Below are 144,179 nucleotides of genomic sequence, written 5' to 3'. Positions count from 1 at the left end.
TACTGGTTCAAAATTTTTTAGTCACAGGTAGGGGTGCACATAGACCGGGTTGGTTCGGATTTGTTACAAACCAAACCAAACCATTTATGTCGGGTTATTAAATCTATAAATCAAACCAAACCAATTAAAGTCGAATTTTTCGATATCAAATTTTCTCGGATTTTTCGGGTTTTCTCGGGTTTTTCGGGTTTCTCGGGTTTCGACAGCACAATAACAACTTAGCATATAAGGAATGCTGCAGGTTTCATCATGCCAGAAGATTTATACTAATTTTCCATTTTTTTCGTACAGTGATAGTTTTAATGTTTCATAACTAGACAAGGTCAAAGATGATCATATATGTCACATGTTTTGCAGATAACAGGCTACCTCCAACCTTAGCCCTGACACATGAATATGTAATACACTTTTATCATATTTAAGGTACCAATGGTTTATGTCCTACTACACTATTATAACACTGTAAATGGAAACTACCAACTATTTTAAAGAATTTTGTAATGTCTAACTTATACGGTTGAAACTTTATTGGCAAATAGTAGCTGTATTTATATTTTGGGGTGAAATAATAAGGTTTTATTCATAACAACACTAAGAAAGCTGGAGATCTTGTGAGGCAAAAGTGAGAAAACAAAAGTACATCCACGTCTAAAGTTGTAGGGATTTTAGGAGCTCTAAAATAGATCCAGTTTGTTAAAAGGCATGGGCTACATACACTACACTAAACCTGAACAAGGGCGGCTCAACCCTAAAGCCACTAAAGCAGTGGCTTTATGCCCCAATAAATAAGCGTCTCCAAAGAACCAAAAATCCTCCAAATTCAGTTCGCTCAAATACGAAAACATAGAGAAGATGCACAAAAAGGAAATGAATTCGACCGATTAAACGAAGAACCAAAAGAACTGAGCAAACAAAAGATGAAGGAAATACATACCTACATACATAAAAGAGACAACAAGATCTCTACACACCCACGAGCCAAAAAGTACAAAATAGTTGATTGTTGCTGATTTGAGAGGAAAGCAAAAGAGGAAATATTGTGTTGAGAGAGGGAAGAGAAAGGGAAAGGAAATTAGGTTTGTGAAAGAGGAGCATATCTGTTTGTTTTGGTCCTTTTGGAGAAGATTTTGGGCTAAGAGGAGCATATCTGATTGTTTTGGTCCTTTTGGAGAAGATTTTGGGCTTTAGCTTCATTTCCTTTTGTTTTGGAGAAGATTTTGGGCTTCAGCTTCATTTTCATTTGGGGTTGTTTTATATATTATTTAGTTGGGCTCAAGTCCAAATTTAGACAAAAATTATAAAAAATTTTAAGGAAATATTTATAAATTATATTTTAATAAATATTTTTATATATAATATAATTTAAAAATAGTATATCTATACTCGGGTCGGTTTGGGTTCGGTTTGAATTTTTTTAGTTAAAACCAAACCGACCCTATAATGATCGGGTTTTTTTCCAAACACCAAACCAAATCAAACCAAACCACTAGTCGGGTTTTTTTTTCCGATTTGGTTCGGTTTATCGGTTTGCCCTGTACAGCCCTAATTTCCATGTTATGTTAAGAGCACCAACCGCCATGGCCCAAACAAAATTATATAATACATTTCTTTTTGTTGTAGCACTACTGTCGACATGTTTAATCCATCCAACCTCCTCTTCCTCCTGTACTTATCCTTTTTTAAAAAAGTTAATATACCACAAACATGAATCGTTTTGAACGAATTATACATTAAAAGATTTGAAATATCGAAAAGATTTCATATCTAAAATTTGGAACTGTTTAGAAGAGATTTTGAGTTGGTGGAAATTAAATAATCAGTGTATACTTCATATATAGATATGCTATATTTAGATTTTTGAGTGTATCAATAATATATCGTCATTGTATAGCTCATGTATAGATAAACTCTATTCAGCTTTTTGAATGTATCATAATGTAAAGTCAGTTTATACTTTCTATGACTTTTGACTATTTTTTATATAAATAAAAACATAATTATATTTATTATAAACTAATTACTTTATTATATATATATATATTTGAAACTATCCCTTTTTGTTTTAAATACTTAAAATTTATTTCAAAAACATCAAAATATATATATTAAAAAATTATTCACCCCAAAATTAGGTGCATTGATCATCCTCTTTCAAAACGTATAGACATGACTTAAAATTAGCCCCTCGAGAATAGGCTTTTTACATAAATAATTTATATTCGACTCATAATTATCACCTATAATGATAATCTATATTTATACATTAATATATTAATTTTATAGTTATCAAATTAATATTAAATGACATATTTTAAATAACATGCTTTAATTTTTTGTTATACATTCAGTCATTTTCAAACTACAATGCTCCAAATTTCTAGACCCCACTACAGTGTCCTCTGACATCAAAGAGACTTTGACTTTATTTTTATCACGTGAGAGATAAAAAATAAGCCAATAACAACCACAAGACACTTTCTTGCTTCATGACAAATTTAACTAATAATATTAAAGTGATGGGTAGATATTTTTTGAATTTTATGCGGTTATTTGACAAGCGTGGTTTTTTTGGGTTTACGTGAACTTATGCTTTCCTTCTTAAGTCATATATAATAACATTATATTTTAAAAAAATAGTTAAATATAAATGTATAAATTTATACTCGAAGTATCATATAATAATATAATGATTGGGTACACTTTTATAAATGAGGTTAGAAACTTAAATCTTATATTTCTTTTAAAAAAAAACGAGTAATACCTTTCGAAGTGATTATTGATAGCATTTTTTAGCGTTTTAATTAATATATATTTTTTGCTTTAATCTTTCAAATTTTCAAGTCTTTTACCTTAAAAATTTCTAAAAGAAAATTGCTTTACGTTCAGTGATAAGAATCTAAAGATCAAATTGATCAAAATTATATCTTAGATCCATCATTTTGTAATAGTGCACCTATTTTCGCGATATTCTGAATGTGCCTCTCTGGATTATTTGACTTGAATTTTGTGTAAGTTGGAAACATTATGAGTGGATATTACCAGAAATTTCTTTGCACACCTCTTGAGTCTTCACCTATATAAGGTTTGAACTCGTCCTAATTAGGGTATCTTGAATTCTTGGAGCAACTCTTGGTGGGGGGGGGGGGGGGGACCGCACCACACCAATCCATTTATAGTACAATGAGTTAGAATCTTAAATGTAGAATTTGCATCCAAGGCTGTGGTCAGTGGTTCATGAAGTGAGTAGAAAATCGTAAGATTTCGAATTCAAATTTCAATTGAGGGAATATACTATAAATTTTCTTTTTATCTATCCATACATTAACAAATGGAATTACATAATACCTATCATGATGGAAGGTAACAAGCACCCGAGACAAACGAAAGAAATACTTGTAGTATTCTACTTGGTCTATTAAGTTATTATGTATGGAAAGTTCAGTCTCTTCTTTAATATTTAGTAAAAAATAATAACTCCATGCATGAGAAGGTGAGAAGAAGAGCCCTCTGTTAAATACAAATATTATTTCAGCTAAAAAGCTTCCTTTGCTTGTCTAACTATATCAATTAATTGTTGACATATGACGTAGGAAGAAAAGTTTTTTTATTATTGCACATGAAATCAACATTGAGCCTCTCCATTTTAATAAAAAAGACAAAAGTTTGAGGACAGACCAAAAGTGTACAAATACTATAAACATGAAACACTATTCATGTGAAAAAACAAGGATAACTTTAAATCTGAACCGAAAAATTAGAGACAAATTTAAGCTTTTCTTTTGTTGAATGCATAAAAAGGAGAATCATTTTAAGGATAAACATACACTTATTTTATATTCTGAAAATCATAGCTATAGTTTAAAGTTTTAACATCTAAAATATCTTGTATACATATGATTTATCAGCAATTTTTTTTGCTCTCTACAATCCAACACAAAAACCCCTTTAATAGGGATTAATTTCTTGTATGATTGCTTAACTAATAGTTATTATCTCAAAAAATTAAATTTTTTTCAATAAAAAAAATTGACTTTGTGAGATAATAAGCATTACCTAACCACAACTCTTTTAACTTTATTAAGAGGCTGCAACCATTGATGTCAAAACAACAAAGAAACCAAAAGAAACCTTCAATTTCCCAGCAGATGATGATGATGGTGATTGAGCATCAGCTGTAGGTGAATCACCGGACGGCGAATCGGCATTCTTAGAAGGAGAAGGGGCCTTAGATTCTTGTTCGTCAGAAGGTGCCTCTGCCTCTTCTTGAGCAGGGGACTCTGCTTTTGGTGGCGAACTCTTAGGCGTATTCGCCTTTGGTGGTGGTGCTGATGATGGTGCAAGTGCTGAATCAAGACCAGGTGTAACAATTGGTTGAGAAATTCCAAGAATTGAGATGTTATAAGGCTGATTCATGACGGATTTTTCTAGTCTTGAATCGCGTTGAGCGTCTTTAACAGCTGAACCAAACACAAATGTATTGTCTTTAGCAGTGACATTCAAGAATCCTTGATCATTTGATGCTTTACCAGATTCTTGAAACATTGTTGTCAATTTAGTTGTCTTGTCCTTCAATTTTTGGAGCTTCATTGTGTCGTAGTAATCTAACACGACGTGTGTTGTCAAGATACTCTTGACAACATCGTTTGATTTCGAGGTTAGATCACCAATTGCACCATTTGGGATTGCTAAGAGAGTGATTGTTGATTTACTGTTAATTTCACTTGCTAAGCCAGTTTTAGATAAAAGGTCATTGAAATTGCTGTAATCAGGATATTGGCTAAGGATTTTTGTAACGTTAAAGGCGGAGGCCGAGGAGGCGGAGAGGAGGAGGAAGGAACAAAGGAAGGGAATAATTGAATGATTCATTTTTGCCAGTTAAATTGTTCAAGCCAAACAAAGGTAGAAAAGGAAGAAAGATAAAATAAATGTAATTTTTTTTGTTTTTTTTTTCACCAGCAAAAATGAGATTATTTTTTTGTATATTTTTTTTTTTTTAGTTTTTGGTTATGTTTCTTCCTAGATAGAATATCCAACTTCGACTTTGAAAATTGAAAAAGATTGAGAGTTATATATTGTGAATTTGTGGACGGGTTCTTGAGTTTGTGAATTGGAGTGAATGTCTCTATTCCTTACAATTTCGTGCATGCATGAGGATCAGTCATTTTAACAAAAAATAAAATAAAATGTATTTTTTGTTTAATTAGAATGAGAAAACATTGGTCATATTTGAGTTGAAAGATGTTAATCAATTATTTCTTTCTTAATTGTGAAGTGTACTCTTTGAACTAATCGAAATGGGACGATTTTGAGCTTCGTTATAGTATTTGCCCAAAAATATCTAACAACGATCAATATTTTAAAATCATTTTTGGATGCTATTAATTAAGATAAAAAATAGGGTAGTACGATATACAAAATATTATGCGTTTATATAGCATTCATGGAAGATCAGAGCTTCACCCCAATAGGCAAGGGTTGTGATGTTGATAGTCTATTTTAATGCAAGCATTAGTGACTGCTTTCCATGCTTGAATTCGTAAAGTTAAGCCCATTAGTGAAGATTGATAATTAGGTGAGGAAGATGATAAATAGTGATCATGAGTCTTTAATGACTCAAGTGGATGTAGTAATACCTTCATTAAGATTACTTAAGATGATTGAATATAGTATCAACTAAATGAGTCAATTTTGAAAACTTCTGAGAATTTGAAAACTAAGCTGTTTCGTATATTACAACGTATTGCTCGAAGGGAGCATGTTGTAAGAGCATAAATAAGTAATAAGCATATGAGGCATGTTACAAGAGTAGTGACATCAATATGGTTTCAGATATCGTTGTTAGATTGAGATGATGACAAATACTTCGACTATCTTGTATCATGTGAAGAGAAGAGGGTGGTAGACTTATTTAGTAGGGCTTTATTGGGATAAGTATATTTATCAATATTATATTTGTAAGATAAATACATTTCCATAGTACTTGTTCTAGAATATAATAGAATACCATACATATATACTCCATCCATTTCAATATTTTTATCTTACTTTCTGTTTTATTTCATTTAAGAAAAATGACTATTTTCCTTTTTAACAATTCTGTAATTTTAACTTTTCATATGACATATTAAAAATCACAAAATTAAATGATATTTTGATACATTCTAAATATCGTTTGACATTAGTTTAAAGACTACAAAATTCAAACTTATTCTTTATTTCTTAAAACTCCACGTCAGGTCAAAAACAAACAAACAAATTAAAATGGAAGGAGTATTTAAAATCATATTTTTCGATGAAACCACATTATTATAATTTATAAACATAGTTTGAAAATACAAGCAAATATGTCAATTTTATGTTATATTATAAACCCAAATATTTCCATCTTTCTAGACAATAACTTTATGTTATCCAAATTTTGACCGATATTATCTCATTCTAAACAAGAATTGTTTTTTTTTTTTGTAACTGTGCTATTCATGCGTGCATGATGCATTTGTAAGGAAGAGAAACATTTACTCCCATCCACAAAGCTTTAACATCCTTTCACTATATAAATTCCTCCATTTTTTTCAATTTTTTCAAGTCAGAGTTGGTTCTTTTCCTCTTACGAAAAATAAATAAATCTCTCATTTTTGCTGGTAAAAAAAATATACAAAAACATAAAAAAAAAACAAAAAACATCACCAGCAAAAATGAGTCGCTCAACTGTTCCTTTGCTTTGTTCCTTCCTCCTCTTGGCCGCGTCCTCTGCCTCAGCCTTCAATGTCACAAGAATCCTCAGCCAGTATCCCGACTACAGCACTTTCAATGAACTTCTTTCGAAATCTGGCTTAGCTACTGACATTAACTCAAGGGGTACAATTACACTTTTGGCAGTCCCAAATGGTGCTGTTGGTGATCTCACCTCGAAATCTGATGATGTTCTTAAGAGAGTGTTGTCAACACACGTCGTGTTGGATTACTATGACCCAATGAAACTCCAGAAGATGAAGGACAAGACAGCTAAAATGACAACAATGTATCAACAATCAGGTAAAGCAGCATATGATCAAGGTTTCTTGAATGTTACTGCTAAAGATGGTAGCTTTGTCTTCGGTTCAGCTGTTGTTGGTGCTCAACGCGATTCAAAACTTGAGAAATCCGTCATGAATCAACCTTACAACATCTCAATTCTTGGAATTTCACAACCTATTGTTACACCTGGTCTTGATGGAACAATGGCACCAATATCTGCCCCACCACCAAAGGCTAAGAGTTCACCAGTAGCAGAGGCCCCTGCTGAAGAAGAGGAAGCAGAGGCCCCTACTGAGGAAGAAGCAGAGGCCCCTGCTGAAGAAGAAGCGGAGGCCCCTGCTCCTTCTGAGGATGCCGATGCACCAGCATCTGGTGCAGATGCTGATGCACCTCCGGCTGATCAGGCACCACCACCATCATCTGCTGGAAAATTGAAGGTTTCATTTGGTTTGTTTGTTGTTTTGGCAACAATGGTTGTTGCCTAATTTTATTTCTAAATTAGGGATCATTTGAGTTTGTATATGGAAAAGTAAAATCCCAATATTTTCTATGACTTAATAAAATCATGATTGTAAGTATAGTAATCACCTTGTGTTTTTTGCGAATCTGAATTAGTCAGGCTAGTAAATTTTCCTGGATGGTTATATGTTATTTATATTGTATGATCGATTTTGAAATTTTTTAAGGAAGAACAATGATTACGATGATCTCTCTCTCTTTTTTATGTCTACTTTGCTAATATATATATATATATATATTTGGTATTTTATTGATGAAATAATGAGTATAAACACCACCTTACACCACCTCAGGAAAAGCCTATTTCCTACATGGCCAAATCGACTAGGAAAGAAATAAACAAACAACCAAAAACAAAACACCTAATATTTTGAACCTTCCTGTTCCCTTTATCCCTTTGCTGGAGTTACTCTCAAATAGAGACATTTTTGTTTATCACTGTTAATGATCTTTCTTCCTGCTACTTCCAAACTGCTGAAATCTTGATAATTGCACCCTCCGTTGTCGATTGCAATATTTGCCAAGTAGTCTGTTAGTTAATTTCCTTCCCTGAGAGTGTGCTGGAATGTATGTTGTTTGTCTTGTAAGGATGTTTTGATTTCTGTTACCATCTCTGTGATTATCCAGGGACATGACCATTTTCCTTCTAGAATTTTGTACAATATCATAAAGTCTGTTTGAATGATTATATTATTATGTTGTTCCAGCATGCTATGTTTACATGCTTCTAGAATCGCATTCGCCTCTGCTACAGTATTAGTGGTGTTTTCAATAGTAGCTCCCTCTACATACAGTAAATCTCCTATTTCATTCCTCAAACAAAAGGCATAGGAGCTTATACCTGGATTTCCCCTCGAAACCCCATCTGTATTGTATTTTAGCCAGCCTACTGGTGGGAAATCCCACAATACTCTTGTTACCTTCATCTTGGGACTGTAACCTTCCAATTCTTTAATCATATCTAGCCAATTATTAGGACATTTCATATTAGGCTTCCTCATTTGTATCATCATAAAAATGTTCCTGGTAATATTATGAATAACTCTTTGAATTGATGTCTTTTTTCCCTCATGCTTCATTCTATTTCTCCTTCTCCAAAGTTCTCATATTATAAAGATAGGGATAGCTTTATAGGATGGTCTCATTCCTTTTTTAACATCTGTCTCTCACCATAACATTATCACTTCCCTCAAGTGCAGCCCTTCAATGTTGAAACCTGCAAAAGAACAAAAATAGGACTAAGTCCTGTTAGCTAAAAAAGATCTCAGGAACACATGAGCAAGTGTCTCCTAAGTGGGTTTTTCACAACACCAGCACCTAGATGGACCTTCCAGTCCCCATCTTCTCAGTCTGTCATCTGTAGGTAGTTTGAATTTCCATAGTCTCCACATTGTAAATGCCACTTTAAAGAAAATGTTTTTTATCCAGATCCACTTGTAAATTTTGTTTTCTCCTTCTTTATGCCTTATATACTACCAAGCTGATTTTACAGAAAAGGTTCCTTTATTATCCATCATCCATACTAATTTATCTGACTCAATTATTTGTCAAGGAGGTTGAATATTATGACTGATATACTCTACTAGCTCCTGTGGTAGTATATTATTCAAAACTTTTATGTCCCATTTTTCCCTCTTTACTAATTCATCAACTCTTTTGTAATTGTCTTTCCATTCATAGTCTTCTCCTGTAATAGTGTACAAGTTCCCAGTCCCGTCCAGTTATCATACCACACTGATGCTGATCCCTTTCTTAGTAGCTAAAAGATTTGATGCTCAATAAGATCTTTGGCCTATAGCATTTTCTTCCACACTTGTGATCCTCCATTTCCTAATCTCCACACCACTTCTTTTGTATGCTCCTTTCGACAATACTTATTTCTCATATACTCACTCCATAGTGATGACTTTGTTCGAAAATTCTACCATAGTTTATAAAATAGGGCCATTGATAGTCTGAATCCTAGTCTCCCTTCCTTCTCTGGCAAGCATAAATTGCTTCACTTTGTCCAATGTCTTCCTCTCCCTCCAGCACAACTGCTCCAAAAAATTGTGCTATTATTTTTTGAGCTTGATTCAGTAAATTCATGGGAGGATTCATGACTGACAGGCAATGAAGGAGATTGCTTTGGAGCACATGTTTTATTAGAATAGCTCTTTCTCCACATTATAGTAATTTTCCTTTCTATGCCTGAATATTTGAACCAATCCTTTGTAAAATCTACTGATAATATGTTTTCTGCTTTCTTTTTTAGAACATAGGGCATCCCAAGTAAGTGAAAGGGAATTTCTGTTTTAGGATTCCTGTTGCTACTGTCACGCCCCGGGAGGGTACCCTAGACGTGACCGGCACTTGAAAGCCATTTCTGACCTTCAAGCGAACCACCTAGCTCAATCACTTCATCATTCAGTCATATATGCTCAACGAAAGGCTCAATTATAACATGCTATTTACAATATGGGAGCCGAAGGCCAAATATGTTTAATTCAACAAAATAAGTATAATAGAACTCCCCCAAAATAACAGTCCAAACTCCCCACACTCTAGTCTATGAAGCCTCTATCAAAGTCTGGGAGGTGTCAATGATAAGCCCATGGCTACCAACAATCAAGATGAAGGAAACAACAACAACAAAACCATACAAGGAAGCTCAACATCCTTCGGAATCTAGGAGGACTCACCAACTAGCCGGGAGTGTATGTGGATCTTCAACGAAGCGCCGGTTGATGATCTCTGGTATTTGTCTCTGCATCATGACGTCAGTACATGGAATGTACGAGTATATAAAATGGCCGGATGAAACAAAATCAAGGAAACATCAACATCAACTCAGGGTCTCAACTCATACATACATGACAACTCACTCAAGTGTCCTAAGTCTAATAAGAATAGTTTAGACAGGACTAACTCATAAGCCACTCAACTCAACTGACTCGGAGCACTATCAAGACCTAAATGAGAGTTTTTCTTATCCGACAACCATCACCTATGAGCCGGTGATAGTACAACAATCTGACATTATTGCCACGTTCGTCCATACCTTGCCAGGGCATGAACGCCTCCCTAATCATGGATACCATCGATTAGTCAAGTCCTATCATTTCAAGACAAATAAATGGAAAACATCCGACTTTAACGGTTCGATCTCATGGGAAGCATCCGACTTTAACGGTTCCATCCCTACCTACGTTGGCGGCGTAGTTCTTGGGGTTCGAGTATGGACTATACTCTCACCCGCCTCGGTGCTCGATACTCCTTCCATGACTCTATGCTCATAAGACTCCCTCCAATCATCTCAAACAAGCCCTCACGGCTAGTTTCATATGGGACATTGCCAACTCAATTAAGTCATAATGGCAAGTTCCATTTAGGACCTCGTCCACCCGTCAATTCTATCCTCCAATTAACTCAATCAAGCCTCATTTAGATAAGCATTTATGATATCTCCTCAAGACTCCTCACAACTCTATGGCTTTAGCTCAACAATTCAACTCTATGCAACATAATCACATGGTTAAAGAGATCAACAAAACATAACAACAAGTCATCTCCATCAACTCCTACTAACATGAAAGTTTTAGGAACTTCTTAGCTCAACAACATCAACCCATATAGCATTAATTAAATAGGGCACAAAACTCATTCAAACATAAACCACACCAAGAAACTCCATTTTCATGGACATCTAACCTCAAAGCAAGAGTAGGGCACATGGGTGGACTCATCCCATGTTTTGGATAGCCTTATATACCTTAATGAAGACTTGAAGAAAACCTTGTGGTTGGGTCTTCAATGGATAACTCAAACCTTAAAGCTCTTGGAACTCTCCTTGTTGGAAATGGAGAAGAAGAAAAAGAGAGAGAGAGAGGAACTCCTAGGGCTTTTTTTTAGAGAGAGAGTGAGGGATTGAAAAATGATCCCAAAATGTGCTAAGGCTGATACATATATAATTTGGGGGAATTCCCAAATTACCCCTTCTCAAAAGTTCTGAAAAATAGGCAAAAATGCTCTTGGTGCGATAGTGGCGCGTCGCGCCATTGCAGCGCCAGGCTGATTACGCCTAAAACCTGCATACCTCGCAGTGGCGCGCCGCGCCAGATACCAAACTACTGAGGCATGTTTCTGGCGCGATAGTGGCGCGTCGCGCCTTTACAGCGCCAAGGCCAATATTTTCTGGGTTCTTGAAATTGGCTTGAAAAACCCTGCACACCTTTTTAGTGGCGCGCCGCGCCAGAGCCCAAAATACTGAGGCATGTTTCTGGTGCGATAGTGGCGCATCGCGCCACTGTGGTGCCAAGCCCAGTTTTCCAGCAATTGCAACCCAGGCCTGGAAATCTCTATTGTGCTAGTTCATCTTAAGATCGTCATATCTTTTGACTCCGAACTCCAAAAATTACATTCTTGGTGGCGTTGGAAAGAAGACTCGACGACCTTTAATTTGATGGGTCGTGGGCCACCCAAATTGTCGTCTTTCAAAAGATGGGATCGTTAGAAGTTGACCCCTCATATGAACTCATCCTAAAACTTAGCCACGACGAATCTTTTGGACTTAGCTTGGTCCTAGGGGTCCTTTGTGACCCCACATCACCTCTAGCACTTCTCAATTTCTCAAGGACTCGTCTTAACTCCTGCAAATGCTCCACAATACTCGAGTTTAACCCTACCCGAATATAAGAAGGGTCCGAATCTTAGGGAAAAATCTTGAGGGGTGTTACAGTTACCTCAGCTATCACTGCTTCTCCTACTACTACAGAATGATGCATATAAATAGCACTCTTCTCTTTGTTTATTTTTTGCCCAGAAGTATCTTCATATCTCTTCAAAGTATCTATAATCATCTACATTATTTTCACTTCTGCCTTACACATTATAATCATATCATCTACAAATGCTAAATAATTCACTTTGAGACTACCTCTTGGCATTCCAAACCTCTTAAAGTCCTTTTCCATAAGAGCATTTAGGGATCTAGATATAACTTTAGCTGCCAATATGAATATGGTAGGTGAGAGAGGATCACCCTATTTAAGTCCTCTAGATGATTTAAAGAATCCCTTTAGTTGTCCATTTAGTAGAATCGAGTACCAGTTGTTATTAATTAGTCTGAAAATCATATCAGTGAACCTTTCCCCAAAACCTATTCTTCCGAATACCTTAGTCATGAATATCTATTCTACCCTATCATAAGCTTTCATCATATCTAATTTTATAACTAGATTTGGTGGCTTTCCTCTCTTTCTGATTTCAGCAATGATTTTTTGCACTAATAGCACATTCTCTGCTATACTCCTTCCTTGCACAGATCCTGCTTGTTTCGGAGAAATAATCTTAGGTAACACTGCCTTAAGTCGTTCATGAATAGTTCTTAAAAAGATTTTATTCATGAAATTACTTAAAAAGATAGGTCTAATGTCACGCCCCGAGAGGGTACCCTAGGCGTGGCCGGCACTCAGAAACCATCTCTGGCCTCTGAGAGAACCACTTGGTCTCATCACTTATTCGTTCATCAGCGGAAGACTTAATAAGAATACTTATATGGGCTCTCCATTAACAACATCTAATGAAAAAAGAAGTTTTTTTTAGAAGAAGTAGTTTCAAAGGAGAACTACTCCAATTACATCATTAAACTCTGTCTATGAAGACTCTAATACTCTTAGATGATGCCAATGACATGTCCATGGCTACCTTAAAAGAAATATAATACTCAACAATAATTAAAGAATAAAGAGTTCCTCCGAATACAAGAAGGACTCACCAAATAGCTGAAAAATAATAATCTTCAACGAAGCACCTATTGAGGATCTCTAACACCTATATCTGCATCATAAAACGATGCAGGTCGAATGACGTTAGTACGTGGAATGTACGAGTATGTAAAATGGCAGGAAGGTAAGGACATATATCAAGAAACTCCTCTCAATAAAACTCAACTCAGAACTCAACATCATCTCAACATCAATATGTAATGCAAGTTTAAAACATATTAATAAAAATAATAGTAATAAGCAATGCTTACTCAGTTGGGAGTTTCTCTAACCGACAACCATCACTTATGAGCTAGCGATGATACAACGAAGCGATGTCGTTGCCACATCCATCCAATACCTTGCCAGGGTAAAGGACATCACCATCTTGGATCCACTCATCAAAGTCCTCTTTTTGGGACTTAAGAGGCATAGCCTCCATCCTACGCTGGCTACGTAGTTCTGGGGTTTGAGTCAATTAAACTCTTACCCAACTCGGTGCTTAATACTACTCCCAAAATATGTGCTCATATTAAACTCATCATCTAGTCTCATTGGACTTTAATTTAAATCATCAAACTCATCTCATTTCATGTTCATCAATCATTATACTTCCAAAAAACATCATTTACATCTCATCAAAACATCTTGCTCAAATTATCATTTGTTCAAATTCATTCAAACTCAACTCTTTTGCTCTTTTAAAACTCAATAAAATACATATATAGTATTAATTCATATAACTTTATTTTTATCAATGAAAATAATAAAAAGTCAACATCTTTACTCAAAACATGTGTAAAAATATTCATGAACATCAAATCAATTAGGATTCATGGGAAAGTAGCCATGAATAATAATTCCAATAATATGAGAGATAACAATAATAATAATAATATTAATGCATAAATATATCAAACTCAATAGAAGAAGAATTATTTCATTTAGAATTCAATATTTGGATAAAACTCAACTATAACTCAATTATAATGAATTTAAATATTGGGCGCATGGACGAACTCAATCCAATGCTATGAAAGCCTTACATACCTTAAATCGGAAGCTTTACTTCGAATTGGAACACTCTTGGACCCCTAGCCTTTTCTTCTCGCCGGTTTATTTTGTGTACTACCCGGAGTATAAGAATCACCAGAGTAGTATTTTTATATTACTAAAACTAAAATTATATTTGAGAAGGAGTAAAGAAGTATATAGAGAGAAGAGTTGCTTAAGAAAGCTTGGTGAATAAAATGAGGAAATAAGGTGGATATTTATAGGTGTGGAGGAGGGACCTAACAATAAATAAATATAATCATAAAGGATGATCTTGAAAATTCAATGCAAAATTTTGATGTCATGGATGATGTCAAATGGTTCTAGATCTTTCCATGGTAGGTGAGATGAAATCTCTTTTAACGGAATATTCATTTTCGAAGCTGCATTTGAATAAGATAAATTCCTTATTAGGATTTGGTGTCTTCATAAGAATTGTAGATATAGAAGTCTAGTTTCATTTAGTTCAAGAATCATCCAATTTGGAGCATTCTACATCGAGATATGAATTTTATTCTACAAATACTCCATTCAGTCACAGCACTATGTCTTGCAAAGAGCAATTTATTTGATCTACTTAAACTCCGAATCTTAATATATGTTCTTCATAAAAGTTGTAGGTAATGATGTTGTGGTTACTCAGAAATTTGAATCATCTAATTTGGACTATTAGATACAAAGTTATGCCCAAATTACTTTAGGCATGAGAGAACATGATCAAAATACTTTTAGAACATGATCAAAATACTTTTAGAACATGATCAAAATACTTTTAGAACATGATCAAAATACTTTATAACATGATCAAAATACTTTAGGCATGAGAGAAAATGATCAAAATACTTTAGGCATGAGAGATCATAATAGGATCAAAATACTTTAGTCATGAGAGAACATAATTATGATCAAAATAGTTTAGGCATGAGAGATCATAATATAATCAAAATACTTTAGTCATGAGAAAAATAGTTATGATCAAAATACTTTAGGCATGAGAGATCATAATATGATAAAAATACTTTAGGCATGAGAGATCATAATATAATCAAAATACTTTAGTCATGAGAGAAATAGTTATGATCAAAATACTTTAGAACCTTTTTATGTCTTCATATAAGGACCTTTGATAAGTCAATAATTTAATGCATTTAAGAGCCAACACAAACTAATATAAGATAGGTGATTAAACTTCAAATATTTAATAATCTATGCAATTGGAATCATAATATAAAAACCCATAAAGTTTCATGCTTGAATTAAATAGAAAACTTTGATAATTCATTTGGACTTCATAAATGAAAGGATCCATTAATTAATAACATTTTAGGGGGTGTTACATCTAAGATCTGTGAAAGTATTCACATTAACTTTCTTAGGAATGAGCACTAAATTCGTATGGGTTATAAACCTCGGCAGTTCTGCCCCTCCAAAGAAAGCCCTAACCATACTGTAAATGTCCTCTCTAGTGATATCCCATGTTTGCTGATAGAAAGCTCCTGTCATTTCATCCTGCTCTCCTGCACTATCCTTATTTAGTCCAATGACTGCCTCTTTGACTTCGTCTACTGAAGGCATTCCTTGAAGTTTCTCTTTTTCTTCCTCACTAATCACAACTAGTAGTTCATTCAGCATTTCAAATTCATCCCTATTTGCTTGTTTTGTAAATTACTTTATGTAGAATTCTTCAGCTGCCTTTGCAATGTCTTCTTGATCCTCTAACCATTCCCTATTATCATTCTGGATTTTGTTCACTCTAAGTCTGTTCCTTCTCCCCTTGACTATTGTATGGAAGAACTTTGTGTTTCTCTCCCCATACTTGAACTATTCCATCCCTGCCTTTTGTTTTCAGAATTCTTCCTCCCTAGAAAGTTTTTTTTAAGCTCCGCTTAAGTTTTGTGAAGCATTTCCCTGTTGGTTTCTGATGGTTCTATTTCAAATTGAGTTTCCTGAACTTTAATGACTTCCTCCAAAGTGATTATCTCCTGAAATATATTTCCAAAAGTATCTTTACTCCATTTGGCCAAAGCTTTCTTTAATTTTTTAGCTTATGATGAAATAAGATAAATGATCCCCTTCAAAATCTGTTTTTCAGTGTTGCTTTACCACCTTCTTAAAAGAAATTTCCCTTAACCAGAAATTAAGAAATTTAAATAGTCTCTCTATTATCTCCTCAGTGGTTTTGAAGGTAATTAAAAGATGTGTATGATCTGATCCGTTTCTCACTAAGTACTTCACCTCCAGTACTGGGAAAGAGTCTTGTAATTTGTCATTGTCCATCACCCTATCTAGCCTTTTAAAAATGCACTCTGTATCTGTTCTACCATTCCACCAAGTGTATTTACCTCCTTTAAATCCCTTATCCTCTAGATTACACACATTAATACAATGATTGAAGTCCCTGTCTTCCCTTTCGAATACTGGTAGACCCCCTAGCTTCTCCTCTTCATTGCTTATTAAATTGAAATCTCCCCCTATCAGCCAAGGGGCATTGATACTATCTGCCAACTCCTTCATAGATTCTCATAGCCTTTGATACCACCATTTTTATGCCCAACCTTTGATTCTGTAGTTTGAGTGTTAGCATCCGCTCTTCATCTCCTTCTATAAAGTATTCTAGTGCTTCATCAATGAATGCCCAAATTTTGCTATTCACATTTGCCACTGCATATTTCATCCTAAGCTTCTTTCTGAAAACCTCTAGTTCTTGCTTCTCCTCAAATAGTTCTGAAAGACCTACAAAGTAAAATTGGTTTCTTTTATGAAGATTAATAAGCCTAGTAAACGCCTTTTGAGTGTTTACTGATCTAATATTCCAAATTAGAGCTCTTATTGATATTTAGTACTTTTGATAATCGTTCTCTTAGACCTTAAAGAAGCTTGTGCCGCATTGAGTTCTCCTCCTCCTTGCTTCTTTGGCTTGGTATGTGATCCTTTTAGCCTGCTTATTTGTTTAGGGGATAAATCCCTTTCTATAGCTAACTCTCTATGTTTTCTGCCATATCTTTCTTTTTATTATTCAACCCTATTGATTCAATACGCCCCTCCTGATTATCCTTCTAGATTTCTAGGGGAATTACTTCCTCATTACTTGATTCATAAATCACCATGGTTCCAGCCCTTTCCTCTTCTTCATTGTGTTGTCCCTCTTTTACATCTTGTTCTTCTTTATTTTGTTTTGCATCAACTTCCCCTTTCTCTTGTTCCTTTGCAATTGTCTCCTTGTCATTTTGATTTTCTGATTGTGTCTTAGTTTGCCTTGTATCAAATTCCCCTTCCTCTTGTTCTTTGTCACACATTCTTTCGTACTTCCGTCAAACTTATTTATATTATCAGTTTCGTCATGCTGTTCTTCCTCTTCTCTCAATGCAGCAAAATAATTGTCATCTTGTATGTCCTTCCTCCCTTCTATATGTCCATATTTATCCCTCTTATAATTGTTCCTCCTTCGAGCCATCCACTCCTGTTTGTTGCATTTTGGCACCACAATCTTTCCACTCGTCAACTTCTTCTTTCTTCCTCTTTCGCTTTTTGCTTATTTTTGAATTCTTTTTTCTCATGATTCTACTTTTCTTCAATCCTTGAAACATACAGTTCTGGATGGATTGCCCAACAACTGTGTTCGTCATGTCCTTGTAAGCAACATTCCTTACAATATTTAGGCATGTACTCATATTTCACTTTGTTCCACTTAAACTTTATAACCCCTATCACATCATCTTCTTCCGTTATTCTAACCCTTTGTGGCAACTTCGCAGTCAGGTCTACCTCTATTTTGACTTTAGCACTGCTAGGTCTCGTTTGATTCCTCGTTGCCATGTCTACCGTTAGAGGCTTACCTATTGTTGCAGCTATAGAGAAAATTGCCTCCTTCGCAAAAAAGTTAGATGGAAGATCTGGAAAGGATATCCATGCTACTCCTATCGTTGTTTCAACATCTGATTCAAACCAAGGGTCCCATTTTAGTATTTTCATCTGCCAATAATTCTCTCTCACTTTCACATAGAAGGCTGATGTTGAAAGTAGATGCACATAGTCCTCCAAACTTGTGAGTTTGATTAAGGTATGTCTTGTGTCCAAAACGCCAATCATGCATTCACTTTTAATTTCATATTGACTCGGTATTGTTCGCTTCAACTCCATTATGTCAGGTTTACCATACGAGAATTTGCCAATAATGGCAAATTGTGGATTTTCCTAAATGATAAAAGATTTGACTTCTGATGCTTTCCAAGTGATATTTGGTTCTCCATGAATCATTACTACAGGTTTGGAGGGAACACTGATCTGTGGTGTGGTGGTCAATTTTGGTTTAAAAATATTGACAAACTGGGCTTTATTTGGTTTATTAGGTTTAGCATTTTATGGATCTGAATTGGTTTTCAGAGGTAAAGGTGGAAACTCCTCCGGTGAGGTAATCCCACCGACGATGGCTGTGGCCATGACGGTCTATTTAGCAAGGTTATAACTTACAACTCCTCAATCCAAAACCCATCAAACAGATCAAACAAAAAAACTGTGCAGGATAACAGATAAAAGTAGCAGCAAAGTAGTAATGCGAGCGAAAAAGATTTAAAGAAATCATACAAGAGATTAGCTATGAAATGGCATCCAGATAAGAACAGTCAGAACAATAAGGAAGCAGATGCAAAATTCAAGCAGATTTCTGAAGAATATGATGTGCTTACTGATCCTGAGAAGCGTCAGATCTATGATTTGTGTTGCTGTGATGGTCAGTCTTCTCTTTGATTGGCGGTCATATGTTTCCACGCCGATCTTTCCTCTTTTTGATCAGCAGCACTTCACAGGAGCAAATCTTGGTAAAGAGATGATTGCTTTAATTACTGAGGTCATAGGAAGAAGCAACTAAATTTATTTTTTCTGCCTTTGTGGGATTTATACGCTTCACAGTTGAATCATCGGATATCGTAGTTCTCGACGGTGATGTCGGTGGAAGAACGGCCGTCGTCTTTAGTGGTGGATCCGTTGTTGAGGGATCTGAGTGAGAAGAAACAGAATTTCCGGCGAAACGTGGTAAGGTAGAATATGATTGGCTTGAGTCAGTTCCCCTATAGTATTTCGAATGTTTTGAAGAAAGATAGAACAAGAGTATGGAGTCAATGAATCATTTCTTCTCCTTTGAACTTGGCAATTTGATAGTCTTGATCCTTTGAACGTGTTCGAGCTCTATAGTTAAGATTAGGTTTAATTTATCATTCGATGAGCTGCATTGCAAATACTAATCTTGGAAAGAAAGACATTAGGTACAATTAAGCTTTAAACAATCAATTTTCGCATTATAAGAAATAGACAGATTCAATCACAAATAATTTTCTAAATTCATCGAATTGTTCCAAAAGATCAAAATAGTACGGTCTCATTGGCGAACCGAAATAGAGGTGGGGTGGGTGGGATGATGTTCAGTTGATTCATTGTTCAGTCATTCTCTTCAGAAATTTTGCCTGCAAAAAATACATTAGTGTAAGTAAATGTGTATATAAGATGGTAAAAATAAAAAAAAAGAGGTTGGTCAAATGAGAAAATTTACCATAAAATTTCCATATTGGTTTCTTTCTATCAGTAACAACCTCAAACATTATGCGATCCCCCTCCTTTAAGCAATTTGCATCGCGAATTTTATTCCATCCATTCTTAAGATACACATAATTATTATTATATAAACGTAATATTACATTCCACGATCTCTGTCTTTCATCTCTAACAAGCAAATCACGCTTCTTGATGTTGAAGAGACCATTTGCCGATGCAAATTCTTTAGGGATTAACTGAAATGATTTATGTATAATCAAATGAAATAGTGTACATACTCATATTTATTTGAACCCCAAAAAAATCTAAGTTTTTATTGTTTTTTGGACTTACCAAGCTATCCCTTGAGAGGCAGTAGGGTCTAACAATGCATACAAAATGTGAATGAGCAATAGGTTTGTGAGTAACAACTTCTGCAAGGGGAGATGATTTTCTTGATGACTTGATGTTGTGGTTTGGCTTGTCTGTTACATAATTAATAGTATAAGTTTAACATAACACACTCGTAATTATGTGGTGGAAAAAAATTAATAGCTACGCTAAATTTATACTAACAAGGAAAGAAATCAAATGTGCACATTTCAATTAAACATGCTTAGTTAAATATCACCAGATCAAATCATAATTTATCAATAATTGAGGGATTGAAATTGTTATTAACCCTTTAACAAAATTACTAGGGAAGGGAAGGGCAATCTTCACCCTTAAATCAAATGTTTTGGGTTTGATTCCTAAATATAGGGAGCACTTCCGACTCTTTTAATTAGGTATACGCAACATGAATCTGAATTAATCGAAGCTCCAATACGACTGAAATGTCAGATGAAAAAACAAAAAAAAACTAGTTGAAAAATAAGAAGTTATGTTGCTTAAATGAGAAAACTTACTATGAAATTGCCATATTAGTTTCTTTCCATTAGTAACAATCTCAAACATTACTCGATCTCCCTCCTTCAAGTCATTCACAACTCTGAATTCATGCCATCCATTTCCAATATTGACTCGATGTGAATCATAAGAAGCTAATTTCAAATTCCATGATTTTTGTCTTTCATCTCTAATAATCAAATCACATTTCTTGTTCGTGAGATTGTTCGCCAAGACAAAATGTTTAGGAAGGCACTGAAACAATTTATAAACCATTAATTTGATCAAGTAATATGCATGTATATAACAGATTAAAATACACTGATAGTATTAAATTAATTTTAACATTATCCTTATATATAAGTTAAAATAAGTTTGTGAACTCACCAGGTAGTCATATTTAAGACAATATGGCTTAATAATGCATTCAAAATGGGAACAACCTAGAGGCTCATGTGCAATAGTAGCTTCTGCATGGTGAAAAAAAATACATTGTTATTAAGCACATGTCAAGATATTAACTATGACAAAAAGAAATACAATTAAACATACGATTTATGAGTTATATAAGTGCAGATATTTTTTTTATATTATCAGTGAATTTTAGCATGTAATTAATAACAAGTTAATTACTGATTTTATCAGATTATTAATTGCTAGTACTGTTTCTCAAGATATTGCCTATAATGATTATGCACACAATAAGGTGATCACTTAAAACTTAAAAGGTTATGGAATAATTCCGGCCCTAAAAACTTTGGCCTACTGGACCTAGTTTATAAAATATATATTATTTTAATTATATTGATAAATTAGTTGATCATACTGATTTGAAAAGTTATTACAAAAAATCTCTACTAATGACATTGTTTTCTTTTCATCATTAATAACAGACATTAAAAAACTCTAGAATAAATGACAAGTAATTTTACATTAAATTTATTAAATATAAAAGCTAAAAACACGATAGAATATGGATCGGAGAGAATAGTTATTTATTAAACAAATATAAATAGACTATAGTTTGAATATAACGTGTCCATAGATAACAAAAAATGTGCCAGAAAAAAACATACCTCCTCCTCCTCCTTCTTCTTCGTATTCTCTCTCACATTGTTGATTTAAATCAAATATGGAAACTTCAAATTCCATATCTCCTTCATGTCTAAACACCAAGATATCTCTCAATTGCAAATCATGTTGCTCTGCAAACTTTTCCCAACCACCTTCTAATCGTCGGCCGTTCACTTTCACCCGCCACATTTTATCTGCAGTTGCTGAGTCATGTAGAGTGAAGGATAATTAGTTTATAAGAAAAATTATATATTGGTCAAAATTATTTTTTATTGATACTCTCTTAATTATATATTGGTCAAAATAGAGTGAAGTATATACTCCCCTCATTCATGTTTAACTCGGCATATTCTTTAAGAAGTAACTAATAAAATGATAAATTTATTATGTCACAATTTGAATATAATAAATTCTATATTTTAAAAAAATGACTATAATTAATTATAAGAATAAATTAGGACTTAAGTGATAAACTATCTTTGGATTTTCAAACTGAACAAGTAAAATTATTAATCTATTTTTAATATATTAAACAAATAAAATAAAAAAATATTATAATTTAAATATTTTTTATAAAATTCTAACTTCACTATTGCTTACCTGCCCTTGTCAATATTGCATGTTCATACTGATCGTGTCTCATTAAATACTTCAAGAAACCTTTAGGAATTTTCTGCAGCATAACAAATATGTATAAATTAATTTAATGCTAATAAATAATGGTGCACTTCAATCTTGCAATTGATCTCATATTATTACTCCATTCTATTTTATTTTACTTGTCTTGTTTGCGTTTTACATTTCTATTAAAAACATATTTTTAAAAGACTCCATTTATTGAAAACTACTTCATCCTTTCTTAAAAGTCACAATTTACACTCCTTTAAGAAAGTATTAAGTTATACCCTTTGAAAAAATAAATCTAAAGTTTACTATTAGTATCCAAATAAGTTAGCCTTATCAACTTCACTTTGAAAATCTAAATTTGACTGTACCAATAAATTTGAGAAATGGCTATTTAATAATAAAGATAAAACTTAAAGTATAATCAATTTCCGATCTTGATTTAATAAAATAAATAAGTAAAAGAAAAATATATTCTTAATATACTAGAAAAATAGTCTATAAGAATATTCATATGGAGTTATAGATTACGATTATGATCTTTAGTACTCCTTTTACTACGTACTAAAAAATACAGACCTTTTTCCACCGCAATCAATGAAAATTTATGTTGTAAAATATTATCTACATCACAATTTATGTGATATAATTGGACTTCGCATGAAGTTTGAGAAAGATTTGAGAAAGAAAGAAATATTTTTAAAATTTGTGATTTAAAATAAGTCTTGAAACTTATGGTTTAACATATGTCATAAATATTTGTATGTCTATAAATCATTTCATAAATGATAAAATGAATATCTTAAAGTTAAATAGTTATTAGATACAAATGTGTCATTCTTTTGTTGACTAACTAAAAAAAAGTGAGTCATATAAAAATGAGACAAAGGAAGTATGAGTATGATTTTTTAACCCCATTTTTGCCGAATCAGCTCATTAAAAAACAACATGATAAAAAATAAATTCTCATTGAAATATTGAGAATAGACATTGAGTATTTTCTCATTGATTCAATTAAAATAGAAAAATAATAATTTTTAGTAGTGTTTCTTTACCTGTGATATATAAACTTATTGTATTATTTTTGTTGTTTGATGAAAAAGAATTTGATCAAAATCCAGACAAATACGATAAAGTGAATATTGTATGATAAGATTAGGGCTGTACAGGACAAACCGATAAACCGCACCAAATCGACAAACCGAACCAAACCGGAAAAAAAACCCGACTAGTGGTTTGGTTTGACTTGGTTTGGTGTTTGAAAAAAAAACCCGACCATTATAGGGTTGGTTTGGTTTTAACTAAAAAAAGTCAAACCGAACCCAAACCGACCCGATTATAGATATACTACTTTTAAATTATGTTATACATAAAAATATTTATTAAAATGTAATTTATAAATATTTTTTTAAATTTTTTCATAATTTTTGTTTTCTTTCTTACATTTAGATTTGGACTTGAGTAGCCCATCTAAATAATATACAAAAAAAACTTATCTTATAAAGTTATATTATAAAGTTAAAACTTCAAACAGTGTTGTGCCTCCATCTTATATGTTGATATTTTGTACTAGAACTCTTTTTAAGAAGCACTGCTCTGTGCTTTTTATTAGATACTATGAGAAACCCAAAAAAATCCGAAAAAACCCAAAAAACCCGAGAAACCCGAAAAAAACCGAAAAACCCGAGAAAAATTGATATCGAAAAACCCGACTTTTATTGGTTTGGTTTGATTTATAGATTTAATAACCCGACACAAATGGTTTGGTTTGGTTTGTAAAAAATCCGAATCAATCCGGTCCATGTACACCCCTAGATAAGATCATGAAGTTTTGATACCTTAATTTAAGGCTAAAAAAAATGAAAACTCAACCCCTGTCTGGATTTTGATCAAATTCTTTTTCATCAAACAACAAAAATAATACGATAAGTGAATATTGTATGATAAGATCATGAAGTTTTGATACCTTAATTTAAGGCTAAAAAAAATGAAAACTCAACCCCCCACCCCAACCAAAATAACCCCACAATAACATGTACCTAGACAAAAGTGACGATGAAAATAATTGAAAGGATTTACTTACAATTCCTTGCTTGAAACCAGGTAAGATGGGTTTAAAAAAGTGAGGTTTCTTTGGAGAGATTTTCATGGTGGTTAAGAAATATTAATTTCCTGAGTAGAGAAATTACAATTAGATAATCTCATCCAATGTATCTCTCCTAGAGCTGAGACTACCCTATTTATAGGGGTACAAAATCACTTCAAAAGTCACATAAGTGTATTATATCAAACGAAAAATATATTTGGAACCAAAGATTTTGGCATGAATTGGCGTGAATGCACTTTTTAGGATTATTTTCGTAATTAAATGGGAATGATAAAAGTGGATCGGTTAATTCGATTTTTTTTCTATTCAAAATGCCCTCTAAAATAAAATCACTAATAAATAATCATAAATCGTTATCTAAGGTCAAATTTTCACTTTTCAAGATTTTTTTCTTGGGCAGTGTTCCTTTCAAATCCAAGTGACTCTTCTTCAAAAAGCGGAGTTTCAATTTGTGTATATTTTTTTTTTCCCATTGGATTCTCTCCATTTATATCCACTTCAAACATAAATTTAAAATCCATCCCACTAATTTAAAAGTAATTAACTGTAAAAAATTAAAGTAATAACTGATAAATTATGTTTATAATGTAGTTAACTACTATTAAAATTTAAATATTAACAAACGGTAAAAAGTTAAAGTAATAGTAAAAAATAGATATTTAATATTTTTTCAGTTTTTTTTCTCTTTTTTAGCGTTTGCAATTTTATTTTTATTGTAGATCAAAAATTTTTATTTTCAAGAGATTAATTAACATGAACAATGGCCTACAATTAATGGCCTTTGGAAGTTGATCAAAATTTATTTACTGATGATTTCTTAATCACAGTGTAAAATAGAAAGTGTCTATCTAATATGGGACAGAGGAAGTAATTACTTGGTCTACCAAACATGTTGAAGAGTGTAATTAAACTCAATTACACCAAATTTCAATTACATTGTTGCTTTTCAAACAAGGCCTTTCTCACGACTCAACCCACCAGGCCGTGCGGGTATCTACTATAACACCTAAGTAGGAGAACCCTCAATCCCATAAACAGAAATATCATGTGGAAGTTTAAGAAAATACAATTAATGGTCTAAAATACTTATAGAGTCACTATATATTAAATTAAAAACTTCAAGGTTTATTACAAAAAACAATTTAACACCCCCAAGGATACTAGTCTAAATACGTACAAGAGTTTCTAAAAATACAATATACAATAAAATAATGACACAACACCCACCATAAGAAAAGAAGAGTAGAAGTTGGGGAATCATCCTTGTCTTCAATTAAGAAACACCACTGACCCTGCAAGCAGATCATGCCAGGTGGCATAACAAAAGTAGTATCAATACAAACAACACGTTCTGGTAGACATCATCAGTCAACCCTATACCCACTGTATAATATAAATAAATCAATAAGAAGAAAACATGCTCTTAAGGAAATACGCTCGCCAAACCTTTATGCACAAACACTTATCATTTTCATTAACCTCATTAAAGTCGTTCAAGCCTAAATATTATCCCTTTTAGTTGGTCCACTGCCAACTCTAAATCAGATCAAGGCCTAGTCCTTTTATCACATATATGAGTTTTTGAACTATGGGTGCACTAACTTTATCTAGCCAGTCTACTTTTCTTAAACTTTCGCACCAATGTATGACCCTAAAATAATTAACATCTCACTTGAAGGAAGGCAAAGGTGGACTAAGTCTCCTTTTCTAAATATACTGCCAACTGTGGCAGGATCTAACCCGCTCTAGCGGCCTCGCCACAACGGGACTCTTCCCGCCAAGGCGGCCTGCCGAAGACAAAATCTCTGAATTCTCTCCCAATCCCTCTTTTTTTCACATGTACCAACAGGACACTATCAATATCTGACTCTAAGTCATTGATCTTACTAAAATATACATCAAATTCTCTCCACTTGTTTACACACAGTCTCATACCTATGATACAGACACATCTAGCCACTATAACATAATTCGAACAAACATATACAAAAGCACATTATCAATTTACCATTTCAAGAACAATATATAATTTTACAGTGTAAATCTCAAATAGAACAGTCAACATGGTAACACTTGGACTTTCGGTCCTTTCATATCAATTATTACATATGATGAACATACTCAATTATAATCGGGTTAGTTTTTCTATCATCACCTATATAGTCAAGATCAATTCACAGATGATAGCCACATAATGGTTCTTTCATGGAATCCATATCCAAACTATATATGTATCAAAATGTGACACTCAATCTAATATATGTGTCAGCAGCCAATTCGATATCGCAATCACAAATGCAATCACAGTCTACAACGAATAGTTCACATACTTGCACAATCAAGTAACAGGTTCATTACATGTAATTATTCATAAATAGCCATTTAATTGGTTTCATTCTATCTTTCCCTTCATTAACAATATTCATCAAACCTTTTTATTCAAGACATCACTTTTGGTTGAACAAGTCAAAATTATGAATTTCACGGTCTTGAGATTGTAGACCAATCACAATAACATATCAATCACCTAGCCATAATAATTAAATGCACGGTAAACATCATAACATTACTCAATCACTATTAAGAGTCTCTTTATGATATAGACTAAACCATAACCTATAGCCACAAGTAATCAAATAGGTTCATGGCATAAGATCTATCAACACTAAGTCATTCACATTTATCCTTTCTTTCATAATTCGCATTACTCAAGTAATTCATAGAGAATAGTCAGCATGAGCACACACAATTATTTATATTAACACATCCCTCTATATACATCAATAGCCCATAATTCCTAAGTCTCAGAATTCCGTTATGATCTAGCTATTGTCTACACTTAATTTTACAAGAGTCATTGGCCTTCTAAATAATTTCACCAAGGTTAACATTCAAAGATAGAATTTTTATCACTAGTCACATAATAATCATGACCCACAACATACATTCCTACTCTAAACAACAATTGACAATCATTTAACCATCCAGACTCCGTGCCCGAAGGGTTAGACATGAAATCTCTCATCAATCTATATTATATTAAGTGATGAAAATGAATTTATAACTACTCAATTGAGAAAACCTATCTTACCTAGGCGCCAAGCAATTATAGAAGGATTATAACACGATCCTTAACTTTCAGAAGGAGAAACGATGGAGATGGGCCTAAAATCTGTGGGTTATAGCCTTTTTTGTGCTAGATTTCCCTTCTCTCCAATCCTAGAACAGCTTTTTGGGGGATTCTCTCCAATCCTAGAATGTACGAGACTATATTTTTCAAGGACAAGCTTTATGTTATGATCATGTATTTACAAGGCTTTCAAGCAATTCTCATGAAAAGAAGGAAATAAACTTTTATGATAAAATTTAAGTCAAGTATGAATGATGGTGGGTTTTTTCGCCTAAGTATGAATATGTAATGATGAAAGACCTACACTCACATTACATGAGATAGAATTGGGGAGCTATTCTATGATTATGTTTCTATGAATGGTGGACGGGTAGTAGATATGACCCCTCCCACATGATGTTGAATTTATTACTTATGATTTGTTTATTTTCGTTGAGAGTTTACCTAGCACCGAGTGGACCTTGGGATAAGCACTCTCTCCCATAGTTGAGGCAATAGACCCATAGTGAGATCCCATTTTTCCATAACTACATGCCACCGTAGGATAAAGGATCACCCATAATAAAGGCTTGATTCCTTTAAGGATCGCCCGTAGAAGAGGCTCGATCCTTCATGTAGCTTAGTGGATCCACATAGGCATATAAGCGTCTAATGGTAAGTAGACTCCCCATTTCCTCCAATGTATTGGTAAACATTGGGACTCCATGTTATAGATCATATATTTATGTCAATTAACGATGTTTCTCACAAAGTAAAGTGTGTGCTCTCACAAGGTTAAGGGTTTTGCTCAAAAGATTTATGGTATACTTCATTACGATTCATGGTGTTTTCAAAGTATATGGTTTCCTATAATGACTCATGATTACCATTATGGTGTTTAAGTTCTTTTATAAGTCATGATGGTTCCTATATTGCCTTGGCCAATTTCATGATTCCAAATAGTAATTCAAATGATTTCATGATCTTAGAATAGTCTATTGTATCACTTTATTGTATCATGGCATATGGCATTGCAAGCTCACAAACTTAGTACATTTAAAGTACTAACGCATACTTTTTTTATTTTCCTACATTATCTTGTAATGTAGGGCTTGAAGATCACCCTACACATTCTCGTTGGTAGATAGAAGACTTGTTCACTTGATTTGGTAAGTCTTCATGCTTCAGGGACTAGCTATCGAGCTTATATTTTTTTGTCACCTCTAGACTATGTTGTTATTTTGAGAACGTTTCTTTTCTTGTTTGGGTGAGCTAGTGGATTGTTCAATGCCCCCACCTATGTTAGTATAGTAGAGACACGTTTAGACAAAGAAAATGTGTAAGTCCATTTAATCGGGCCTAAGCTTCACCTTTTATCTTTAGATTTTATTTTGAGACCTACCCATCACATTACTTCCTATTATTGTTTTGCTTGACCTTATGAATGCAATGTATGCTAAGAGGCTTGTTTGGGATCCTTCAGATTTCCGATCGCCTTTTTATGGCTAGGCCCTAGTTCGGATTATGACAATAAATATGTCACGACTTGAATCGTGGCTGAAGAGATATGCCAAGATTTGAATTGTGGCTAAAGAGATACACCAGGGCATGAACTGTGGTTGAATAGATATGCCAGACTGTGGCTAAAGAGATACGCCAGAACTTGAACCATGGCTGAAGAGATACGCTGGGACTCGAACCGTGGTAGAAGAGATCATAAGACCAGACATTGATTTTGGGACAATACGAGCAGTCATAGAGAAATCTCATGTCGAGTCCCATCAATAATCACTATAAGCTCGAACCGCATCCAATTCTAATAAGTTAATCGACACCTGAAATCACAACCAAACCATCACTGAGCCCAAACATCAAGGGAATTATGTATAATAGGTCACGAGAGATGAGTTACCATCTAGCTAAGGCTCAATTATCAGACCCAAGTCTGCTATATCAGTTTAAAGGGAGCTAAGTCGTTCGAAGCAAAGTCAGATAATCTCTAAGGCCTATCGACTCCAAAACACAAGTCAAAGGCATCACTAGCCTATACCTAGGCTAAGGCCAATAACAAGATTTCAATAATCACAAACAAAAATAAACCAAGACCACAAGTTAAGGATGATCATAATACGGGAATTTAAACAAGCTAACCCTTCTCGAAAATATTAAAGATACGACCTAAACATGATTTCTAAATAAGCAAGGCATGATCAACTACAAACACAACCCACATTCCAACTAATCAATATGAATTTACATTCTCGAGCTCAATCTAAAGATAGGGAAGCCATAACCTACCTCAAAGATGATCACAAGCGCTCTAAAATTATGATTCTAGATTTTGCGCTTTCGAACAGACTCTGAATGCTACCAAGCTATCAATAACATGATCATAATTTCAAAATGGTCATTTAGACATTAAAATTACATCAATTAGAGACGAACCCAAAATTGAATCTAAAATAAAATTATGGGACCCGCTCTGGGAATTTTAAAATTGACTCCCTCAAAAGGTCCAAATGAACCTGGTGAACTTGTGTCCCAAAATAGGACACAATTAAAGCTCAGAAACTCAACAAAATAGTCCATGCAAGAATTTCACCATTAAATCACCAATAAAAGAGTTGGGTAGCCCCTTCGGGACAAAATTACCTCAGATGTATCCTCGATCACTACAATGCATAGCCACAAATTGTTTGGACAAATAACAATTGGCATCGCTCAATTTGGAGCTCTAAAACTTGAGTTATCATATTTTGAAGTCTTGGGACGGAGTTGAGTTTGCGTGTGGTCTTTAATTAAGAGACGAGATGAACTTACCCTACATGATCGCGGGGTCTAAGTTCACGATTACGATCTACCACTTAAATGGTCTATGTGATCACGGAGGTCAACCCTCGCGACAGCGATGACCAAAGATGGTCAACCCTATTCAACTCCTCATCGCGATCATGATAAGGGGTCACGCGACCACGATGATGAAAGCCACCTGCACTAGCAGCTGGTGCATCAGCCAAAACACCAAATCCCAAAATCCTACGATGGGGTGTTCAGGATTCGTTCGGAACTCCGTGCACGCCAATGAAATATGCTACCCCACCAAAGTTTGTATTCTAGAATCAACATAAATATCGAAACGTCCAATTGAATTCGTCTCGACGAAAAGTGGGTCCTAGATTCAAACTTCATTTTAAGCTAAATCCCACAAAGGGGCTTCGATCCGCGTGAAAGATCCTTCTAGACCTATCTAGATGTTCGAGAGCTAATGGAACCATCAAAATTTCATTTTGAGACCGTTTACATGAAGTTTTGACTAAAGTCGGGTTTTTAAGCTCCCAAAACACAGAAGCTTGCATAAAAACTAAACAAGCGATCAGGTGACCAGACTGTCAGTCCCAGCAAGTCATAAATGACTTGGGGTTGCTATGTGAACACTCTAAACGAAAAACAAATGCAATAAAGAGGAAATAACCTCAAGGGTCATTACACTAACTTAATTTTTTAGTAAATATTTTTTCATGAAAAACATTTTTCTTAGTAATTTTAGTAAATATTTTTTCATGAAAAACATTTTTCTTAGTACTAACCACACCCTCAATGTACTCTTGAACTTGCTTGAGTAGTTTTTGGATCTCAATTGTTTAGTTTATTACTCCGCATGTACCAATGCATTAAATTGCAACTTGCAAACGTTATGTACTAGATTTACTAATGGCGTTTACATACACCAGTATACTAAAGTAGTGCTCTATTGTATAATAATATACTCAGTCTAATCACCTAAACTAAGTTTGAAGAAGGTGGTGTGTATGGAGTTTTACCTCTTCTTTGAGAAAGGTATATTGGTAGAAAGGTTGTTTTTTGATAGACTGTCGGTTCAAGTAAAACATATCAAAAGTCAAGTATATAAATCAAATATAGTAAAGAAGCAGTCATACTGAAAATAATAAACAATAGAACTACAATAACACCAAATAATATGATAACTGAGTCAAGTAGATAACATGTAATACTAAAGTCGAAGAATAAAATTATAGGAGAGTAACAATAACAATACTGATATGAAAACTAAACAACATACGCTCGGCTACCAACTATTCTTCTACCCTAATGCTTAACAACCATATCTTCCATTCTAGTAGCATATCCTGACCACAACTTAGTTTCATTGGGTCCTTATCCATGGTTCAAGATTTCTTGGTTCATATTTCATCGTCCTTTGCCACCTCTTCAGTCTTTTTCATAAAAAATTTAAAACGTGTTTTGATACGAAATGTGCCCAAAAAAAAAGAAGAAGAACATACCTTTGGATTCAAATTTCTTGGAAGTCTCTTTAACATTTTGATTTGAGCATGTGAAAAAGAGATGTGTGGATGTCCCAGTGAGGAGATGCGAGAGGCTGGATATAGTGGGTGTGAGGAAAGGCAGAAGTAGGTCGAAGAAGTACTAGAAAGAGGTAAATAGGCAGGATATGATGCATCGACAGCTTACTGAAGACATGACCTTAGATAGGAGGGTTTGAAAGTTGCGGATAATAATAGAAAGTTAGTAGATAGTTTAGACGTGATCTTATTACTAGCAAATTCCTGTCTTGGGCAGGTAGAGCTTCTTGTCAGTCGTAGTATTAGGATATTCTTGTAGTCTTTGATATTGCTGCTTCTGATAAGCATATGTGGCTTACTGTGAACAAGTAAAATGGAAGTATATATATATTTGTAAAATTTCTGACTTTGCTACTGCTTCCCTGCCTTTCTCATTATTCCATGTTCATAATGATGATGTTGTCTCTTTATTACTTCAAGAAATCTATAGGAATTTTCTGCAACATACCAATATTATATATAATTTAAAATAACCTATTCTAATATCTTTCTATATATATATATGCTATATCGTATATAACATACAATAAAATTAGTTTTAAAAGTGAGGTTTCTTTGTAGGGACATCATTGCGTTAAAGAATTACCGAAGAAAAAATTAGTTATATACAAATTTTAGATTGATTTTATACAGTTAATTAATTATATACATATTTCATATTGATTTTATATATATTTTTTTTGGTTAGATAGAAATGAAAGAATTAATTCAGGAGAAACTATAGAGTTGCAACGAAAGTTACTAATGAAATTACTATTCATGCAATCCATCGCTAATAAACAATGGTGCACTTCAATAGATCTCGTATTATTACTTCCTTCAATCTATTTTATTTGTCATGTCTGCATCTTACATGACGTTTGGAAAAATAATGCTTTCAGTAGTCTTTATTTTTTTTCTTAAATTTTGTATCGATTCCTTTCTTTTTTGCTTGTGTTGTCATAATTCACAATCCTTTTCAGAAAGAATTAATATCTTTTAAAATATAATATCTCTTTATTATCTGCAAATAATTTACTAAATTCATCGAATAATTCCAAAAAATCAAAATAGTATATTGTCATTCGTGAACTCAAATAGAGTAATTGCGAGATCTAAGAGGAGTGGGGGTGGGGGTGATGATGTTCAATTGCTTCATTGCTCTTTTTTGTTTTCCATCACAGACGACTTCATTGTTCAGTCCATCGTCTTGAGTGATGCTTGCATCTTCTTTAGAAATTTTTCCTGCAAAAAGTACATTAGTGTATGTAATTATGTTAATGTAAATTGCATATAAAGTGATTAAAATTATTGCATAATTTTCAAACTCTTGAAAAACATGTATTTACTTACCATGCAATTTCCATATTGGTTTATTTCCATCAGTAATAACCTCAAACATTATATGATCTCCCTCCTTTAAGCAATTTGCATCGCAGATTTTATCCCATCCATCTTTGAGAAGAACACAAGTACTATATGCACGTAAAATAACATCCCACGACCTTTCTTTTTCATCTCTGACAATCAAATCACGCTTCTTGATGTTGAAGAAACCATTTGCCAATGCAAAATCTTTAGGGATTAACTGAAATGGTTTATGTATAATCCAATCAAACAGTGTACATACTCCATGTTTTGACCCCAAAAAAAATCAAAGTTTTTTTGGTGGACTTACTAAGGTATCACTTATGAGGAGATGGGGCCCAACAGTGCATACAAAATGAGAATGACCATAAGATTTCTGAGCAACAACTTCTCTAAGGGGAGATACATGTCTTGATAACTTGATGTTGTGGCTTGATTTGTCTGTTACGTGGTCAAAAATAATTAAAATTATTCACAATATTTAGATAATATTTTTTATCACTTAATTTACATGATAATATTCTATTATTGTTAAAATCACATTAATTATAAAATGAGAATTACCAAAAGACTTGTGTGTAACAACTCCTAGCATCTGATCTTCAAACTTTTGTTTTTGAGGAAGTCTCTCCGACTTGGATTTAGAGGTCTCTGCAAGGGGAGATGACTTGATATTGTCATTTGATTTGTCCGTTGCATGGTTAAAAGTTAAAATCACTAATCACTATATTCAAATGATATGTTCAGTCACTTAACGAACGTGAGAAGATTCTATTGTTGTTAAAATCACACTGAATACAAAATGAGAATTACCAGGAGACTTGTGAGTAACAACTTCTAATGTTCGATCTTCAGAATTATGTCTTTGAGAAAGTTTCCCTGACTTAGATTTAGGAGGCTCTACAAGAGAAGATGACTTGATGTTGTAGTTTGATTTGTCTGTTACATAGTTAAAAGTTAAAATCACTCACTACATTGAAATGATATGCTCAACCACTTAACTGACCCAATAATATTTTATTAATGTAAATATCACATTGAATACAAATAAAAATTACCAAAAGGCTTGAGAGTAACAACTTCCCGATCTTCAGAATCTTGTCTTTGAGGAAGTCCCCTGGACTTAGAATTAGGGGGCTCTGCAAGGGAAAATGACTTGATGTTATGGTTTGGTTTGTCTGTTACATGGTTAAAAATTAAAATTACTCACAATATTTAGATAATATTTTCTATCACTTAACTGACGTGATAATATTCTATTGTTATTAAAATCACACAATACAAAATAAAAATTACCAAAAGGCTTGAGAGTAACAACTTTCCGATTTTCAGAATCTTGTCTTTGAGGAAGTCTCCTGGACTTAGAATTAGGGGGCTCTGCAAGGGAAAATGACTTGATGTTATGGTTTGGTTTGTCTGTTACATGGTTAAAAATTAAAATTACTCACAATATTTAGATAATATTTTCTATCACTTAACTGACGTGATAATATTCTATTGTTGTTAAAATCACACAATACAAAATAAAAATTACCAAAAGGCTTGAGAGTAACAACTTTCCGATCTTCAGAATCTTGTCTTTGAGGAAGTCCCCTGGACTTAGAATTAGGGGGCTCTGCAAGGGAAAATGACTTGATGTTATGGTTTGGTTTGTCTGTTACATGGTTAAAAATTAAAATTACTCACAATATTTAGATAATATTTTCTATCACTTAACTGACGTGATAATATTCTATTGTTGTTAAAATCACACAATACAAAATAAAAATTACCAAAAGGCTTGTGAGTAACAACTTCTAAAGTTCGATCTTTAAAATCTTGTCTTTGATGAAATTCCGTCAACTTGGATATAGGGGCCTTTGCAAGGGGAGATGAATTGATGTTGTGATTTGCTTTATCTGTTACATGGTTAAAAATTCAAATAACTCACTAAATTAAAATGATATGTTCAGTCACTTAACCGACGTGATAATATTCTATTGTTATTAAAATCACATTGAATACAAAATGAGAATTACCAAAAGATTTGTGAGTAGCAACTTCTAATGTCCGATCTTCACAATTCTGTCTTTGAGGATGTCCCCCCGACTTAAATTTAGGAGGCTCTGCAAGGGGAGATGACTTGATATTGTGATTTGATTTATATGTTATATTGTTAAAAGTTAAAATTACTCACTACATTCAAATTATATGTTGCAAATGATATGTTCAGACATTAAACTGATGTGACAATATTCTATTATTGCAAAAGTCACACTGAATACGAAATGAGAATTACCAAAAGACTTGTGAGTAACAACTTCTAACGTCAGATCTTTAAAATTTTGTCTTTGAGGAAGTTCTCCCAACTTGGATTTAGGGGGCTCTGCAAGGAAAGATGATTTGATGCTACGGTTTGATTTTTCTGTTACATAATTAAAAGGTAAAATCATTCACTATAGTCAAATGATATTTTCAGTCACTTAACTGACATGACAATATTCTATTATTGCAAAAACCATACTGAATACAAAATGAGAATAACCAAAAGGCTCGTAAATAACAACTTCTGCAAGGGGAGTTGCCTTTCTTGATGGCTTGATGTTGTGATTTAGTTTATCTATTACATGGTTAAAAATTTAAATTACTCACTATACTCAAATAATATTTTTGATCAAGCTAATGTGGCAATATTCTATTGTGTTTCCAAATCACAAAACATTAATAAATTCTCATTCAAACTGGTACAAGGATATCCTAATCACTAACGCAATTCGATTGCCATTGATATATTGGTCTTTAGTAACGATTGTTTCACTGGCTCTAATATTTACAGGCTTTCAAAAAATAAAATATTGTCAAGCACCCTTCACTATTTCAGATAGTATTTATTTATGATTTTACCATTTTCTTAGCAATTGACTTTCATGATTTTCATGTGACTATAAGCACTATTTTCTCGATCATCAATATCTTGATCATCTCATAGAGTATCACGTTGGTTTTAAAGCAACTGCATGATACTGACATCATGTATAAAACGTAAAACTTTAATTTGTAGGACCAATTACTTTTTTTTTACTAAAGATGAAATTGATCATAAGGGGTCATTTTCCTCTAAAGGGATGGTCCTTTACTTTGAACTATAGCCTATTAATAAAAATTATTGGAAACTATGAAATTACTTAAATGGAAAAACTTACTATGAAATTGCCATATTGGTTTCTCTTCATTATTAACAATCTCAAACATTACGCAATCTCCCTCCTTTAAGTCATTTGCAGCACTGAATTCAGGCCATCCAACATCAAGAACGACTCGTTTCGAACCAAGAGAATTTAGTCTTAAATTCCACGATCTTTGTCTTTCATCTCTAATAATCAAATCGTATTTCTTATCCGTGAGATTGTTGTCTGATACAAATTTTTCAGGAAGACACTGAAACAATTTATAACCATTAATTCAATAAATATATTGATATTATAATACTTTTGTAACACGATCAAAGTATGTAAATTAAAATAAATGAGTTTTTGGACTTACCAAGTAACCATATTTAAAACAATATGGTCTAATTGTACATACAAAATGGGAACGACCTAAAGGCTTGTGTGTAGGAACTTCTGCATCGTAAATTTAAGTAATATTAGTATAGAGTTTTTTTTAAAAATTATTATTGAATTTCAACATGTAATACTAGGTTAAATTTTAAATTTACCTTTGGATTTAAATTTCTCACAAGTCTCCTCAACATTTTGTGCCTTTTGTTGTTCTTCTATCTCACATTGATTATTTGAATCAAATATAGTAACATCAAATTCCATATCTCCTTCATGTTTGAACACCAAGATATCACCCTCCTGCAAATTATTTTTCTCTGTAAAGTTTTCCCAACCGTCCCCTAGTCGCCCGTCGTTCACTTTCACCCGCCACTCCTTATCTGTATTTGTGTAGTCATATAGAGCGAAGGATAATCAGTTATAAAAAATATATATACAATTAAAAAAACTACTTGTTATCCATATTTCTTTCGTTTCCTTTTACTTATTCACTATAGTAAATTATTATTTTTTACTCATCCATTTTAATAAATTAAAAGAGATTTATTATTTTTTTTAGCAATATTATCTTTATCATCAAGTAACTACATAGAGTCTAATAATTTTGTTATATGGAAACTTAGTGAGGATGGAAACTACTCTAACAAATCTCATAATAAATGATTTCTTAAATTAAGTAAGAAGGTAAAAGTGGACAAGTAAAATAAATATATATATTAAATTATGATTTTTTATTTTTTTTATAAAATTTTAGACTTCACTTACCAGCCCTTCTTAGTATTGCTTGTTCATACTGATCGTGTCTCTTCAGATACTTCAAAAAATCTTCAGGAATATTCTGCAGCATAACAATAAGTTGTAAGGAAAGTTAGAAAGCTACTAATGGAATTATTTATAACATTTTTTAGATTACATATTTCAAAAGTTTTCGTTCATTCAAATTACTATCTCCTTTCTCTTTTACTTGTGTAGTTACAATTTGCATGCTCTTAAGAAAGCATTTAAGTTATCCTTATTTTGTTTTGACAATCTAAAATTCGACTATTAGTACCCAAATAAGCTATTGTTATTAACTTTGTTTTAAAAATCTAAATTTGATTATTAGTACTTATACTACTTTTTTTTACTATGATAAACTTATTGTATTATTAGTATTTAATTTGAATTTATATTTATTATTTTTTAAACAAAGACAAATTATATACATTCAAATATTGAGAAAAAAAATCAGGTCTTAATGCAAGATCTTAATATTTAGATGTATATTCAGATTTAAACTTCTAAATCTTAATGCACATCTTAATATTTAGATGTGCATTTAGATTCAAACCTCTTAATATTAATGAAAATAAATGAGGCCTGATATCATTTAGATGTATTTTTGTATGAATTGTTTTTACCACCAATCTATCCACAATTATCGATCACCACCAATGTCATTGTCAACCACCATTATCGTTGTCAATCACTAGCCGCCACCACCAACCATCTCTACCATCACAACCACCACTGACATCAACTACCATTGCTGCCAACCATTACTAAATCAGTAGCTATCACTCCTACCAAACCAATCATTATAAATTTTATCCACTACCGCTGCCACCTCCACCACCACTATTAGCCACCACCAATGCAGTCCATCTCTACTACCAATCACTTCCACTATCACATCTAGCATTGCCTCCAACTATCACCAACACAACCACCACAGATTGTTCAGCCACCATGCACGCCACCTTCACAACCACTACTATCACTACCAACTACTACCATCACGTTAGTCAATACAACACCAACCTTCTCCTTAATCACAACTATTACCACCATCACAACAAAGTATCACCATCATCGCTAGGGAACATAAATGTTCATTTTTTTTTTAATTAAATAATAATTTTATTTAGTTAAATTTGTATTTTTCTAATATTTAGTTGTTGTTTTTTTTGAATTCTAATGCTAAAAAACAGACAGTCTTATTCATTTAATGTTTAGATCTAGAGACAACATCTTAATTATTTAAATTTGCATTCATATTCAAAGATATATTTTAATTTTAATAAAAATAAATAAGGCCTAAATCAAGGAATATATAGTATATATCTCCTAAATATTAATCGAAGAAAATTAGCTATTATATATGGAAGAAAAATACTCTATAAAGAGAAAGAAACAACTCAAAATTCAAATTTAGAAGAATAGTGTTGTTAGATTTACTACAAGTAAAGAGAACTAAATCATATCTAGCAATCAAAGGGTCACAAAATTCCATCCCAAGAATGAGTGTTCAACCCTCCACCCCCCACCCCCACCCCACCCCACCCCCAACAACTAGCATGTATATATCATAGATAAAGTGAAGATAAAATAATTTAAAGCTTTACTTACAATTCCTTGCTTGAAACCTGGCCAGATGGGCTTAAAAAAGCTAGGTTTCTTTGGAGAGGCTTTCATGGTGGCAATGAAGTGATCTTTCCTAGGGCTAAGAATTCTATATTTATAGGGGATAAAAACACTTCAAAAGGAGTGCATATTATAAGGGGGGAAAACAAGTACGGTGCAAATTACATAAAAGAATATATGTTAAGGGTGCAAAAATGTAAAAAATTTATAATAACTAGATTCACAAAATCTAAACATATATACATAGTAATGTTTGATTTTTTTAAAATATTTGTTCTGATGAATTTTTAAAATTAATAGTAGAATTAATGACAATTTTTTCCTCCTTCATTTGATTTTGTGTATAATAATGTGGATATATTATTTATACTTTCTAAATACACGGCTATATATTATTTATATAATATAGTACATTACATATACATTATATAACAATATATAAAAATTGTATAATAATGTATAAATATATATAGTGTGAAAAGTATGTGAAAATAATATACCCCTTATTGGATTATTATTTTAACTAAAAAAATTCACTTTCATGTAGGAATAGGTATATGTGCGTCATTTATACAATAATATAAGTATATATGAGCCACTTTTATAATGAATGATATATCAACTCTAAATGACAAAATTAAAAAATATATCATATCTTTTTCCTTTTAAAAATTAAAACATAATAAGTATTTTGAGACGAAAGAGTACAGAGTAATGTGCATCGTCACCAAACAATTAATGTGTTTGAAACTGAAAGGAACAAAAAAAACTCACGTTTTTATAATTTAATAATGATATGCTCAGCTCGTGAATGCACATCAAATATTTTGTTTTTTGTTAACTAAACTTTTGTATCAATCACCACGTAAATTATTTCCTTCGTACATTTTTACTTTGTTCAATATATTAAAAATAATTATTTGATTTTATTTACTTAATTTAAAAATATTAAAAAATAATTTATTATTTTGTAATTATAGGTACAACCTCAAAATGATGTGTCTAGGGAACTTCTATAATAGTGAATGAAATAACCAATCGAGATACTCATATGAATCAGAAATTTAAACAAATTAATAACTTGGATTTGAAATAATGTGTAAAATACATATGTCTGTGACAAGTAAGATAGATAGAAGCCATAACCTATAGTAACTATGAATATCGAATCAAGTCTCCACTCTTTAAATCAGTCCATTCAATTGATCTCCTTATATGGATTTGGACAAACTTCCCCTCGTGAGATAGATTTTGGGATTGAGTTAGGTTCAAATATCATATTTTTATTGGGAAAATTAAGTTCATGCCCCATAAAAGCAAAATAATTACAAATAAATACCCATTTACAATTCATACCCCCAAGGCATGAGATTCTCGAGCAAGATATTGTCGCAGTATCAATATACTGACATGGTATCATTAAGGCTGCTTTAGTCCTTAATGATACCACCACAATATATCTATATACTGTCATTGTATCATTGATGTCTACTTCAATCTTTCAACTACATCTCCATGAAAACCATCATATACTGGCATGGTATCATTAAAGATTGTTTCATATAATCATTAAGGATCGTTTTATACAAATGTTGAATGATACCATCATAGTATATATATATAATGTGATGGTATCATAAAGGTTTTCCTAAGTCATTCGATATTACATGAATGATACTACCTGTCACGCCCTGGGAGGGTACCCTAGACGTGGCCGGCACTCGAAAACCATTTCTGGCCTTCAAGCGAACCAATTGGTCCAATCACACTTTCATTCAGTTACACTCTATTAGCGGAAGACTCAAATCATAAGAATACTATTCATAATAAGGCCAAAGGCCAACCACATCTCCATTCAACAACTAGAAAAAATAAAACTAGTCACAACGAAATAATTCAGCCTCTATCAATAATATAAGAGGTGACAATGACAGGTTCATGGCTACCACAAATCAAAATAAAGGAAAACTAACTCAAAGCTGAAAAGATAACTGTGGTATCCTCTGAAAATAAGGAGGACTCACCAACTAGCTAGAAGTGAATAGATCTTCAACGATGCGCCTGTTGATGATCTCTAGTACCTGTCTCTGTATCATGAAATGATGCAGGCCAAATGGCGTCAGTACGTGGAATGTACGAGTATGTAAAATGGCCGAATGAAACATACATCAAGGTGGGATCAAATCAACTCAGAAGAAGGTACAACTCAATCAAGATGTTCTGAGTCTAAATAAAATATAATTTAGACAGGACCAATCACATACAATCCAGCCCAATCCATCCCAATCCGACTCAGAGTACTATCAAGACCTATATGAGATTTTCTCTTATCCGACAACCATCACTTATGAGCCAGTGATAGTACAACAAGCCGACGTTGTTGCCACGTCCGTTCATACCTTGCCAAGGTAAGAACGAATCAACAAATCATGGATTCATACCCAATCAAGTCCTATTATATCAAGACAAAAATTTGGAAAACATCCGACTTTAACGGTCCAATCCCTTCCTACGTTTGGCGACATAGTTATTGGATTCGAGTTATTACTTACTCTTACCCAATTCGGTGCTCAATACTCCTCCCAAGACTCAATGCTCATAAAACTCTATCCAATCAATTCAATCTAATCATATCGACCAGTCTCGTTTGGACCTTTGTCAATTCATCAATTCTATCCCAAATCAAGCCTCTTGACCAATCATATTATCCAATCAACCCCAATCTTATATATTTTTTTAAAGGCATGTAAAAGACAATGGCCTAGTCTATATCTCTCTTTTTTTTATTTTTAGGAAATCTCAAGAATATTGCTTACTTTACTTTCTGTCATCACCTTTGACTAGAAAGAATGTCTTTCCATAGTGTTCTTTTGCCAAACATTATTATTTAATAATTATCCAAGTTGTTCCAAACCAAACCAAACACTTCACGTGAAATTAGGAAATAAATGATAAAGTTTAGCTTTTTCTATATTATTAGAATATATCAAAGTGGAAGTATTATATGAATGTACTAATAGGAATATAACTTTTTCTTAAATATAATTTAATTTCATGATGCTAATGGAATTCCATTGAGGCATCAACTCACAGAAATTGGATTCATGCTAACTAAAAGGTTAATCAAATATTGTCCCCATCTTATTTCTAGCAATTTGGATCTGTGAAGGTGTTAAACTAATGAAAACATCCTAACCAACATTTTAGTATTCTTTCTATGTTCCATCATTTGGTAATTGAATTAAACTGTAACGTACCAACGGATTCCAAGTTACTGCAAGTTAATTATCTATTGCTAATATAACAAAAATATGTTTAACAACTCATATCAATCAACTCTTAGACATAACAAAATATGTATAACAACTCATATTAATCAACTCTTAGACATAACAAAATATGTATAACAACTCATATCAATCAACTCTTAGACATGAAACATTTATCAATTTCTCAACTTATCAATATCAACATAACAAAATCAAGTTAATAGATGTATGAACTCATTAGGACATAAATCTATCAAGAAAACCCAATTCTTATGAAAATTCAATCTCAAATAAGATGTAGAGCATATGGTGAATTTAATCCATGTTTTTAGTAGCCTTACATACCTTAGTGTAGATTTTGAAGAAACCTTGATGTTAGGTCTTCAAAGGAAAACTTGAATCCTTGAGTTTGAGAGGATTTTATTGGAGATAATTTGAGAGAGAAAGGGATGAAGATTAGGGTTATTTGGAGAGGCAAGAGACTGAAATTATGATCCAAAACGCGTCCAGTTATGTATATAGATATTAGGTAATTTTACCAAAATATCCCTACAAAATCTGGAAAATCGGCCAAAATTCACTGCAGGTCCTCTCTGTTAGATCAAGCATAACTTTTTACTCCGAACTCGGAAAAATACAATCTTGGTGGCGTTGGAAAGAAGACTCAAAGACCTTTAATTTGATAGGTTATGGGACACTCAGTTCGTTATATTTTAGGATATATGGTTGTTTGAAGTTGACTCTTATACTAACTCATTCGGAAACTTAGCCGAAAGGAATTCTTTGGACTTGGCTTGATTTTTGGGATCCCTTATGACCCTAAATCACATCTAATATATTTTAAATACTTATGAATCAATCATAGATCATATATACAATTTAAAGCCTTCGAGTTCGATCTTATACGTACATGAAGAATGGTCCGAATCTTAGTGGAAAAAAAAGTTGGGGTGTTACACTACCACAGTATATTCGTATATTATAATGATATTGAAAATCCTTATTGAGACACTTTTAAAATCCTCAATGATACCATAACAATATATTGATACCTTATCGGTATCATATAGGATTGAGCTCTCTTTTTAAGAAATATAAATAAAACAATTAAGAGAAAATTATTAAAATCACAATCTTATTTATTAAACTAATTAGTAAATTAAATATATTCTTTGTGATACTTCGTCGGCATGTTGATATCATATCGATATCATATAGAACTGAGTTTAATTCTCTGTGATACTCCACCGGTATATGATACCCTATCGGTATCATGTAGGGTGGACGCTCATGTTAGTATGACGTCAGCGCACAAGTTTAAAAATAATTAAAAGGGTACATGGGTAATTAGTTTGACCGAAGGGGTATATCAAGGAATTATTTAGGGAAGGAGTATGGAGTGGTAAATAGTTTGTTTAAATGGTCCATTTTGTGTAGTTTCCCTTTGTTGTTCACCAATGTTGGGCCCCGATTTATAAGTGTTCACGCACCAATTGAGGTCTGGACATGCGGAAGAGTGTTAAGAAGTCTCACATCGGTAGAGGAATGGGAAATTGGTCTCTTTATATGGATTTGGGCAAACCTTCCCTCGTGAGCTAGTTTTTGCGGTTGAGTTACGCCCAAATGACATATCTTTACACATTTATAATGGAAAAATTCTGATAAATTATTCCTAAAAATGGCCTTTCCCTCCCATAAAGAGAATTTCTTGTTCCTTTTCTAACAAAAATGATGAGAGACAAGATTAGACAGAATCCTACCAATCTAAATCAAAGGTTCCAACAGTGATTCGGGATGATGAGCCCAACCCTGCTGGACGTAGCTCTCTTAACCGGTCTTGAACTTGAATTGACATGAATTTCAAACCATAAATTATTGGATTCAAGAGGTTTCAATAACGAATTTTGTCCTAATATTTTTATTAGAAAAAAAATGATTTGACCTAGCTAATTAAGTCAAAAATAACACTTAATCAGAAAATTTAATTCACAAGCTTCTGGGTTATCCGTTCGTGTAATTTATTTAATTTCAAGATTCGATCAGGTTAATCAAAGATTAGGATTGTGCAAAAGTCAAATCAATCAATAAATCAAATCAAAAAAATGCTATTGGGGTATTGTCATTGGATTAACAGATTTTTATTGGTTTTATTAAAAAAATTATCAAGTTATTAATTCGATATTGAGTTTTTAATATTGGATTATATTAGGTAAACCACCAACTCTATAAAACAATAGTAATTTACTACTTTACCCCAGCTACATAAATATTAAATATTAATATCAGTATCTTATTGGTTACTACATTTACCCTTTAGCCTTCAATTCACAGTATTATCAGTCTTTCTATTTGTGTTGCACTTGTATAATTCTTTTCATTTTAGTTACTACTATTTCTATTTTATGAAAATTCAAATACATTATTGTCTTGTCGCACCAAATTATTGGAAAAATCATATAATTATTTGATGAACATTTTCTTAATGGAAAACCAAACTGTTACGGATTAAAAACTGATAAAAAAATCTTATTGATTTTGTTATTGAAAAAAATACCCATAACTTGACCCAGGCTCAATCAGCCATACATAAATTAGGATGGGACAGTATATCAAATCATAAAAAATGGACAAGATAAGTTTCCAGATCTTTCAAAGGAATTCATGGAGGTTGATAACTCTAATTTCAAATCATAACTTGACTACACCTCATTCAGAAAGATAAGTTTCTTAATTTATTTATTTATGTGGGGGTGGGGGGGTGGGTAATGGTGGTATTCGAACAAGCTTACATCCCGCCAACACGTACCATTAACTCAACCCGACATGCAACACGTACCATTAACTCAACCCGACATGGCTTAGGCAAATAGGAAGAAACCACCTATCATTTTTTGTTTGTTTTCCTGTGAGAAAACATAGCATGCTTTCATTGTTCAATGATGCTTACATTCCCCCCAGAGATTTTGCCTGTAAAAGTACATTGTTTCATGTTAATATAAAATCTCTGCAAAGAAGCCAAAGTGTTTAAAAATATTCACTACATTGTGTGACATTCTTTAGTATTAATAAAATTTTCAAACTATTATAGAGCATGTTAAAAAACCTTTATAGGTTTTTTTGATGAACTATTTGCAAGAACAATTACAATAAGATTTATGCATCAACAAATCTAGCAGAAATTTCATGTACCAACAAAAAATTTACCTCTTAGCATCAACACCTAAGTGGGTGTGTTTATCTGATACGAGTTCAATCTAAAGGTCGGATTCTTCATCACAGAAATTTTAGGATTTGAGGGTATGGATCTGAGTGCGGAGAAGGTCAATAAACGTATATTACGACATATAAAGTATATATCTAGACTAATTAAGCTATTGAACTAAAACAAAAAAAAACAAAAAAAAAAACTTTATAAACACCTAATATTTAATTCATAAGATATCTTGTGTAATAGCAAAATATTCTCGTACTTTATAGAACTATATATATGATGACAAAAACCCAAAAATCAAACCAAATATCCAATCAATCTATACTTCTCAGTCACAAATATAGTCAAAGCACCCAAGTGTTAACACGGGTGCTGCAAGGATTTTGAAGAATCCGAGCAACATAAGCACAAACTTACTTTTCATAAGCACTATATATACACAATCATACTAGGCATTCCCTTCTCTTACTGCAGGATCTACCCTCTTATTTTTCTCGCTAAACACTAATATGATCCTAAAAAGACCTGCGTGCATTAGTAACGTTCTCTTAGTTTAATCTTCGCTTCTCCTTCCCCAAATAGCAAATACAATAAGCCCATTTTGGTTAGCAAGCATGTGTTTGAATCAATCAAGTAAGAGGCAGATTTGATTGGCTATATGGAAACTAAAATGAGGAGGGGAAATGCAGCCAGGAATACTAGATGCTTATGCTTGGGAAATAGTAGATATATATAATGAGAAAATAACTTTGACGAGTGAAAGGGGTAATACCGACCCCCTAACTAGAAACTCAATTCCACAATTAGGGGAAAAAGACAAGTTATCAGAGGAATACTTTGACAATTGGATGGAGGAGGCTCTCCCTAGGTAGACTTACTAGAAAATCTCTCTAAGCTTACAACAAAAACTATGCCTCGATATTCCCAAGCAAGTTAGGCTCGGCTATTTGAATCCTCAATGTCCTTGCCACTTCATTTAAGCTCATCTTAGTCATGAAAGAAAAGGATTAAGAAGACAAAAAATATGTCACAATAACATTTTTTATGATTTACATTTGAAATTTGATATCAGCCAAAAGCATGTCTGTAGAGTGCCTAAAAACGATTGTTTAAAAAAAGTTGAGAAAGAGCTATTAGAAGAAAAGAATTTCTGTGGAGGATATTATTCGTTAAAGTATTTGATTTTCCTCAAGGACCTTTTAAGAACCTCGAAGGGGAGTCTTGGAGCAACGGTTAAGTTGTCTCCATGTAAGCTAGAGGGGTTCGAGCCGTGGAACCAGTCACTAATGCTTGCATTGAGATAGATTGTCTAAATCACACCCCTCGTGGTCCGGCCCTTTCCCAAACCCTGCTAATGTGGGATATTTTGTGCATTGGACTGCCCTTTTTACCTTTTAAGAACCTCCTAAAACGTGAAAAGATTTATCCTGAATGGAACCGAACACATAAGTATGGGATAGAAAGATTTCAACCTAGGGTTAGAGCCCTTAATAGACTCAATGTTCAAACTTGAGTGAATACATGGAGCAAATTTCTGGATAAAAGATGAAGCACTCTTCTTATAACATGGACAATTAGCTTTAAAAGACTAAAAGAAAAGAAAGGTCAACATTTGTAACACTCTATATACATTTTTAATAAACAGAAAGACAATGGAGCATATAAATTCTTTTGTTTCCTAGGACTTAAAATGTACTCTACAAAATAGAAAAGAATTTTCGGAGAAATATTACACTTTCTCAAATCATTTTCTACTTGTTGACTAAAAATTTGGAGAGGTGCAGATGTGGGTAGTAGGAGGGAAGTTGGTGTTATGTGCCAAAAATGAGTATCAAACAGCAGAAATTATAATTACATACTGATAGAAGCCAGTGATAAAATAAGAATTGAAAATGTTACAAATGAAAATTGAATTACTCTCTCCTAGAACGCAAAGTGCTTTTTGACATTAAGTAAAAATTGCATTATCCAAGATTCATACCAAATATAGTCACAGTGTATGCGTGCGTATATAAGACGATCAAAAAATAAAAGATGCTTTTCAAATGAGAAAACTTACCATGAAATTTCCATATTGGTTTCTCTCCATCTGTAACCACCTCAAACATTATGTGATCTCCCTCCTTTAAGCAATACGCCTCACGGAATTTATCCCATCCACCTCTAATACACACACTAGTACCAAAAGGACGTAAAATTAAATTCCACGACCTTTCCCATTCATCTCTAATAATCACATCGCGTTTCTTGCTGATGAGACCATTTCTGAGTGCAAATTGTTTTGGAAGGCACTGAAAGGGTGTATCACCATTTGCACACATCAGTAGAACAGTTCTTAGGCTTCATATTTTCACCAAAATTAACTCCAAAAAGAAACGAGTAAAGAAAAAAATGATGTGCATAATCACTTTAAACTGAACATTCTTGAAAGGTTTGCACGATATGGGTTTTAAAACTTACCAAATAACCATATGTAAGGCAATATGGTCTAATAGTGCATACAAAACGAGAATGGTCCGAAGTCTTGTGAGTAGCAGCTTCTACATGGGGAAATGCCTTTGTTGATGACTTGATGCTGGGATTTGGTTTGTCTGTTACAAGGTAATTGTATACACAAACTCATGTCAAGACATGAAGTATGACAGAGATCACAGTTAAAAGTACGCACAGTTTCCAAACATCTACCCCATCTTTTGAATATCTTTCAAAACCAGTAGGGTCTCAACCTCCATAGTAGACCTTCCTTGAAATTTCTTTTGGCTTCCAAAAATGACTAAGGAAACAAGAACAATGTTATGGAAATAAAGCTTAATGATTTATACTTTAATTTAACTAGTCTAGAAACACGAAAAGAGTTAGTATACTTGTATTAACTGTGTTATGATATCAATGAACATAAGGGAAGAAACGAAGAAATTATGGGGCTAAGAAAATTAGAGAAGAATAATATACTTCGGTAGAGTTTAGTACGAGTTGTAAAAGTGCTCTTACGTGTTAAAATGATTATTGAACTCTAGTTCTTTAAGCAACATGTTTGTTTAATTACCAAAAAATATACTGTCAAGGAAGGTTGAGGAAGAAGTGATAGAAGACCATCTTAATTAACTCAAACACAAACATTCGGGAAAAAAGGCCTACTATTTTTCGAATAGCTGTTTTACTCTTTTCAAGAAAAAGAACTTGTATAGATGTTATTCTTTAATATCGTTTTAAAGCGTATTAATTTCTTAACTTTTGAAGTACAACATATGAAACTTTATCCTAATGGAACCTGGGACAGGGTCTTTAGAACATCAGTATATAAACTTGAGTGAACAAATAAAGCAAACAGCCTGTTAACGATGAATTATAACCTATGAAAGACAGCACAATTCTTATAACAAGAAAGATCAACTTTTTTTTAACAAAAAAACTATAAAAGAAAGGACAACGTTATATGAGACTTCAAATACACTATTTAATTACGGAATAATGTGTATAAATTAGGCAGAATATATTCCACATATAGGAACGTTAAACAAAGATCGTTGCATAAAACATTTTTCAGCTGTATGGTTGATTAAATTTTTGAAAATATAGCTGTTCATAAATTATGTGTAATAGATTTTTGAACAACCAAACACAAACAAACTTCATGGTGTAAATTACAAAGCAGAAAGATCATTAAGGTTGCACAAATGAGAGAGCTTATCATGAAATCTTCATATTGGTTTTTTTCTACATTAGTAACAACCTCAAACATTATATGATTTGCCACCTTTAAGTCATTTGCAACACAGAATTCATGCAATCTACCTCCAATATAGACTTGAGAACTTTAGGTCGTTAGCCTTAAATTACCTTTATCTTCTATCTCTAACAATCAGACCACATTTTTTTGTAGGTAAGATTATTTGCCAGTAGTGCAAATTGTACAGGAAGGTGCTGAAATGGTTTTGTAACATTTGCACATTTCATTTAGTCTGAAGATTCTTGATGGGTTAAAGGAGACTAAGTTTGAAACTTACCGAGAAACCATATGAAAGGCAATACGGTCTAACAGTGCATTAAAAATGAGATTGACCAAGCGAGTTGTGAGCACTGAGTAGCAGATTTTGCATATTATTTCAACAACAACAACATGCCCAATGTGATCCCACAAGTGGGCTTGGGGCGGGTGGGGTGTACACAAACCTTACTCCCATCTTTTGTGGGGTAGAGAGCTTGTTTCCGATAGACCCTGGGCTCAAGTGTTCCGCATATTATTTATCATATATAAATTCAGTAAAGTTTTCAGCGAAGTGGTGGCATCTAGACAAGTGGTGTCCGCCCCTGGTGACATGGTGTATATAACAAAGTAAAAAGATCCTTGACAAAAAAGAGGTTGCTTAAATGAGAAAACTTACCGTGAAATTTCCATATTGGATTTTCTCCATTAGCAACAACCTCAAACATCATATAATCTCCCTCCTTTAAGTCATTAGCCACGCAGAATTCACTCCATCCACCCAATATATGGACTATAGAATTGTGGGTATATAGCCTTAAATTCCATGATCTTTGTCTTTCATCTTTGATAATCAGACCACATTTCTTGTTGATGAGACCATTTGCCATGGCAAATTGTTTAGGAAGGCGCTGAAATGGATATTTTGCACTCAAACATATGATATGCTTCGTAATTTTGCTGTAACTAACTCCAATAAACAGAAGAGGAAAAATGGTGCAAATGTTTCCTTTAGCCTGGAGATTCTTGAACGGTTAAAGGGAAATGAGTTGTGAGACTTACCAAGTAACCCTTTGAAATGCAATATGGTCTAATAAAGCATTCAAAATGATTTTGACCAATAGGGTTGTGACGAGTAGCTTCTGCAGAGGGAAAAGCCTTGCACTGTTAATTGTAGACAATTCAATAAGAACTTAAATATGACTAAATGATTATAATCAAGAAGAATAGTATCTAAATATCCACTCCAACATTTGGCTAGGTTTTCATCTAGATTGGAACTTATTTTAAAATTAAGGGAGAACTAACTAGCAATTCATCAAGTATTAAGCTAATGGACATTAAAGGTCTTACCTTTGAATTCAGAATTTTCGGAAGTCTCTTCAACTGTGCTGGGGTTTGTTATGTCTGTTACATGGTAATTACACAAACCCGAGTCACAAAATTAAGTATGAAAAAAAGAATACAATTAAAATATGAATATTGTCTAAACATCCACCCCATCTTTTTGCACATTTTTTCGATATTAGTAGGACTTCACTCCCCAAAGTAGACCTTTCTTAAATTTTCTTTTCGCTTCATGATGTTATAAAATAAAGTTTAATGATTTAAAATTTGAATCTGACTAGATTTAAAAGTGCACAAACAAGAATACTTATACTTTTATGAACTGTGCTATGCCAACATACTGAAAATCACCACCCTCCAGGTTGTGGAGGAGGTGCATGTGGGGGAGGAGGAAGTAGAAGGGACAATTGTACAGCTCGATGAACGATTGTTCAAAGAAGAAGTAGAATGGAGGCCATACTTGGGTGGTAGAGGGTCTAATCATATTGGGGGTGGGGTAAACAGTAGATGGCTGGAGACGGTAATTGAGGAGGAGGAAGTGAGGGAGGCGGTGGAGCGCTGTGCTGGTGACGAGGCCCCGGGCCCTGATGGTTTTACTTTGGCTTTCTTTCAACATTGCTTGAATTTTTGCCCGGATACCACGCTTCTCAAAAATAAACATTGCTGGAGTACAGTGAAGCGTGATGTTATGCAGACCATTGATCAGTTCCTGGAAAGAGGGAAGTTTGAGAGGAGTTTAAAACTTTTAATGCTTCTTACATTGATATTATCCCTAAACAGGAGGGGGCCACGAGTATTAGAGATTATAGACCAATTAGTCTAGTGGGAAGCTGTAACGCCTCACAACTCTACTCTAAAGATTCAAACCATTTGTCGTAAGATTATCAACTTGGGTCGGATGATATACTACTTGTTCATATATTTTAACGTTCATTCCTAAGTGTGAGAAGTGTATTTGATGTGGTTTAGGGTCATAATAAACCTCTAACACCAAGCCAAGTGCAAAGCAATCCTACTTACTAAGTTTTCTTTCCAACGCCGCCAAGTTTGCGTCATTCGGAGTTCGGAGTAGAAAGTTATGGTTGTTTTACTGAAGCGTTATGGTTGTTTTACTGAAGCATGTTTGGACTGGGCAACTCGGAAAACCTCCAGAAACTTAGGCGATCTGAAGCTCCCATTTGGCGGTTCGGCAATGCTCCTCTCCTGATACATGAAATGTAACCTTATGATGTGATGATATGAATGAAGTTATGAACTATGGTCCTTGAATGTTATGAATGTTAGCCTTCGGGCTAACCCATGATCACATGAGCCTAAGGGAGCTAAATGGTTAACCGAGAAGACATAAGTCTAAATGACAAATGCCTGAAACTACTTTTGCCAACGTAGGATAAGGATCGTACCGTTGGTTCGGGCGATGCCTTCTTTATGCCCCTAATAAGGGCTAGTTATGGATCCACATGACATGTATATGTATGTCTCATACCCGACAAGGTATGAGATGGCTTAGCTGATCGGGCCGAGATCAGATTTCATGCACTCACATGGTGGTTTGTGTCGGTTACACTGTTAGACTCTCATAATAAACTAAAATATGATGAAAGAAATATCCATAAGGTAGGTTGAACAACCTCATCTCTTACCCTTCCCATGTTATGACTATGACTATGTTAGCTGATTCGATTGATTTGACATATACGTTATGTTTCTTTCCGTCATTTTACATACAGTACTATTCCATATGTACTTACATCTCTTTTACCGAGGGCGCTGCATTGTTTTATTGATGCAAACTCAGGTACGAAGACACGAGATCAGGCCGCTCACTAGGTTCCATATCTTCTGCTATTGGTGAGCCCCTTTCTGTTTTTGGGGCTTAGTCCACATATTTTAGGAAGTTATTTTATGTTAAGGTATACCTGGGGCCTTGTCCCAGTTGACATTATTCAGTTATGTTTAGAGGCTTCATAGACAGATGAATAGTTATGCTACGTTTGGATCTTTGTTTCCTTTGACAATGGTTTTAAATTTCTACGACTCATGTTATGAAATCTGATCTCTTATGAAACTTGTCTCTTGAAATGCTTTCAAATGTATTCTTCTGCTCATTTTTAGATGTATGCTCATGTCCAATGCCATGTTATGGGTACGCTCGGGACACCAATGGCATCGGGTACTGGACACATCCAGGGTGTAGGATCGGAGTGTGACAGAAGCATCTACAAGATTTTATCTAAGGTGCTTTCTGATAGACTTAAGAAGGTTCTGAATCAGACAGTTTCTTCTTCACATAATGCTTTTGTGAGGGGTAGGTAGATTTTGGGTGCAACTTTGGTGGCAAATGAAGTGGTAGATTCGAGGAGAAAGCAACGTTTATGTGGAATTTTGTGCAAACTAGATCTCGAAAAGGCTTATGACCATGTTAAGTGGAAATTATGTTACTAGTTCCGAAAAAATGGGGAAGTTCCTTGACTTCATCGTGGTGAAGATTTTTTTCTTTGAAAAGTGGAAAGTGGGTCAACTTTTGTATATCCTTAGTGCACTACTCAACTTTGGTGAAAGGTAACCCGTGTGGTCTTTTTGGAAGTTCAAAGGGGTTGAGGCAAGGGGATCCTTTATCACCTACGCTCTTTATTTTGGTGATGGAAGCTTTGAGTAAGATAATGGATAAAGTTGTTTTGGGAAGGTACAAAAAAGGATTCAATGCAGCGATTGGGGATGTTGTGTCCTTATCGGCTTCTCATCTTTTGGTTTTAGAGATACCCTGGTTTTTTGTGATGCAGATGTGCTTCAGCTGCCAAGTATTGACTTGGTTTCAGGTGGTGTCCGGACTCAAAATTAGTCTCAGAAAATGTGAGATCATCCCCGTCGATGAGGTGGACAACATTGATTTGCCCGTCCGGATTTCTAATTGGGTAGGGCTCTCCCTACTACTTATTTGGGTTTCCCTCCGGGAGCCTCGAATAATGACCTTTCTAAATGGAATGATGTTTCAGATGGTCGAGAAGAGGCTTGCAGGTTGGCATAAAAAGTATTTGTCCAAAGGCGTGAAACTTTATCGAGCATTCCCACTTATTTTATGTTCTTGTTTCATGCTCCTATCAGTGTTACGGAAAAATTGAAAAGGCTTTAAAGAAACTTTCTTTGGGATTTAGCAGAGGGGAAAGAAAGTATTCACTTGGTCTGTAGGAAGACAGTGACAACTCCTAAAAGTTGGGATGCCCTGGGTAATAGTAGATATATATGGGGAGATGGTAGGGGGATGGAGAACTACTGATATTTGTTGCCTTTCGGGTGTGGTGTGTGGAGGAGTATCATGAATGGTTGGGCAGACTTTTATGATAATATCTCTTTGAGGGAATGAGATAGGAGTAGAGTAATTTTTGGTGAAATATATGGTGTGGAGATACTTTGTTAAAAGATAAGTTTCCAAGCATTTATAGGGTTTTTTTTCCAGAGGGAGGCGGTAGTCCAGCAAATAAGGGGGACAAAAGGGAAGAATTGTTTTGGGATTTGAGTTTCAGAAGGAATTTCCAGGATTGCGAGGTAAATGAATTTCAAAGTTAACAAGCTTCACTCCATCAACATTGTGAGACTTCCGAAAGGCCTTATACGATCATCGATGAGATGGAAGTTGGGGAACAATTGTGTGTTTCTGTCAAGTCCTTTTACGAGAAGCTCTTGGTGAGGAGGAGGAAGCTTATCCTGTTAAGTCGATTTGGATTCCCAAGGTGCTGAGGAAAGTGTGCTTTTTCACTTGGTAAGCTGCTAGAGAGGTGATTTTGACGGTGGAAAACCTTTGAAAACGAAAGGTTGTTTGTATCAGTTGGGATTATTTATGCAAAGAGGTGCGCGAACATGTTGATCATCTTCTACTATACTGCAGTCTGACCAGGAGATTATGGTAGGATATGTTTAGTTGGTTTGGTATGTCTTGGGTGATGTCAAGGTCAGTGAAAGACCTATTGTTTTGCTGGAAAGCTGGAAGAAGCAAGAGAAAGAGCAGGGCATGAAATGTTGTTACTCTGGCTTTGATGTGGATCATTTGGAGTGAGAAACAGGAGGGCTTTTAAAAGGGTAGAAATGAGTTTTGCGCAGTTAATGAGTAGTCTCCAGTGTCTTAGTAATTTTTGGTGTACCCATGTAGTCCTGGATGTATAGAGGATTGAGCGTCTATTGTAGAGAACCATATTCTTTTGTAGGTTCTTTAATGTTTGGTATACTTCTTGTATATGGCCTTTTTTGGCCTGTTGATTTATGAAAGGAAATTGTTTACCTAATCAAACAAATAAATAAATAAGGACCATTGGGTATAAACTGAAATGCTTACTACAAAATATACTTCCAAATGTAAAAAATGTTCTACAAAGCTCATTCATAGAACACTTTCAAACCGTTTGGTTAGGTAAATTTTAAATGTGTAGCTGTTTATGCAGAACACTTTTTACAGATTTGAACAACCAGACACAATTTTATCCCAATCAATGTGGGACTTTAACCCACTCTAATACTCCTTCATGCCTAGGCCCAATTGGAGCATGAACAATATAACATGAAGGGCCAAATAGGAAAGGACCTACCTCTGATGTCATGTAACAGACAAGGTATGGGAGAACAAACTAATATATTATTGCATGGAGTAACAAGTATATATAGATGTACATAGAATCCTAACTATGGGGAAAAAAAAGCAAAAAGGAAATTAGATCTATTATCAATCCCTATAATTATCCTAATTATGTATACAAGGAATATGACTACTGAATTGTTGATTTTATGCCAACAGCAACAGGCCACTGTGGCTACAATGTGGAATGGACAAGGATGGAATTTGTTCCTAAGGAGGAACCTTCATGACTGGGAGATAGACAAAGTGGCAGATTTCCAAGATTCAGTAGGATCATTCAGTAATCTCACTGAAAAGGACTTGCTGAATTGGAAGAATGACACCAAGGTCAATTCTCAGTTTATTCTATTTATAAGGAACTCAACAAATGCAGGACAGGAGACAGATTGGCCATGGAAGATGATCTGCAAACCAAAGGCACCCTACAAAGTAAATTGCTTCATGTGGTTGTTGACAAAAGAAGCAGTTTCGACTCATGAAAATTTAAACAAAAGAGGCCTTCGGTTGGCCTCTAGATGTACCTTATGTGGAGAGCATGCAGAGACAATTAACTATATTTTTTTGCATTGTACATGGACAGAACAATAATGAAGAATATTCATCTGTCCAAAGGGGATAAAATGGGTGAAACCAGGGAGCATTAGAGGAGTTCTAAGCAGCTGGAATAGAGATGGCAATGCTTCAGATAAGGAGAAGATATGGAAACTTATCCAAGCATGCATTTGGTGGACAATTTGGAAAGAGAGAAACAACAGGAGCTTTGAGAATGTGCAGAACAGTTTACAGAAGATCAAAATGAATTCCTAAGCTCTTTTTTATTTTTGGTGTAAACAAGATATATTACAAGGACAGAAGACATCGTTGATGTGCTGGATTGTTTATAGGCAGCAGTTTAGATTAAGGCTGTATTTCTCTGTAAGGTGTAACACTCTTGAAGAGGAACTACAGTTCTGTTGTTGTACACCTATGGATATATAGACTAAAGTTGCCAGTTTCAAAAAAAAAAAAAAGTAAAAAGATCCTGAAAAATAAGAAGTTGCTTTAAATTAAACGAGGAACCTTACCATGAAATTTCCAGATTGGTTGTTCTCCATTAGTAATAACCTCAAACATTATTTGATCTCCCGCCTTTATGTCATTTGCAGCACAGAATTTTCCCCAAATTCCTCCAATAAAGACAAAAGAACAAGAGGTATACATCTTTAAATTCCATGACCTTTGTCTTTCATCTCTAATAATCAAATCACATTTCTTGTTGGTGAGACCATTTGCCTTTGCAAATTTACTAGGAATGCGCTGAAATTGTTTATAATGATTTGCACATTTCATCAAACATTCATATGCATCATATTTCGCTGCAAATAATTCCAACTGATAAAGATAAAAAGAAACAAAATAATGCATATGTTCCCTTTGAGACTTACCAAGTAACCATTTGTAAGAAAATACTGTTTAATAGTGCATACAAACTGAGATTGACCAGAAGGATCGTGAGGAGCAGCTTCTGCATGGGGAAATGTTTTTGCTTTAATGAAAAAAATGATCACAAATACAACATGAAAAAGCATCTACATCCACCAAATCATTTGGCCAATTTTTCATCTAAATAAATTGAAACTTATGCTATGATTAAGGGTATTAACTTGCAAATTCATCAAGCATAAACTAATGAACTTTAAGATGTTACCTTTCGATTCGAATTTCTTGCAAGTCTCTTCAAAAGTATGGACACCTTTTTCTTCTTGTTGCAAATACTCTGCATATTCTGTTGATCATAGTGAATTTAGAACCCTCTCACAAAGGAATGCAAAGCTCTTTGACGAAGACACACCATATAGTGTTAGTGGTGATTCTCTGCCTTTCTTGAAGGTATTTGAAGATTTCAAGTTGTTTTTATAATTACTTTCTTTTCACCTTCAGTTCAAGCCTAGGAGGATGTACACTCCTATTTATGGAACGATGGTTGAACCTTTGTTTTCTAACATTAGACAACAATGTCCTACAATTAGCACTAGAAGCTTTGATGATTCAGAACACCAAAGTTTGGTAGGTTTTAGATAGAAAGAAATTATTTGTAAAGCAATAAATTGGAGACCGAGCTACTTTCTTGTAAAAAAAAGGCCGAAAAGGGGAGACAGAGAAGAATGGTTGCCTCAATGCATATTAGCTGTTTGACTTGCTATTCTCAAACTCAATCTTGATTGTGTCCACATTGTTTTTCAATCAAACAAACGTGCTTCTTGACTCCACTTTACAGTGGTGTTTAAACTGCAAAAATACTTGCCAAAGAATGTTGTTGTGAGAAATAAAGGCACACGACAAATATTATTTAGATGCATTACACAGAGCCCTATTTATACCTATACTTTACTATATAATAAATGTTTCCAATGTGGGACACTAACTGTAATATTAGATATATGAACTATCGAACCCTCCCCTTGAAGCCGGTGCATATAAGTCATATGTACTGAGCTTGATACAGATGTAACTAATACAAGGGAACCAACTAGTGAAAATATCTACAAGTTGTTAATTGACTTCACAAATTTTGCAACACTATTTTCTGAGAGCATTTTAAATGCGTAGCTGTTTACGAAGAACAATTTTTTACAGATTTGAACAACCAGACACAACAAATAATTTTATCCAAGAAGGTATAAAGTGTCATGGTGAATATAACCAAGTAAAAAGATCATGAAAAATAAGAAATTGCTTCAAATGAGGAACCTTACCATGAAAGTTCCAGATTGGTTGTTCTCCACTACTAACAACCTCAAACATTATTTGATCTCCCTCCTTTATGTCATTTGCAGCACGGAATTCACTCCATCTTCCTCCAATATAGACATGAGAACAAGAGGTATATATCCTTAAATTCCATGACCTTTGTCTTTCATCTCTAATAATCAAACCACATTCCTTGTTGGTGAGACCATTTGCCTTTGCAAATTTACTAGGAATGCGCTGAAATTGTTTATAACAATTCACACATTACATCAAACAACTCATATGCATTAGATGTTCACTTAAATAACTCCAATAAACAAAGAGGAGAAAAAAAAACAAAATGGTGCATATGTTTCGTTTGAGACTTACCAAGTAACCATTTCTAAGGCTATACGGCTTAACAGTGCATATAAACTGAGATTGACCAAAACGGTTGTGATGAGCAGCTTCTGCATGGGAAATGTCGTGCTTTAAAAGAAAAATGATTACAACTAAAACATGAAAAAGCATCTAAACATCCACTCAATCATTTGGCAAATTTTTCATCTAAATAAACCAAAACTTATTTTAAGATTAAGGGGTCGTTTGGTTGCTGGTTAGGAAGTGAGCTATTCATGTATTAAAACCAACATAATTAGTTCCACGTTTGGTAGCATTTTAGTTGTTATGTGTAAATTCAGCACACCAAGTACGGTGTTTGGTTCTAGAACAACACATATATACATTGTAGTCATGTACTTGTAATAAATTTAGAAATAAAATATTTTCGAGAATACATGATGGACAATCTGAGGCTTAAATCCCGCACCAGACATTTGTGTAGCTACGGGTAGAATAGTTCATAACATAAAGCACACATGGAGAACAACACACCTATTGAGGTATTCCCTTGCTTGAGAGGAGTGTTGAACGGGTCCCAATTTTACCTTTTAAAAGATTGATCATGAGGCTATTATTATACAGAAATGTGAGTTTGCACTTTTGTCATCTTAAAAAAGCCATAATGAGACGCCATCAGTCAAACTGTTTTGTTGGTGAAGTAAACAGTTTTTTTCAAAAAAGAAAAGGAATAAACAAACAACTTTATGACTTAGAGAGAGGTCCTCTAGATATGTTTGGAGGCTAGAAGTGTACCATTGACTTATATTAGAGAAATTAAATACATGTACGAGGGAGCCAAGACCCGTGTTAGAATAGAGGGAGGTGACTCGGAACACTTTCTGGTCATGATGGGGCAGTAATAGGAGTCAGCCTTTGGTCCATTTTTATTTGCCTTAGTGATGAACGAATTGACACAGCCTATTCAAGGGCAGGCGCTATGGTATATGTTATGTGCAGACGATTATTGCTGATACATAAGATGCCCACTAGAGTTAAACATAGCCAGAAAGTTTGAAGACAGACCCAAGAATCTAAAGTTTCAGGTTAAGCAATACTAAAACAGAGTAATTGGAATGCAAGTTCAGTGACGTGACGCATGAGGCAGATCTGGAAGTGAAGATCGAAATTACCCAATTGGTCAAGGAACTTTCTTTGATAGTATCCTCTAGGAATCTCTGGTACTTTCAATTTCATGATTGTATTTTAGGCTAAGCACAACAGATGCACGAGTCATACCAAGAGAGGAAGCTTGAAGTATCCTAAGTCCATAATCCAAGAAAACGAGAAAATTGATGATGATGTAGCACATTGTATAGGAGTGGGGTGGGCGAAATGGAGTCCCAGCATCTGGGATACTGTGAGATAAGAATGTGCCGCCAAGACTTAAATATAAGTTCTATAAAGTGGTGGTTAGACCAACATTGTTGTAAGGGCAGAGTGCTAGCTAGTCAAGATGCCCACGTTCAAAAGATGAATGTAGCAGAAATGAAGATGCTCAAATGGATATCTGGACATAGGAGAGACATGATCGGGATCAAACTTATACAAGGCAAGGTGAGTGTGGCATTGGCAGAGAAGATGGGGAAGCAAGACCCAGATGAATCGAACATGTGAAGAGGAGGAATATAGATGGGCCAATTAGGAGGTGTGAGAGATTGTAGCAAGAGTTAGGAAAGGTAGAGGTAAGCCGAAAAGGAACTGGGAAAGGTGATTAGACAGGATATGGTACAACTTCAGCTTACTGAGGACATGACCCTAGATAAAAAGATAGGGAGGTCAAGGATCAAGGTAGAAGGTTAGTAGATAGCAGAGTGTGGTCGCCCATTAAGTGGGAGAGGCATGGGGCTAGCCCCATATCCTTTTCTCTAGATTCGTAGTACTATAAGTAATCACGTAATTTCTTATTCTTCAATGTGTTTTTTTGCTATCTTACGCTTCTTCTTTTTCTTTTTTTATTTGTCGCTCTATTTTGTTAAGTATCTTGATATTTTTTGTCATCCTTTTCTTGCTACCTTACTCGAATAACTTCTCTTTTTGAACCGAGGGTCTATCGAAAACAACTTCTCTATCCCACAAGTTTGTGTATATCTTACCCTTCCCACACCCCACTAGTGGGATTACATTGGGTATGTTGTTGGTGTAAGTACAGTGTTCGATTACCAATTTACAGTCCCACATAACTAATACATGTATAAGTTATGAGAAAACCTATGTATTATTTATGCAAGGTAGAATATGGATTAAGTAATACATGAATAACTAAACCTTGCAATACTAATACTTGCATAACTCTAACCAACAACCAACCGAGTTGTAGGAACTTGCAAATTCATCAACTATAAACTAGTGGACTCTAAAGATGTTACCTTTGAATTCAAAATTCTTGGAAGTCTCGTCAACAGTATGGGCTTCTTCTTCTTCTTCTTCTTCTTCTTCTTGCAAATACTCTGCATATTCTCTGTCACAATGACTTAAATTAAAGACGGAAACATCAAATTCCATGTCTCCTTCAAGTCTGAAAATCAGCATATCTCCTAACTGCAAATCATGCTCCTCCGCGAATTTTCCCCAACCTTCTTCCAATTTCTGGCCATTTATCTTCACCAGCCACTTCTTACCAGCCTTTTTCAGTATTGCATGTCCCCGCTCCTCGCGTCCTATCAAATACTTCAAGAAACCATCTGGAATTTTCTGCAGTACAACATAAAACTTGACCCAAATAATTATGCGGATTTTTCTTTTCTTATCTGGGATAAATTCTTCCATCTCAATGCATATATATTACTCCCAGTGGTAGAGCCACAATTTTCGCTAAAAAAATTCAAAATATTGAGTGAACACACGAAAAAGTCAAAGGAGTTCAACGTCTACTGTATATACATAAAAAATAATTTTAACCATGTATACAACAACATACCCCGTGAAATCTCTTCCCGCTTGTGGGAAGGTGGGGTCTGGAAAGGCAGAGTGTATGCAACCTTACTTCTACCTCAGAGAGGCATTATTAACCATGTATAAACAGTATAAAAGGGGTTCCAGCCCTACCAAGCTTCGCCCCTGAATTTACTCCCTGTGTTTCAATTTATGTGTCCTGATTCAGAAATAAGAGTTCATCTAACTGATTCTCAGTGTAAATTCCAACACAGAATCCTCAATTTTAAATTTTGCATATTTAGAAATTAAATTTTTTTAAAAAAAACATTCCTTCTGACTCTGAAGATAATAATTAGAACACATAAATTGAATAAAAGGGAGTTAAACATAGGAAAATTGGAAGGAAAAAAAAAGTAGTTACTCACAAGACCATTCTTGAAACCTGGGAGAACGGGTTTGAAAAAGTGAGGTTTGACTGGAGGTGCTTTCATGGCAGCTAAGAAAATGCAGCAATCTACTGTACACAAATCATCCTTTTTCTTTCTAGAAACTAGAAATTTTCAATACAATTGAAGGGGAAAGCAAATTAGTATTTGGTAATTCAATGGAAACTTTTATGGGAGCAAAGAAAATGCAGCAGTTTTTTCAAGTGGACTGTGTTGAAGAAGCAGACGAAAGTTTGCAGCATCCCAAAGCAACAAAAATTGAAGGAGAAATGAACTCAATTTCATCAATTTTTAGAGAAGAGTTAGAAGGCCGTTTGGTGTTTTAATCGGTTAGCTTTTGGACGTGTTTGTCTAATGCTAATTTTAAGTCATAAAGTTCTTAAAATCAGTCAAAAATGAAAAGTTAATTCTTTGAACATAGAAATTACTTTTATATTCCTTATATTTTAACTAAATTCTCAAACTACCCTTTTTATTCTATTAACCCTAAAATTCACATCATTTTCCTCATTTAAGTATTTTTATCCAAATACTCAACTGTTTATTTATAAAAATAACTTTCAGCACTTCAAAATTCTAAAAACACTTCATACATAAAAGTTACTTATTTTAAGTTCATCAAACGGACTCTAATAGTAGTGTTTTGGGGGAGTTGCGACAAACAAAAACAAAGAGAAATGGGGGACCTTCGGAAATTATCCAAAACGAACAAATAGATTTATTCGATTTACATGGCATTTTATGTTTTTATGTGTATTATGTTACATAGAATATTTATATTTATTCATTTAATTTTATATAAGTTTAAATATATATTTATGTACATTAAAATTGGAGGACATAGATATCAGCTGAAATGTATATTTATGTATTATGCCAAAAATTAACAAAAAAACCCTTATCCGAAGTAATTACTCGTGGTACTGTATTAAAATCATCTCATAAAATTATAATTGTTCAATATATTTATAGTTAGACAAGTTAATAACTCAATTAATTTATGAATGGGGTTTATTTTGATTTGCTTAATCTACTTATTTAAAAATTGGATTGATACGTTGACTCATGAAAAAATGTCTAAAATAAAAGAATACATTTTTTTGTTTGATTTTTTTTTAATCATAACATAAGGAGAAAAATAATTATTAGGTATCCAAAAAAATTATAAAAAAATTAATTTTGAATTTAAAACTAATTTAAATTTAAAACTAAGTAAAAGCTGCACAAATTGGAGTATGACTCAATGTTAACTCATTTCAGTCCGACCTTTTCAACTGAAATAACATTAAGCGAATCAATGACCCACAAAAAAGCTTGTAATATTTGAAACTTAGGATGTTACAGTTTGGGTAAAAATCAATCCAAACTGAAAAATAAAATCAAATTGATTAAATTAATCAATTTTTATTTGGTTTAATTTGGTTTGGTTTTCAATTTTTAAAAATCAATAATATTTGATTTGATTTTGATTTTGTTCAAAAAAATCTAACAAATAACCAAACTAATAAATTATATACATATTTTTTATAATTATATATACATAAATATTATTTTTTATCAATATTTTTTATGAAAAAAAAAGTAATACATTAATTTTTAAAAAAGCAAGGTATGATGTGTCTTCTGCAACAATATCAATAGTTTATGCATTATTCAATAAGTTTATGCTATTTAGTATATTGGATTAATTAACAATATAAGCAGAAAGTTAAACATAATTGAAATTTTGGTATAAGAATTATAAGATTCAAAATGACCACGAAGACAACTTATTTCTTTTCAATGAATTGTTATCTTTTTTTATTTTTTGGATGAATCTTCAATTGATTAAATTTGATGTGTTTTGTCTCTTTATATAAGAAAGTGTCATGTTTTAATTTGTTTTAGAAGTATATTACTCATAAATATAGAATAACAATGTAAACTTAAAATAAGTTAGTATTTTCTCATATTAATATAATGAAATAATACGTTCTATAATATTGGTCAAAGATACGATAGATAACTCAAAAAAAAAAAGCGAAAAATGACAAGTATATAACTTGGGCGGGAAAAGTGGATGAAATCATAACAACATGAAAAAAGAACGTTTTCAAAATTTTCAAATAGATGAAGCAGCAAAGTGATGTTAGCATTCCAGGAGATATTAACAAGCTAGTTAGTCAATATACATGAACATATCAAACCCTTATCGTTTCGATGCATAAAACATCTCACATTCACATTCACGTATGATCCGGGAAAGGGGTGCAGACACCCTTTGTCTATCCAATGCCCCAAAAATTAGCACTTTCATCTTAGTACTATTTCACATACAACTTCTTTTCCCGCTACACAGGAACACTGTACTTATGGTTCCAAAGCTCCCACGAACGACTTACTTCATTACAAGGAGTATTTATCGATCCGATGCATAAAATATCTCAAGTTCAATTGCTCTTCATTGTTCAGCCAATCCCTTGAATGATTCTTGCATTTTCTCCAGAATTTTCTTGCCTACAAAATACATTAGCTTATGTAAGTCAATGTAAAATCTGCTGGGAAGCCAAATGGATTGAAATGTCCACTATATTGTATGACATATTTCAAGTGTTCACATAATTTTCAAACTCCTATGCATGTAATTAATGAAATATTCCTTTTTCAAAGAGTTAATGGTCCAGGGAACAAATGATAGTTAGTATTTGGTGATAGTTCAAATAGGGAAAGTAGGGAAAGGGACTAACTAATAGTTGACCTAGTCAGCCTTGAGATGTCTTTTAATACATGGATGTTGACTAAAAAAGACTTCGAAGAGAAAAGAGAGGACAATATTATTCAACACTTTAAATACGTTACCTAAACGGGAAGAAATGGAGCCAGCGATGACGATATAAAAAAAATAGTAGCCAATATATACAGATTGATATAAACTAGGAATATAAACAAGTATTCACACAAATGGTCAGACAGATTTACTATTTACATTTTCTAGCGGAAACGCAGATTATACATTGTCATACATATATTATACATGGAATATACATTCGCCGGCTATTTTTAGTTTAATCAATTGTGTGGACTACTATTTAGGTTAATTCTTCAATAAAGAATTACAGAGTTATAATGCAGTGTGAAAGATCGAGGTTGTTTAAGTGAGAAAACTTACCATGAAATTGCCATATTGGTTTCTCTCCATTAGTAACAACCTCAAACATCACACGATCCCCCTCCTTTAAGCAATTTGTATCACGGAATTCATGCCATCCGCCTTTAATACATACAGAAGTTCCAAAATAACATAACCTTAAATCCCATGACCTTTGTCTTTCATCTCTAACAATCAAATCACGTTTCTTGTTGATGAGACCATTTGTATGTGCAAATTTTTTAGGAATGCGCTGAAATTGTTTATAACCATTTGTACATATTATTGAAACAGTTATTATGCTCTTCATACCAAAACAAAGAGAGAAGAAGAAAATGGTAAGCATGATCACTTTAGCCTAAACAAGACTTACCAAGAAATCATGTGAAAGGCAGTAAGGTCTAATAGTGCATACAAAATGAGAATAACCAAATGGCTTCGGACTAGCTGCTTCAGCATAGAGAAATGACTTGTTCGATGACTTGATGTTGGGGCTCGGTTTGTCTGTTACATGGTCAATAAACTAAGTATGATAAACAACAATAATTACGCTTCAGTCTCAACAAGTTGGTATCAACAAAATACGAATAGCATTGACACATCCACCCCCATATCTTTTGGCTATTTTTTCAAAGTTAGTAGGACCGTTCTCTCCAAAGTAGACCTTACTTGAAATTTCTTCTAGCTTCCAAACAATGAGGGGAAAAATAAAGGAATCACTAAGAAAACGAGAATGATGTTATGAAAATAAAAATGATATTAATTGGTATCTCAATCTGATTAATTAGTTTCTAAAACATGTGTTATACTATCAATGCATACATTACTCTTAACATATTCAAAATCACCACCCTCCCTTAACTAATACAAGAAACAGAGAAATTCAAGAGCAAGCAAATTATAGAAAAGATAATACACTTCAAAAGAGTTTGGTCGGAGTTGTAAGTACTCTTATTAGTTTAAATGACTACTGATTCGTTTATGCTTTTAAGCAACAAGTTTGTAGAGTAACAAAAATGAGTGTTTAGAAAGGTGATGAAGAAATAATAATCCAAATTAACTCAAACACAAACATTTCACAAGAAAAGGCCTCACGGAACTTTTTCTACATAGCTGTTTTACTCCTTTCAAGAAAACTTACCATGAAATTTCCATATTGTTTTTTCTCCTTTACCAACAACTTCAAACATTCTACAATCTCCCACCTTTAGGCCATTTGCAACACGGAATTCTTTCCAGCCACCTAATATATAGACTTCAGAACCGTAGGCAGTTAGCCTTAAATTCCACGATCTTTGTCTTTCATCTCGTATAACCAAATCACATGTCTTCGTGAAACCATTTGCCAGTGCAAATTTTTTAGGAAGGCGCTGAAATGATTTACAACCATTGGCAATATATCATCAAACATATCATATGGAATCATATTATTTCTTTAAATAACTCCAATATAAGTTTTGAGACTTACGAAGTAACCATATGTTAGGCAATATGGTTGAACCGTGAATACAAAATGAGAAGAAACTTCTTCCGCATCAGGAAATGCCCTGCTTGATGGTTTGGTTTGTCTGTTACATTGTTAATTCGTAAACAAATCCATATCAAGATATTAAATAAGTCAAAAGAGAATATAGTTAAAGTATTAATAACAATATCCACCTCCTCTGTCGGCTAATTTTTAATGGAAACTTACCGATATGTACAGTTCGGTCAAACTTATTTATCAATATGGCCAATATATACAGAACTTATACACTGAGTATGTATATTATTCTTAAATATAAAAAATCTATACATTTGTAGACTATTTTGTAAAACTAGATCACCCAACGACATTATACTATAATTATCCCAATCTTAATTTATTCCAATATAAACTGAAACTTAATTTTAAGATTTAAGGGAACTAACTTGCAAATCCATCAAGTATAAACAAATAGACTCTAAAGATCTTACCATTGAATTCAAATTTCTTGGAAGTCTCTCCTTCTTCTTGTACCTCGTCCTCGTTCTTCTCCTCATCGTCCTCGTCCTCATCCTCGTCTTCGTCCTCTTCTTGTATTTGCATATACTCTGCATATTCTCTGTCACAATGAGTTGAATCAAAGATGGAAACCTCAAATTCCATTTTTCCTTCATGTCTAAACACCAACATATCTCCCAATTGCACATCATGCTCTTCCGCAAACTTTCCCCAACCCTCTTCGAATCGATGTTCATTTAGTTTCACCAGACACTTCTTACCAGCCCTTCTTAGTATTGCATGTTCATGCTGATCATGTCCCTTCAAATACTTCAAGAAACCTATAGGAATTTTCTGCAGTACAACATAAACTTTTCCCAAATCACTATGTTGGTATTAAGGACATGAAAATGTAGTAAACTATCGACCCAAAGTATGTTTCTTTTGTGAGAAAAAATTCTTCCTTATACAACAACTTCAACTACACCTCAGTCCCAAACAAGTTAGGATCAGTTATATGAATTCCCACTTCTTCCACAGATAATACTCCCTCCGTTTCAATTTGTTTGTCTTAGTAGGCTTTTTTCATGTTTCATTGTGAAATTCGAAAAAAAATAAAATTGTTTTCACGGTGAAAATATAATATTTAAAAATTAGAGTTGTGTTTGACAACAAATACAAATAGGATTGTTTTTTTATGGTTAAACGTGTTTGGAAAAAAAGTGGGGAAAAAAATCCATGTCTAAACGCCTCCTTACTTTCTTTTTTTAGTCCGTTTCTAAATCATCAAAATCCATAACTTTTCATACAGCAAGTTTAAGACCACAAGATTAAGGGCCACGAGTGTTTACTTTTTAAAACTTCCTATCAAATCAAAATCAGACAAACAAATTGAAATTGAACTAATAATAGATAATGAATTATAAAATTGACAAAATTAAAAGGATTACTCACAAGACCATTCTTGAAACCTGATTGAATGGGTTTGAAAAAATGAGGTTTCTTTGGAGGGACTTTCATGGCAGCCAAGAACATGCAGTTACATTTACACTTAAAGTGGACAAATGTGTATAGATTTTAACTTTTTGTGTGTGTGATTGATATGATTGGAAGATGAAGTTCGCGGGATGCAATAAAACTTGAAGGAACTAAATATTAAGTGGAATTTAATGACAGCAAAGGCAGCTTTTCCAATTCAATGAATTGTGTAACATACCTCTATATTAATACTATATTAATATACCCATCACCCTTTGTCTCCTTTTCAAAAAAAAAAATTAAAAAATAAATAAATATATATATATATATATTCATCCTCGATAACCTATTCAAGATATATATATATATTGTTATTTATTCGTTCCCCAATATATTATTAGTCCGCCTATTTCGTATCATTTTATTCATCCGTTCATTCCGTTTTATTTTATTTATCCGCTCATTTCTTATTATTTTATTCACCGTCCATTCCGCATTATTTTATTCATCTGCCCATTCTGTATTATTTTATTCATCTGTCCATTCCGTATTATTTTATTTATCCCCTCTTATTTTTTTTTGGTCAAAGCATAGAAATTAAACTCAACAAAAGGTACATAAAGAACACTTACAGTGGAATTTTGCTATAGGTATTTTCCCATTCTTGATGAGTTCAAATTTGTAAGCATCTCCTACTTGGAGTCCATTTGCTTATCTGAATTTTTTCCATCCATTTATAATTCCATCCATTTATAATTCCATCCATTCAATCCTTCAACACCCCACCTCCGATCCATCTCATCCCCGTCATGTAGATCCCTTCTCCACCCTTCATAGTGTTTATTTAGACTATATAAAATATTTTTGGAACAATACTTTTTATTATATTAATCAAACAGCAAAAAATAAATAAAAAAACTCACTTATTTTATCGAAAATTTTTCCAAGTTAACATTTTCCTAAGTTGAATGAGTCTTGAAACTTACCAAACGACCTTTTGAAAGACAATTTTGTGTAATGTTGCACTCAAAATGAGATTGAACAAAAGGCTTGTCAGTAGCAGCTTCTGCATGGAAAGAAGTCTTATTTGACAACTTGATGTTGGGGCTTGGTTTTCCTGTTACATTTATTGTCAAGAAATTAAAAATTGATGAAAAATAAATAAATTTAAGTATTAGTTTTTGTTATAAAATAAGAACCATTTGGTCTCACCATTAGTGAATATATAAGGGCATGTTTGAACCAATAATTTTTTAGTGGTAGGAGCATATTTTACCCTAACTTATGGCAAGTAACATGTTTAGGCCATTTTTGCAAGTTATCAACTTCGAAATAAATTCAAACAAGTGTTGTGAGGCGTAGCTTCAAACAAAATATCTGAAATTTCATATGGCTGATTAGAAATATAGGCAAACATCGTAAACGTTATTCAGTAATATATATCTATCTATATTATATTATTATAAACACATGAATGTAAATATTGATTGATAAAAATATCTATTAAAAGTTGATGGACTTATTTGCCCTTTTAAGTTAAAATCTCCTTCATCTGAAAAATTACTAATGGGTATAAATGTAATTTTGTATTAAGACGACACAAAATATATTTCTATTAGGACTAAGTTCATTGCAGGATAATATTATCCTACTAATACTAGGAGTTTAACATTAAATCTATTTCAAATAAACTATGTATGAGTAGGGAATTTTTACACGTTTTATAATATTGGTTGACCAAAATATCCATTAAATATTGAACGACTTTTATATTCTTAATGAGTAAATATTTAATAGTTATAAATTTAATTAATTTCAAAGTCCTACATATTATCATAATAATTAAATAACAATTATCTAAAGAAAATATTAAATGACAATTTTGTCCATTGTAGAAAAATAGTAAATGATAATTTTATCTATTATAGAATCTTTTAATAAATGACAAAATGCTCAATAAACAATTCAATGAAATACAATCTTCTATCATTAAAGCTTTTTCTAAATTCAAGATGATTCAATACCCATCTCCTGCATCCCGGATCGGATCTCAATTTGAGTGTCAGATCCCGAGTAAAAAATTAAGGTAAGATACTTTGAGATATATAGGCTGGACATGTCATATTTTTATGGACTGATTTTGTATCTATGATAAAAGTCAAACATATAATATCTCTGATTTTAGTTGTTTGGGGCTTGGGCAGCTGTAAAAAATGTTTACCCTTTCATACACAGGAAATGCATTTACCCTTCCTTTTTTTCTCTTTTAATATGTTCGTCTTATTTTTCTAGTTAGAAAATTAATCATATTGTAATCTCCTCAGTACAATAATTGTCCCTCGCTAAGTTGAACCATACTAATAAAAAAAAAACATTTCAAATAATACAAGTCATGATACATTAATTTTCAAAAAGAACTTGAGATAAAACGTTACTCCATTATGTAAAGTAAATTGACTTGCATTAATTTGGAATAGTAAAAAGAACATTAATTAAAGAGCAATTTTCACAAAATATAACGTCAGTTTCTCATAAATGAGACTATAGTCTAAACTATAAAAGTGGCTAAAATTTTATACAATGGTAAAAAAGCAAAGCATCAACAAACATAAGCTCTATTGAAATAGATTTGGTCAAAAATATGGAGAAATCATCCTTGAAATTGGTTTATACTATGATACTTTTCATTGTTGCAATAGGTTCGTGACTCTCTCTCTCTCTCTTCACATATATCATGAAAAAAATGACTAAAGATATTTATTTGCAGATATTCTATGTATTAAAGTTGAAGCAGAATTAGCATGCTATAAAGATGAAGATTGTGCGTACGTGGTTGACGGTCGTCATTGTAGACCTTATTGTGACTTTGGAGAAGTTTGTGATTGTATTCCATATGATGACAATGAAAATTATACTACTACAAATACAAACGCAGATCCAAATTTATCCCCCGTTTAATCTTATTTTTTCTCAATAGAGACTAATCATATTGTACTATGTTATAATTAATAATTTTGTTAACGAGATTCATGAATTTTGTTATTGTTTTATAGTATTCTTTAATATAAATTATCATATTCAACAGTTTGTCAGTGAATTTAACAAAAAAGAGGAGGAAAAAATGAGGATAACGATACGATACGATACACAAAGGAAAGGAAGGAAATAAAGAAAGACAGAAGAAAAGGAAAATAAAATTACTTACATGAATTTTGAGTTCACACCAAATTAATCAATTTCATTTTAACAGTTATAAATTAAAATGACAATATATATTAATTGTGACTGTTATGTTGAAAAATGGACAGGAGTTTAAAATTAATTTTATCTTTTTAGGAAAAAATCAAATTTTAGTAAACGAGGAGTCACCACTTAATTTTTTTAAAGAAATTAAGAAAACTTAATTTAAAAGACCTTAACAGATTTAAGTCTTAAAAATTAGAGAAAAAAGGGTACGAGGTTCATATTACTATTTTAAGAAGGTTTTAGCACTTAAAATAGCCGCTAACATGCAGTTGTCCGATGATTTAAAAATTATCTGACTAACTTTGAAAAAATGTATTTTAACAATTATCGAAGTATTAAACAATTTGAAAGAAATATAAATTTCAAAACATTTAGGAAAGTTTATAAGAGAAATAGATTTGGTATAAAAATAATTTAATGAAGGAGGGATAATTTAAATAAATCATTTAAATGAGACGAAAACGATCATAAATATTATACCCTAGATAATGTTAGCTATTACATAAATGAGAACATATTTAAATCATATAAGCAAGTTTAATATGTAATAGTAATAATAGTAGTATTAGTAGTAGTAGTAGTAATAATAATAATAACAATAACAATAATAACGATAATAATAATAAAAATAATAGTGACAACAATAACAACAACAACAATAATAATAGTAACAATAGCAATAACGATAATAATAAAAAAAGTAAAATAAAATATAAATACTAATAATAACAATAATAATAATAATAATAACGAAAATAATAATAACAATAATAATAATAAGCAGTAAATAAAATATACTAATAATAATGATAATAATAACAATGAAAATAATAATAATAATAATAATAATAATAATAATAATAATAATAATAATAATAACAGTAAATAAACATACTACTACTTCTATTAATAATATTAATAACGAAAATAATACGAATAATAATAATAATAAAGACAATGATAATAATATTATTAATAATAACAGTAAAAGAAAATGCTACTAATAATAATGATAACGAAAATAATAATACTACTACTAATAATAATAATAATAAGAGTAAATGAAAATACTACCACTAATAATAATAGTAATAATGATAGTAAATAAGAATACTACTACTAATAATAATAATAATAACGAAAATAATATTAATAATAATAATGATAATAATATTAATTATAATAATAATAACTGTAAAAGTACTACTACTACAAATAATTATAATAATAGGAAAATAATAATAATGATAATAATAATAACAGTAAATAAAGACACTACTACCAATAATAATAATAACGAAAATAATAATAATAATAATAATGATAAAAATAATAATAACAACAAAGAAAATAATAACAATAATAATAATAATAATTAATTAATAATAATGACGAAGATAATAATAATAAGAAGAAGAATAATAAAAATGATAATAATAATATATAAAATAATAATAGCACTAATAATAATAATAATAATGATAGCGAAAATAATAATAATAATAATAATATAACAGTAAATAAAAATACTATTAATACTAATACAATAATAATAATAATTTAAAAAAAATGATAACAATAATATTAATAATGATGATAATAATGATAAATAAAATATACTAATAATAATGATAATAACAACGAAAATAATAATAACAATAATAATAATAATAATAATAATAATAATAATAATAACAGTAAAATAAACATACTACTACTTCTATTAGTAATATTAATAAAATAAAATAGTGATAATAATAATAATAAAAATAATAGTAATAACAGTAAATAAAATATACTACTACCACTACTATTATTACTACTACTACTACTACTACTACTAATAATAATAATAATAATAATAATAAACGGTAAAAAAATTAATGATAATAATAATAACAGCAATAATAACGATAATAACGATAATAATAATAATAGACAATAAAATGCTAAAAATATAAGTAAGCGGAATTGAGTTCGAGTGAGATCATCTTGATTTGTTTGCTATTCAGTAGATCTAAGATATCGGTTCCATGTGAGGGATGATGATTTCATCGAGTCTTTAAAAAAACTCGAATTTCTTAAAGTCTCAAATCAAGACTCCATTTTTGCTCCCAAAGTGTTCATGCAAATAAAAAAAAATAACGAAATTAGCAAGATAATATTTTAGGACAACATTTTTATCATAATGACAACAGAAAATAAAAGAAAAATGGAGTAAATATTACCTGTTGCTGGGCGGTGAACGGAGATGGCTTGGTAACAAATCTATCTTTGCTCTTTAAGTAAAATCGAATATAGCAGAGAGAAAAACTAAAAATAAATAAATTCTTAAAAAAAATATGCAACTTTGTCTTTAAAAAAAAAAATTATCTGCCTCCTCCGTTTCTGTCTATGCCCCCTTTCTCAGAGTGAGTACTCGGATATATATAGGAAAATAATAGGAAATGATGGATGATTAAAATAATACGGAGTGGGTAAATTAATAAAATAATACGGAACGGACAAAAATATAAAATAATACGAAATGGCAAAAAATATAAAATAATGCGGAATGAGCGGATAAATAAAATAATACGGAATGAACGGACAAATAAAATAATATGGAATGGATAGAAAAAAAATGCGAATATATATAGTGCAAAGACAAAAGATTTTTTTTTTCTTATTATTATTATTAAAAAAAATAAAAAATAAAATTTGAATGAATATATATTTTAAGAGGGGACAAGAGGGTATGGGCGGGTGCACGCGTTGATTATTTTATGAGTATAGAGAAATGGGGAGGGGGTACGTTGTGAGTATATTATATATATATATATATATATATATATATATATATTATTGTTTTTTGTCAGAAGAATAAAAATATTTATTTATTAATATATATATTATCTTTTTAAAAAAATATATATATATATTCGAATGAAGAGTATATATATAGGCGAATTTATATTTTTTTATTTTATTTATTTTATTATTAATATTAGATAGTTAATTAATATATATATATATATATATATATATAGGGAAATGGGGAGGGGACAAAACATGATAGATAGTTAATTAGTATATATATATATATAGGGAAATGGGAAGGGGACAATGCATGGGTAGATATATTTTTTATTTATTTATTATTTTTATTTTATTTTATTTTATTTACTATTATTATTATTATTTTTTTTAAAACGGATTAATAATTTTTATTTGTATTTCTTATACATTTATTTATTTATGATTATTAATACATATTTTCGAAAAGATGATAATATATATTATTTGCATAATGTAGTATTAATGTTGGAATTTAAAATGTTGTTAATATAATATTAATTATGTGTTATTTAGGGGAAGAAATAAAAACGTAAAATTAATCAATTAATTTATGAAATAATTATTAGAAATAAATAAAATCTTTTTATGGGTCAATTTTAAATATTACTAAAAAAGTAATAATTATACAAACTATATACATTATCTTAAGACAATAAAGATGACAAAATTATTTCAAAATAACTTGAAAAATATTTCGAGTTTTATAAAAATCTAATTATTTCAATTTATTTGAAGAGGCTAGAATAAGACGTATAAACGTCAATTAATTAACAAGTTTCTTAATTTTGACAAAGTAGAATAATTAACTCAAGTTTAAACTAATTAACTTAAAATGTGAATCTATTAATTAGGCCAAACTAATTAACAAAACATTTATTAAAAAATCTTTTGAGAATTTTTTTGAATAAATGATAAATATGTATATATTAATGGTCAAGAATTATTTAATATATATATGCCAAAATTATTTTAAAATAATAATAATATATACATATTTCGTTATTATATATATATATATATATATATATATATATATATATATATATATATTAATTTTTAATTTTTTAATTTTTTTAATTTTTTTTTAAAAAATTATTACGTTGTGGATGGTCAAAATTGGGTGTCAATAGTGGCCATGGTTAAATAATAAATACGACGCGATAAGAATGGTGATCTAAAGCCAAAATTTAATTAACTTTTTGTTGTCAATTACTTCTAATTCTTTTGTTCATCTTACTCTATTCTAGATCTTCTCATTTAAGGAAAACTTTTTCATATTGTTTGATTTAATACCTAGGTCGGGAGTAACGATCGATTCTTGATTCGGAAGTTCAATCTCGATTTGGGTGTCAGGTGTTAAGGTCGGATGTCGGGGTCAAGTCTCGAGTCGGGATGAAACTCCGAATTAGTCATCGAGGTTCTTTTTTGTATGATAATATTGATAGGGAGTAACGTGCAAAACACATTCTTAGAGTAAAATATGCATGAAATTTAGATAATTATATATATGTGCATGAAATTTAGATAAAATAATTGTAGTAAAAAAATAATTATATTTCAAACACATATGGATGATGTTGACACTAGTGTGTGTATATATATGCATGAAATTTAGATAAAATAATTGTAGTAAAAAAATAATTATATTTCAAACACATATGGATGATGTTGACACAAAAATAATTAAATTTTAGATTTTAGTCTAAAATTAAACTTTGTCAAAACTAACTTTAAATACCACATGTTAGAATTGTGCGAAAGTTGGTAAACGTGCAAAAAAAAATTATAAATTAATAACATAACATAAACAGTAGGAGTGTACATGAACCGGGTTGATTCAGATTTTTTACAAACCAAACCAAACCATTTGTGTCGGGTTATTAAATCTATAAACCAAACCAAACCAATAAAAATTGGGTTTTTCGATATCAATTTTTTTCGGTTTTTTCGGGTTTCTCGGATTTTTTAGAGTATCTAATAAAAAACACAGAGCAGTGCTTCTTAAAAAGAGTTCTAGTACAAAGTATCAACATATAAAATTGAGGCAGAAAACTGTTTGAAGTTTTAACTTTATAATATAACTTTATAAGATGAGCTTCTCAAGTCCAAATCTAAATGTAAGAAAGAAAACAAAAATTATGATTTTTTTAAAAAAATATTTATAAATTATATTTTAATAAATATTTTTATGTATAACATAATTTAAAAGTAGTATATCTATAATCGGGTCGGTTTGGGTTCGGTTTGACTTTTTTTAGTTAAAATCAAACCAACTCTATAATGGTCGAGTTTTTTTTTCCAAACACCAAATCAAATCAAACCAAACCACTAGTTGGTTTTTTTTTTCCGGTTTGGTTCGATTTGATGCGGTTTATCGGTTTGTCATGTACCGCCCTAATAAACAGCATGATGGTACCAAAATCGGGTATATGTGCACTTCCCCTGGAAAGGAAAGTTAAGTACAAAAAAAAGTTTTACAAAGCAATTCATTTTATTAATCAATCATTTCTATCAGGGTCTGATCTAGCTAGGTTTAAAGCAAGAGGATTTATTATACATAATTTCTTTTATTGAAAAATTATATGTGCAAATTATATTTTGTTGAAATCTCATTAACACAAGAAAAAGATTCTAATATAGCGACAATAAAACAGATATATAAGATGAGAAACTTACCTTGAAACCTCCTCATTGGAGTTTCTCCATCAGTAACAACTCGAAATTTCCATATTGGTGTTTCTCCATTAGTAACAATCTCAAACATTATACGCTCTTCCTCCTTTAAAAAAGTTTTCCGCAGCAAATTTACGCCATCCATCTCCAATATATGCTCGACCTTGACTATTTCCAAAAGTTAGCTTTAAATTCCACGATCTTTATCTTTCATCTTTTACTATCAACCCACACTTCTTATTGGTGAGACCATTCGCAATTGCAAATTGTTGAGGCAGAAACTAACATGGTGTATGTATATATAATAAGTGCAAATAAACAGTCCATATTCTTCAAATGTACACCAATTAACAGACAAGACTTGAAGATGGTTAGCTGCAAGGTGATTGATAGAAAACAAGTACATAGTTTTTTTATGAGGAAAATGGAATTTTATCAAGGAAAAATACAGAATGAAGACATAAACACAGGCAGAGGCAGATCTAGGAGGCTGTTAGGGTGATCACCTGAATCTCTTCGGTAAAAAATTACATTATATATAATAATATTTTTATTTTTTATGTTTATATATAGATTTTGAATTTTCTCACCCCATGAAGAATGACTTAGTGATTTAGGGGATTCAAATTTCAACTTGAGTTTCCACATTCAAATATTAGGCACTTCATTTTTATTTTTGAATTTTCTAAGTAAAAATTATTGATCTGTCACTGAATAAAGTGTGAAAAATCTTTTTTCTTTCATGCAAGAAGGAAAGCACTAACGGGATAATATTACTTACACAAAATTTAATAATGCGTATGGTATTGCTAATTTAGCCTAAGATTCTGTCACGCCCCGGGAGGGTACCCTAGACGTAACCGGCACTCGAAGGCCATCTCTGACCTCCGAGCGAACCACCTGGTCCAGTCACACCTTCATTCAATCACATTCTCTTAGCGGAAACTTAATTAGTAAAATGTTATTCACAATACGGGCCAAACATATATCAACTCAACAAACACATAAAATAAGACTCCTCAAAAATAACCGTTCAACCTCCCCACACTCCAGTCTATGAAGCCTCTATCCAAGTCTAAAAGGTGCCCATGACAAGTCCATGGCTACCAACAATCAAAATAAAGGAAATGACAACAAAACTATACAAGAAGGCTCAATATCCTCCGGGAACTAGGAGGACTCACCAACTAACTAGAAGCGTATGTGGGTCTTCAACGGAGCGCCGGTTGATGACCTCTAGTACCTGTCTCTGCATCATGAAATGATGCAGGCCAAATGGCGTCAGTACATGGAATGTACGAGTATGTAAAATGGCCGAATACAACGAACATCAGGGAAAATCAAATCAACTCGGAATCTCAACTCAAGGGAAAATAACAACTCAATCAAGTGCCCTAAGTCTAAACAAGAATATGATTTAGACGGGACCAATCACATACAATTCAACTCAATCCGACTCAGAGTACTATCAAGACCTATTTGGGAGTTTCTCTTAACCGACAACCATCACTTATGAGCCAGTGAAAGTACAACAAAACGACGTTGTTGCCGCGCCCATTCACACTTTGCCACGGTATGAACGAATCAACCAATCATGGATCCAATCCAACCAAGTCCTATAATGCCAGGACAAATCTCTCGGGGAAGCATCCGACTTTAACGGTTCAATCCCCCCTACGTTTGGCAACATAGGTATTGGGCTCGAGTATGGACTATACTCTTGCCCAATTCGGTGCTCGATACTCCTCCCAAGACTCAATGCTCATAAGACTCCATCCAATCAACTCAATCAACTCATATCAACAAGTCTCATTACAACCTTGTCAACTCATAAACTCTATCACAATCAAATCTCTTCCAATCGTACTATCCAATCAATCTCAATCATCTCTTCAAAAGGAATTTAAATGCACATTTATAGCAACATATAGATATAATCAATCATTACCTCCATCCATTTGAGAAATCTTTGTGACTCATTACAACTTCAAGACTTTAAATCAATATTTTAAAATCGACAACATTTTTAGGAAAGTAACATCCTTTATCACAATCTAAATAAATTCAAAGGTCAATAAAGCATATTTAACAACTCATTCTTATCAACTCATACTCACATAAAGGCCCATTTTAAGGACTTTTTAGCTCAACAACATCAACACATTTAGAGTCAAATAAATGTGGGACGAAGCTCATGCAAATATAACCATACCAAGAAAACTCCATTTTTCATGAACATCTAACCTCAAAGCAAGAGTAGGGCACATGGGTGGACTCAACCCATGTTTTGGATAGCCTTACATACCTTAGTGAAGATTTGGAGAAAACCTTGATGTCGGGTCTTCAATGGGGGACTCAAATCTTGAAGCTCTTGGGACAAATCTTTGTTGAGAATGGAGAAGAAGAAGGAGATGAATAAGAGAGAGAGAGAGAGGAACTTCTAGGGCTTTTAGAGAGAGAGAGAGAGCTGGAAATTTTGATCCCAAAATGACCAAGAGCAGTACATATATAACTTGGGTAAGTTCCCAAATTACCCCTCCTCAAAAGTTCTGAAAATAGGCCAAAAACGCACCTGGCGCGATAGTGGCGCGTCGCGCCATTGCAGCGCCAAGCTGAATACGCCTAAAACCTGCACACCTCGTAGTGGCGCGCTGCGCTAGAGACCAAACTACTGAGGCATGTTTCTGGCGCGATAGTGGCGTGTCGCGCCCTTACAGCGCCAAGGCCATTGTTCTGAGTTCTGGGAATTTGGCCTGAAAAATCCTGTACAACTTTTAGTGGCGCGCCGCGCCAGAGCCCAAACTACTGAGGCATATTTCTGGCGCGATAGTGGCGCGTCGCGCCACTGCGGCGCCAAGCCCAGTTTTCCAGCAATTGCAACCCAGGCTTGAAAATCTCTACTGTGCTAGTTCATCTTAGGATCGTCATACCTTTCGACTCCGAACTCCAAAAGTTACATTCTTGGTGGCGTTGGAAAGAAGACTCAACGACCTTTAATTTGATGGGTCATGGGCCACCCAGATTGTCGTCTTTCAAAAGATAGGGTCGTTAGAAGTCGACCCCTTATGCGAACTCCTACCCAAACTTAGCGACGACGAATCTTTTGGATTTAATTTGATCCTAGGGGTCCTTCATGACCCCACCTCACCTCTAACGCTGCTCAAATTCTCAAAAACTCATCTCAACTCATGCATACGCTCCTCAATACTCGAGTTCGACCCTACCCGTATACAAGAAGGGTTTGAATTTTAGGGAAAAATTTTTGAGGGGTGTTACAGATTCTTGAAGAGTTTTGTGTGAAATGTGATTTGAGACTTACCATGAAATTTCTTGAAAGGCAATATTGTGTAACATGCATTCAAAATAAGGTTGATCAAAAGACTTGTCACGAGTATCCTCTTTCTTTTCCTCGTCCTCGTCCTCATCCTCCGCATAATGTTTGCTGCAATGACTCGAATCAAAGATGGAAACTTCAAACTCCATATCTCCTTCATGTTTGAAAATCAACAAATCTCTCAATTGCAAATCATGTTCTTCTATAAACTCTTTCCAATTACCCTCTTCTAATTTTAGACCGTTCACTTTCACCAACCACTTTTTACGTGCCCTTCTTAGTATTGCATGTTCATATTGATCGTGCTCTTCATATACTTCAAGAAATCTATAGGAATTTTCTACAACATAACACATAAATATAATTTAAAATTAATTATCGATCCCATATAGTAATATAACATATTTATTATATATAAAGAAAGATGAGTGATTTAAAAGAAGTACTTACAAGTCCATTTTTGAACCTTGGTAGAATTGGTTTGAAAAAGTGAGGTTTCTTTGGAGGGCCTTTCATGGATGCCAAGAATTCATGTAATTAATGTGTTCTCTTTTGTTTTTCCTTAGACAAATATGAAAGAATTAACTGACGGGAAACCATAGAGTTGCAAGGAAAGTTACTAATGGAATTACCTCTTCCGTTTTAATTTATTTATCTTCTTTTAATTTTTAATCTATTTCAAAAAGTATACTTTCTTTTAATATTCTTAACAATTTTTTAATTTTAACTTTTTAATTAATATATTTAAAATCATAAATTTTAAAATTATTTTTAATACATTTTATTAATAATTTAATATCACAAAATTAAAATAAAATATATTTTTTTAAAACTCCTTTATCAAATAAAACGGAGAGACTTTATAATAGGCAAGTTACTTTTCATTCTCTGTTACAATGCTAATAAATAATGGTGCACATCAATATTATCGTGTTTTGTGACTCTCCCTCTTCCCCAGCTCACTTTATGTTAGATGTATATTTATAATTATTTCTTATATTAAATTTCGTATAAATAATATCATATTAATAATATTCTTTTGCGATATAAAATTAAATACATCTAACTATACATTATTTGGTTAATAATTTAGAAACTTGCATAACTAATGTAGTATATATAATATAAATAATAAATTAGGCAAAATACATAAATATGTCTTTTAATTTTGCCTTAATTGATATATATGCTCTCTAATTTTGAATGTACACAAGTAGATACTTAAATCTGTATAAAATTAAACAAGTAAATACATGCATTCTACGTGGTGTTTTATGTGGCAATTCGCATCTTACTTGTATCATGTCATGTAGAATACATTTATCTACTTATTTAATTATATACAAATTTAAATATCTATTTGTGGACATCTAAAATCGAAAGGCATGCTTAGATGTCAGACTAAATAACATATTTATGTAATATGCTTATATGTTATGAGAGAATATATATTATTTTAATAAAATAAAAGTTGAAATAATTAATATATATTACATAAAGTAACTGAAGGGGAGTCTTGGAGTAATTGGTAAAGTTGCTGCTATGTGACCAGGAGATCACGTTTTCAAGCCTTGAAAACAGCCTCTGGCAGAAACGGACCCTGCGCATAGAGTGCGCTGGACTGCCTTTTTTTTACATAAAGTAACTAAGAGGCCGTTTGAATTGACTTATAAGCTGCTTATAAACTGTTTTTACCTATATTTTTTTAACTTATAGGTAGTTTTCAATTATTTATTGAGGCTTATTTTAAACACAAAATGACTTTAATTTGGCCAGTCAAACACTAAAAAAAAACTAAAAACAACTTATAAGGAACTTATAAATCAATTCAAACAACCTTTAAATCAATCCAAACAGATTATAAATTCTTTCTTTATTAACATTTTTATATAAATAATATATGTATAACTCTAATCTTAAAATATTAATGACCCTAGCCCTAAGGCTCACTGCCTCCTTATAGGCTCTATATAGATCATGCTAATCATTTGATTTTCTGTATAGCAGGACTGTTCGTTACGTATTCCAAAGGTAAATTTCCAGAAGTAGAAAGTACACATTTTCAAATCTACTCATTTCTAATATTTTTGGCAAGTAAATAGATTGCGAAGTTTCAACGTATGTTTGATTATATTAAAAAGTATATATATTTTATTTATTTATTTTAAAAATAATTTATATCCATAAAATTAAAAACACTTATACATTTGACATATAATTATTGTTTTATAATAAACTAGATAATTCAAATAGAAAAATATAGTTTGAATTTTTTGTACAAGATTTCTCAATTTGGATTAGATTTCAACTTTAATGGGTTGAGTTAATACATGTGCGTATAAAATATTAATTCAAATTTAAATTGACTGGGCACGGATTATAAGTTCAAGATCTAGTTTTATGATCTCTAGATAAAATATTTTATGTTATAATTGATTTTACGTATTTTCTAAAAGAAATATATTTTTCTTTCAATTTTGGCTAATTCCTTTTCTTTTTTTTTGGAAAACATGTTTTACACTTTTATAAATTTAGAAATCTTTCTTCTCACTTGTATGATATTCACAATATAGCTCTTAAGTCTTAAAATCTTTTTTCATATTATTGAATTGATCATAATATAAACGGAAAAATTATTTATATAAGTCAATTGACCAAATTATGTTACATTATTAGACATCTTTTAATATGTTTTCTTTGTTATTTTATTTATTAGCAGCAAAGAAATATGTGATTTAGAATGATAAAGTCCCTCATAGGCATTACATTCTTGTGATGCATTTTAAAGTGATATGAATATAACTAGTATATTTGATTACAGATGATATCAATCAATCATGTATCAACCTTGTCGATGGTTCGATACAACCCAATAATTTTGACCAAATTCATAAACTCACAATTTAAATCCACCACTAACAATAACATGAGATCAATTGTCAAAGAGAAATGCATATATAATTGTTTTAGTAGTATTGGATAACAAGAGTCCCCTGAATATGAAAAGTCACCCTCATTTTAATTCCATCATTAGTGTAACTTTTTTAAGTTTTCACACAACTTACAACTTTCTAACTTTCTACATTTACATCTTTCCCCAAAAAAGAAAACACTTTCTACAATAATTACATAGTAATATTTTTGGTTTTCCATGGAAATCCCTCCAAAGAAACCTCACTTTTTCAAGCCTATTTTGCCTGGTTTCAAGAATGGTCTAGTAAGTAACACTTGAATTACTTAATCCTTCTTTATGTATGATGCAATAATATGTATGATATAGAAAATCCTGAGGTGAAGATTAAAAACATGTATAATCTTAATGAACATTCTCTTATTGATTAATTGACTATTTTAATTAATTTATATAAATTGTTGTTCTGTAGAAAATTCCTATAGGTTTCTTGAAGTATTTGAAGGGACATGACCATATTGAACATGCAACATTGAGAAGGGCTGGTAAGAAGTGGTTGGTGAAGGCGAATGGCCGGCGATTAGAAGAGGGTAGTTGGAAAGAATTTGTAGAGGAGCTTAATTTGGAATTGGGAGATATTTTACTGTTCAAACATGAAGGAAAAATGGAATTTGAGGTTTCCATCTTTGATTCAAGTCATTGTGATAGAGAATATGTAGAGTATATGCATATAGAAGAAGAAGAGGAGGATAAGAAGGAGGAGAAGGAGAAGGACGAGGTGGAAGAAGAGGAGGATAAGGAGGAGGAGGACGAATTAGAGGACAAAAACAAGGAGGGCGAGGATGAAGAAGAGGAGGATGAGGACGAGGAAGGTGATGAGGATAAGGACAAAGATGAGAATGAAGACGAAGATGACGAGGATGAGAATGAGGATGAGGATGAGGATGAGGACGAGGAAGGTGATGAGGATAAGGACAAAGATGAGAATGAAGACGAAGATGACGAGGATGAGAATGAGGAGGAGCAAGAGGACGTGGACAAGGAAGGTGAAGAAGCAGCTACTCATGACAAGCCTTTAGGTCAATTTCAGTTTGAATGCATTATTAGACAATATTGCCTTTCGAGAGGTTTCTTGGTAAGTCTCAAAACTCATTTCACACAATTTCTTCAAGAATTTTCATGCAGTATGAACCTTTTTTTCATTTGTTTTTTATATCTTTGTTAATTGAATATATATGAAGATTATGAACTGTTTAATGATGTGTGTAAATGGCTATACACCATGTCAGTGGATTCCTAAACATTTTGCATTTGCAAACGGTCTCATCAACGGCACCAAGAAGTGTGGTTTGATTATAATTGATGAAAGGCAAACAAGGTCGTGGAACTTAATGCTAACTTCTAGCAAAACTCGAGTCTGGATTAATGGAGACGGATGGCGTAAATTCAGTGCTGATAATTGCTTAAAGGAGGGAGATCATATAATGTTTGAGATCGTTACTAAAGTAGAGACACAATTATGGAAATTTCGAGTTTTTAGGGATGCAGACACTCCAAGAAGGAAGTTTCAAGGCAAGTTTCTTATTCGTTTAAGTTAAAGTGAATAGGTTAATAAACAAATCTAAACTATTGCCATTTTGCGAGTTTTATACCTAAATTATTGGGTGTTCCTATTATTCCGTAGATGATAACTCACTTTAGATTAAAAACTCCCATTTGAATATGTGCCCAAATGTTTGGAATAACTTGTTGAGAGATGCGTGGAGATGAAAAATGTCTTTAAAATGAGTACACAGGGCAGAATGAGAGTTGATGGTAGTTCAGGGGGCTATGTAAACACTCAATAGTTTAGATATGAAACTCGTGAAATAGTGATAGTTTAGGAGCATTCTAACCTATTCACGCAAATGGGAGTTTTTAATCTAAAGTGAGTTATCATCTACGGAATAATAGGAACACCCAATAATTTAGGTATAAAACTCGCAAAATGGCAATAGTTTAGATTTGTTTATTAATTCCATGTGTACTGCCACTTGAAACGATGATAGCATGTCATATTCCATTAGGGGGTATTTTCACGGTAGTTGAGGAAATTCTGCCAACACCAAATTATTTAGGTATGAAACTCGAAAAACTTTGATAGTTTATATTTAGAAATCATATTATCGCGATTTCTATGGCACAATACCTATAGTTCATTTCCATTGTGAGTATTATTTTTTCCCACCATATTACTCTGTGATAGTATATGTTGTTGCTTTTCCTCTTCGATCCTTTTGCTAGTAGAATATGGGAATTGCTGTTGTGGAACCAAAAACAATTTTTATCATGTTATCCAAATATATTACTCTATGTGATAGTTTGAAGGTCTTGTTTTGATTGTCTTCTGATGTTACATTTTTCTGTGACTTGTAGTCAATTTATTATTGGCATAATACATAGATATCCCCTTTAACTTGGTTTCAGCCAACATCTATGCCCTTCAAATTTTGGATGTGCACAAATGGATACTTAAACTTGTATAAAGTTGAATAAGTATACATACATCCTACATGGCATAATACACATTGGATGTTGCATATGGCACGTAGGACTCGTGTGTCTACTTGTTACTCTATACAAGTTTAAGTGCCTACTTATGCACATAAAATCGGAATGCATAGATGGCATATGATGCCAAGTCAAATGGCATGTTTATGTATTATGCCTTTATTATTTATCTGCGAAAAAGGTACAAAAAACTCGTTTTGCTTTGTGTTTCCTAGTATTTTGATATTTGATCATGTATGAAATTTCCAAACAATTGCTTTATGAATTTTTCAATAATATAAGGTCTACCTTATTCTCCAAAATTTAGATTCAGAAATGAGGCTATGTTTTGTTTTGAAAATTGTAGGTAAATATTCTGGGAATTAAGGATGTCAAACCACCTCAAGATGATATGAAGCAGTTGGTGATGGGCAAGAAAACCAGGCATTTAAGCAAGTGGATGTAATATTTTTTGATCTACTACATTTTGCTAAATACTACTAATTTTAGCTGTATTTTTAAATGGAATATTGCCCCAACCTATCCAATCCCTTATTGCTCATTCTCATTCCTGGTGGCTGCAATATTTTATGGTCTTCTTGACATCATTTTGCTATGCATTCTACTACATTTTGCTAAATGCTACTAATTTTAGCTGTATTTTTAAATGGAATATTGCCTCAACCTGTCCAATCCCTTATTGCTCATTCTCATTCCTGGTGGCTGCAATATTTTATGGTCTTCTTGACATCATTTTGCTATGCATTCTACTACATTTTGCTAAATACTACTAATTTTAGCTGTATTTTTAAATGGAATATTGCCTCAACCTGTCCAATCCCTTATTGCTCATTCTCATTCCTGGTGGCTGCAATATTTTATGGTCTTCTTGACATCATTTTGCTATGCATTAATTTAGGTACAAACAATTTTCACCTAACTAATTCTTAAACCATTTCAATGTTTTTCGGCGGCAACCAGATTCATTCAATTGGAGTTGGTACTTCTGGTTTTCATATCTTTCCATATCTATTCTTTGCTCATACAGTTGTAGTTACATTTTACTGACTTTAGACCTTCGAATAATTTATTAGTTTATACGCGTTTTTGTGGCTTTGGATAGTGATGGTAGACTAGGGTCATGTTCTCGCTCAGGGACGGGGACGGAAACAGGAACGAGGGTAAGGAGGGGTAAGTGGGTTAAAGGAGCGTCTAGACTGAAAGTAGGTTCTTGGAACATTGAGACGTTAACAGGAAAATCCATACAGCTAGTTAAGATTCTAAAGAAGAGGAAGATTAACATAGCTTGTGTCCAAGAGATCAAATGGGTAGATTCTAAAGCTAAGGAGGTAGACGGGTATAAACTTTGGTTCTTTGGTAGATTAAGGTATAGAAATGGAGTAGGCATTTTAGTAGACAATGATTTAAGGGATCAGGTGGTGGAGGTTAGGAGAGTTACTGATAGGATGACGATTAAGGTGGTCGTTGAAGGGATCACGTTGAACATTATTAGTGCTTATGCGCCGCAAGCGGGCTTAGGCGAGAAGGATAAGAGGTGCTTTTGGGAGGATTTGGACGAGTTAGTGGGAGGCATATCGCCTACTGAGAAGCTTTTCGTGGGAGGGGATTTCAATGGGCACATCGGATCTATTTCGAGAGGGTATGATGATGTGCATGGATGCTTTGGCTTTGGGGAAAGAAATGAAGAGTTTCACTTTTGAATTTCGCAAGAGCTTTTGGGTTGGTGATAGCCAATTCGAATTTCTCAAAGGAGGACCACTTGGTAACCTTCCGTAGTTCGGTGGCTAAGACTCAGATAGATTTTTTACTCCTTAGGAAGGATGATAAAGGTTTGTACAAAGACTGTAAGGTCATTTCGATCGACAATCTTACGACCTGACATAAGCTCTTGGTGATAGATTTAGGGATCAAGATGACGAGGAAGAAAAGGGTCATGGATGACCGACCTAGGATCAGATGGGAGAGTTTGACCATGGCTAGTGCTCTGGAGATGGGAGAGAAATTGAAGGATCTGGGGGATTTTTTACTCCTTAGGAAGGATGATAAAGGTTTGTACAAAGACTGTAAGGTCATTTCGATCGACAATCTTACGACCTGACATAAGCTCTTGGTGATAGATTTAGGGATCAAGATGACGAGGAAGAAAAGGGTCATGGATGACCGACCTAGGATCAAATGGGAGAGTTTGACCATGGCTAGTGCTCTGGAGATGGGAGAGAAATTGAAGGATCTGGGGGCCTGGGATAGTAGTGGGGATGCGAACAGTATGTGGGAAAGGACGGCTAGTTGTATTAGGGTTGTAGCAAGGAAAGTGTTAGGAGTCTCGACAGGTAGCCGTGGTCGGCATCGAGGGGACTGGTGGTGGAATGGAGAAGTGCAAAAGAAGGTGGAAGCAAAGAAGATGGTGTATGCAAAGTTGATAGAAAGCAAGAATAAGGTGGAGAAGTGGACAAAAAGGAAACTTTATAAGATAGTGAGGAAGGAGGCGAAGTCGATGGTTTCGACGGCAAAAATGACAGCTTTTGAACACCTTTATGCTGAACTAGAAGAGAAAGGTGGGGATAGGAAATTGTTCAGGCTAGCCAGGGCGCAGGAGAGAAGGGCACGCGATATAGATCAAGTGAAGTCCATTAAGGACGAGCATTGAAAAAAATAGGTAGAGGAGACCCTCATTAAACAGAAATGACAGTCATACTTCCACAAACTCTTGAATGAAGAAGGGGACAGAGAGATTGTGTTGGGAGATTTGGAACATACAGGGAGGCGTCACGATTTTGGGTGTTGCAGGAGTATTACGGTCGAAAAGGTTAAGGGTGTTGTGCGTAATATGCGCTAGGGAAGAACGATCGGACCTAACGAGATTTTTGGAGAATTTTGGAAGAGCGTGAGCTCAGTAGGTTTGAAGTGGCTGACTAGGTTATTTAATGTCATCTTTAAGACGGCAACGATGCCCAAAGAATGGAGGTCGAGCGTAATGATCTCTCTATACAAAAATAAGGGAGATATCCAGAGCTGCAACAACTATAGAGGTATCAAGCTTCTAAGCCATACTATGAAAGTGTGGAAAAGAGTGGTGGAGATAAGGGTGAGGAGAGGGGTGTCTATTTCAGAGAACCAGCTCGGATTTATGTCGGAACGCTCAACTACAGAAGTCATCCATCTTATGAGGAGACTGGTGGAGCAGTATAGGGAGAAGAAGAGGGACTTGCATATGGTATTCATCGATCTAGAAAAGGCTTACGATAAAGTTCCACAAGAGATGCTATGAAAATGTTTGGAGGCTAAATGTGTATCTGTGGTGTACATTAGGATGATCAAGGACATGTATGAGGGTGCCAAAACTAGTGTAAGGATAGTAGGAGGGGACTCAGAGCACTTCCCAATTGTGATGGGGTTGCATCAAGGATCAGCTCTTAGTCCGTTTTTATTTGCCTTGGTGATGGATGGATTGACACGACAAATTCAAGGTGAGGTGCCATGGTGTATGCTTTTCGCGAACGACATAGTCCTAATCAATGAGACTCGTAGCAAAGTTAATGTTAAGCTGGAGAATTGGAGACATACCTTGGGTTCTAAAGGGTTTAAGCTGAGTAGGACCAAGACAGAGTACTTAGAGTGCAAGTTTAGTGACACACCTCAAGAGGTTGGCGCGGAAGTTAGGCTTGGTGACCAAGCCATCCAAAAAGAAAAGTAGTTTCAATTACCTTGGGTTTATCATGCAAGGCAACGGGGAGATTGACGATGATGTCATACATCGTATTAGGGCAGGGTGGATGAAATGGAGGCTCGCTTCTGGTGTGCTATGTGACAAGAAGATGTCACCATAACTTAAGGGCAAGTTCTACAAAGTGGTGGTTAGACCGATTATGTTATATAGGACGGAGTGTTGGCTAGTTAAGGTCTCTCGCGTTCAAAAGATGAAAGTTGTCGAGATGAGAATGTTGAGATGGATGTGTGGGCATATCAGGAGCGACAGAAATAGAAATGAGGCTATTCGGAACAAAGTAGGAGTGGCCTCGGTGGAAGACAAGATGCGAGAAATGCGACTGAGATGATTTGGACATGTGAAGATGAGAGACACAAATGCCCCAATGCGGAGGTGTGAGAGGTTGGTCATGAATGGTTTCAGAAAAGGTAGGGGTAGGCCAAAGAAATATTGGAGAGAGGTGATTAGACAGGACATGGCGCAGTTACAGCTTACCGAGGACATGACCTTAGATAGGAGAGTATGGAGGCCTCATATTAGGGTAAAAGGCTAGTACATAATCTCGTTATTCTTTCGTATTAGTAGGCTCATTAGCGCACTATAATTTCTTGTGCTCTGATTTCTATTATTTTCAGTACTTTGATTACTCTATTTTATCTGTCACTTTCGTTATTTGTTTTTCCATATCGCTTTGAACTTCTTAGTCTTATCTCACCTCTTTTTATGCTTCTATTGAGCCGAGGGTCTTTTAAAAACAACCGTCCTACCTTGATAGGAGTAAGGTCTGCGTACACTTTATCCTCCCCAAACCCCACGTTGTAAAATTTCACTAGGGGGTTGTTGTAATTCTTAAACCAATTACTCCTTCTGTGTAAATTTATGTCTTACTTTTTCTTTTTAATCCATTTCGATAAGAATGTCTCTTTATTTTTTTGGCAAGATTAAAGAACATGTTAACATATTCTACATATCTATAGTTTTAGATCGCAAGATTCAGATTTTTTTTTTTACTTTTTAAAACTTCGTACCAAATCAAAATCAGTACCAAATCAAAATCAGACAAATGAAATGGAGGGAATACTACTTTGTAATCTTAGAGCCTAGTAAATCCTAGCCATGTTGGGAATCAAGGTGAATCAGAAACCAGAATATGTTGTTTGTATAGAAAGAAAGAAAAAACAGTATTAACAATTCCTAAATGGAAAGCATGTAAAAAGATATGAGGCCTGGGCATAAGCTGGCTAAGCCCATGTCTTTTGACTAGTACTATAGGTATCAGAGTTTACTTACCTTACATGGATTCAAGGAACAAAACATCATCAGTAAGTATATATACTAACCAGTACATGGTAATAACATCAACTTACTAATATCATACTTAGTATTTCAGGTTGTACAAAATATATTGGATCGACAAAATTAGAAGGAAAAAAAAAAAGTCAAGTTGATTCACTGTTTCTTTCACTTTGCAACCTTTGCAGAATATTTGCCTGAAAAATTAGTAGTAATACTTTTGGATATCATCAGAGCATAGAACTTAAACTCGACGAAAATACATTAGAATTGAAAGAAAACTTACCATGGAATTGTGCTATAGGTATTTCCCCATTCTTGATGAGTTCAAACTTGTAAGCATCTCCTAGTTGGAATCCATTTTCTGCTCTGAATTTTATCCATCCACGCGTAATTCCAAAGTTATTTCCAACTCTCCCTATCCACACTGACCAACATCTATCTGTTTCATCTTTAAGAATCATCTCACACTTTCTATCCATCAATCCATTTGACTTTGCAAAATCCAATGGAAAATACTACCATAAAAACAAATTCCGTCATGTAGAACAAATTTCAGTTGTCACCAAAAAGAAAAAAGAAGCAAAGAATAGGGACTAAACAAAAAAGAGTTTTAAGTTCTGTATACTGAAGGTAAAAGTTACACACAGAGTGTTTATAACAAGCCAATTGATGCAAGACATGTGTCTTTTACACACACGTTTATCAGTTAACCATGGTTAGGCGATATGCATTCTCAATATCATTTTTAATTACTAAGGTTAAATTGTGTTATGGCTTGATGTAAACACCAGGTGGGAGTTTACAACTTTTTACGCAATCAAGTTAAGTTGCCTGTAATAGATAAATGTTGCAACCAAGAAAATCGAGTAAATAATCTACTACAAGAAGTTAAATTACAGTGGTACTCTAAAAATCTTTAAACGATTAGTGGGAATTATTGAGATTTAGCTAGATATAGCTGGGTGTTAGTTGTATGTTAAATGCTAAAGCTGTGAACTGATGATTAGTTGTTGGTTAGTGCAGTGAGCTGGAAGTTGTTATAAGTTTGTTGTGTAACTAACTTCCAGCTGTCACTGAGTTAGTTAGCAAAATGCACATGGTGCAAAATGTATTGTCTATAAAAGGAGGTACTTCACCTTCATTGAGATACACGAAATGATATCAAAGTTTCCTCAAATTCACTCTCTATCTCTGCATTCTCATCCATGGAAGATCAAGCTTCCATGGATTCCACTGCAGTCATAAAGTTTTCATGGTATCAGAGCAGCGGAACTGGGATCATATCAGCAGCTGCGTATAGATTTAGAAATCAATCTCGAAGTTACTAGATAAATCTCTGTTATGGCAGAATTAACAGTAGCAACTCTAGAACACCGTCATCCTCTTTATCTTCATTCTTCTGATATACCAGGTGCATCTTTGATTCCGATAAAACTAAAAGGACCTGAGAACTATGGTCTATGGAGTAGGTCACTACGCATTGCACTGTTGGTGAAGAACAGGCTTGGATTTGTGGATGGAACTTGCTTAAAAGGATCATTCAAGGGAGAATTAGCGGCTCAATGGGAAAGATGTATCCTGTGGTACTCTCATGGATTAGCAGTACTGTAGCTCCAGAATTGATCACTACAATTGTATATACTCCGAATGTAAAACGAGTTTGGGATGATTTCAAGGAAAGGTTTGACAAATCTAATCTCACCAGAGTATATCAGCTATGGGCAGAAGTATCTTCACTAAAACAAGGTACTGACTCTGTCAGAGTCTATTATTCAAAATTGAGAGATTTGTGGGATGAATTAGATGTATTAGTACCAGCTCCTATGTGTAGTTGTGATGAGGCCAAGCCCTATATTGAACACTTAAGTCAGCAGAGGTTGTTGATGTTTCTAATGGGCTTAAATGAATCATATAGTCATGTAAGGAGTGACATATTGCTTAAGGCAGTTGTGCCTACTGTTAATCAGGCATATGCCACAGTCATACAAGAGGAAAGTCAAGAGATTACTAGGTGTAGTGGACATTAACAAGGAGCCTCTCACTATGCTAGTCAATAGAGGGCAAGGTTTCAAAGGAAAGAAGTTGTTGGATAATCCTTGTGTACACTGTGGATGTAGGAATCACCTATCCAAGGATTGTTATAGGATAGTAGGATATCCTACAGATTTCAAAAGCAAAAGGAAGCAAGAACAAGGTAGTACTCAAGCAGGAAACAGTGGTTATAGGCAAAAACAAGGTAGTACTCAAGCAGGCAACACTGGTTATAGACCTAGCAACAACATTCACAATGCAGGATCTGGTTCCAGACCATATGCTAACTATGTCACTGCTGAAGGAGAAGGGCGTGAACTTACTCTCACTGAGGAGTACAACTATGTGAAGAATTTAATACATAATAAACCTACAGAAACTGGTGGAGAAAATGGTGAATGAAAGGCAAACTTGGCAGGTAATGTGTCACTGACACCTCCTATTTATGATCATGATTGGATCATTGATTCAGGTGCCACTCATCACATTGCATCTTCTAAGGATCTGCTAGATGAATTGAATTGTCTAGGTGATCAAAAGTCAATTACTGTTCAATCACCTACAGGGAATAGGGCTCATATTACAAGTACAAGCAGCTCCACTATCTTGGGAAATTGTAAAGTGAAGCATGTATTACATGTGCCTGATTTCAAGTTTAACTTACTATCAGTTGTCAAATTGACTAAAGATCTGTCCTGTAGTGTTAGTTTTTCCCCTAACTGCAGTGTGTTGCAGGACCTCTCCAGTAGGAAGGTGATTGGGATTGGTAGTATATCTGATGGTCTTTACTTGTTGAAGGATACAATAAAAGCAGTGGTAAATGCTACAGTGAAGGATGACAGCTTAACCACATTGTGGCATCTGAGACTTGGCCATCCATCTATCACAGCCATGAAACACATACCATCTCTTAACATTCATCTATCTGATAAACCATGTTGTCACATATGTCCTCAAGCAAAGCAAAGTAGACCAGCATTTCATGATTGCTTACATAAGTCTAGCAGCATTTTCCGATTATTACATGTAGATGTTTGGGGTCCTTATAAGACTCCAACTTATGATAGAAAGTAGTACTTTGTTACCATAGTAGATGACTACAACAGGTTTCCTTGGGCCTGCTTAATTCACTCAAAAATTGAAGTTCAGTCTGTAATAAAAAACTCTCTGTTAATGGTGAATACTCAATTTGGTGTTAAAGTGAAAGTGTTGAGGTCTGATAATGGCGCAGAGTTTGTGAATTCAAAATGTAGAGAACTATTTGCTTCTCTTGGTACTGTACATCAAACCTCCTGTGCATACACACCCCAACAGAATGGGGTGGTTGAAAGAAAGCATAGACACATATTGAATACTGCTAGGGCCTTAAGATTTCAGGTTGGTATACCTATTTCTTATTGGGGACACTGTATAAAGGCAACATTTACAAGGGAAGTCTCCACATGAATTGCTATATGGTACTCAACCACAGTTAAAGTCGCTTGAAAGTATTTGGTTGTCTTTGTTTCATTTTTGTGTTGCCTAGATCAGATAAGTTTGTTCCCAGAGACGAGAAAGGAGTTTTCATGAGGTATGCAGAAATACAAAAGGGATCTAGAGTTCTTGATCTAGAATCTCATTCATTTCATGTTAGCAGACATGTCACATTTGAAGAACTTCAGTTCCCATTCAAAACTGCCTCCTCTCACCAAGAATCAGTTGTTTCTGGAGATGATGCATATCATATTTTCCCTGATGATCATAATACTAATTTTTTAGCACCTGATCCTGTTGATATCTTACAAGATGAGAACTTTCATGGTGCCTCTGATGAAGTTCCTACACCTGAAGAGGTTGGAGTTCCTACAGTTGCAGAAGATAGTGCCATACAAAGTCCTGCCCTTCCAATTCCAACTGTTGAACACTGTCCTGATCCTTTAGCTACAGAGGACATTGGCCTACCATCCACACCTGTTCTGGTTCCTCCTGAGTCCACCAATGCCAGACCAAGTAGGTCTCTTAAACCACCTATTTGGCACAAGGTAATGTCTTCCAAACAAGCTCACACTGCTTGTCTTTATCCAATCCATGACTATGTTACATATTCCAAGTTGAATTGTTCTTATAAATCATTTCTTACTCTTCTTTCAACCACCTCTGAGTCTTCTAATTTCAAGGAAGCCTCTAAGAGTAAAGAGTGGGTTGCAGCAATGCAAGATGAAATTACTGCTTTGGAGCAAAATGGTACTTGGATAGTAGTAGATCTTCCTCCTGGAAAAAAGGCTTGGATCCAAATGGGTGTACAAGGTTAAACTTAAGGCTAATGGTGAAGTTGAAAGGTACAAAGCAAGGCTAGTTGCTAAAGGTTATAGCCAGCAAGAGGGTCTAGACTACCATGAAACCTTCTCCCCTGTAGCTAAAATGGTTACAATCAGGACTGTCATAAGTGTGGCAGCTTCACACAACTGGCCTCTTCACCAAATGGATGTTCATAATGCCTTCCTGCAAGGTGATCTTCTTGAGGATGTTTATATGGAGATGCCTCAAGGTTTTCAGAGGCAGGGGGAGTATAAGGTGTGTAAGCTACTTAAATCTTTATATGGTCTGAAACAGGCTTCCAAGCAATGGAACTTGAAGCTTACTGAAGCTCTATTAGCTACTGGTTACTCACAAAGTCCTTATGATCATTCTCTCTTAACCAAAAAAGATGGAGAAAACATAGCAGTGATTCTCATCTATGTGGATGATTTACTCATAACAGGGAATAGTGGCAAGATGATACAAGAGTTGAAAGACTCACTTCATAGCAAATTCAAGATGAAAGATCTTGGTGATCTCAAATATTTTCTAGGAATTGAGATGATGAGGTCCAAAGATGGTATACTGATCAATCAGAGAAAATATGCACTTGAGCTAATCTCAGACACTGGTCTTAGTGGTGCAAAGCCAGTAAACACACTTTTGGAAGCAAACATTAAGCTCACCACTGTGGAGTATGATGAACTAACTGGAGCAACTGAGGATCCTATACTCAAGGATGTCACAGGATATCAAAGGTTGGTTGGAAGATTATTGTATCTTACTATTACAAGGCCTGACATCAGTTTTTCTGTTCAAGTATTGTCACAGTTCATGCAGCAGCCTAAAATTTCACACTGGGAAGCAGCTCTGAGATTGGTCAGATATATCAAAAGTAGTCCTGGTCAAGGTATACTGCTGAGTAGTAAAAAGAGCCTAGAACTTGAGGCATATTATTATTCAGATTGGGCAGCTTGTCCTAATACTACAAGGTCTGTAACTGGATACATGGTCAAGCTAGGAGACTCTCTTATATCCTGGAAATCTAAGAAACAACACACTGTAAGCAAGAGTTCAGCAGAGGCTGAATATAGGAGTATGGCTGGAGCTGTTGCAGAGGTGATCTGGTTATTAGGAGTATTGAAGGATCTGAATGTCAACATTATCACACCTATAAGATTGCATTGTGATAGCAAGGCAGCAATCCAAATTGCTGCTAATCCCATATTTCATGAGAGGACTAAACATATAGAAATTGACTGCCATTTTGTGAGGGAAAGGATCAAGAATGGATTGATACTACCCACCTATGTAATACCAAACAACAGCCAGCTGATTTACTGACAAAGGGCCTAGGAGCAGCTTCTCATTATATGTTATTATCCAAGCTTGGAGTCTTCAACATATACTCAAACTAAAGCTTGAGGGGGAGTATTGAGATTTAGCTAGATATAGTTGGGTGTTAGTTGTATGTTAAATGCTAAAGCTGTGAACTGATGATTAGTTGTTGGTTAGTGCAGTGAGCTGGAAGTTGTTATAAGTTTGTTGTGTAACTAACTTCCAACTGTCACTTGAGTTAGTTAGCAAAATGCACATGGTGCAAAATGTATTGTCTATAAAAGGAGGCACTTCTCCTTCACTGAGATACACGAAATAATAACAAAGTTTCCTCCAATTCACTCTCTATCTCTGCATTCTCATCCATGGAAGATCAAGCTTCCATGGATTCCACTTCACAGTCATAAAGTTTTCAGGAATAATCAACTTAAACACTAACAGAAGTTAGTTCAAATGACTTACAAATTCTGACTTGCTGATGCAATAAGGTTTAATGGTGGAAATAAAATAAGGATGATCATCATCACCAGAAGTTGAAGTAGATACTTGTGCATTGAGAGGACTCGTATTCGAGGACTTATTCATAATATCTGTTGTTTATAAGGAAAAACATAGCCAAAAAAAAAAGACATGATAAGAAAGTGTAACAATTAGGATAAAAAGGAAACTATAACATGTGGATATGTTTCAAAAATTAGCAGGGGGTCACTTTCTCAACGAAATTAGGCCACAATTTCAATTTACCACCCAAATAAAATAAAAAGTTCAAAAAGAAGACTTTTTCCAAGATGGAAACTTGCCTTGAAACTTCTGCAATGGAGTTTCTGCTTTACTAACAACTTGAAACTTCCATATTGGTGTCTCTCCACTAGTAACAACCTCAAACATAATACGATCTCCTTCCTCTAAGCAATTATCAGCAATGAATTTACGCCATCCATCTCCAATATAGACTTCAGTTTCCCAATAACAGAGCTTTAAATACCACGACCTTTGTCTTTCATCTCTTATAATCAAATCGTACTTCTTGTCGATGAGACCGTTTGCCAATGCAAATTGTCTAGGGACATACTGAAATGGTGTATACCATTGCACATAAAAATATTAAATAGTTCGAATTCTTCATATTTGCACTAGAAATAACTTCAATTAGCAAAGAGAAAAATAATAAAAAGGATTTAAGTTTGACAATTTAAAAAACAATTACATTAAGTGGTAGCAGGTTTACCCTTTTTTCTGGGTTACTGGAGTAATACTTACCACAGATTTACTTGCAATTGCCTAACAAGTAATCTAATTGGGTAAAAAAATTACACTATCGGGAGTATAAACCCAACTAAACTCTAAGAGACATGGCACATATGCTTCCTAGTAAAAAATTATCCGCCGACTGGTGTTTTCACCAAACTAATGTATGCATGAAATGTGTTGAACATACACAATTAACTTAACCATAATTAATTAACGCATATCTTCACTTCATTAAATCACTTAACCTTGACAGTTACTTGAATTATATTGGCTCAGTATAAACACTCTGTGCCGGTAAGTATTTACCCATGCTACCTTCAGTTCTGTCAAAGTTTAGTGGATAAATTGAGCTCTGAGATGAGCTCCTATGGTAACTTCCGGAGAGTTCTACAGAGATGGAGCTCTAGAGAAAAGGAAGGAAGAATGTAACAATTGTGAAATGAAAATGAACGAACAAACTCTATTAGCTGTAATCAAGAAGATTATACACAAGAGATTAAGCAAAGAGAATATCTAGCTAATCTAACAAACTGCTAACAAACTAACTGCTGACCCCACTTCAATTTTGCTAACTAACCGACTAATATTCTAACTAACTAATGAGAGTACCTCAGGTACAACTAACAAGTACAAGACACTAATGCTATAAATACTTCTCAATAAATTCAATGAGCATTGAGACTTACCAAAACACCTCTTGAAATATAATATTCTTTAATAGTGCATTCAAAATGAGATTGATCAAAAGGCTTGTTAGTAGCAGCTTCTGCATGGGAAGAAGTCTTATTTGACAACTTGATGCCTTGGCTCGGTTTTTCTGTTACATTTTCAAGAAATTAAATATGACAAATGATACTTGATGGATGGGCATAATTTAAATATCCACCTCCACCTTTTGACTAATCCAACATTAGTGTTTATTATAAAATCAACATCATTTGGCTTATGTATTGTTTCCCGTTACAGGTTGCGCAATTTAATCAAGAAAATGACACTTCTATATAACACTTCAATTGCATCATCTCTCTAGGAAACAGAAAGTGTAAATTTATTTTCTTAATTTGTAACTAAGCTTAGTATGATCTAAAATGTTCCTGTGAATTATATTTAATTTCATGAAAAATGTTTTACAGAGCAATTCATTTAATTAATAAATCATTTCTAGCTAGCAGGGGAAGATCTAGGTTCAAGAAAGGGGGTTTAATAGAACTTCTTTCACCGAAAAAATTATACTGAGCAAATAAGATAGAAATGAATAAGTTTTTATTATATAACTGTTGAATCTTCTTGACACAAGGAAAGATTCTAATATGGAGATAATAACAAAAATATCATCAAATAAATAAGAGGCTGGCTATAAGATAGAAACTTGCCGTGGAACTTCTTCAATGGAGTTTCTCCATCAGTAACGACTTGAAATTTCCATATTGGTGTTTCTCCATTAGTGACAACCTCAAACATAATACGATCTCCCTCCTTTAAACAATTTTCAGCGATGATTTCATGCAATCCACCTCCAATGTAAGCTCGAGCTCGAGAACTGCCGGAACTTAGCTTTAAATTCCACGACCTTTGTCTTTCATCTCTTACAATCAACCCGCACTTCTTGTTGGTGAGACCATTTGCAATTGCAAATTTTTGAGGCAGATACTAACATGGTGTATATAAGTGTATAAACATTTGAACACATCATTAAAAAGTTCATATTCTTCAAATTTTCACTGAATTTATAACACCAATAAATAAAGAAAATAAAAGTTGGGGAACGCTTCCTTTAGTCCAGTGGCAGAGACAGGTGGATCTAGGATTGCAGCTTTATGCATTCTAGATTTTCGAACGACTACTTCAAGTTCTAATAAGAGGGTTCTAAAGTTAATATTTGTACATATTTAATGAATTTCTTAATACAAATACATTATTTAAGCAAAAATTATTAGGTTTGGACGAACCCGTATCTGGGCTTTTACCACTGGACTTCTAATCAAATGCATTAGAACACCCATCGCCTCAAATTAAAGCTAATTAACCAGTATGCAACCCTAATTTTAACAATAATTTAATACTACTTACACTAAATGTGTAAGTTATTGCTTTAGCCTAAGATTCTGGAATAGTTTGTGTGAAATGAGTTTGACATACCAAGGAACTTCTGAAAAGGCAACATTGTCTAATAGTGCATTCAAAATGAGATTGACCAAAACGCTTGTCATGAGTTGCAGCTTGACAGTGTAAAGATTCTTTTACATTATGAGATAGCAAGATTACAATTTCTTTGGGATAGGGGTGGGCATTCGGTTCTTCGGTTCGGTTTTATCAAACTTTGGTTCGGTTTTGAAAACATGTACACCAAACACCGTACCGAACTATTTTGGTTCGGTTCAGTTTGTTTCAGTGTTTCTAAAACGGGTTTTTCGGTGCGAATGAGAAATAAAATGCAGACCAAATCAAAGTAACAGGGGTGATGATACAAGTTTAGAACATGCTCTATCAATGTGTCAAGTTACGAAAACAAAACAGGACATTAACTAATGTGAGAATCCATTCAGAGACTCCTCCAGAAAATAATGCCAATCTGCACATTAACTATTTCACAACAACTAATGTGAATCCAGTCCGACTCCTCCATAAAATAACACCAAACTGCACATAAACTATTTTACATCAACGAAAGAGAACATCAATACCAATTATTTCATCAACATCTCGGCATCAAAAGGTAGCACTTGAGAATGAATCAGGAATGTAGTATGTTTAACAATTAATTCACTCACATGCTCCACCAAGAAACCAAACTATGTGTACTCAGAAACAATCAAAATAAAAATGCAAGGAAACATCTTTCAGTTAAATGCAAAATGACTCTTCCTACTACAACCATCCAAACTACTTGAGGGGATTTCAGCATAACAACATTTTAAAAGTTCGGTATTTTGGTGCACCAAAGAACCGAGATCCTCACACCGAAGAACCAAACTTCCAGAAAAAAGAAGAAAAAAAATCGAAGAACTGAATTAGTTCGATTTGGTCCGGTTTTAATGCTTAGCATAGAAATTTACTTACAATTACATAATAAGTAATCTAATTGGGTAAAACAAAAATTCACACTATTGGAGTATCGAACTAATTAACTGTAAGAAACATGGCACGCATGCTTCCTTTAGTGCAATGAGTCTTAAGACTTACCAAGTAACCTGCTGAAAGACTGTATTGTCTTATAGTACATTCAAAACGAGATTGAACACACGGCTTGTTAGTAGCAGCTTCTGCGTGGGAAGAAGTCTTATTTGACAAGTCACGGTTGGGGCTCATTTTTTCTGTTACATTGTTAAGAAATTAAATACAGTCAGACCACAATCATCCTCTATAACAACATTTCACTATAACAACCAAATTTTCTATGAAACCGAATTTTTATGTTATGTTATATTATATGTTCTCTATAACAACATTTTGCAATGGCCGCAAAAGAAGTATCAAGACAAACGATGATGTTGTAACAGAGAGGATTGACCATATAGCAAATGATACTTAAAAATGAACAGAAACTAAATATCCACCCCCACCTTTTGGCTAATTCCATATCAATTTTTCTTATGAATTAAGCATCATTTGAATGTATTGTTTCCATTAAAGGATGCATAATTAATCAAAGGAATAATTTCCATAAATAACCGAAAATGGAAGTTGAGGACCGAAACTGGCCTTTACAGATTTCAATCTATAAACTTGAATGAATACATACAACAAACTGCACTTTCATCAGACTTTGATTTAAATTCAGTTAAGATGAAATACTTTAGTTATAACAAGAAGCAGCTAATATCTTTTTCATACATTTCAATTACACCATCTCTAGAGGAAACAACAAACAACATACCCAGAGTAATTCCACAAGTGGGGTTTGGGAAGGTTAGTATGTACGCAAACTTACCCCTACCTTTGTGGATTGAGAGGCTATTTCCGATAGACCCTGGGGTGCAAAAGAAGTTTTCGAAACATAATTGCAAGAATAATATGACAACAAAATAGCAAGATACAAAGCAAATGAAACAACAAGTAGTATTAAGCAATAAAGAATAAGAGATTATGAGACTCCTAAATAACCCTAGGCTCTCCCACATAAAGCGTGATAATGCCCAGTTACTTACTAGCCTTCTATCAAAATCCTCGACCTCCAAACCTTCCTATCTAGAATCATGACCTCAGTAAACTGAAATTCTTTCATGTCATGTCCTGTCTAATCAACAATAACAACAACATACCCAATGAAATCCCATAAGTGGGGTCTAGAGAGGATAGGATGTACGCAGACCTTACCACTACCTCATGAAGGTCGAGAAACTGTTTCATTTCTCTCAATTCTTTTTCGGCCTAGCTCTACCTCTCTTAACTCTTGCTATAGCCAACCTCTCACACCTTCTTACCGGTGCATTTCAACTCCTCTTCACATGTCTGAACTACTCAACGTCGCTTCCCTTATCGTGTCTGCTATAGAGGTCATTTTCACCTTGCCCGTATAACTTCGTTCCTAATCCTATCTCTTCTAGTAAGCCTACACATCCATATGAGCATCTTCATCTCCATTGTTTTCATCTTCTGAATTTGGACATTCTTAACTGGCCAACACTCTGCCTCATATAATAATGTTGGTCTAACTATCACTTCGTAGAACATACCTTTTATCCTTGGCGATACATTCTTATCGCACGGTACCTAAGAGGCAAGTTTCTATTTCATCCACTCCGCTCCAAATGATGCGCGACATCATCAATCTCCTTGAATTATTGACTCAAGATACTAAAAACTTTCTCTTTTGGATAGGACTTGTGTCGCAATCTTCACCTCCACCTCCACCTCATACGTTCTGTCACTGAATTTGCACTCTATGTACTTTGTTTTATTTCTTCTCAACCTGAAACCAAAAGTTTCTTGGGCCTATCTCCAAAATTTCAATCTATCGTTAACTCCACCGCACATCTCGTCAACAATACTATATCATCAGTGAATAACATGCACCACAACACCTCATCTTGAATAAGGTGTCAATCCGTCCATCACTAAGGCAAATAGGACGAGCACGGGGCGGACCCTGGGTACAACCCCATCACAGTCGGGAAGTGTTCTGAGTCACCTCCAACAGTTCTAACCCGGTCTCGACTCACAAAAAAAATGATACATCATGTGTGTTTTTGACCATTATCTTTTTCTTCATTTGTAACTATGCTTTGAATCTCATGAAGAGTGTTCTACAGAGAGATTCATTTAATTAATAAATCACTCCTAGCAAGGGGAAGATTAGGTTCAAGCAAGGGGGTCTAATAGAATCCCTTACAGTGAAAATTATTTCAGTGCAAATAGGATAAAAATGAAGTGTTTTTGTTATATAAAAGCTATTAAATCTCCTTAGTATATTAAGGAAAGATTCTAATATAGTGACGATAAAAAAGATCATCAAAAAATATGAGGCTGCATAAGACGAGAAACTTGCCTTGAAGCTTCCTCACTGGTGTTTCTCCATCAGTAACAAATTGAAATTTCCATATTGGTGTCTTTCCATTAGTGATAACCTCAAACCTAATACGGTCTCCTTCCTTAAAACAATTTTCAGCAACGAATTTACGCCATCCATCTCCAATATAGGCTCGAGCTCGACGATTGTTGGAATTACACAACTTTAATTTCCATGACCTTTGTCTTTCATCTCTTAAAATCAATCTGCACTTCTTGTTGGTGAGACCATTTGCAAGTGCAAATTGTAGCGGCAGAAACTGACACGGTGTACGTATAAGTGTATAACCATTTGACCACATCATTAATAAACAGTTCATATTCTTCAAATTTTCACCGAATTTACAACACCAATTAACAAAGAAAGTTAAAAATGTGCAACGTTTCGTTTAGCCCAGTGGAAGAGACAAAGGCGGAGCTAGGATTGCAACTTTATGAATTCTGGATTTTAGAACGATAATAAGTCGGTTCTAAATTTAACATTTGTTCATATTTAATCAATTTTTCAACACAAATACATTGTTTGAGCAAAACTTATTGAGTCTCCGGCTTCCAATCAAATGCACTAGAATCCCCATCCCCTCAAATTAAAGCTAATTAACCAGTATGCAACCAATACTACTTGCACAAAATAAGTAGTTTTGAGACTTACCAAGAAATTTTTGAAAAGGCAATATTGTGTAATAGTGCATTCAAAATGAGATTTTTTACAAGGCTTGTCATGTCTAGCAGCTTCTTCTTCCGCCTCGTACTCCTCCTCCTCCTCTTCTTCTTCCGCCTCGTACTCCTCCTCCCCATCACCTTCTTCCACCTCGTACTCATCCTCCTCCTCCTCTTCCGCATCCTCTTGTAGATACACGGGATATTCTCTGTCACAGTGAGTTGAATCAAGTATGGAAACTTCAAATTCCATGTTTCCTTCATGTCTAAACACCAATATATTTCCCAATTGCAAATCAAACTCCTCTGCAAATTTTCCCCAATTACCCTCTTCGAATCGATGGTTATTAAGCTTAACCCGCCACTCCTTACCATCCCTTTTCAGTACAGCTTCTTTAAAATGCTTGTATCCCTTCAGATACTTCAAGAAACCAACAGGAATTTTCTGCAGTAAAACAAATACTATGTATAAATTTAAAAATTAGTCTTGTGAAATACATAAAGAAGGATGAAATAATGTAATCATTACTTACAAGACCATTCTTGAAACCTGGCAAAATGGGTTTGAGAAAGTGAGGTTTCTTTGGAGGGATTTTCATGGAAAACAAAGAATATGTAATTAATGTTGAGGAAACTGGAAAGGTAAAAGAATTATTTCAGGTGAAACTATCACTTTGTTTGGATACTTCTTACATGTTCTTTAATAATGTATCATATATTATATTGTACTGTGTGTTATATGTGTCATATTATATTTTATTTTAATAAATACAATGATTTGATTGATTAATGTTACACATTCATAATTTAAATAATAAATCTATAAAAAAAAGTAAGATGTGAGGTAAAACTATAATAAAAAGGTAGAGTAAAAGATAAAATATAATTATTAAATAATAAATGAGAAGAAAGTATCAAGGTAACGAAGAGATCACATCAAATCGATCGTTATAGAAAATGGGTCTTTTCGTTGTTGTCTAAAAATGAATTTAAACGATACAATAAGATTTAAGTAACAATCAAAACAAATATTATATTTAAATTAACAATGCAATATAATACAACACAACCGCTAACAGCCATCCAAACAGGGTGTATAGACTTGGAGCGGAAGGGAGTGTTTGGATTGACATTTTTATAAGTAGCTTATATTTGATTTTTGGCTTTTTAACTTATTTTTATACTATTTTGGTTCAAAAGTAAGTGGTTATAAGCATTGTTTTTGGTCTTTTTCAAATATCTCCATAAATAAAAAATAAAGAGTTTAAAAGTAAAAAATAAATTAAAATTAGTTAATTCAAACACCCTCTTAATTATGCGCACATTAATTACGTTAATAATAATATTTTTTATTTGGCCTCAAGTTGGATTTATGTAATTCAGTTTTTAGTGTGCATAAGTGAGTAATTAAATTTGTATAGAATTAAATAAGTAGGCATGCACATCACATATGACATTCTACGTGGCAATTTTATGAAATATACTCAAACTAATTTATATATGTTATGTCGGATGCATGTCTTTTACATGTTCAATTTTATAAAGGTTTAAGTATTTATTTGTATACATTCAAAATTAGAAAGTATAAATAATAAGTAAATTAAATTAAAAAATACGTTTATGTATTATGTCATTAATTATAGTGGCAAATGGATGTGGTGGGTTGAGCGGAATACATATAAATGGTGTTCATACCATTAGTTTATGTATATGTTATTAACACATAGTACGTGTCTTTTTTACTTGATTTCAACTGATATTTATGTTTTTAATTTTGTGTGTGCACAAATAGATATTTTAACTTGTATAAAATTGAACAAGTACATACACATCGTACATGGTATAATATGCGTTTTACATGGCATAATACAAATCAATTCGAGTGTATCTCATGCAAATTGTCATGTAGGACAAATGTATTTATTTGTACAATCTTATACAAATTTAAGTGTTTACTTGTACACAATCAAAATTGAAGAGCACAAATTTCAATTGAAACTAAATTAAAAAGCACGTTTATGTATTAACATATTTATGCGATGACGTCAGTTCTATGAATGTAATAAAATTTTCATACGAGGAGATATTGTGTGACATATTCTACTAACATACATTTGCTTTTAGTGATGCTTCCGTAATCTTCGAATCTATATAATACTGTTTCTTAATTTTTAATAATTGAAAAACAATATTACTTATTATAATCCTTATTTCTTAAAAGTCATGTTTGGTCATTTGAAGATTCTATCGATGTTCGACTATTTTTTATTGTTGATTTAAGATGGAGGGAGGATATTATTTTACAAACAAAAAGTCTAATCATCCGTAAAAGTAAAAATAATAACCTAAAAATCATATCTATACATCAGAATATTCATTAATATTGTATTAATTGAATTCCTTGGTCAGCACCAAAAAGAAAAGAGGCGAAATACCTTTTTAAGATATCTCAATTATTAATATTTGAAGAAAAAAAAACCCACTGAATATCTTATTACAATTAGTCAATAATTTGATAATCAAACATTTTTCAAAATTCAGAATTGACTAAATTCATACTAAATCAATATAATTTTGATTTTTTAGATTTTCTCGATTTTTCGATGTTTCAATGTAAGCATTTTACACAAATTTTTGTTAATTTTTTTTTTTTTGTAAAATATAAGGTGAATGTCACTTTTTTTTTTCTGATCATACTTAGTTCTGTTAATTATAACATAAAATTATCTACCACAACGATCATAAAAGTAGAAAATTTTCATCTATTATACATCGACGACTTTTACATTTAGAGGCTGAACTCTTTCCAACTTTATGAACACAATTTTTTTTTATTAAAATGGATCGATTGCCGTCACATATTAGAAGTATAATAGTTGTATTTAAGTTAATATGTATAAACAGAAAAAAGTTCGGACTTTATTTATGTGTTAAACCACTATTGAATTAATAAGATATCGTTGATTCGATTTAATAATTATCTACCTATTATTGATTAAATTATTAATTAATCAATTTACTTGATATAAAAATTAAAATCAAAAAATTAACTTTTATGTACTCTGGCTGTGACTTCTCAATAATCCATATATATATATCATATATAGTAAAGATATATTTACTTTTTGAGTGTATCATAATATATATTCAGTATATAATTCATGTATAAGTAATTTATATTATATAGTCAATATATACTTTTTATAATTTTTGACAAACTATATTATATAATCACAATATATTTTTTATAATTTTAAATATTTTTTATGTAAATAAAATATATCTATATTTATTATAAATTAATTAATTTATTATATATATTTAAAATTATCCCATAATTATTTATTTGGTAACTTCAAAATAATCCGTCTCTTATTATATAATAGCTTGCCAATCATAATATAAACCGCACTAAACAAAGTGTGTCATGCGACAGACTTTCTCAGAAGTCATTAAGGATATCAAACCAGGTCATCAATAGATAATCACCCTCCAAACCAACGTAGCGAAGAATAAATTGTTCTTAAACATTTGTTATAAGATGTTAATTACATAACCAAATACCAACAATTCAATTAGACTTTTTCCATTTGAATAATTATCATTATGATTTAAAAAAGAAAATATATTAAAGATCTTCTTTATTTCAATTTTCATCAACAATTACAAGGCATAGAAGGAAGATCCGATGCCTTAGCATAAGCCGTCAACGGCGATTTCTTAAAAACCCTACTCCCGAAAACCATAAACCCTAACGTATGGCCAGCAATCGCCGCCAGAAAAATGCCGCCATTGAAAGACATCACAGACAGCATAACCAAATAAGCCAAACCAATTCTGATTCCGTACAAAGCCGTCTGAATCAACCCAGCCGCTACATGATTTGCACTCTCTTTGATGTAATTTGTATGTGAGAGCCACTCGACGAAGAAAGCAAGTAGAAAAACGACGAAAAGTGCGAAGACGTACATACCGATGTTATTGTATCCCGGCCAACCGGAGAAGAGAATTTCGGCGTTTTTCCCCCAGAAAAACGTCATGTGCATCATCATCATGTGATGGCTGTTCGCGGCGGCCGGCGGCGACGGCGCCATATTCATAGCGCCTGCTCCGTGCATACGAGTAGAGTCGTTCATCTCTGCAAATTGATTCGTCTCTTCTCTGTTGAATTTTCTTCTTCTTCCAAATTGGGGAGTGAAATGTGTGATGGAGGAGGTGTGTACTATACATGTTTTAGATAAGCCAAATTGATAGTAACAGCTGAGTAATAAATGTTCCTATAATACAACAAGGATAGTAGAAACTTTTTATTTTAAGACCAAAAATACTTATTTTTTTAAAAATAATATTTTTTCGAGAAAATTAAACGTTTAATCAATAACATATCTATAACATATCTAGTGATATCTCATTAGTGGATCTGAGGAAGATAAGATATACACAGATTTTACCATTACCTCATTGAGATACAGAGGTTGTTTTCGAAAGACCATCGACTCAAAAGTCACAATCTCAAGTAAGAGAGAAAAATAATATATATAGCATAATGACAATAAAACGAAAAGCTATGCAAATTTTGCAAGACAAGAACAAAGTGTTTGATCAATTAATAAAATTATTTTTAGATGAAACAAAAATAATTTTCTCCTATTGGGATGAAAGAGTAGTGGAGATGAGGGTGAGAAGATGCGTGTTTATTTCAGAGAACCAGTTTGAATTTATGCCGAGACGCTCAATTACAGAAGCCATCCATCTTATGAGGAGACTGGTGGAGCAGTATAGGGAGAAGAAGAGGGACTTGCATATGGTATTTATCGACCTAGAAAAGGCTTACGATAAAGTTCCACGAGAGATACTATGGAGATGATTGGAGGCTAAAGGTGTACCTATGGCGTACATTAGGGTGATCAAGGACATGTATGAGGATGCCAAAATCAGGGTAAGGACAGTAGGAGGGGACTCAAAGCACTTCCCAATTATGATGGGGTTGCATCAAGGATCAGCTTTTAGTCCGTTTTTATTTGTCTTGGTGATGGATGGATTGACGCGACAAATTCAAGGTGAGGTGCCATGGTGTATGCTTTTCGCGGACGACATAGTCCTAATCGATGAGACTCGTAGCGGAGTTAAGGCTAAGCTGGAGGATTGGAGACATACCTTAGAGTCTAAAGGGTTTAAGCTGAGTAGGACCAAGACAGAGTACTTAGAGTGCAAGTTTAGTGAGACACCTCAGGAGGTTGGCGCGGAAGTTAGGCTTGGTGACTAAGCCATCCAAAAGAAAAGTAGTTTCAAGTACCTTGGGTCTATCATGCAAGATAGTGGGAGATTGACGACGATGTCACACATCGTATTGGGGCAGGATGGATGAAATGGAGGCTCGTTTTTGGTGTGCTATGTGACAAGAAGGTGCCACCACAACTTAAGGGCAAGTTTTACAAAGTGGTGGTTAGACCGTTTATGTTATATGGGGCGGAGTGTTGGCCATTTAAAGTCTCTCACTTTCAAAAGATGAAAGTTGCCGAGATGAGAATGTTGAGATGGATGTGTGGGCATACCAGGAGCGATAGGATTAGAAATGAGGCTATTCGGGACAAGGTAGGAGTGGCCTCGGTGGAAGACAAGATGCGGAAAATGCGACTGAGATGATTTGGGCATGTGAAGAGGAGAGACACAGATGCCCCAGTACGGAGGTGTGAGAGATTGACTATGGATAGTTTCAGAAGAGGTAGGGGTAGGCCGAAGAAATATTGGAGAGAGGTGATTAGACAGGACATGGCGCAGCTACAGCTTACCGAGGACATGACCTTAGATAAGAGGGTGTGGAGGACCCATATTAGGGTAGAAGGCTAGTACATAGTCTAGTTATTCTTCCGTATTAGTAGGCGCATTAGCGCACTATAATTTCTTGTGCTTTGATTTCTATTATTTTCTGTACTTTGATTACTCTATTTTATCTGTGTCACTTTCGTTATTTGTTTTTCCATATCGCTTTGAACTTCTTAGCCTTATCCGACCTCTTTTTATGCTTGTATTGAGCCGATGGTCTCTCAAAAACAGCCGGCCTACCTTGGTAGGAGTAAGGTCTGCGTACACTTTACCCTCCCCAGACCCACGTTGTGGATTTCACTGGGTTGTTGTTGTTGTAATCAGTTCCTTTGAATAAGAGTGAATATATTTAAACACAGCTAAATTATCACATTTTTGCGAATTTATATATTAAACTAGTAATAATTTTTTTTAAAATTACTAAAAATAATGACAAATATAATTTTTGAAACCTAAAGTAAATTACTATTAGTTTATTTTTCAAAAGGTAATCTAAATACACAAGTTTATAGTTTTAATCCTTAAGCATTTAGCAAAACTTAATTTTTAAAGAGCTAAAATAAATTTCTATTCCAATTGAAGCATCACCTACGTTTTTATTTACTTAAAAGTGGAAATAGGAAAAAAAAATAAACACAAAAACACAACAACAAAAAGGATTCAAACAAAAGCTCTTAAAACATCTGGTCTGTCTAAAGGAAATTTGGATTCTCTACTTAATAAGAACATAAATACTTATCTTTTACTCTTTAAGTGGATAAGTACACTCATACTATCTTCCTTAAACCGTTTTAAGCGTAAATGACACAGTAATTATTTTTATTAGTAATTATTATAGTGATTAGTTGTATAGTTTTTTTATTTATTTATACTACTTAAAAAAAACTTTAGATGTGCCAATGTTTAGTCAGAAGTTTTTATAGGCATCTCATTTAAAATAGAAACATTTTAATATGAAAGCAATACATTAACCACAATATGAAAAGCCACGATGTTAGAAATGCATCAAATTTATTAATTTTTTTGTAATCGTGACGTTCGAGCTAATTTTTGCGCATCTCAATTATCATTTTTCTTCTTTGTTGGCATTTCTCTCTATGTTTCACTATATAATAATAATACAAAAATCTATTTTAATTTTTTTTTCTCAACTAATTTATTTAAAAAGTCATCTCCATAACTCATATCACTTCATTTTCATAGCTTTTGTTCTAATAATACCCATTAATCTTGTGTCTTATTAATATGCAAGCACTAACTTATCATATATATATATATATATATATATATATATATAGGTCCATAAAAATTAAATTTAAACTTTTCATGTTTACTAATTATAACATATAGAAATGCATGTATATTAATTTTCTAATACATAATCCATAAAACTAAGTGAAGCATAACACATAATTTATCTCCTAATTAATCTCCTTATATGGATATTTGATATAGGCTTTGAGACTTTATATTGGAAAAGGCATAGCTTTTTTTTTTCTTCGAAAAATTGGCAAATCATTGTGTAATCATTTACAATTTATTGAATATAAATTTGTAGAATGGTTCAATTTATATTAAATTCAAGATATATTAGCCCAAATAAATATTTTGGATTAATAAAATTAGGTCGATTATTTAAGCCCAATAAATGTGGATTTAATTAAAAAACCTAAATCCATTGATTTGGGCTATAAAGATGACTCCACTTTGTTAAGCCCAATATCATCTCATCCTAGAAGCCCAAAATCATGTCACATGCCAAGGTTAGGTGGCAATCCAAGTCAAATTAAATAAGCCACTAGAATTATGCCATGTGTCAAAGTTAGGTGGCAATCCAAGTCAAATTAAATAAGCCACTAAAATCATGCCACATGTCAGAGTTAGGTGGCAATCCAGGTCAAATTAAATAAGCCACTAAAATCATGCCACGTGTCAGAGTTATGTGGCAATCTAAGTCAAATTAAATAAGCCACTAAAATAATGCCACGTGTCCATGTGACATGTTCTGACCAATCAAATTAAAACTCTTCAACAAAGAAATCTGATTGGTCAGTTCAAACCAACCAATCAAATCACACCCTCATACCACTCCCTACAACTATAAATAGGGGTCCTCATTATTCTGAAAAAGGGGTTTTTTGAAGAACAAGAAGCAAGAAGAGAGCTCGTGAATCAAAGACCGCAAATTCTCTACAAAGCTACAAAGTTCAAGCAATCAAATTCAAGTTCAAGATCAAGAACGAAGACAAATATCAAAAAGTTTGAGATCAAGTTACTTGTTCATATTTATCGTTCGTCATAACCATACAAGTGTTCGTGATGAATAATTCAAATCCAAATTCGAAGACGTAGATTCAAGATCAAGCTATTCAAGCCCTTGACTCTAAATCAAATTCAAATTCAAGTTCAACGTGTTTCATATTATTTGAAGAATCAGAGGATTATTATAGAGATTGTAACCGCATTACATTTTGAAATCAAATATTATACTTTGTTACTCCAATTTTCCGGTCTTGATTATTTATTTTTCTCGGCTCGAAAATTTGTTGTTTACAAATTTTGGCACGCCCAGTGGGACCATCTCTACCTCTCATCTCTTCACATCGATCATCAAACTTCAAGAACACTTAAATGGCATCTAAGAAGTTTGACTCCAGGACTATTATTGCTAAGGCTACTGATTCCAAGTTTTCATCTGAGGTGGAGAACATACTGGATGCTACTATGGGAAGTTTGGGACCCATCACTAGGAACAAAGCAAACTTGCTAGGACAACAAGCACTTCAAGTGCCGTCCGCATCAGTTCCTATTTTTGATCTTCCATCTTCAAAGGGGGCAAGATTCTTTCCGAATGAATTGGAAGAAGGAGAGAATATAGCTGATATTGTTGAAAAGACGTTGGCTTGACTTAGTCCTTTTAACACGAGAAATTGCACTATTCAAGATGAAGATGATGTCTTGATCACTAGATCTGCCTCAGTCACTCCACGTAACTTATTTCAGACAGATTTCAGTTTGAGGGAAAATCCATGCTTTGCTCCATCATCTATAACGGCCATCCAAGCGATGATGACTAACACCTCAACTGTTGAAGAACAACTGGCGAGTTTGACGAAGGCAATTGAAGGTCTAACAAAATATGTACAAGATCAGGATAATCGAATTGTCAAGTTGACGGACAAAGTTGAGAATGTTATGGAGGGGGACTCAAGTCATGCACCTGGAAAACGTCCGATGATACAAGAAAAGGGAGATTCAGTTACAAAGCAAATAAATGTGGGTGATGAGCTGCAAGTATCTGCTGAAGGAGGAATTCTCATTCATCAACTGAAGGACTTCATTATGGGAACTATCAAAGATAAGTATGACGTGTCTTCAAAGTCATCATTCACATATGCAAAGCCATACACTTCAAGAATCGATGTTTTGAAGATGCCTGCAGGTTATCAACCTCCAAAATTTCAATAATTTGATGGAAAGGGAAATCCAAAACAACACATTGCCCATTTTGTTGAAACCTGCAATAACGCTGGAACATATGGAGATTATCTGGTCAAGCAATTTGTGTGCTCCTTACAAGGAAATGCCTTTGACTGGTATACGGATCTCGAGGCAGGCTCTATTGATAGTTGGGAACAACTTGAGCATGAATTTCTTAATCGCTTCTATAGCACAAGGCGTACTGTAAGCATGGTTGAACTCACAAATACACGTCAATGGGAAGATGAACCCGTCATTGAGTTCATCAACCGATGGAGAAATGCAAGCCTCAATTATAAGGATAGGCTTAGTGAAACTTCCGGCATAGAAATGTGTATTCAAGGAATGCGTTGGGGACTTCGTTATATCCTACAGGGTATTAAACCCAAATCATTTGAGGAACTAGCCACACGTGCTCATGATATAGAGTTGAGCATGTCTGCAAGCGGGATTGAAGGACCAATTATTTATGGTCCTCGCAAGGGAAAAGACAAAATGGAGGTAAAGAAAGGGGGAAAATCGGCACCTAAGTTTGGAAACAAGGAGTCGATGAGTGTTAATGCCATACCTTTAAAAGTGGCTACAAATCTAAGCAAGAATCAAAGGGTGAAGACCACAACTTTTTAGAATAACGCTGGTAGAAAGCTGACTTTGAAGGAAATGCAGGCAAAAGAGTATCCCTTCGTGGACTCAGATGTTCCTGCAATTTTTGAAGAGCTTCTGGCGTTAAAACTCTTTGAGCTACCTGAAATGAAGCGTCCAGATGAGGCTGGGAGGACTAATGATCCAAATTACTGCAAATATCACCGTTTGATGGGCCATCCTATTGAAAAGTGTTTTATCTTTAAGGAAAAGATTATGGACTTGGCCCGTGAAGGAAAGATATTGCTTGAAGATGAGAAGGAGAGTTCAAATCAAGTCTCTGTCACTTTTGGTTCACTCGACCCCATAGTTCTTTGCAACTTTGTCGAAATACATGATAGTGGTGATGACCTAGCCACATCACCATCAAAGATGATTAAATTTGGTGACTTCAAACCAATAAATGTTAACGTATCATCGCTTGTTCCTTTGATAAATGAAGTAATATGGGAAGATAAATCTCTAGAGGAAAACCAATCTTGCGGTGCTTATACTGATGATGAAGGATAGATTTTAGTGACACGACGAAGACGTCGTAAAATGAGCTTGCAAAGAGAACCAAATAAGCAAGTGACTAGAGCGAAGATAAGAACAAAGTGGTGCCATCCACCTACCCCTAAAACTCAAAGGGTAAAGAAGAATGTGAAGAAGTCAAGAGTCGAGGGAAATTACTATCAAAAGCAACGTCCTCCGGTGACATTAAAGGAATTCTTGCCAAGTTGGTTTCGTGAAAAGATTTCTCATCGTGCCACCAAGGCCTTGTGTTGTAACATTGATAGAGAAGAGACGATGGTAGAAAGATCATCACCATCATTACCTCCATCACATGAAGTCCCTATAAAGCCTCACTCTGAAGAAGTGGACACTTGTGATGCGAAGTTTACATTCACTAATGATGATCTTTTATTGGGTGAAGTGTTGCATAATCGTCCTTTATATATGGTAGGTTTTGTGCGTGGACATAAAGTAAATAGGATCATGGTGGATGATGGATCTGGGGTCAATATTCTCCCTATTCGTACTGTGAAAGAACTTGGAATACCGATAAATGAACTATCTGAAAGTCGTCTGATGATTCAAGGTTTTAACCAAGGGGGGCAGAGAGCCATTGGTGCTGTCAAATTAGATATAACGATGGGGGATATGCGTTCGAGTGCATGGATACATGTTATTGACTCAAAGACCTCCTATAACATCTTGTTAGGAAGACCATGGATACATGAGAACAAAGTAGTACCGTCCACCTACCATCAATGTTTCAAATACTTTGAAGATGGAGTTCAAAAGAAGGTAGTTGCTGATGATGAACCTTTCACCGAGACGGAAGCGCACTTTGCTGATGCAAAATTCTACTTAAAGAATCGTGTTTCAAAAGAAGTTAAAGTTGATAACGTGATACCTGCTGATATCACAAAAAAGGTTGATGTAGCACCTGCTAATGCGAGGGTCATGATTGAAAAGGATAAAACACTTTCAGATATGAGTAAAGTACCTAAGATAAGTGAGGCATCTTCAAGTAAGAGAATGATTCCTGTTTCTCACTATGTCCCAAAGACAAACAAAGTCAAGATCCCACCCTCTGAGTTGCAGAGTAGTAAGTTGACATTCCCTATCAAGCAAATTGATGCGATCAAATCACCTTCAAAAATGATACAGGGATTTGTCAGACCATCGAATCATGATTCACATGAATCACTCCCTAAAAATCGTACAAATGAGGGTTTTGACCCGAATGCATATAAGTTGTTGGTGAAAGCAGGATACAATCCCAATGAAGCTTCTAAAGTAGGGAAGCTTCCAAATGAAGTTATTGAAAGGGCAAATCATGGCCTAAATCCAACTCAAAGGATGATGATAGAGAAAGGGTATCATGTCAAGCAATCGCGCGAAGGCCTGGGTTACAAACAACCGTCACCAATCCGAATCTCTATAAAAAGGATGAGCATCAACTATATTACCCCTGTGGAAAAATCGATGATGTTCAACAAAAAACCTTCTCTGTTTGATCGACTTAGTGGCATGACTCCTAACGTTTCTGCATCTGATCGACTAATAGAATCAACTCAAAAAATTTCAGTATTTGATCGATTGGGACCAATGAAAAAGAAATACAAGCGCCAAGGAGATTATAGAACAATGGAAGAACGGGTATATGCTCGGGAGCATAATTCACCCAAGAATTGGCCCAGTTTGATCCCTTCTAGAATGAGGCGAGAAACAAAACTTGTAGTTTCATGTGGAGATGTTCTGAGAGCAAAAACTCATACCATAGTTCACACTAGGGAGCGAGATGAAGATGAAGAAAGTGTGGGATCATCAAATCACATCACAATTTGTGACGAAGAAAGTACTCCACTATATGCAAAAATTGATGACAGGTTTGTTGATATTCATGCATGCCATCACATATCTTTTAATGATGGTGATCCTCAAGAAGATGAGGATGCTGAAGATGCGCCACCTGAACTCGAGGAAGGGATAAAGAATACTGTTGATGCATTGAAGGAAGTAAATCTTGGAGTTGATGATGATATAAGGCCTACATATGTGAGTGCTTCGCTGGATGACGATGAAGAGAAGAAATATATTGAGCTGCTTATGAAATTTAGGGATGTATTTGCTTGGAGTTACAAAGAGATGCCAGGGTTAGACCCTAAAGTTGCAGTTCATCGTCTTGCTGTAAAACGAGGTACTCGCCCTGTTAAACAAGCACAACGTCGCTTTAGACCTAAATTGGTTCCTTTGATCGAAACTGAAGTTAACAAGCTCATTGAAGCAGGTTTTATTCGTGAAGTCAAATATCCTACATGAATTTCAAGCATTGTACCCGTAAGAAAGAAGAATGGCCAAATACGAATTTGTGTTGACTTTAGAGATCTTAATAATGCATGCCCTAAGGATAAATTTCCTCTTCCAATCCCTGAGCTTATGATTGATGCTACAACTGGATACGAGGCAATGTCCTTCATGGATGGTTCATCTGGATACAATCAAATTCGCATGGCACCAAAGGATGAAGAACTTACTGCATTTCGCTCTCCTAAAGGTATATATTGCTACAAAGTGATGCCTTTTGGTTTAAAAAATGCTGGAGCCACTTATCAACGAGCCATGCAGAATATTTTTGATGACATGCTTCATAAAAATGTTGAGTGTTATGTCGATGACTTAGTAGTAAAATCAAAGAAGAGTGATGACCACTTGAAAGATCTGAGAATGGTGTTTGAACGGCTTCGAAGATACCAACTCAAAATGAATCCTTTAAAATGTGCCTTTGGAGTTACTTCGGGAAAGTTTCTCGGTTTTATTGTTCGACATCGAGGAATCGAGATTGATCAAGATAAGGTAGATGCTATTTTGAAGATGCCTGAGCCAAAAAATATTCATGAGTTGAAAAGCTTACAAGGAAAATTAGCATATCTTAGGAGGTTTATCTCAAATCTGGCTGGGAGATGTCAACCATTCAGTCGCTTTATGAAGAAAGATGTTCCTTTTGAATGGGACCAAACTTGTACCAATGCTTTTGAGAACATAAAGTCTTATCTAATGAAACCTCCAGTACTTGTAGCTCCTATACCTGGAAAACCATTGATTTTATACATTGCAGCACAAGAAAGGTCAGTAGGAGCACTTCTCGCACAAGAAAATGATGAAGGGAAAGAAAATGCCCTATATTACTTGAGTAGGATGATGACACAAAACGAGATCAAGTATTCACCTATTGAGAAGTTATGTTTGGCACTCGTGTTCTCAATTCTGAAGATGAAGCATTACTTCCAGGCTCATATTATACAACTTGTCTCTAAAGCGAATCCTATCAAGTTTGTCATGTCCAAGCCTGTCTTAAGTGATAGGCTAGCAAGGTGGTACCTCCAGTTTCAACAATTTGAGATTGTGTATATATCTCAGAAGGCAGTGAAAGGACAAGTGCTAGCAGATTTCTTGGCCAATCATCCAATTCCGAATGATTGGGAGTTATCTGATGAATTACCTGATGAAGACGCAATGCTAGTAGAAATTCAGCCACCTTGGAAGATGTATTTTGATGGTGCTGCACATCGTGAAGGAGCCGGTGCTGGAGTGGTATTTGTCACTTCCCATGAAGAAGTTTTGCCATACTCCTTCACTCTAACACAAAACTGCTCCAATAATATTGCCGAATATCAAGCACTCTTACTTGGGCTTGAGATGGCCATTGATATGAAACAATTGCAACTACAAGTTTTTGGGGATTCCAAGTTGGTGATCAATCAAGTCTTGGGTAATTATGAAGTAAAGAAGCCTGAGTTAATCCCATACTGAAATTACGCTCAAAAGATGATAGGGTGGCTTGGAGAGGTGACTATTCAACATGTCCCAAGAAAGGAAAATAAAAAGGCTGATGCATTGGCAGCTTTAACTTCTGCATTAGTATCTCCTGATGAAATACAAGTTGTGGTTTGCCAAAGATGGATAACTCCACCTCCAATTGAGCATGAAGAAGAATTTCAACAAGTTATCGCCACTTCGGTAGCTGAAATTGACGATTGGCGACAACCAATAATAGATTACTTGTGTTATGGAATATTGCCAGAAAACCTTCGAAGAAGAACAGAAATCCGACGACGAGCCCCTCGTTTTCTTTATTATAAAAATACACTTTACAGGCGATCGTTCGATGGAGTTCTCTTACGATGTTTGGGGGCAGATGAATCTACTCAAGCTATGCAAGAAGCGCATTCTGGAGTATGTGGAGCGCATCAGTCTGGACCAAAACTTCATTTTCACATAAAAAGGATGGGATATTACTGGCAAACCATGGTGAAAGATTGCTTGGATTACGTCCGAAGATGTAAAACTTGCCAATTCCATGCGAATTTTATACATCAACCCCCAGAAGTATTTCACCCAACTATTGCCTCATGGCCATTTGAAGCTTGGGGTTTGGATGTTGTTGGACCATTGCCTAAGTCCTATGGTGGACATCTGTACATCCTGGCTGCAACTGACTACTTCTCAAAATGGGCAGAAGCTGTTTCTCTTAGAGAAGTAAAGAAAGAGAATGTCGCCAACTTCATTCGAGTTAATATTATCTACCGTTTTGGTATTCCTCGATACATATTAACAGATAATGGCAAGCCATTTGATAACAAGTTAATGACGAAGATATGTGATCTTTTTGGCTTCAAGCAACGCAATTCCTCTATGTATTATGCGGCTGCTAATGGTCTCGCTGAAGCATTTAACAAGACACTCTGCAACTTGTTGAAAAAAGTTGTTTCCAAGTCTAAGAGAGATTGGCATGAAAGAATGGAAGAGGCTCTTTGGGCATATAGGACTACGTATCGCACGCCAACACAAGCGACTCCCTACTCTCTTGTTTATGGAGTTGAAGCAGTTCTTCCACTTGAACGTCAAATACCGTCATTGCGCCTTGCCATTCAAGAAGGGCTCACTGATGAAGAAAATGCTCGGTTGCGCCTTGAAGAATTGGAGGCTCTTGATGAAAAAAGACTAGAGACCCAACAAAGTCTGCAATGTTATCAAGCTCGTCTAGCTCGATCTTTTAATAAGAAGGTTCGTCTTAGATGCTTCCAAGTGGGTGATCAAGTTCTTGTTGTAAGAAGGCCCATTATTACTTCTCGTCGGTCTGGAAGCAAGTTCTCCGCCAAATGGGATGGACCATATGTGGTACAAGAAGTATACTCAAGTGGTGCTTATAGACTGGTTGACTCAGAAGGATTGCGCATTGGCCCCATTAACGGAAAGTTCATAAAGAGATACTATCCTTGAAGAAAAGAAACTCACTCCTTAAGGTACGAGTATAAACTGCATGTTACTCCTGGCCCGCAAGAGTATAAACTGTGCACGGCACCCCATAAAAAAAATGTCCGCTAGGTTGAAAATCTCGAAAGAGGCGGCCTAGGCAAAAGTTAGGACAAAAAAAAACAAAAAAAAACATCAGTCTCTCAGAACTACGATATGACTTGATCCTCTTCACTGAGGTACGTAAGCGCTTAGAATTACATTCTGAGTTCAGTCGCATGAGTGTCCAAAGAACCCATAGTCTCTCTTGACCCTCTCTACCGTGATCCGTGAGTTACATCCTAATTTTAGTTTCATAAGCTCAAAAGAAATAGGGCACACTATTATTTGAGCATCACAATGTTATTGTATATTGTCATATATGACGTGTGAATTAAAGAGGGCCAATCAAGACAGAATTTGAATTGACTTCAAAGAAATATTCGTACAAATTCATAAAGCTATTAGCTGTGATTATTGTACATGTTGTAGTTTTGGATTCTCTACGCTAAGATACGAATATTTTCTTCATGCGAATATGAATCTATCAGCTTTTCTGTATGTGAAATTCATTTTTGAAGTTTGCTTAGAACTATCCTGCCAGACTTAAACTATAAATTTTGGATATGATAAGAAGTTTGGTTTCTGATAAATTGAACCTCTCCTAGATTTGGTGCTCTCATACAATGATATATCTCTTGTACTATCGAAACACAAAAGGTATCGCAACTCTGAAGAAGAGAAAGTCAAATCTCTAAGGTAAACCATGATTCAATCTGTAAAAAGAAAAAAAAAGTGTTAGCGCTTAAATTAGTAATTCAATAATCATGGTAATGAATCTCAATAATGAACTATTATATTCTTTGAGCAAAACCTATGTCTGACTCAGACGGTGTAAAGTCTTTGCCACAAATCATGTAAAGTCTTTGCCTTAGACGGTGTAAAGTCTTTAGCTTGGACTATGAAATGCCTCTGACTCAGACGGTGTAAAGTCTTTGCCACAAATCATGTAAAGTCTTTGCCTTAGACGGTGTAAAGTCTTTAGCTTGGACTATGGAATGCCTCTGACTCAGACAGTGTAAAGTCTTTGCCATAAATCATATAAAGTCTTTGCCTTAGACGGTGTAAAGTCTTTAGCTCGGACTATGGAATGCTTCTGACTTAGACAGTGTAAAGTCTTTGCCACAAATCATGTAAGGTCTTTGCCTTAGACGGTGTAAAGTCTTTAGCTCAGACTATGGAATGCCTCTGACTCAGACGGTGTAAAGTCTTTGCCACAAATCATGTAAAGTCTTTGCCTTAGACGGTGTAAAGTCTTTAGCTCGGACTATGGAATGCCTTTTCTTTGCCACAAATCATGTAAAGTCTTTGCCTCAGACGGTGTAAAGTCTTTAGCTTGGACTATGGAATGCCTCTGACTCAGACGGTGTAAAGTCTTTGCCACAAATCATGTAAAGTCTTTGCCTTAGACGGTGTAAAGTCTTTAGCTCAGACTATGGAATGCCTTTTCTTTGCCACAAATCATGTAAAGTCTTTGCCTCAGACGGTGTAAAGTCTTTAGCTTGGACTATGGAATGCCTCTGACTCAGACGGTGTAAAGTCTTTACCATAAATCATGTAAAGTCTTTGCCTTAGACGGTGTAAAGTCTTTAGCTCGGACTATGGATTGCCTTTTCCTTGCCACAAATTATGTACAGTCTTTGTCTCAGACGGTGTAAAGTCTTTGACTTGGATCAATAGAATAAAAGTTTATTGCATATGAAGTAATATTTTCATTTAAAAAAATAATAATATATATATATATATATATTAAAAAAAAATAAAAAATGTACCTCATATGTTGATGAACTCAAGAGGATGTGCAAAAATGAGTATCAAAACTGTCAATACCAATGATGAAAATAAATAGAAGGAGAGAGTCTATTTATAGACAAATAGTGATGGTAAGAGAGTCCTTCTTCCAAAGTAATTGTAATTATTTTTTTTGGTAGAACTCTAGTAAAATGATACAAATTTATTCTCTCTAAATCCTAATTGGATGTGAAATTGTGAAAATTTGGGCTATCCATATTCTAAAAGAAGTGTGTCCTTTCAGAATTCTAATTGGATTTGGAAGACAGAATAAAGGGTAGGCATTTGCAAAAAAAAAAAAAAATGTGAAAAAAAATAATAAAAAATAAGTAAATTATCTAGAACGGTCATGAAAGTATTAAATTCTCAATTTTGGATATGTTGTAAATCGAGAAGTCTAGTTTCTATAAAATCACACCGTTCATGATTCTTACGTATCTACAATAAGATATGAATTTTCTACGACAGACATGTCAAGATGAGGAAAAAGTTGTTGAAAATCAAAGAAAAGAAAGAAGAAAGTACCACGGCGCTGATCGTCAAGCTACATTGCTGCAAAACAATGAAGGTCAGACATCTATTTATAGAGGTTTATTAGCACCTATTATAATTAGATTCAAACTTGAATTAGGCTTCTACAAAATTGACTCCTAATCGGATTCCAATTAGTGGTGGAATCTTGCATGACAAGTAAACACCAAAAAAAAAACGAAAAAAAAAACGTGAAAAAAAAAATCATTTTTTTTCTTCTCTTTCCTAATCCTCATTGGATATAACTAATTTGCTACATTCCTACTCCAACAATGATGAAGGGGTGCATCAATATAGTATGAATTCACGGTACATCTCAAAATAAATGGCATGTCATTATCCTACAAGTAATACTTCAAGCCTAGTCTTCAAAAGATAAAATATCTCGACAAGACTTGAAGCAGGGGGCATTTGTAATCATTTATAATTTATTGAATATAAATTTGTAGAATGGTTCAATTTATATTAAATTCAAGATATATTAGCCCAAATAAATATTTTGGATTAATAAAATTGGGTCGATTATTTAAGCCCAATAAATGTGGATTTAATTAAAAAACCTAAATCCATTGATTTGGGCTATAAAGATGACTCCACTTTGTTAAGCCCAATATCATCTCATCCTAGAAGCCCAAAATCATGTCACATGCCAAGGTTAGGTGGCAATCCAAGTCAAATTAAATAAGCCACTAGAATTATGTCATGTGTCAAAGTTAGGTGGCAATCCAAGTCAAATTAAATAAGCCACTAAAATCATGCCACATGTCAGAGTTAGGTGGCAATCTAAGTCAAATTAAATAAGCCACTAAAATAATGCCACGTGTCCATGTGACATGTTCTGACCAATCAAATTAAAACTCTTCAACAAAAAAATCTGATTGGTCAGTTCAAACCAACCAATCAAATCACACCCTCATACCACTCCCTACAACTATAAATAGGGGTCCTCATTATTCTGAAAAAGGGGTTTTTTGAAGAACAAGAAGCAAGAAGAGAGCTCGTGAATCAAAGACCGCAAATTCTCTACAAAGCTACAAAGTTCAAGCAATCAAATTCAAGTTCAAGATCAAGAACGAAGACAAATATCAAAAAGTTTGAGATCAAGTTACTTGTTCATATTTATCGTTCGTCATAACCATACAAGTGTTCGTGACGAATAATTCAAATCCAAATTCGAAGACGTAGATTCAAGATCAAGCTATTCAAGCCCTTGACTCTAAATCAAATTCAAATTCAAGTTCAACGTGTTTCATATTATTTGAAGAATCAGAGGATTATTATAGAGATTGTAACCGCATTACATTTTGAAATCAAATATTATACTTTGTTACTCCAATTTTCCGGTCTTGATTATTTATTTTTCTCGGCTCGAAAATTTGTTGTTTACACATTGTTTGCACAATAATGTAGCTGTCTAAACAATGCTACTTACTCATCCCATCTTTATGAAAAACTTGCATAATTATGCTTTGTAAACTCACTTACCATGCTTCTATGGTAAAAATAAATCATGCATGCACAATTTCACACACAATTTTATAAAGACTGATATTCATATTTACCTCAAGATAAAGAGAATGATTGATCATCTTTAGGAACAATTTCACCAAGTGACGTGAGGAGAGTCCTGCAATTGCCACACAATTATCCAGTGTAACAAAATGTTGTAAAAATTCATGATTACAATCGAGCTAGATAAAATTCTCAACTCCTTATTCTACGTGAATTTCTAATTTTCTTCCACGAATTTTTTCATCAATCATCGAGAGAATTCATGTTCTTTTGTCTCAATTTTCGGAAAAAAAAACTTCGACGTACGTAGTTTCACAATACAAGTGTAGAAATAATATAAAATTAAAGAACATGAGAATTGAGGTGATCAAGAAGTCAAGTAAGAGATTGAACATAAGTAGGTGCTCAAGATTCGTAATAGCATGAAACAATGAAGTTTTGATGAAAAAATCATATTCATTTGTGAATTATAAATCAAAAAAAAGATGAAAGAGGAAAGTGGTAATTAAGAGAATTTAATTAGCAGTCTTTTGGGTTCATATGTGGAGAGTGGAGTAATAAAGATTAGAAATTAAATATAATCATTAATTTCGCAATTAGGAAAAGTTTTATTTTTTGTAATTACTGCTAATTTTTAGTCAATCGGTTATTTTGGAATAGGAACGTTTTTTGATTACTGTCATTTTTATAGCTGTTACACAATACATTTGGAAGGAAGAGTTAAATGTAATAAATGCTCATAATGAGGAAATAGAAAAAAATTAAAAGATTTTAAAACCGAAAATAAGGAAAATATTCAAAATTCTGAGAAAATAGATAAATAGTAATACTGGCCAACTTCTCGCAATATTAAAAATCTAAGTACATTTTATAAAAAAAATAATAAATATTTATCTATTAAGTATCTAACCTTAATTTTTTTCCTTTATTTAAGATTTAAATTCTAGTGCTTTCATCATTTTCTTCTTACTTAAATTCTAAAAAGAAAAAGGCGAATAAATAAATAATAGCATAAATACAAAACTAATTCAATTTAGCCTAAATCAATAGAATCAAATTGTATGCATTTTTTTTTTGTGTAATTTTTGCCTCTCTTTTCTTCTTCTTTATTTTCTTACTTCCATTTCTTCTTCTTTCTTGTACAACTTTAAAACAGTATATTAAATATAGGATAATTCACAAGCTTAAAACGAAATTTCAAACGCTATTTTGAAAATAAAAAAGTGACATATTGCTTGTTCTTATGGCTATTATTAGAAACATGAAAGGATGTTTGTTTTTTTGGTTGATGAGTTTGTATGAAAGATCTCATTAATATTAAATTATATAAGTGATTCTTTTATAATTTTCTTGGTCCTCAATGAGTGAAGAGTAGTTGTAGTTGTTGTTGTTGTTGGAAAGGACATAGAATGAATACAATCAAACATATAAAAGAAAAAACTTAAGAATTATGCCACTTTTTAAAGTTACTCATGAAAGTAAATACTAACCTGACTTATATGATAAATAGTTTCTTTTAAACTCTTAGCAAATTTTTAAGGTCAATGTGTGCATTCATTTTTTCTAATTTCTACATTTTCATAATTAATATTTGTTAAGTGGTTTCCAAATTCTTTTAAGGTCAAGAGCCATTATTGGCACCATTTCTTTTTCTTAATGTTTTGACATTTAATTTAATTATCATTGATTAGGAAAAGAGGAAAATGTCAAAAATTTGAGAAAAAAGATAAATCTCATTCTTGACTTCTTAAATCTAGCTTTATTATATATAATTCAAATAAGAAAAAGGAAAAAAAATAGAAAAAAGATAAATACAAATGGAAATCATAGAGATATGCCACATCACCTTGGCCATGAAAATTCCAAATATAACTTGAAGTTGTATTTGAAATTCGAAAAACACCCCAAAACCTTATTTTCACCTTTTTCACTTTCTCTTTTCATTTTTAAATTTATTTTATTTTTAAAAAAATCCTAATTTTTTCATTTTCATAAAATAACCTCATTTTAAATTATATTCCATGTTCAAATAATATTTTATATTATTTTAAATAATATATTTTAATTCTAAATATTAACTCCAAAAACTATGCCCAAACACAACTCCAACTTGAAAATTCAAATAAAATAATATTTTTTTTAATTTCATGGACAAACGCCTATAAATTTTTTGGTTAGCTATTTGTTAAAAATAATCAATATTTTTTCTCATATTAGCCAAAATTTTCAGAGGAAAATTCATCTGAAAATAGCATGAAAAGTGCACCCCAAAAGATTAATATCATCACGAAAATATAAATACTACTAAACGGTTATCACTCAAAATTCACCATAACAAAAATAAAAAATAGATGAAAAATACACAAAATTCAAAATTCACTATTATAATCATAAAGAAGTCACCTATTCAACCCTTCTACTGCTATATGCTCGTATAAATTCAGTATTCACAACATGGCAGAAGAAAATAGCATCAAATAAATATCGATCAAATTTTATATATCGTCACAAAAACATTCTTCCTCATTCAAAAATAAATAAATTAAAGAAGACAAAAGAATTACCTATACAAGTCCACCTCTCTTTCTACATCACTTTTTCTTGTATCAAAGAGAAGCATAGACATTCAATATGCACTAATTATTCATTTTAATAGGAGAAGTAAAAATTAACATTAAGGCATGATACGTTACCACTACGTGGGCTGATTTTTAAATACAAAAAACAATTTAACGTATATTATTGTGTTATTATTATATTGTGAAATGAAGTGAAAATGTCCAAAAAAAAAAGGAGAAAAAAGATAAATGTAAATGAAGGCGATCGAGAGGAGCCACATCATTTTGTCTATGTTTCTCCTTTATATTATATATAGAGATGTCAGTGTTGGGGTTGGGTTGGTTGATCGCCCAAAAAATGATTCTTATCCCATCCGTCAAACCCTGGATAGGAGGGTGTGGAGGACACACATTAGGGTAGAGGGCTAGTACATATTGGTTTTATTCTCCCTTATTCGTAGGCGTATTAACGCACTATGATTTCTTGTACTCTGCTGTATGTTATTTATGGTATTTATGTTATTATCCAATAATAATATGTACTGTTTTTTGTGCTTTGATTATACTATTGTTTGAACCGTTTTCGTTATCTACTTATTTACTCTAATATTCTTGTCTGACCTTGTTCTATGTTTTTATTGAGCCGAGGGTCTTTCGGAAACAGCCGTCCTACATTGGTAGGAGTCAGGTCTGCGTACACTCTACCCTCCCCAGACCCCACGATGTGGGATTTCACTGGGTTGTTGTTGTTGTTGTTGTAGACCCATTTTCTTTTAAATATATATATATATATATATATATATATATATATATTAAAAAATTCATGGATTGATTACTTTGGAAAGAATTTTTTTAAGTAGAAAATATAATAATTGAAAAATAGAGTAGTGTTTAGTTAATTGTAACATTTTTTTTATTTCACTATGTATTTTGTTGCATCATTTATATTCTGATGATTATCATGAACCAACATTATTATTCTTATATTAACTTTTACATTCCTCTTTTCAATATTTTTATTCTCTCATTATTGAATATTCTAAAATCTCTCATACGATCAAACCTTCTACATTATACAAAATCTATTGTTGTGTGTTTACAAAAAGATCAAATTTACTTTTTGATGTTTTCTTTAAATTTCAAGCACTAAAACTAATCAACACTATTTTAATATCATTATATCAAATACAAAGCAACATTATTTTGATATCATTATATAAACTTTTAAAAAATTTGAGTTAAGTTTTATTATTCTAACTTTATAACATATATTTTTCATTGAAAATTCGCATTATTTTCATTCTTACTTAATTCATAGTCCATGACTCCATGTATATCTATCTTTTCGGACATCATTTGTAAAATTACACTGAACATGTTATAATTATTCAATTTATATATGTCAACTAAAAAAATAAGATAACTCTATGAAGTTTGGCTGTAGACCTCCCAAACTTGTTGAGACAGGCATACTTATGTTTATTAGGAATTTATTTTACTAAGGGTAATTTTGAATGAAAACAATAATATATATCTTGATTTTGCTAAAATTGACAAGTATAAAAAAAAGAGGGCTTTAGAGCAATAATGATGGTCAAGGTTTGAGCAATGAAAGTAGCCATTAGGCTGTCTGAACGCGAGAAACTTTGTGCAATGCATTGGCCTCGGAACAAGTAAAAAGAAAAAAAACTATTTTTAATATAAGAATCAAGTAAAATGAAAAAGAAAAACTAAAAAAAAAATGGTACGTCACATCATACAACAAATTTAGCAAAATGTTATGTCACTCTAACTCTCCTAAAATATTGCCGCACTTGTGCCGAATTCTCCAAAAATGCATTATTTTCTGAGAATTCGACAAGTACGGGTCGGCAATTTTGGAGAGTCCAAGCACCATCATAGGCAAAATGTACAAAGATCCAAAAACATTACATTCACTTGCTTGAGTGCTTGCCCATCACCAACTGCTTCATATTAACTTGTCAATTGGTTTCCCTTCCCAGAAATTTTACCTATAATTTTCAAAACAAAACATAGCCTATGTTCTGATGTTTTATATGGAAATCTCACCATAAAGAAATAATTGTTACGAGATTTGACAAACATAATCAAGTTTTCAATATGTCTATCGGAAACAGACAAGGTTTGCGTACACGCTACCCTACCCAGACCCCACTTGTGGGAATACGACACTGAAGAAAACATATCAATTAATAAGGGAAGCAGTATAGTTTAGAGAAAACAAACCATAATAACAACAAAATAATGTGGTAACTGAAATAACACAATAGACAACAGATGGTAACAAATATCAAAATCAAGAAAATACATGTATAAAACTAATACCACGACATATACGGTGCTCCCAGACTCCCACCAAGCCTAAATCTGCCAGAAAGCTAGTCAAAAGCTCAACTATCTACTAGCCTTCTACCCTAATCCGTGCCATTCATACCCTCCTATCTAAGCTCAGTCCTCGATATACTAAAGTTGCACCATGTCCTATCTAATCACTTCTTCGGCCTACTTCTACCTCTCCTCATACCCACTATATCCAACCTGTTGCACCTCCTTACTGGGGCATCTGCACATCTCCTTAGAAATGATACTTGTATTCAAATAAAAGCCAGCGATAAGAATGAAAAGGAATTATGCTCTCTTAGATACTTTCGCCATTTTAAGTAAAAGTTACTTCATCCGAGACATATACCAAACAAAATCATATCTTATGCGAATATAAGATGATCGAATAATAACACGATGCTTAAATGAGGAAACTTACCATTATATTTCCATATTGGTTTTTCCCCATTAGAAACAACCTCAAATATTATGCAATCTCCTTCCTTTAAGCAATTTGCATCACGTAATTCCTTCCATCCACCTTTGATACATGCACCAGGGCCAAAAGAACGTAACTTGACAATCCACGACCTTTCCTTTTCATCTCTAATAATCAAATCACAGTTCTTGTTGGTGAGACCATTTGCAATTGCAAATTTTGTAGGAATGTACTGAAACGGTTTATAACCAATTGCACAGATAATCAAAGAGTGGTATACTTCATATTTACACCAACAAACAAAGAGGGGGAAAATGGTATTCTTGAAAGGACTTCTTAAAGTAAATTTTAGACTTACCAAGATATCATTGATGAGGCTATAGGGTTTAAGAATGCATACAAAATGAGACTGACCAAAAGACTTGTGAGTGGCCGCTCCTGCATAAAAAGAATATTAAAAGAGTTAGTACGATAGTATATAACGCTTTCAATGCATTATTTACGAAAGCAGTGCATAAATAAGGCCCAATTTGGGTATACAACCAAATTGTTGCTACAAAATTTACTTCCACAGAAAATGTTTCAGAAAAACAATCATTTTGAAAATCATCTTCCATTGTTTGGTTGGGTGAATTTTTGAAAATGTTAGTTGCTTATGAAGAACAATTTTTCACAGTTTCTAACAACCAAGCCAGCAATACATAATTTTATACAAGATGTAATATAGTGTCATGGTTCATACAACACATAAAGAACGTTGTTAGAAATAAGAGGTTGCTTAAATGAGAAAACTTGCCATGAAATGTCCATATTGGTTTCGCTCCATTAGTAACAACCTCAAACATCATGAAATCTCCCTCCTTCAAGTCATTTTCAACACGAAATTTACGCCATCCCTCTGCAATATAGACTGCAGAACCGTAGGTATCCATCCTTAAATTCCATGATCTTTGTCTTTCATCTCTAATAACCAAAACACATTTCTTATTGACGAGTCCGTTTGCCCGAGCAAATCGTTTAGGAAGGCGCTGAAATGGTTTATAAGTTATAAAGATTTGCACATATCATCAGCTTCATTTTTTCGCTGTATCATTACTCCAATAAACAAAGACAGGAAACAAAGAAAATGGCGCAGATGCTTTCTATACGAACTCACAAAGTAATTCCTTGAAAGACAATACGGCCTGACAATGCACACAAGATGAGATTGACCAAAAGAGCTGTAAGTAGGAGATTCTTCCTTGAGAAAAGCCTTTCTTATTGGCACGATGTTGGGTTTTGGTTTGTCTGTGACATAATAAAGAACCAATTCATGTCAAGAAATCAAATATGAAAAAAGATTACAACTAGGATTCGTTTGATTGGGTGTATAAGAATAGTACGAAATAAGGTTTATTAGTAATCCTGAGATTAGGTATGCTGACATTACATTTTATCGATTGTTTGGTTTGTTGTATTAAATGAATTGCGTGTATTAGAAAAGAAATAGTACCCATATTGTTAGTGTCATGGTTTACTATGTATAAGAATAGTACTGAATATGGTATATAACTAATATAAACACTACCAAACAAGGGCTTACTATTTTAAAAGTGTAGTTGTTTATGAAGAACATGTTTTACAGTATGGAGAACCAAACACCAAATAGTTTTGTCGAAGATGTGATATAATGTCATGGAGTATTGTATATAACAGATGTTTAAGGAAGTTTCAAAATGCTTACTCGAAAGAGTAAGGAAGAAGAGTTGCTTTTATTTAAGCGGAATCAGAGCTCTTGGGTAAGAAGGCAGGAAAGAAAAGAGGATCATTAACAAAAAGAGGTTGTTTTAATTGAAAAAAACTTACCGTGAAATTTCCATATTGGTTTTTCTCCATTAGCAATAACCTCAAACTTCATATAATCTCCCTCCTTTAAGTCATTCACAACGCGGAACTTGCGCCATCCACCTAATATATGGACTGTAGAATTGTGTGTAGCTAACCTTAAGTTCCATGATCTTTGTCTTTCATCTCTGATAATCACATCACACTTCTTGTCGACAAGACCGTTTTCCTTTGCAAATTGCTTAGGAAGGCGCTGAAATGGTTTATAACAATTTGCACATATGAATAAGATACACTTCATACTTTTGCTGTAAATAACTCCAATAAACAGAGGAGGGAAAAAAATAAAATGGGGCAAACGTTTCCTTCAATCATTTGAAATGAGCTTTGAGACTTACCAAGTAACCTTTTGAAATGCAATAATGTCTGACAATGCACTCAAAATGAGATTGACTGCAAGGGTTGCAAGTACCAGCTTCTGCATAGGGAAATGCCTCGCCTGACGACATGATGCGGACATTCGATTTTCCAATTAAATTGTTAGTTATAGAGAAATCCATGCCAAGAAAATGAAATATGGCAAAAATTATTACAATCAAAACATGAGTAGAACCTAAACATCCACCACATTATTATTAGTTAGTTTTTCAACTAATTAAACAAGTTGAAACTTATGTTAAGATTAGCGGTGGCAAATGGGCGGGTTAAAAATGGATCACAACCCAACCCTCCCATATTTCATATGGGTTAAAAACGGGTTAGGTGATGGATTGGTGTAAAAAGCAGGTTGACTCATATTTTTATGAGTTAATTGTTAGGGTTTCTTCTTTGATTTTCTTACCATATTTGAGTTTTACTTTTCTCTGGAAGGAAAGTCAAAGCATTAACATAATCGCTTTTAGTTTACCTAAAAGGAAAATGTAGTTATCTTCCATATTTGTTAATTCTTTCCTTAGAGGAAAAGTATGAAACTCTATAAATTTAAGACCCTTCTTCTCATACAAAAAACTCAATAGCATCGTTTAGAGTTTTGAGGGGGGAGATTTTCTCTCTGCAGTTTTTATGTTTTTTATTAGTTTTTAAAAATGTAGGCCAATTAGCCAAATCATATAATAATATTATACCTTTTAGTATAGTTTCATTTGTCATCCGATTTATAGGCAACCTGGTTTGCAATTATAAGCTTCCGCATGAAGCCCTGATTCTTTCAAACCCAACATTAATAGTACTCTATTTTAAAGCAAATATAGGTGGAAATTGCCACTACCAAAGGCAGAAAATTAAATTGTTTATACATGATGAGGTTAAACTTATTTTTGATGTATATATAGCATATTTTGAACGCCTTTTAGCTTCTTCACGTGTTTACTTTGCATATTTTGAACCCCTTATGATTGAAAATCCTGGCTAGGCCACTGGCCACCACTAGTTAAGATTAAGGAATCCTAAAGATGTTACCTTTGATTTTGATTTCAAATTTCTTGGAAGTCTCTTCAAAACTATTGCATCCTGCTTCTTGTTGAAGATACTCTGCATATTCTCTGTCGCAATGACTCGAATCGAAGATGGAAACCTCAAACTCCATGTCTCCTTCATGTTTGAAAATCAACAAATATCCCAATTGCAAATCATTCTCCTTAGCAAACTTTTTCCAACCCTCTTCTAATCGCCATCCATTCACCTTCACCAGCCACTCTTTACCTGCCTTTCTTAGTATTGCATGTTCAATATGGTCCTGTTCCTTCAAATACTTCAAGAAACCTGTAGGGATTTTCTATAGTACAACACAAACTTAACATCGACAACATACCTAGTGTAATTTATGAAATCTGGGGAGTGTAGCTTATGACTTATAAGCCAAAAATCATAAGTTAGAATTTGTAACTTATGACTTTTGGCTTGTTTTTGTTATTTTGGTTTAAAAATAAGGGTTTATAAGCATTTTTTAACTCTATCCAAACATTTAAAAACGGCTTAAAAGCTATTTTGACTTAATAATACCTAAATAAAGCCAATCCAAACAGACACTAAGCCGACCTTACCTCTAACTTGGAGGTAAAGAGATTGTTTCAGTATAACACAAACTTGCCCCAAATAATACTACTACCTCCATTTTAATTCGATTGTCTGCTTTCCTTTTTACTCTATTTTAAAAAAATGACTTTTTTTAACAACTCTTTAGTTCTAGTTTAAAAAAGAATCGATTTTTTTTTAACGACTCTTTAGTTTCAACTTTCTACCTGACATGTTTAAGAACCAAGATTAAAGTGCAATATTGTACATTTCATATATATAGCATATTTGGATTGACTTATTGTTTTAGTAGCTTATAAGTTGAAAACTTTTTATAAGTAAAAAAAGTAGTGCAAGCTATAAACTGTTTTCAACTTATAAACTGCTTAAAATAAGTTCATTCAAATAAACTCAACTATTTATTGAGGCTTATTTTAAGCACAAAATGATTTTAAGTTGGCTAGCCAAACACTCAAAAAAAACAACAACTGAAAACAGCTTATAAGCCAATCCAAACCGCCTCATATTCAATTTAAAACCACAATATACAAAAAATTTCTTTTATTTTTTTAAATTTCGTGTCAAATAAAAAACATGACAAACAAATTGAAGCAGACTAGTACTATTCTGCTTTTTTTTAGGACCTGAAATTGTACTAGTTTTCTACCCAATTAAACAATTATAAAATGTTTTAAAAAACTACAGCTTTCAAATTTTAATGTTTCTTTTATCTTTTTTGGGGTAAATTTTTCCACCTCCACAACATCATATATGCAACATATAGTAAATAAAGGAAAGATGAGGAAAAAAAAACTTAAAAAGATATACTTACAAGACCATGCTTGAAACCTTTCTGAATGGGTTTGATAAATTGAGGTTTCTTTGGAGGGATTTTCATGGCAATCAACAAAATGCCCCTTTCTGTTTTGCAATTGACATGTAAGAAAAATCACTAAATTTCTAACAATTTAATGAACTCTGAACTTTTTAATGGAAATGTTGACACCTTTTCAAGGCAGTGTGGACCATTTTGCAGCTTTCAAAAGAGAAATTTGAACACAGAGAAAGTTGTATGGGCCCCATTTGTTTGTCATCTTCCTCAAACATACCATTAAATTTATTTTAAAAGTCTAACATCTATTAAAAGGGCAGTCCGCACTTAAACTTTTGCTATATACAGATTCGAGGAAGGGTTCGACTACAAGGGTCTATTGTACGCAGCCTTATCTTGCATTTCTGCTAGAGGCTGTTTCTAAGGCTTGAACCCGTGACCTTCTGGGCACATAGCAATAACTTTACCAGTTACTCTAAGACTAATATCTATTAATAGTCATATAATGTCGTAGATTAGACTTTAGATTACACCTTTCATATACGAGCTACTATATATTGTTACAAATATTTTTTCATTTTATTCAAAATTTTTGAGTTGGAATTAAAGATGAAATTGTGTTTGGTTATAATTTTTGCATTGTTTGAATGCACTTGACTTAACACATGAAATAAAATTTAAATAAGGTTAATTTTATACAAATAAAAAATTTAAGGAAAAGTTCAAATTTTTTTCAAGGTCTAATCTATTAATTAGACAACATGAGTAATTGGGTGACCTCAATCTGTGTTAACTGTAGACAGGTATACGTTATAAGAAACAAACTATTAGATGAATTAAGGATGTTAATTGTTATAACTTAAAAAATACAAAAGTCAAACTTGAAAATCCGACATACCCAAAACGAACTTAAAATATTCAATTCAATCAGAGTTTATATTCAATCTGAATGATCTCTCAACAACATAAAAACATAAACAAAATTTACTTTGTCCTTTGTAGAATTTGATCATTTCCTCCCAAAACTAAACAAAATTTTACCAATATTGGAATAGCAATACTTCAAATTCCAACATACTTCAAGAGCCAAGAACGAAACAAATCACACGCCTCTATTTCTTTCGAAAACAATGCTTAGAGAGAGAGGAGATATACATTTCAAAAAAGTTCATATCAAATTCTGAAGCAAAGGTGTAACGATTCCAAAAAATTATCAATCAATCAGATAATCGAAATCCAAATCCAAATCCAAGCTGAGCGATGACAAATGCTTGCCTTCTTTCAACTCTTTTAAGTTAAGGTAGACGTTCTTTTCTATTTATTCCAAACTAATTCTTCTCTTTCCTCCGATATGGAACAACATCCCTTCATTTCTCATTCACGGTACCATAATCTAATTACTATCAGTGCTAGTTTCCTTCCCCATCACCAAACTACTACATATTATCCCATCATGGCTTCTGTGATGGTGCTTGGCATCCTTTAATTCCCAGAATATTTGCCTACATTTTCAAAACAAAACATAGCCTCAGTTCTAAGACTGAATTGTATAAAGCTTTACATAACACCTTAGAGGTCTAAGGTAGACCTTTTATATGGAAAATTTGATAAGCAATTGTTTGGACATTTGATACACAATCAAATATCAGAACTAACAATATGACACAAAATAAAAATCGATTTTCTTCTACATAATACACGGACTTGCAGTCTCACACAGAGCACAATTCTCCGTTTCAATTTGTTTGCCCCTACTTTCCTTTTTATTTCGTTTCAAAAGAATGACTCTTTCCTTTTTTTGACAACTCTTTAATTTCAACTTTCCACGTGACATGTTTAGGACTTCAAGATTAAAGGATATTATAGTACATTCTACATGTCTTTAATTTAAGATCACAAGATTCAAAAGTTTTGTTTACTTTCTTAAACTCTGTGTCAAGTCAAAACTAGAAACACAAATTGAAACGAAGGAAGTATAAACTTACTTCCACAGTCCCCATGTACTCTCTAACCAGTCAGCTAAAAATAGATCACCTTCAAGATTTTGTGCAATCGACACAATTTGAAACCTTCAAGATTTTGTGTTAAATAACATTCAAAATCTCAGTACAAATTGTTTTTGGTTCCACAATAACTCCCATATACTAATAACAAAAGAGACAAAAAGGAAAAATAACAACATATACTAACACACAGGATAGTCATGAAACTAAAGGGAGATAAAGAAATACTCACATGAACTATAGGTATTGTGCCATTGTTGGTGAGTTCAAACTTGTAAGTATCTCCTTCTTGAACATTATTTGCTTTTCTGAACTGTGGCCATCCCCTTTTAATTCCAAAGTGGCGTTCCATTTGTCCTAGACACACTGACCATGATCTCTGCTTTTCATCGACAAGAATCATCTCACTTTTAATCATCAACCCATTTGATTTTACAAAATCCATGGGAAGATACTGCTCAAACATATCCCAATATATAGATCAATACAGCGTTATCATAAAAAAGAACTACTAAATTTGTTCAGACCACTCTTACCAAAATAGCTTTTGTGAAGGTGTAAGGTTTGATAGTGGATATGAAATTTGGGTTGGCATCAGCAGATGTTGAAGCTGGTGTTTGCGATATCGGAGTAGTCACATCCGACTTCTTATGCCTAAAATGTGTTATTACTACAACGTAACCAAGAAAAGAAGAAGAAAAGATCATCATGTACATGATAGTTGTAACATTAATGAAGAAATCTAAACGGACATTAGTATGGCTAGCTCTTTCTTTACTTGGTTTGCACATAAACGTACATATACCAATGATTATATCAAGTTGATTTTTATTCAATACTTCTAAAGTATTCAAGAGTCTCTGCTGAAGCATACCAGATAAATTTAGTCAGCAAATGAGACTTGAATAGACAACATACATGCTAAAATTTCTTTAGCAGTGCCAACAAAACGTTAAGTCCAACTTCAACAATGTTCCTCTTAGGGTGCCGAAAGACCATCAAAACAGAATCCATAACAAGCTTTAGTTCCTCATTAAAAATATTGTATTTCATGTTCTTTAAGAAACAAGTTTAAACAGTTACAGAAACTGACGATCTAGAAAGAACTTACCGAAGACAATCTTTTTTTTTTGATGACTGTAGTGTCCGAGCAAGCTTTCGCACACCTCGACAAATTCCACGGGATACCTACCACTTCCCACCAACAACATGTACTAGGTAACACTGTCCACCAAGGCTAGGACATATGGGACGAATCACCTAGTTTTTTTGTCTTCGCTAGGATTCGAACCTGAGACCTCATGGCTCTAAACCACTTCATTGACCACTAGGCCACACCCTTGGGTGCCTTACCGATGACCATCTTAACTAACCAAAACACACAGTCACAGCAAAGGTCTTCTACAGAGCTATTTTATGCATCTCTATTTCACTCTTTTCAAGAAAAAGAACTTTTATCGATATTATTGGTCAAATATTGTTTACACCACATCAATTTTCTGTGAAGTTCTTAAATAACAAAATCTGAAAATTCATCCTGATGGAAGCTGCAACAGAGCCTTTAATTTAGAGGTCTCAATACATAAACATGAGCCAAGGTCCCCTTTATTTTGGATTATTGCCTATGAAAGATGAAGCATTTTGTTATAACAAGTAAAAGCAACTAAAAAGAAAGTACAATATTGAATTCCAACTGTTTGGTTGCGTAAATATTTAACAGTGTAGTTGTTTGTGAAGAACATGTTTTACAGTTTGGAGAACCAACACTATATAATTTTGTCAAAGATGCCATATAGTGTCATGGTGTATATATCAAAGTAAAAGGATCGTTGACAAAACGACTGAGGTTGATTAAATGAGAAAACTTACAGTGAAATTTCCATATAGGTTTTTCTCCATTAGCAACAACCTCAAACATCATATAATCTCCCTCCTTTAAGTTATTCACAATGCAGAAGTCACTTCAAGCACCAAATACACGGACACATGAATCATAGGCAACAAGCCTTAAATTCCATGATCTTTGTCTTTCGTCTCTGATAATCAGACCACATTTCTTGTTGGTAAGACCGTTTGCCATTGCAAATTGTTTAGGAAGGCGCTGAAATGGTTTATAACAATTTGCACATATGATACACTTCATACTTTTGCTGTAAATAACTCTAACGAACAGAGGAGGGGAAAAATAAAATAAAGGGCAGCCCGGTGCACTAAGGCTCCCGCTATGCGCAGGGTCCGGGGAAGGGCCTGACCACAAGGGTCTATTGTACGCAGCCTTACCTTGCATTTCTGCCAGAGGCTGTTTCCAAGGCTTGAACCCGTGACCTCCTGGTCACATGGCAGCAACTTTACCAGTTACTCCAAGGCTCCCCTTCGAGGGGAAAAATAAAATGGTGCTAATATTTCCTTTAGCCTGAAATTACTTGAAGTGTTGAGACTTACCAAGTAACCATTTGAAATGTAATATGGTCTGACAATGCACTCAAACTAAGATTGACCCCAAGAGCTGTGAGTAGCAGCTTCTGCACAAGGTTTGATTGTAGAAAATTAAATATGACAAAAATGACTACCACCAACACATGAATAGCGTCTAAACATCCAATCCGGACATCTATTTGTTAGATTTTAATCTAAACTAGTTGAAACTTATGTTAAGATTAAGGGACTCTAAAGATGTTACCTTTGAATTCCACATTCTTGAAAGTCTCTTCAACATTATTGCCTCCTTCTTCCTGCAGATACTCTGCGTATTCTCTATCACAATGACTCGAATCAAAGATGGAAACTTCAAATTCCATATCTCCTTCATGTTTGAAAATCAACAGATCTCCCAAATGCAAATCATGCTCCTCTGCAAACTTTTCCCAACCCTCTTCTAATCGCCTGCCGTTCACCTTCACCAGCCACTTTTTACCCGTCATTTTCAGTATTGCATGTTTAATATGGTTCTTTCCCTTCAGATACTTCAAGAAACCTATAGGAATTTTCTGCAGTACAACGTAACCTTGTCCCAATTAAAAGAACTATTGCTTTCAAATTTGTGTTTTTTGCTTTTTCTAGGATAAATTTTTCCACCTCCACAACATCATACATGCAACATATAGTAAACAAAGTAGAGATGAAAAAAAAAATGGAAAGGATCACTCACAAGACCATGCTTGAAACCTGGCCGAATCGGTTTGAAAAAATGAGGTTTCTTTGAAGCGATTTTCATCGCAGTCACTAGATGACTTACTGGTCTCGAAGAAAAAATTAGTGGCCTATATCAAAACTGCAGTAGAGTGATAAGTAATAATACAATTTATACAGACACGATGAAAAAAATTCAAGAAAAGGAAATAACCAGAGTCGGGAAATTTTGGTAACTCAATTAATTGACTACTTGAACTTTCACCATGTTGATGGTGAGAGTTCAATTTTCCATCTTGTAATCTCTTCCCCATTTCTCATTTTACCTGCACTTGATTCAGTAATGGCCGGTCTGGATCTGTGGAGAAGAAACAGAATTCTTCCGAATAAATGGAAAAAAGAAGTGCTGATGAGAAATGGGTTTAGGGTTTACTAAGCGGATCCTCCAAGAACATTGAAATTTCTCATCTATACACTATAAACTCTGATTCGGCTTCTTACCATTTCTTTTTCTTTCCATTTTCGCCAAGTTATTGCTTGAATTGATTGCACATATCATAATTTAACATTAATGACTTAGATCTAATTGATTTTGTCCTTAATCATGATTAGAATAATCTATTCCTCCCCTACATTCCTTCAATTCATTTTTAAGAAGTGTCACACCCCGAGCCTAGACCCTGGGAGCGACCGAGGGACCGACACTCAATGCCATTGCTGGCCCGAGCATACCCATAACATGGCATTAGACATGAGCATACATCTAGACATGAGCGGAAAGATAGTTTAAAAACATTTGAGCCATTGCTGGCCCGAGCATACCCATAACATGTCATTAGACATGAGCATACATCTAGACATGAGCGGAAACATAGTTTAAAAACATTTGAAGAGACAAGTCTTGTAAAAGAAACACTTTTCAATCAGATAATCCAAATCCAAATACAAATCCAAGTTGAGCGATGACAAAATGTTTGCCTTCTTCCCAACTCGTTAAGTTAGGGTAGAAGTTATTTTCTATTTATTCCAAACTAATTCTTCTCTTTCCTCCGATATGGAACAACGTCTCTTCATTTCTCATTCACGGATATAAAGCTTACCGTAATCTAATTACTATCATGCATGAAAGAATACTTTGAAAACACAAGTACAACACATGCTAGTTTCCTTGCCCATCACCAAATACTTCATATTATCCTGTCAATGGCTTCTGTGATGCTAGGCAATTGGCATCCTTAATTCCCAGAATATTTACCTACAATTTTCAAAACAAAACATAGCCTCAGTTCTGAGACTGAATTGTATAAAGCTTTACATAAATCATAGAGGTCTAAGGTAGACCTTTTATATGGAAAAATTGGTAAGCAATTGTTTGGACATTTGATACCAACATAATCCAACATCAACACAAAATAAAAATCGAATTTTTTTACACAATACACGGACTTGCATTCTCACACAGAGCACAAATTCACACACTGACTATAAGTCTCCATTTACTCTCTAACCAATCAGTGTCAGCTAAAACTTGACCATTAACGGTACAATCAATACAATTAGAAACCTTCAAACTTGAGTTAAATGACATTCAAAGATCTCAGTAAAAATTGCTTTTGGTTCCATAATAACTCCCATATTTTTATATTCAAAGGGACAGAGGAAAAATAGCAACACATACTAACACACAGGAAATGGGAGATAAAGAAATACTCACATGAACTATAGGTATTGTCCCATTGTTGGTGAGTTCGAACTTGTAAGTATCTCCTTCTTGAACATTATTTGCTTTTTTGAACTGTGGCCATCCCCTTTTAATTCCAAAGTGGTGTTCCATTTGCCCTACACACACTGACCATGATCTCTGCTTTTCATCGACAAGAATCATCTCACTTTTACTCATCAAGCCATTTGACTTTACAAAATCCATGGGAAGATACTGCTCAAATTTATCCCAATATATAGATCAATATGGCGTTATCACAAAAAAAAGAAAAAGTGTTTACTAAATTTGTTCAGACCACTCTTACCAAAATAGTTCTTGTGAAGGTGTAACGTTTGATAGTGGATATAAAATGAGGGTTGGCATCAGTAGATGTTGAAGCTGGTGTTTGCGATATCAGAGTAGACATGTCCGACGTCTTATGCCTAAGATCTGTTATTGTTTTAAAGTAACCAAGAAAAGAAGAAAAAAGAATTATCACAATCATTATGCACATGATAGTGGTAACATTAATGAAGAAATCCAAAAGAACATTAGTATTGCTAGCTCTTTTACTTGGTTTGCACATGAAAGTAAATATATACAAACGGACATTAGTTTATTTTTATTAAATACTTCTAAAGTCTTCATGAGTCTTTGCTGAAGCATACAAGAGAAATTTAGTCAGCAAATGAGACTTGAATAGACTACCTACATGCTGGAATTTCTTTAGCAGTGCCAACAAAAGGTTAAGTCCAATTTCAACCATGTTCCTCTTAGGGTGTCGGAAAGGCCATCAAAATAGAATCCATAACAAGCTTGAGTCCCTCGTTAAAGATATTGTATTTCATGTTCTTTAAGCAACATTTTTTTAAACGGTTACAAAAACTGACGGTCTATAAAGAACTTACCGATGATCATCTTAACTAACCAAAACACAAACATTCCCAGCAAAGGTCTTCTACAGAACTATTTTAGAGCCCGTTTGGATGGGTTTAAAAAAAGTAACTTTTATGTATGAAGTGCTTTTAGAACTTTAAAGTGCTGAAAGTTATTTTTATAAATAAGCAGTTGAGTGTTTGGATAAAAGTGCTTAAATGAGGAAAATTATGTGAATTTTAGGGTTAAAAGAATAAAAAGGGTAGTTTGGGAATTTAGTTAAAATATAAGGGATATAAAAGTAATTTCCATGGTCAAAGAAAATGACTTTAAGCACTTAGAAAAAAAAAGTTAGGAATCCTAACTTTTCATTTTTGACTGACTTTAAGAACTTTCTGGCTTAAAGTTAGCATTAGGCAAACACGTCCAAAAGCTGAAAAGGGGCTTTAAGTTGGTTTTGACCAACTTAAAGCCAATCCAAACGGGCTCTTATGCATCTCTATTTCACTCTTTCAAGAAAAATAACTTTTATTGATATTATTTGTCAAATATTCTTTACCCCACATGAATTTTCTTTGAAGTTTTTAAATAACAGAATATGAAAATTTATCCTGATGGAAACTGCAACGGGGCCTTTAATTTAGAGGTCTCAATACATAAACATGAACCAGGGGCCTCTTTATTTTGGATTATAGCCTATGAAAGGTAAAGCACTATTATTATTACAAGTAAAAGCAACTAAAAGTAAGTACTATATTAATATTAAATTTCCAACTGTTTGGTTGGGTAAATTTTTAACAGAGTAGTTGTTTGTGAAGAACATGTTTTACAGTTTGGAGAACCAACACTAAACAATTTTATAGTGTCATGGAAAGTAAAAAGATCATTGACAAAAAGACAAAGAGGTTGCTTAAATGAGAAAACTTACAGTGAAATTTCCATATAGGTTTTTCTCCATTAGCAACAACCTCAAACATCATATGATCTCCCTCCTTTAAGTTATTCACAGCGCAGAAGACACTCCATCCACCAAATACTCGGACACTTGAATTATAGGTAACAAGCCTTAAATTCCACGATCTTTGTCTTTCATCTCTGATAATCAGACCACATTTCTTGTTGAAGAGACCATTTGCCATTGCAAATTGTTTAGGAAGGCGCTGAAACGGTTTATAACAAATTGCACATATGATATGCTTCATATGTTTGCTGTAAATAACTCCAATAAACAGGGGAGGAAAAGCACAAAATGGTGCAAATGTTCCCTTTAGCGTGAAATTTCTTGAAGTGTTAACGGGAAATGAGTTTTGAGACTTACCAAGAAACCCTTTGAAATGCAATATGGTCTAACAATGCACTCAAAATGAGATTGACCCGAAGAGTTGTGAATAACAGCTTCTGCACAGGGTTCGATTTTTCTATTTAATTGTTAATTGTAGACAAATCCATGTCAAATAACTACCATCAACACATGAATAGCGTCTAAACATCCATCCCGGACATATTCTATTTGTTAGTTTTTAATCTAAACTAGTTGAGACTTATGTTAAAATTAAGAGACTCTAAAAGATGTTGTTACCTCTGAATTCCACTCTCTTGGAAGTCTCTTCAACATTATTCCCCTCTTCTTCTTGCTGCAGATACTCTTTGTATTCTCTATCACAATGACTCGAATCAAAGATGGAAACTTCAAATTCCATGTCTCCTTCATGTTTGAAAATCAACAAATCTCCCAATTGCAAATCATTCTCCTTAGCAAACTTTTTCCAACCCTCTTCTAATCGCCAGCCGTTCACCTTCACCAGCCACTTTTTACCCATACTTCTCAGTGTTGCATGTTTAATATGGTTGAATCCCTTTATATACTTCAAGAAACCTATAGGGATTTTCTGCCAGTACAACATAAACTTCCCCCATTAAAAGAACTATCACTTTTAAATTTTAGTATTTTTTTTCTTTTTCTGTGATAAATTCTTCCACTTCCACAACATCATACATGCAACATATACTATGGCCTTAATAAAATGATTTCAAAACTCTTACTTTACTTACTTAAACTTTGTGTGTCAAGTCAAAATGTACAAGTAAACAAAGGAAAGATGAAAAAAAAAAAAAAACCTTGAAAGGATAACTCACAATACCATGCTTGAAACCTGACTGAATTGGTTTGAAAAATTGAGGTTTCTTTGGAGCAATTTTCATGGCAGTCAACAAAATGCCCTTCCTTCCTGCTTGCAATGGATTTTCAAGAAAAAATTAATGGCGTAAATCCAAATTACATTAGAGTGCTAAGTAATAATAGGAAAATACCGATTGTGGAAAAAAATCTTAATAGTTCAGTTGATTAACTTTGGTAATCTCCTCTCCGTTTCTCCTTTTTCCTGGCCAGACCGGCGGATAATCCAAGAAAACTGTAAACTTCTCGGATTGCCATTTTTGCCAAGATATTGCTTCAATTGGATACAGATAATCATCATAATTTAATAATAATGGCTGAGATCTAATCAATTAAAACAGAGCACTAATTACGATTAGAATAATCAATTCCTTCCATATACTCCGGTTATTAAATGTGCCACTATTTGATTTGGCAGAGTATAATTAATTTTAATTATTATAAGCTAATATTCTTTTTTGGAAGAGATTAAAAAAAGACAGGGTTACATAAAATGAAATAGATAAAATATTTAACTTTTAAAATATAGGAGAAAGAGACAAATGACGTTAAAAACAGTGCATATATATCCCTATCAACTATCGTCTAATATATGATGAATATTTACCCTTTTTGTTAACATATTTATATTTATTTAATTGAAAAAAATTATAATTATTATGAAAGGTGGTATAGTGGATGTCCATTTATTGGACCCACTAGACAAGTTATAGTAGACAAGTTGTCCATACTTGTATTTTATTTTATTTATAAAAGAGCACATCTTAAATGAAAGATGATGCATATACGTTTTCACTCCTCCACTCCTCCTTCTTTCTCTTATTCTCCTTTCCTTCTTATTTTGCTAAGTTAGTTTATTTTATAACACGTTATTAACACGGGCCTCCATCGTTTTGAACTATATTTTTAAGAAGGTAACAAAATGGGTAAGAATATTATTTTTTTAAAATGTCTAATATTTCTAAACTTGAATTTGTTGCTCTTGATATTTCTGGAAAAGGCTACTCATCATGGGCACTAGATGCCGAAATACATCTAGAATCGATGG

General features: G+C 33.5%; 11 protein-coding genes and 1 pseudogene across 18 annotated transcripts; 2 read left to right on the top strand and 10 right to left on the bottom strand.

Annotated features, from left to right (window-relative positions):
• Positions 1-3,921: 3,921 nt before the first annotated feature.
• LOC129890362 (fasciclin-like arabinogalactan protein 3) lies at positions 3,922-5,041 on the bottom strand. The gene has a single exon (XM_055965921.1). It carries the CDS (start codon positions 4,864-4,866, stop codon positions 4,078-4,080), a length of 789 nt encoding a protein of 262 aa, XP_055821896.1. The 5' UTR covers positions 4,867-5,041; the 3' UTR covers positions 3,922-4,077.
• Positions 5,042-6,427: 1,386 nt separating this feature from the next.
• LOC129888877 (fasciclin-like arabinogalactan protein 3) lies at positions 6,428-9,839 on the top strand. The gene has a single exon (XM_055963932.1). It carries the CDS (start codon positions 6,696-6,698, stop codon positions 7,500-7,502), a length of 807 nt encoding a protein of 268 aa, XP_055819907.1. The 5' UTR covers positions 6,428-6,695; the 3' UTR covers positions 7,503-9,839.
• Positions 9,840-19,766: 9,927 nt separating this feature from the next.
• LOC129890265 (B3 domain-containing protein REM10-like) lies at positions 19,767-24,621 on the bottom strand. Its single transcript, XM_055965844.1, has 8 exons — positions 24,529-24,621; positions 22,422-22,494; positions 21,824-22,024; positions 21,135-21,217; positions 20,768-21,002; positions 20,214-20,344; positions 19,879-20,116; positions 19,767-19,792 (listed from the first exon to the last, which is right to left on the bottom strand). Exons 1-8 carry the CDS (start codon positions 24,592-24,594, stop codon positions 19,767-19,769), a joined length of 1,053 nt encoding a protein of 350 aa, XP_055821819.1. The 5' UTR covers positions 24,595-24,621.
• Positions 24,622-33,115: 8,494 nt separating this feature from the next.
• LOC129890264 (B3 domain-containing protein REM17-like) lies at positions 33,116-39,414 on the bottom strand. Its single transcript, XM_055965843.1, has 16 exons — positions 39,318-39,414; positions 37,695-37,767; positions 37,088-37,309; positions 36,913-36,992; positions 36,573-36,807; positions 35,669-35,755; positions 35,409-35,495; positions 35,163-35,288; positions 34,925-35,005; positions 34,687-34,806; positions 34,449-34,568; positions 34,204-34,329; positions 33,955-34,041; positions 33,701-33,831; positions 33,376-33,610; positions 33,116-33,267 (listed from the first exon to the last, which is right to left on the bottom strand). The coding sequence occupies exons 1-16, from the start codon at positions 39,381-39,383 to the stop codon at positions 33,116-33,118; spliced, it is 2,028 nt and encodes a 675-aa protein (XP_055821818.1). The 5' UTR covers positions 39,384-39,414.
• A 5,704-nt stretch (positions 39,415-45,118) lies between these two features.
• Positions 45,119-62,201, bottom strand: LOC129888872 (B3 domain-containing protein REM14-like). Of its 4 annotated transcripts, XR_008766747.1 has the most exons (14): positions 61,903-62,201; positions 60,970-61,312; positions 58,592-58,671; positions 58,228-58,459; positions 57,180-57,257; positions 56,917-56,996; positions 56,557-56,788; positions 50,872-50,925; positions 50,581-50,660; positions 50,198-50,429; positions 48,273-48,403; positions 47,872-48,103; positions 45,458-45,568; positions 45,119-45,427 (listed from the first exon to the last, which is right to left on the bottom strand). XR_008766747.1 is itself a non-coding variant. In XM_055963923.1 (13 exons), exons 1-13 carry the CDS (start codon positions 61,966-61,968, stop codon positions 45,528-45,530), a joined length of 1,881 nt encoding a protein of 626 aa, XP_055819898.1. In that variant the 5' UTR covers positions 61,969-62,201; the 3' UTR covers positions 45,119-45,527. The 4 variants fall into 4 exon arrangements, 3 of the variants coding, with proteins under 3 accessions (XP_055819898.1, XP_055819899.1, XP_055819900.1); XM_055963923.1 differs by having other exon boundaries at positions 45,119-45,568; XM_055963924.1 differs by having other exon boundaries at positions 45,119-45,568; positions 60,970-61,294.
• Positions 62,202-63,973: 1,772 nt separating this feature from the next.
• On the bottom strand, positions 63,974-66,886 carry LOC129890263 (B3 domain-containing protein REM17-like). The gene is made up of 6 exons (XM_055965842.1): positions 66,846-66,886; positions 66,519-66,618; positions 66,192-66,420; positions 65,424-65,554; positions 65,072-65,303; positions 63,974-64,419 (listed from the first exon to the last, which is right to left on the bottom strand). The coding sequence occupies exons 1-6, from the start codon at positions 66,884-66,886 to the stop codon at positions 64,364-64,366; spliced, it is 789 nt and encodes a 262-aa protein (XP_055821817.1). The 3' UTR covers positions 63,974-64,363.
• Positions 66,887-66,956: 70 nt separating this feature from the next.
• Positions 66,957-68,066, bottom strand: LOC129890262 (B3 domain-containing protein REM9-like). Its single transcript, XM_055965840.1, has 2 exons — positions 67,968-68,066; positions 66,957-67,367 (listed from the first exon to the last, which is right to left on the bottom strand). Exons 1-2 carry the CDS (start codon positions 68,046-68,048, stop codon positions 66,957-66,959), a joined length of 492 nt encoding a protein of 163 aa, XP_055821815.1. The 5' UTR covers positions 68,049-68,066.
• Positions 68,067-83,233: 15,167 nt separating this feature from the next.
• Positions 83,234-84,560, top strand: LOC129888875 (B3 domain-containing protein REM5-like). Its single transcript, XM_055963931.1, has 3 exons — positions 83,234-83,299; positions 83,466-83,708; positions 83,913-84,560. Exons 1-3 carry the CDS (start codon positions 83,234-83,236, stop codon positions 84,216-84,218), a joined length of 615 nt encoding a protein of 204 aa, XP_055819906.1. The 3' UTR covers positions 84,219-84,560.
• Positions 84,561-90,450: 5,890 nt separating this feature from the next.
• Positions 90,451-104,298, bottom strand: LOC129888871 (B3 domain-containing protein REM10-like). Of its 3 annotated transcripts, none has more exons than XM_055963920.1 (10): positions 104,144-104,297; positions 103,603-104,055; positions 102,931-103,210; positions 100,626-100,756; positions 98,816-99,092; positions 98,129-98,259; positions 96,992-97,262; positions 96,654-96,781; positions 90,829-91,060; positions 90,451-90,739 (listed from the first exon to the last, which is right to left on the bottom strand). In XM_055963920.1, exons 1-10 carry the CDS (start codon positions 104,207-104,209, stop codon positions 90,711-90,713), a joined length of 1,998 nt encoding a protein of 665 aa, XP_055819895.1. In that variant the 5' UTR covers positions 104,210-104,297; the 3' UTR covers positions 90,451-90,710. The 3 variants fall into 3 exon arrangements, with proteins under 3 accessions (XP_055819895.1, XP_055819896.1, XP_055819897.1); XM_055963921.1 differs by having other exon boundaries at positions 98,816-99,047; XM_055963922.1 differs by lacking the exons at positions 90,451-90,739; positions 96,654-96,781 and having other exon boundaries at positions 90,867-91,060; positions 104,144-104,298.
• Positions 104,299-107,220: 2,922 nt separating this feature from the next.
• Positions 107,221-133,430, bottom strand: LOC129888870 (B3 domain-containing protein REM6-like). The gene is made up of 10 exons (XM_055963919.1): positions 133,246-133,430; positions 131,859-132,174; positions 130,799-130,899; positions 130,422-130,653; positions 129,733-129,863; positions 129,373-129,604; positions 128,935-129,014; positions 128,577-128,808; positions 123,287-123,351; positions 107,221-107,887 (listed from the first exon to the last, which is right to left on the bottom strand). The coding sequence occupies exons 1-10, from the start codon at positions 133,309-133,311 to the stop codon at positions 107,267-107,269; spliced, it is 2,076 nt and encodes a 691-aa protein (XP_055819894.1). The 5' UTR covers positions 133,312-133,430; the 3' UTR covers positions 107,221-107,266.
• Positions 133,431-134,170: 740 nt separating this feature from the next.
• On the bottom strand, positions 134,171-139,566 carry LOC129888876 (B3 domain-containing protein REM10-like; annotated as a pseudogene).
• On the bottom strand, positions 139,279-143,530 carry LOC129888874 (B3 domain-containing protein REM10-like). Of its 3 annotated transcripts, none has more exons than XM_055963928.1 (8): positions 143,305-143,530; positions 143,092-143,183; positions 142,535-142,844; positions 142,274-142,353; positions 141,884-142,115; positions 140,405-140,529; positions 140,092-140,313; positions 139,279-139,632 (listed from the first exon to the last, which is right to left on the bottom strand). In XM_055963928.1, the coding sequence occupies exons 1-8, from the start codon at positions 143,387-143,389 to the stop codon at positions 139,570-139,572; spliced, it is 1,209 nt and encodes a 402-aa protein (XP_055819903.1). In that variant the 5' UTR covers positions 143,390-143,530; the 3' UTR covers positions 139,279-139,569. The 3 variants fall into 3 exon arrangements, with proteins under 3 accessions (XP_055819903.1, XP_055819904.1, XP_055819905.1); XM_055963929.1 differs by having other exon boundaries at positions 143,266-143,526; XM_055963930.1 differs by having other exon boundaries at positions 143,097-143,526.
• Positions 143,531-144,179: the final 649 nt, after the last annotated feature.

The sequence above is a fragment of the Solanum dulcamara genome, chromosome 5 (assembly GCF_947179165.1).
Source record: "Solanum dulcamara chromosome 5, daSolDulc1.2, whole genome shotgun sequence".
NCBI classification, from domain to species: domain Eukaryota; kingdom Viridiplantae; phylum Streptophyta; class Magnoliopsida; order Solanales; family Solanaceae; genus Solanum; species Solanum dulcamara.
The sequence above is the reverse complement of the archived record's forward strand: the minus strand, read 5'-3'. Positions and strand labels throughout refer to the sequence as shown.

What these genes read in the sequence shown, in the direction of transcription:
- LOC129888871 (XM_055963920.1), bottom strand. Translation starts at nt 104,209, where the DNA reads ATGAAAATCCCTCCAAAGAAACCTCACTTTCTCAAACCCATTTTGCCA. An exon ending in TCCATTGAAGAAGTTCCACG is followed by an intron (nt 98,260 to 98,815) that starts GCAAGTTTCTAT and finishes AAAATGTAACAG; the next exon opens with AAAAACCGAGCCAAGGCATC. An exon ending in TCCATTGCAGAAGTTTCAAG is followed by an intron (nt 96,782 to 96,991) that starts GCAAGTTTCCAT and finishes TATAAACAACAG; the next exon opens with ATATTATGAATAAGTCCTCG.
- LOC129888870 (XM_055963919.1), bottom strand. Translation starts at nt 133,311, where the DNA reads ATGAAAATCCCTCCAAAGAAACCTCAATTTATCAAACCCATTCAGAAA. An exon ending in AAGGTTTCAAGCATGGTCTT is followed by an intron (nt 132,175 to 133,245) that starts GTAAGTATATCT and finishes GTTGTACTATAG; the next exon opens with AAAATCCCTACAGGTTTCTT. An exon ending in ACCAATATGGACATTTCATG is followed by an intron (nt 129,015 to 129,372) that starts GCAAGTTTTCTC and finishes CTTTTTATGCAG; the next exon opens with GAGCGGCCACTCACAAGTCT.
- LOC129890263 (XM_055965842.1), bottom strand. Translation starts at nt 66,886, where the DNA reads ATGTCGTTGGGTGATCTAGTTTTACAAAATAGTCTACAAAT. An exon ending in TTACAAAATAGTCTACAAAT is followed by an intron (nt 66,619 to 66,845) that starts GTATAGATTTTT and finishes ACAATGTAACAG; the next exon opens with ACAAACCAAACCATCAAGCA. An exon ending in GCCTTTCACATGATTTCTTG is followed by an intron (nt 65,304 to 65,423) that starts GTAAGTCTTGTT and finishes AAACAATTTCAG; the next exon opens with CGCATTCCTAAAAAATTTGC.
- LOC129890265 (XM_055965844.1), bottom strand. Translation starts at nt 24,594, where the DNA reads ATGAAAATCTCTCCAAAGAAACCTCACTTTTTTAAACCCATCTTACCT. An exon ending in CTGGTTTCAAGCAAGGAATT is followed by an intron (nt 22,495 to 24,528) that starts GTAAGTAAATCC and finishes GTTATGCTGCAG; the next exon opens with AAAATTCCTAAAGGTTTCTT. An exon ending in TGCAATATTGACAAGGGCAG is followed by an intron (nt 22,025 to 22,421) that starts GTAAGCAATAGT and finishes TACATGACTCAG; the next exon opens with CAACTGCAGATAAAATGTGG.
- LOC129888874 (XM_055963928.1), bottom strand. Translation starts at nt 143,389, where the DNA reads ATGGCAATCCGAGAAGTTTACAGTTTTCTTGGATTATCCGCCGGTCTG. An exon ending in GCATTTCAAAGGGTTTCTTG is followed by an intron (nt 142,116 to 142,273) that starts GTAAGTCTCAAA and finishes AAACCGTTTCAG; the next exon opens with CGCCTTCCTAAACAATTTGC. An exon ending in ACCTATATGGAAATTTCACT is followed by an intron (nt 140,530 to 141,883) that starts GTAAGTTTTCTC and finishes AAACAATAACAG; the next exon opens with ATCTTAGGCATAAGACGTCG.
- LOC129890262 (XM_055965840.1), bottom strand. Translation starts at nt 68,048, where the DNA reads ATGTTCTTGGCTGCCATGAAAGTCCCTCCAAAGAAACCTCATTTTTTC. An exon ending in CAGGTTTCAAGAATGGTCTT is followed by an intron (nt 67,368 to 67,967) that starts GTGAGTAATCCT and finishes GTTGTACTGCAG; the next exon opens with AAAATTCCTATAGGTTTCTT.
- LOC129890362 (XM_055965921.1), bottom strand. Translation starts at nt 4,866, where the DNA reads ATGAATCATTCAATTATTCCCTTCCTTTGTTCCTTCCTCCTCCTCTCC.
- LOC129890264 (XM_055965843.1), bottom strand. Translation starts at nt 39,383, where the DNA reads ATGAAAGCCTCTCCAAAGAAACCTAGCTTTTTTAAGCCCATCTGGCCA. An exon ending in TGTTACTCTCAAGCCTTTTG is followed by an intron (nt 34,330 to 34,448) that starts GTAATTTTTATT and finishes ACTATGTAACAG; the next exon opens with ACAAATCAAACTACAACATC. An exon ending in ACCAATATGGAAATTGCATG is followed by an intron (nt 33,268 to 33,375) that starts GTAAGTAAATAC and finishes TACTTTTTGCAG; the next exon opens with GAAAAATTTCTAAAGAAGAT.
- LOC129888875 (XM_055963931.1), top strand. Translation starts at nt 83,234, where the DNA reads ATGGAAATCCCTCCAAAGAAACCTCACTTTTTCAAGCCTATTTTGCCT. An exon ending in CTGGTTTCAAGAATGGTCTA is followed by an intron (nt 83,300 to 83,465) that starts GTAAGTAACACT and finishes GTTGTTCTGTAG; the next exon opens with AAAATTCCTATAGGTTTCTT. An exon ending in GTCATTGTGATAGAGAATAT is followed by an intron (nt 83,709 to 83,912) that starts GTAGAGTATATG and finishes GAAGATGACGAG; the next exon opens with GATGAGAATGAGGATGAGGA.
- LOC129888877 (XM_055963932.1), top strand. Translation starts at nt 6,696, where the DNA reads ATGAGTCGCTCAACTGTTCCTTTGCTTTGTTCCTTCCTCCTCTTGGCC.
- LOC129888872 (XM_055963923.1), bottom strand. Translation starts at nt 61,968, where the DNA reads ATGAAAGCACCTCCAGTCAAACCTCACTTTTTCAAACCCGTTCTCCCA. An exon ending in GCCTTACATATGGTTATTTG is followed by an intron (nt 48,104 to 48,272) that starts GTAAGTTTTAAA and finishes ACACCCTTTCAG; the next exon opens with TGCCTTCCAAAACAATTTGC. An exon ending in ACCAATATGGAAATTTCATG is followed by an intron (nt 45,569 to 47,871) that starts GTAAGTTTTCTC and finishes GTACTTTTACAG; the next exon opens with GCAAAATCTCTGGGGGGAAT.